We start from the raw sequence: 137264 nt of genomic DNA, 5'->3' as shown, positions 1-137264 counted from the left end.
CTGCTGCGCGACCAACCTGTGCAACGTTAATGGCTTCGCCTTGACCAGACTGAATCTCCTGCTCTTGGGCCTCCCCGCAGCCTTGCTGGCGCTGACCCTGGGTGCGGTCTGACCACTGCTGCCTGTGCATCGCCCCCACTGGCAAATAGAGCCCCGAGGAATAGATGTCTCGTCCTGTTTCAGCCCTGATTACAATTCAGTCCATGTTCACACTGATACCTGAGCACTCTTTCCCTCACTGAATTATAAAATAAAGCATTTTGTGTTCTTACGTTTTTGTTCTCAGTCATCATTAACCATGTAATTACTTTGGTTAAGTGTATTTATACAGCAGGCACAAATAATGTGTCACACAGGAAGAAATGACAGTGTTCAGGAGAAAGCTGATTGTCATTTTTCTCTGCTTTGTTTGACATGATAATTGACACTGAATAATGTGAATTCTCCTAAGCAGAACCAAGGGATCTTGCAATGTAATGCCCGTGTTCTCAGAATGTTCAAATATTCATGTGACATATGAGGGACTAATGCAAGGTCTGACTTTTTTATTTGTGAATCAACTAGTATCTTATTTGCGGTTAGTAGCATTCCAGCATGTCTAAGCGGTTTGAGCTGGTTGAATTAAAAAAAACTCCCTCCTGTTGCTAGGCAGTGTGAAACAAACAAACACAGGGAGTGTTTAAAATCATGGAGTTTCATCTCCAACATATAGTTTCACCTGTTCCAAGAAAGATATGACAGGCATGATAATAACAGGTGATGGACTGATGCTATGCCATGCCGTATGACGATACAGTCAAAAGCTGTTGGACAGCTCTGAGGAACTAACTAAAGAGCTTTTGTAACAGAAAAAGTGAGCATTTTTCTAAGTTCAACAAAAGTGTTCAAAAGTGTTCTAAGTGTTCAACAAAAACATCAGTCTGGTTTTGTGGCATAAATACTTTTCACATTATTCAAAAATGTACAGCAAATATATGCAGTTTATAACATATAGTATAGTATACATATACTATAGTTTATGGTATGGAACATATAGTTAGCCAAGTTCACAAAGTAATTTTGTTTGCAAATGTATTTGACCTTTAAACAAGTTCATCTACACTAACAAAACCACACACGTATAAACAAATAACTTTGCAAATAAATACCTATATAAAGGAATTAAATTTTGACTAGAGGCAGGGTAAAATTGCAATAATAAAATAAATTTCTGATTATTTGTCTTTAAAAAATCAAAACCGAATAAGCTCACATGCCAAGTATTGCAGCATTTTTTAAACTGCAGCGGTTTGGGCAGGTGCTATCAGAACAAAGACAAAGAATGCACCATATGGGTGTATCTTTTCAGAAGCGAGTTCTGCTCCCCAGTCTGGAACAGTCTTAGAAACACCTGTATCAAAATATGAGGACTGCAACTCTCCTGCTCCTCTGTTTCTCCATCTCCTTAGGTAAGTTCTGTTTATTTGACAAACATAGACAAATAGCACCATATTAACAGCCTATACTGAGAGCAGAGGCTCTGACTGGCAGCTTCTCCCTCATCAAATGATATACAGACAGCAACACTGTATCCGATTTATAAAGATGAGTGATGATAAAGTACTATCTGATGAAAATGCATGGATTTTGTAGCCTTGTCTCTAAAAGGAGTGCAAAACTTCTCCATTGGCCAATCATCTTGGATTTTATGTTCAATATTTATAAAAACTGAGAATCTCTGCATTTTTTGCTCATTACCAGGGTAGGTTTGACTTATTCTTTTCAAAGGTTGGACTGAATCAAAAACAAATAGGTTTCTTTTGTTTTAAATCAAAACCATGAAGTGGTAATTACAAACAGGCAAGTATAATGCTTATTTCACACTTTTCAGTATGAAGATGGTCTGCATTTCAATGTGTCAATGAATTTCCCCAATTAAAATGTGCATGAATAGAAAAAATATTGATGTAGAAAAGTAAATACCGTAAATATATCTTTTCTTCATTGGCTGTGGTCAAAATTACATGAAAGTTGATTGACTAATCAAAACATAGCACATCAGATTGTCTGTATTGCTGAAATCACTTCAGTGCTCAGTAATACAGTTAGCGACAGATTCTTCTTTGATGCCAACTTCTCAGCATTCCATTAGGCTGTTGTTACACAGTGATTCAACATACAGCTGAAACCAAAACCATTTTGCTTTTTGTGTCGTTATTATGTCATGCTGTGCACATGTGGTTATGCAAGTTAAGCTACTGACGGCATCATTCAGGTACGTGCATAGAGTAGGAAATATGTTGTGCACTGATAGCAGCTATAGCAGGTTTGATTCAGGACTCTGTTGAATGGAATATTAAAACACAAGATCTATAATGCTACAGTAGAAAACATAACACTACAAACTTACCTTTGCTTAAACATGAATTATTGTTGCTTCCAAGGATTTAAGGATCCCTGGCATTGCGTGTATTTTTAAACGGGGAGAAATGGCTATGTAGATAAAAAGGGAAAAAATGGAAAAGCCCCCAGTATAACACTATTCTTAAATAATGTCTTGCATATTTCTACTGTGTTTCTTGTTGTCTGTTTCAGTCGACAGCCTGAAATGCTATGTGTGCAGCTCCACTACAACCAATGAGAACTGTAACCAGGATACCCAGTCTTGCCAAGCTCCTCTGGACACCTGCATGACCACTGTGGACACTTTTGGTGAGGACACAGCTGAACATGTGCTATCAGATAGAGTAAACATCTGCAGACCAGTTTTACTGAGGAGTACTGATTTTCCAGTCTTAACACGAGCACACCAAATGTTCAATTTCAAAATGACCTGTTTTGTTACAATATTCCCAAATTTAACACAAAGCTCCTTGAGAGTAGGATCCATGAGGAAGTAAAATGGATGCCCTCAACCCACCAGGGTCCTAAAACCCTATCGCTGGTCTCAGAGGCATGCTCCATCATATAAGATTTTTATGATTCTCAGAATAAAACCATTGTTTGCATATCAGCGGATGATGTGATATTTGATATGGTCCCTACTATAACAGAAATGCCTATCATCATTCAACCACCTTCTCACTCCTTTCATGTTCCACACTGAACCCATTCATCTTTCCAGTGCATTCCCATGACTGGTTTTATGAGATGAGCAAGGTGCCTCATTGTTCTGGTAGTTATTTTGCACCCTGTGACTTATCAGGTGCCTGCAGGCTGCTTTGATGACATCAGTGAACCCACTCCAATAGGGACTTAGCTCACTGTAGTGCAGTGGGTCGCTCATAATGTGAAAAATAGTTGCCAGATGATTGAATTCAATACGCTCCACGCTGTAAGACACTGTACCATGTAAGAGTGTCCAAAAGGCAATTACAAAAGTAGGGTGTATAAAGAAATATAATCATAAAAACCAATGGACTGAATAGATGCTGGATAGATAATAAGTTGAGCACATGCTTCATAAAAATAAACAATGGAAAATAACACACACATACCTTCCCTTTGCACAGGCAATTTCAAGGCCATAGTGAAACAGTGTGCCAGTGCAGCCACCTGCAAGGGAGCAGCGTCTGGCGCCTCTGTCAACTCCAACGGAGACGGGAACAGGGTCACCTGCTGCAGCACCAACCTGTGTAACTTCAGTGGGGCTGCAGGTGTCCAGCTCCACAGTCTGCTGTTAGTTCTGCCCCTCTGCATCCTCTCTGTCCTAAGCATGACTGCTTAACACCGCTAATGGCCGCTGTCGGCCACACTGTCCTTAATGTTTTCTCGCTGGGTCCTGCTCAAGTCACCTAGCACTTGACTTAGTGGTAGAAAGTGTTATTTTACGACAAGACACATATGTTAAACAGTAAGATGTGCTCACGTAAACACCATGATTTGATGTTGTCCATGTCAGTCCTCTGTGTAGCGTGGTCAGAGTTGGGCAGGTCCCAGCCCCAGAGGAACAGAGTTGTTCAGATTGTGCCATGACATTTATAATTGCCAGCAACACAAATTTCAGTGATTGGCACAGACTGCCCATGACATTTGAATACAGAATGGTTGCCAGATTTAGCCATAGAAGAGCCAAGTTGCCATCACTGGTCTGACATTCATGACATTCTCTGCCTGTACTCCATTTTTAAAAGTCCTGAGACTGCCCAATGTGCCTCCTTGGATACAAGCCCATTGATGATGGAGACAGCAGCTTTCTTTTGTTAATAATATGAATTCAGTCTATAATCTACCTGGAGGATGTTGGGAAAACTAACTGTAATCAGTAATCAATCTTATCAGTAGTGAACTTCACCCAAGAGCAGCATATTGGCGCTTGACACCACTAAGTGAAGGGTACTCTTTTTGCTTTGAGCACTCTTAATTCTGTACTCTTTATTCATTTATTTTATGGGCAAAAGTAACACTTGTCTGATTTTTTTAACAGCACCTACTACTTCTGTGCATTCCAACTTGTTTTGTCAAACATTGATATGAATTTTGCTACATGTATAATTGGTCAGTTAACCTAAAAGATCACACCAGGACATAGCTAGCAAGTTTAATGCAGATTGTAACCAGTTAGCTTACAGGCAGCACTGTCAGTGTCACAGACAGTGTATTTGCTGGTGAAAAGTAAAAAACTTGTGGGATGTCAGACAACAAAAATTACAGCCATGACTATGGATATGTTAGTTGTGCTCATATACTAACAGTGTTTGCTACAGTGTGCACTGAACTTGCAAGATTTTGTAACCATATCTTGGTATTTAATATTTATGCAAGGGATAGTTAACTTAATTAAAAAATACATTTTATTGTTATTCCAAATAAATGATGTCTTAAAGAAAATTAGTTCTTTTGTTTTCTTCAAAGTAAAAAGTCACCATATAGAGTGTCAAGTCCAAGCACCCAATGTCCCTATTTGCAGACAGTAATTGCAAGGGGCTGGGCTGGACCTTATGAATGTGGGAAACCATCTTATTTCTGTATGGTTCTGTGATTTTTAAAGTTTGGTAAAACCGTAAAATGCATACCCAATTTTGATTAGCTGGTGAAGAACAAAGAAAATCCCAGCATTTTCTGTTTGTAAACATGGTAGGATGTTGTAACATATCCATATCTTATATTTGTATGCATATATAAGATGTTATTGTACAAAATGCTTTTGGATTTCTCTTTCTTAATCTTCAGATTTTGTACCAGACGACCCTAACGAAAAATCTCACAGTTCAAGTGCGACGGATGTGAAATTTAAATTTGCATTTGAAGCCCGCCCTCAAACATGACGTCAGTGTCAATATAAACGCAAATGACCCGCCTTACAACTTCCTCTTTCCGCAAAGATTAGCGCTTTTGCCTGTGTGCCTAAGGTGCTCGGTTCTTCTTTGAAGCTAAGGCCTTTTAATCCGGCGACTAGCACCGTCAAAATTAGGCATCCTTTGTCACAAATATAAAATCTAAAAAGTAAAATGGCTTCCGTCTCCGAACTCGCCTGCATTTACTCTGCTCTTATCCTCCACGACGATGAAGTCACCGTCACAGTAAGTCCCGGTCCCGTCGCTGTGAGGCTAGATCTTAGTAGCTAACAATATGGCGGACAGAGACGCTGAAATGTGGTCACCCGATAAGATGAAAGTTATGTCCCCTGTGAAGTGTATGTGCTTAATAGGTAAACAGTTTGCTTAGACATACTTGAAACTGTATATACAATATGTAACATTAAACTTGGAAGTGAATGTGTCAGTGATATCTATTCAAGTTAGCCAGGTAGCTAGCGATCTGCAAAAGGAACAGCGGTAATGTCCGTATTGGTTATCCCATATCATAATTTCAGACAGCGATCTATTTGGAAACAGTTTCCAACGAAAACCTCTGTATTAGACACTAGCACGAGTAATATAATATATAATATATAATATAATCATTGTAAAACAAATTCACGTACAGTTGAATGCATGTGTTTGTTAGCCGACTGTCTTAAGCTGTGATCCACACGTGTGACGCTAAGTGTCAGAAGTAGAAGTAGAATTTGGTCATTGCCTCATTGGTGGTAAAAGCGTCTTGACAGAATGGATCGCATAATCTCGATTTTTTTTTAATTTCGTAGGAGGACAAACTAAACGCCCTCATCAAGGCGGCTGGAGTGACTGTTGAACCTTTCTGGCCCAGTCTTTTCGCCAAGGTGAGTCTGAGAATTCATGCCTATTTCACAGAACACACGTTACGTTGCGCTACATTACTGCCATTTAGCAAACGCTCTTATCCAGAAGGACTTACACAGGTTACAGCTTGTTCGTTCATACAGCTGGAGATTTTCTGAGGTAATTGTGGGTTAAGTACATTATCCAAGGGCACAGCAGCAGCACCAGAGTGGGGGCTTGAACTTGCAACCTTTTGATTATGAGCCCAGCACCTCACCACTTTGACTCTGGAGGTTTACAGTATAGAGACTGAATGTAAAGTCATTAGTCCTCCTATGATGCTGTTACCGATGATCCAGGCCAGCATGTGATTCCTAAGTGTCTATGAGGAACACCAAGCACATTATTTTATTCACGTCATGGTACATCTCAATCAATACAGCAATAAATTAATAGTATCTTCGTATTCAATATAAGGGCAAGTGTTGTTGGCACTTGCCTGTATTGCAGGACTTGCAATCCATGTATTAGGGATGAGCATATGCAGACCTGGTTAAGACTTTGTGGCTTGTCTTTTTATAATCTGGTTTGTGTCAGTGCTGAAATGAAAGGCTGACTGGTTGACCTTTGACCCTCCCCCCATTCAGGCTCTGGCCAGCGTGGATATCGGCAGTCTGATCTGCAGTGTTGGGGCTGGTGGCGGGGCACCTGCTGCACCTGCTGCTGGTGGAGCTGCTCCTGCTGGAGCTGCCCCAGGTAATCACATCAGATTGGGCTCTGCCGCCCACTGCCCCTGGCATTTTTCATCCAGAGCAGTGTATTGTAGCTTCAAACAGCTGGATATTTACTGGGGAAATTTTGGTTAAGTACTGTGCAAAAGCTGTTCCCCATCAGGTAATTGAACCAGCAACCGTAGAGTTAAGACCAGTTCCTTACCACTGGCCCACACCATGCCAGTGCGCACATTTGAGTTGATGTTTGATGGGATGCAACTGAGCAGGCAGTATTACGAGAAGAACAGGATTGAGAGTGATCGTATTGACACATGGCTCTGCTCTAAGTGCGCTACCACTTGCAGTAAGGTCTGGTGCAGATCTTGAATGTTTTTTTTTTTCCCTCTTTCAGCTGCAGAGGAAGAGAAGAAAGAGGAGAAGAAGGAAGAGTCTGAGGAGTCTGATGATGACATGGGCTTCGGTCTCTTTGATTAAACCTGTTTTTTACCCATCAGAAAAGAAAATAAAAATGAGAAAAACATCTTGTCACTTGCCTATGTGTCATTCTGTGGACTTGGACTAGGTGTTCTTACAACTGTTTCATGGTGCTTTAGGATGTGTGATCTTGTTAGGTCCATCTTAGTATATCAGTAACTCATAAGCTATGAAGCAGGAATTCCAGGAGGTTGTTTGTTGATTGTTGGAGTTTGTACTGTGATTTTTAATCCAGCTGTCTAGATGGTTTAGGCTAATGTAAGAGTAGCTGTAGCACAGATAGTCTACAAAATGCCATTGTACTGATTTACCTTTTAAATTGACAAAACATACATAGACACTGCTAGCCAGAGAACTAGCAGTCTTCAAATTCTGATAAATTTTCATTTGCCTCTAGGAAAGACATGATGCAAGATTCATGATATGGTATATCTTATGAAGACGTGCATTGGTACTTTGCTACAGCTGGGTAGTTGGCTCAAATGAACTTTTTAGCAAAGGCACTATTTGTGCCATTTTAATTGTCATAATTGCCTTTTTGATTTTCTGTGTTTTGTGAATAGTTGGTTAGCATTATGCTGATTCTAACCATATCTCATGAAGATGGTGAAAAAGCAAAATGTAACAATGTTTTGGCCTTTAAAAGAGTGGGCCATATCACCGGTTTGGTCAGGGCGAGCATGAGGGATAAGACCCACAGGGTGTCGGTGAGTGTAGGCCAGTGTAACGTTAGATAGCATAGCTAACCACACTCCCTGTGGAGCTGTTACAATAGCCCACTAGTGCACAGTTTGATAGTGGTTTACACACGTGCCCGTTCATTCACACACATTTTTAACATAGCAGGGGTCCTATTTACACATCTAAAACATATTTACACCAGTTTTAGTACATGCGCTAAACGGCTAATCACACCGGTGTGATCGTACGCGCGAAAGGGTTAAAACGAAATTTGCCGTTCAGCACATCTGCGTTTGCCATGTAAAATAAAGAATGAGTACATTTCGAGCAGTGATTGTAGTAGATAGCCTACCGACATCATGAATGTTCAATTATGTTGCATGTCTAAAAACCATAGCCTAATGTTCCCTTACCATCTTCTTATTTGTCATTTGACTTGAAAAATAATTAAAACTGTTTTAATGCGGCAACATGTAGCCTACCTGTTCATGCTGCTTCAGACGCCATTATTGTATAGCCTACAGAATTATGTGAATTAAAATATAAAATATTAAAATGTAAAATATCCGTAAGTTTGCAATCACTTTCTGAGTTGTAATCAGCCTGCCCGAGAATTTTGCCGAAAAATAAACAAGCTAAATCGCGGTAATTTGTTGCTTTATTACCGCGGGAAGAATAAAAATCATTATCGTCACAGCCCTACTCAGGGACCTTAAAATGTTAACCAAATAGTCTGATCACGGTTTAAATGCATTTTCAAAGGTCGCCAGGTCATTTTAGACGACTGACTGAAATTAGCTCATTCATTCCAATGCATTTAAATGAAAATCGCGGTTAATAATTAAAAGGCATCAAAAGCATATTTACACTTTGAATTTCGATCCCACACTCTATAGTAACACAATCTCTAAGGCCTAAACATGTTAACCAAATAGTCTGATCACGGTTTAAATACATTTCCAGAGATCGCCAGGTCATTCATTCCAATGCGTTTAAATGCTAATGTGTTAACGCATCTAAAGCGTATTTAAATTTGGAATTTCGATGGCACATGGTAGTAATACAATCATCTCCCAGGTCCCAACATATAAACCAAATACTGTATTCATGTTTTAAACGCATTTTACTGCGGCGATCGAGCTTCTAAACTACCGATTAGCGTTAGTCACGCAAGGTCTGCTATATTAAGGCAAAAAGGGCTATATCGTATAAGGTAAAGCTATTTTTTCGCCATAGCACATACTGTTACAAATTAAAATGTTATACAGTTCAATTTACCGCTTGGTGTTCGCTGCAAAGTTCAAGTGCAGAAATAAGAGCGGACGAATTAGAGCGCGTACTTTTCGAAGAACGGGCCAATGAGACATTGCGGAGTTTTCCCCATTGGCCTGTTCTTCGAAGAGCAAAAGCCAACGAGAGCCCCTCTAGACCGGAAAGGCGGGACTTGTTCGAAGAACTTCTCTGTATCGCTCGTTTCTTTAGTATATGTGCTGCCGAAACGAGCATGAATGAGAGGAAGGGAGAACTGTTATATAGCTGCCATAGTACGGTAACTGTTTTCCGTGACGGGAGCCACAGGTATCCTCAACAGAGTCTTAATATATGTGTAGTTACTCTAAAGAGTGTTGCCCTTCAAGCCAGCACTTTCAAAGCAGTCAGGAGTTCACACAGCACGACTCTTTTAAAGTAAATCTATTGTCAGTGTTTGAGCCTTACTTTTGGAACACTTTCACCTATCAGAAGTGGAATACTCCTAAATACATAGGGGTGATTTTGGAATATACACTCGGCATCCTGGTTCAATCTCACAGGGTCCTGTGTCCAACTAGCGGGGCATACCGTGTTTTCTCCCTCTTCCTCTCATGAAGCACCCTGCTGATCCTCTCTTTAGAAATCCGATACTGCGAGACCTTTCTCTTGAGCCAGCTCTGCATGTAGCTAACTGCGAATGGCACATACGTCATGACGTCACACCCTCCCTCTCTCAGGCCACCAGCAGCAGTTACCCACAATGCACTAAGAGATACGTCGGCAAAAAAGCAAAAAAGTCATCAAAAAATTAAATAACAATCAAATTTCTATTGACAGTTTGTTTTTCTATTAAGGTACGTTAGAATCATCACCCTTTAGGGTAAATACACATATATTGAGGATACCTGGGGCAACCGTCACTGAAAACAGTTATCGTAGTATGACCTTTATATAACAATTGTCCCTTCTTTCCTTTCGTGCTCGCCTCGGCAGCACATATGATAAAATTGGAACGATACAGAGAAGATTAGCATGGCCCCTGGCGCAAGGATGACACGCAAATTCGTGAAGCGTTCCACATTTTCATTCTTTTCTCAAACAATCTGACGTAAAAAGCAAAAGAAAAAAGGCGCAACAATAAAATTAGAAATCAGCAGTGGGCTTTTACTGCCATCTTCTGGTAATGTATGTGGTAAATGTAGCTATTTCAATGCTGCAGTACCCATACACACCCACCAGGTGGAAGACTAATACCAGCATTGAAAATTTTGTTTTCAATTGATTTTGGCACATTCCTGCAAACTAAGTCCCATGTACTCAAAACAGCTAACACAGCCGTGTCAACAGAATTTCCATTTTGCAAAAGAGCCAAACTGCAAAATGATGTACTGATTACATTCCTGATACTACCTTTACAAAAAATCAAATATCCACTCAAAACAATAAAAAAGTCACCTGTGGAGGAGATAAAAAATTCACCTACATCCACACAGAAATAATAAATAAGAATGTTCAGCAATCTCTGTCACTGAATTGTGTGTGCACCTGTGTTGTTTTGTGTGTGTGATGAAATTTAAGATTAATGTGACACATAAATTGCAACTCTTTATCACAATTTTGAAAATGCTGAAACATAAACTGTATCTTTATGTGTTGCATTATAAGTGTTCTGATTTCAGGAGAGCTGTGTTGCATGTGACATTTTTATGTTTAGTCACCATACATGGATGGCGGATGGATAGATGATTATTTACACACACCAGAGTTTACTTCAAAACAGACATCCACAAAACATTGACTGGAGTCAACAATTACCTCATATGTAATGATGTGCTTATTGCTGAGTGAACATTTTAGCATTTGCCACTTTCTGAAGTCACCACATTGTGAACCCACTAAGATGATGGCTGCGATATTAGAGCATGTGATTAGGTGACATCAGGTCAAACTGAATTAAATTTTGATGTTAAACCTTATTTTGGGGGATTGGTCAAAATGCGCTTAGTTATACAATTTGTGCAAGTGCAATGAAAATCTACTATTAATTCTGCAAAAAATATTACATGCTGTATTGCAGGCTACAACTTGTACTAGATGTGGAATATTCCATATGAAACCCTTTCAGGAAGAAAGAGAGGATGGGTGCAGGGCTGGAGCTCACACCACCAGTTACACCTGTTGCTGGCCTGACTGCAGAGGCAACACCATGTGGATGGTTACGGGTGAAGCAACTAGAGAAAGATGTCACTGCGGGAGACAAGGCAATCCCTTTCCTTGCTAAGAGGCAGCTTGAGGATGGTGCTTTCAAGGACCTTTACGAGTAGTCTCCCATCTCCCATCCTGTTATAAATGCTACTGACAGTGATGCAGCTAGCAGTGTGAGAGATGCTGTAAAAACAGTAAGTCTTCATCATGCAGTAACAAGAGCAGTGAAATGAGTATTGGAGACAGTGGGCCTGAGGGAAGTGGAACAGGGAGCACACCATCAAAACTCAACTGCTATGATGGGCAGTCCACATGGGAGCCACATTGGACACAGTTTAATCAGGTAGCGTAGTGGTTAAGGAGCAAGACTCGTAACCGAAAGGTTGCCGGTTCGATCCCCGCTGGGACACTACCCTTGGGCAAGGTAAATCCTCAGTAAATATCCAGCTGTATAAATGGATAACATTGTAAAGAACTGTAACCTATGTAAGTCGCTTTGGATAAAGGCATCTGCCAAATGAATAAATGTAAATGTAAAACTAACTGCTAGTGATGTACTAGAAGGAGAAGCTCATAAAATGCTGCTGGATGTGAGAGATCTGGAGGATGTGCTACAGATTAAAAATTCCCTCACTGCAGAGTTGTCCCAAATTGTAGAGATTGGCTTCCCCCAGTTTCCACAGAGGCCTTTATTAAGGGGTTAACTTAAGGCAGGATCGATCCCCTCCATTGGCCCCCTAGGAGTCGAATGATGGTTCCGCTCAGATGTGCAGATGCTGTGGGAAGAGGGGACATGTTCATCGGTTTGTACCCAATTGGACACTGCAGATCCTTCCTCAGGTGCTGGGAAAAGGTGGAGGAGAGGGCGATGCCGCTGGCCCAGTAAATATCGTGCTCCCCAGTTCACATCCTGTTTTTAACAGCTTATACCCTATAAGCAGCAGAGACTTGCTGTGTAGATATCCAAGTTTCAGGATGTCCTGTACAGGCTCTCCTGGACACAAGATCTTCTGCCACCATAACCAACCCCTCACTCCTTCGTCCTGATGTTCAGTTGATGACGGCATTAACCTTAAATCACCACACACACACCTACATAAAAATGCATCGGGTTCCTCAAAATTCCACGGCACACTTCACTTTGCCTCACAGCACACCGGTTGAGAACCACTGTACCAGTTGATCTTGACCGCTCCAATATGGCGACCACACAGCGTAGATCTCACCCGTTACGTCCAGTTCAACTTGCAACCAAAACTTTTTGACTTGCAAGCAAAGCTTGACTTGCAACCAAAGAGGACTGATACGCAATCAAAACTTTTTGTGACGCAAAAAAAGACAAACCTGATTTTTGACTGCAGTTTGAGAAATTTGCTCTCAAAAATTTGCTCTCTTATGCTTGCGTTAAAAAGACACAAAAATAAGTGGGAATATCAAAGTAAATTTAAAGCTTGAGAGTAAATCAAGGTACATTTATATTCTATTCCAGAATATTGATGTGAATTTAACTTGTGAGGCTAAATCAGGACACATTTGTATTTTATTCCGGAATACAAATGTAAATTTAACCTGTGAGGCTAAAACAGGTACCTTTGTACGGACACCCGGAAGGGACATGGAAGAAAAAAAAAAAAAAAAGATGTACTTTTGCGAGATCGCGCAAAGATTTTCATCTAGGTCAATATACTTCCGGGTCAGTTTGGCGGCTATAGAGTACCGAGGTGGGTACGTCATCACTGGTTCCTTGCTGGTGTCGGAAGGAAATTCCCTATGGGAAATTACAATGGGCTTCGCACACGATCCATCTTTTCTCAAGTTCGGATTCATTTCAGGAGCTGGGAATTTCCTGAATTAACCTGTTCGGTGTGAGGATATATATGGACCCATCAAATGTTTCGATATTTTCCGAAAATGTTAAGATTTAAGACTTGTAGTTCGAGTTGTAGTCCATTTTTCGAACGACATACCTAATAGAGCAATGTGGGGGGAACGTCCTGACAAATCAGATACCACCATCTCATCCGGGCATTCTGGGATGTTCAGTTTAGAAAACCGTTGGCTCTGAAATCAACTAGGTTTGCTAGTGGACGACGACGACGACGCTTGGTAGTTAGCTAGCTAGCAAACAACCGTAATCGTAAAATGGTTCAGTGCTCTGTCCCGGATTGCAGTCACCGTACATATGTGAACGACTGCAAATTTTTAAGATTTTCAAAATGCCCCACGGCATAGTTTCACACTATGGAAACCCTGAAAGTTATCTCTGTAAGCATACCATCAGAGAGACGTCTATCTAATGTAGCTAATTGAATGTGCATTTTCACTCAAGTCGAGTGCCCAAATCTACACGTGTATGAAGAATTATCTTTTTGCTTAAACATCAAGGTGTTTCTGACTCTGTGTCAAAGGCTTCCGGCATTTTTCATCATTCAAAATCGTGGGCTAACAATCGGTCCACTTAACAAGCTCGATGGGTGATGATGTGGTAACCTGACTTTTCTAGCTAGCTAGCTGGTTAGCTATGCTACCTAACGTTACACTGGCCTACACTCGCCGACACCCTGTGGGTCTTATCCCTCATGCTCGCCCTGACCAAACCGGTGATATGGCCCTCAAAACAACTAAATTCCTCCACATGCCCTGATTTATAATGATTTTCGCCCCGCTGAAAACTTAGGGTCTCATGCTTGAAGAAGAGGAGAATATGGCTAAGAGACACCATTGCTGCTAACGATGAGTTTGCTGATAGCGTTGAGTGCTAAAGACGATCTTGCAAGTTAGCTGCTATAACTTATATATCAGCGATATATCATAATATAATATAATAATATATAATATAATATATCAGCGATAGCTGATAGCGATGATTAGCCACACTCTAGCCACCAAGGCCAGAGAGCGGGAATGAGAACGCTCCGTGGCTTCAGGGGACGTGTAGTTTTTAGCCCGTGGTTGTACTAGCATATAAGATAAAAAAATTAAATTACGTAAAATTTAGCTCGAAACAATTAAAATAAAAAATATATGTCGCAAGTTGCGTTCACGATATAAAACCCGGAAATCGATGGTAAGCCATAAATCACCAGAAGTACTTTACAATAGCGTTTTAAAAGGAGTCTGATAAAATGAATGGGGAATTTTACCTCCGACACCAGTGTGACGTAGTCACCTCCGTACTCTATTGTGCCAGGTTGCTCGTGCACCTCAGCTCCCTGGCAATGGTGTATGAGGTGACTAGTCAGTACCAAAGACAGCAGTTACAGCAGGTGCCCTCACAAAAACATTTGCATATGATCCTTGAAGAAAGTGCTAGAAAGTCCTTGAATATGATAAGCTGATGCCTGTATGGACTGTTGGAGAGAAGCATGAGAGAAATTAAGTGTCTAGAATTCAAGCCTTGGTTCTGCAACAATGTTTGCTATCGAATTTGAAACAGTTTTTTTTAGTGCAAAAGAATACAGCAACTCATGCTCTCTGATGAATCTAAAGTTAGAATAACTATGGATATTTAGTCATTGCACCCATTTCTAGAGGATAAGAGACAAAAGCACACCTGGACATGCAATCATTGTCAGAACAGCTACACAGACTGTTGAATAAACCGTCCTGTTACATTCCCCAGTCAGAAGCAGCTCCTTCAGTTCTGTGGTGTAATCATTTGGTTACAGAATCCATAGATACAGCTTCACAATATGTACACAATTAAGTTCTCCCAGAAACTCAACGAATGCTTATGCATAAAAATCTAGAGGCAAAAACCCAGCAAGGGAGAAAAAGCCTCTTGTGGCAACTGTTCTAAAATGCTTGAATAATGAGAAATTAAGTCAATGGCTCAAAAGAGCCAGGTTCACTCAGGTCCTCACAGACATTTACTTGGCCTTCATCTCCAAATATGTACCAAATCAAGCTCATGGTATTAGTCTTTGCAGTATACACTGAGTACACATTACTGACTCATAAACAGAAGGAACATTAATTGAATAAAAGGCATTATATGGTATAAAGGGAATGACAGACTTGGGATTATCAGAGTGCCTCTTTCATGTGACAGTTGATTAAGGAAAATTGGTTTTGATTTGAAATGGCATCTACAGGACATGACTGAAACTTGCAAAAGAGGGTTCTGGTGGCGTTTCCCTTTCGAAATGGAAAATAAGCCTGCTGGAGTCGAGCATAATGATAAAACCTTTTAATAGATTATGGAACTGTACAGGTTATTGTTCCTGAGAGTGTATACCCAAAACCAGAGGGCTTTCATCAACAGATTGTACACATGGGGAAAATCTATGTTTCTTCTAGACTTTGGGAGAGTATGAAATTTGGAAACTTAATTAAAACATGGTCTGTGTGTGTGTGTGTGTTTGTTTGGGGGGGGGGGGGGGGGGGGGGGTTGGATGATCTTAATCTGTGTAATATATGCCAAATTCACAGATCCCCAATCACAACAAATCATGTTTTGTATTTACTGGCATTTTACTTCGGGGGGGGGGGGGGGGGGGGGCGGGGGGGGGGCACATGATGTCTGTGTGAAAAAAGACAAAGAGCTCGTACTTTTCCACTCAGTTTATTCACTGTTTAAGAGGCTTCCTCCTGGCCTATGTCAGAGGAGGTGGAAAAAATGAAAAGATAAAACCTCCAAAATATATATTTATGATCCTCCATTGAATGTTGGGATAAGCATACTGACTGTGTAACAATGAAAGGCAAAAAAAGAAAGAGTTTGTGTTAAATGTGAAGAATTCTCAACCATGGTGGGGTTTCCCAGAACTCTTGGCATCACAATACTGTGGATCTCCCTTCAGGTTCCGCTTGCATTTCTCCCCAGATCTGTATATCTGAAGATCCACCTGTGTTTGTCTCTGGATACAAAAACAAGGTACAATCAGCACAAACGATAGGCGCAGCCAAATAAAATAAGCGTTTGTAACCGATTTCCGAGGGTCCTAGGACTCGAAAGCAATATGAGAAGTCTATAAAAAATTTATTGGAAGTGGAGAAAAGGGGAAGTCCAGTCTCTTCCCCGGGTTTGAAGTCCTTGTGTTTGGGGGAAACAGCCTGACGTGTGCTGGGTGCTGCCCGCTGAATACCAGCTGAGTTCGGTAGCACAGACGCCTCCCTCCCGGCTCCTTGCCGAGCCGCCTCTCTCCAGCCACCACATCCCCTGGGACTAGTGTGGCCTGGCTGGGCCAATCATTTTGAGCCGGGCCTGGTCGATGACATCTAGCAGGTTCTTAGCATCCACCGCCAGCGCGTGCGCGGCCGTCAGCATCTGCTTCTTGTACTCCTGCTGCAGGCTGGTCATGACATACTGCTGCGCCAGCTTCATCTTGTTGATGAGCTCCGCCAGGTCAGAGTTCAGCAGCTTCTGCGCCATCTCAATCTGTAGGGACAGGGGCAGGTTAGACCACAGGCAGTACTCCTGATCACCTGCAGCTAGGCTGTATACAGTATCACCTGTTTCTGAGACAGCATAATATCTATCTTACGATCCCTGACTGGCATACATAGTGATCTTTAACCACTAAACTCATTAGGTTAAACTAAATTCAGCGCAGATCACGATTTTAATGCCCTCCCAGACTTTACAGATGACTTAATTAATTAATTAATTAATTAATAAGAGTTACTGCTACTTTGGAGTGGTCTTGTGGTGTACTGGCTAAGAAATTGGACTGGTAACTCTGAGTTGCATGTTCAAATCCTTGAGTGTCGCTGTACTTTTGAGCAAGGTACTCCAGCAGTAGAAACAGATAAGTCAAACAGAAGTCAAGTAAGAGACCCTTAATAAGAGGGTGATATAATGGATGAAATAAAAAAAATGGAATTTACTGACCCTGAAATCTGACAGAAGCATGTGTGACAGATGGGACAGTGTGTGAGACATTCTTAATGTACGAGGGACAGTGTTCATGCTGGTTACCTCTCTGTGAGTGCTGGCTGGGAGTATGGGTATGGTTTCATCCACTGTGGCCAGCAGTGTCCGCAATGCCAGCCCAACCTCCTGTGAACAGCATTCATAGAGATCAGTCAGTCTGCTGATAGATCACAGTATTCACAGAGACAAGTCAGTCTACTTGTCTTTATGTCTTTACAGTCTATATGTCCACAGTATTCTTAATGAGGAGTCAGTGTGGTCTGCTGAGAGGTTTATCACAGGTTTATCACAGCGAACACTTCCAGAACAGAGCAAGTTTCCTCTCTCTCTCAAATTCAAATTCAAGATGCTTTATTGGCATGACAAGGTGAGTTTCATATTGGCAAGGCATACAGTTACAAATAAAACACACAAATGTTTAACATTTAATATATAACATATATATATATATATATATACATATATATATATATATATATATATATATATCATACGTTACATAATGTACGCTATATATTATGTGATAACATACAACATAGCATACGTTTACATTTTCAAAAACAACACACAAATACAAATTCAAAGGTGATATTAATGATCTGATCATAAACTATAGCTTGGTGCTTATAAGCTTGTTCTCTCTCGTACCTTCACCATTGGCACGTACTCCTCTGGAGGCGCAGGCTGGATTTTGCTGGACATCTCGATGACTGCCTTCACCAGCCCCGTCACGTTCTCATACACCTTGTCGTTGGAGCGGTCCAGGTTCGCGGTGGGGGGCGGGCTGATCTCCTGGGGCTGGATCTGAGGGACAGCGAGCACGGTGTGAGCAAGCCGTCACCACAGGCAAGAGCGCCGCAGACAAACAACGTCGCACCTCACTCTAAGGGCCAGTCTACACTGTGCTGCTCTAAAGGTCACACTCACCACTCACAAATTATTACCACTCTGCAGTACAGTACATACACACTAACAGTGTGGTAGACACTGGGCACCATTCTACCTCCTGTGCCAACAGGATTTCTGAAACACGGTGACCCATATATATATACATTATGCACTAGCACTCTACATTTACATTATATCTACATTACATTTACATTTAGTTGCTTAGCAGAAACTTTTATAGTGCAATTTACAGAGGTTACAATATTTACCAAGGTAATTCTTGTTTAAGTACATTGCTCAAGGGTAAAAAAGCAGTGCCCCAGCAGGGAATGGGACTAGAAACCTTTGGGTTACAAGATCATGAGATTAGCAGCAGAGGTTCCTGAGATTAAGCTTTAACATATTAATTAATTTAAAAACATATTTAAAAAAGCACACATGAACAGAAGTATGTCACAAAATTGAAATAAGTCAAATTATTAACTTGTTAGATCATTATCCATTTGCCATTGGCTTACCATCTCTCTGAAGCCCACTTACGTAGGTAAGAGATGCAAAGTTAATGTGGCAATGTGTTTACTGACTGCTCTTTAACAGTGTAAACAGGCCCTTAAACTAAAACAGATAAATCACACCAACAGACCAGCTGGCACCTGTTGCTGTAATGTGACAGTGTTTCAAAGACAGCTTTTCAAGACTCTTTAAATCTGTCAAAACCTCATAAGTGTTGACAAAATTGCTGCATGCCATCTACCATTTATGGTTTAAAAAATGCATATCACTTTCTTACCAGTAGGTGGCAGCCTTTACGTTTATAAATTTTTGGCGAGAGCAAATGATTGTGAATTTGACATGGAATCTGTCACAACAGTCAACACACTGAATGAATAGATTCCAATGGTAGCGGAAGTGACCACTTAGATGACCCTAAAGTGATGAAGCCATAGACAGGGTCTCAGCCTTCTCTCGGCCTGTCTGTCTGTCTCTGAACAGGCCGTCACAGAGCCAACAGGCAGGCACTTTTCTACTCTCCTGTTAGAAGTATCAGAAAGGGAGCAATAAGCATTGAGATTATTGTACTGTTTCACCTATAAGACCAAGGATTACAGATGGCTCTGTGAAGCTGCTCGGCACACTCTGCCACAGCCCACAGAGTAGGCGAAGCCTTGTTAGGAGGACAGCGGTGATAAGGAGAGACTCTCTCATGGCAGCTATGCTAGCTAGCGATGGAAACTACGGCTCTGCTCACAAGACACGCCCACCCAGAAGAGGTGTGGCCTGCGGGGGGGGGCAGCGTCATTTCATCTTTGGCTTGCTGAGCACCTTTATTTACACAGGGGGTCATCTGCCTCCCCTTCAAGCCCCCAACCCCTGATGGCTGGAAATTCCCCTGCGCACCCCCCCTTGCAGTGCTCCAACACCCGCAGCCGGCCCTGGCTAGACTGAAGCTCCAGGGGTTCACCACAGAGTGAATACCTGGGGCCTCAGTGTGGGACGGCTTTGCTGGGAATGACGTCGGCTACATGCCCACCCCCACCCCATCCCCGGGTGAGAATGGCAGTGAGAGGCCCCTAGATGCCCAACAGTGACTGTCACAAAAACATAGAGTTCTTACCCGCCAGGGCTAAAGTTCAACAACAGAGACACAAGAGGAGAACACAGAGAGTGCAGGGAACAGAAGAGGGAGAAACGGTCAGTAATGCAGCAAGCAAAAAAAAAAATCACACATGCATCAACTTAGAGAGCAGCTAAGCTTTCCATGCACATGCCTGGTTACTGCCTTTTGGCAAGCTCAAATGCCCTACCTGTTACATTTGAAAGCTCAAATGCAATAACTGCTGTGTTTGAAAGCTCAAACACCCTAGTTGTTGTGTTTGAGAGCTTAGTGCCCTTGCTGTGTTCAACGCTGGCTCATTGTTTCTTTTGAACAGTTGAACTTTCAAAGTTGTTTAAAGAGCTTAAAGAAGTTTAAAAGGTTTAAAGATATTTTGAGGTTTAAAAAAGTGAATGCAACTCTTCCCAAAGTCCTCTTAAATAGGGAGACAAGGTGATAGATGAGGTCCACTCTACTGGGTCACTCCTTCCGCTTCATGTGGGTACAGATGTTTTGTTTCGGAAATTCACTCTCCAGTGCGACAGCTATCCCTCCAGTTTATTTTTAGTGTCTGGAGAGAGGCCCCTGAACTCCTCAGAATCTCTCCAACCCCCCCAAACCCCCAGTTGCCTGCATTTAAGAAACCAGGGAGGCCAAAATACACTTGAGTGTTTCATTTTGGGAGCGCTCCAGACTTAGATCACAACACAATCACTGCCACAAATAAGATGGGAGAGGGTTTTATTTCCATCCTCTCTTGCTGAGTGCTGGGCAGTGAGCTCGCTCCTTTTGGCAGCTAGATCATGGTGCCCTAGGGGTCACCAGAGTGTTTACATTCACCTGACCCCTGTCCTCCTCCAGAAAAACAAAAACTTTCCCAGAGAGCAGAACAACATCTGATGGCTCTCTCTTTTTCTTCCCTTTTCCTTTCGGAAAGTAAACGCACCCCTCTCCGCCCCCCCGGCCCGTGGGACTGTAATAAAGGGGTGTAATGGAAAGAGTGTCCGGTCTCAGGGTGCTGGTGTTCATGCAGGGAGGAGGCCTGGCAGCCTGGCATAACGCAGTCCTGGGGACTCCGCCCCCTCTGCTGACTCATGGCAACTCTAGCACGGCCGCGGGTAAACCAGGGGAAATACTGACATGCAGGCTGCTGTTTCTTCCCTGTCTGCTTTTCCATCTGTCTCCTACATGCCTGTTTGTGTGTGTGTGTGTGTGTGTGTGTGTGTGTGTGTGTGTGTGTGTGTGTGTGTGTGTGTGTAAGAGCGAGAGAGAGAGAGAGAGAGAGAGAGAGAGAGAGAGAGAGAGAGAGAGAGAGAGCTGGGGCAGGCCAAGTGCAGTCTGATGGCATCTCTTCTGCTCAGACGGCCTTTATGTGAAAGTGAAAAAATAACTGAAGCTGTGCACATTAGTTACTCTTTCCATGCAGTAGTCTATCAAAATATTTGCACATGAAGGAATATGATAGGAAAAAAGGTGGTCAAAGTTATTAAGTTAGTATATACATACTTCAAACCTGACACACTCAGATAATGTTGTATAGCACCTAACTACTAAGTATCCTTGTACCTATGCCTTGAAATTGCATTAGCACATGATTTGCAAGGCCTTTCTTACACGGACACACATTTATTTAGTATATGTTCCACTCCTCTGAGACTGGCTAGACTGAGTGTGGGAGGGGCTGTTGCCCTGGTGATCGTTACCTTGACTCCTTCATTGTAGCTATCCACAGGATTCAGGCTGGCCAGGCTGCCCAGGTGACTGGGTGCTCCAGGGCGGGGGGGCTTCTTTGGGGGAGCTGCATGCTCTGTTTGGGGGAAGGGGGTGTGAGAGGGCCATTAAAGAGACAAGAGGGGAAAACAAAATATGTGAAAACTTTACATTAGATCTCTGCCTCTCCTGCAGTTTGCCTGGAACTAAGATAGTGACTATTACTATGTTCAGCTCACTGATCTACTGTAGCAAAGGGCGAGAGCAGTCACCCCACCCAGCCTCGAACCTGGGTCTATGGGGTACCAACCATGTGACTTTGACCGCGACGCCAAAGAGCCAGGCTCGTTGGTATGGCAGTCAGAGTGCATACTCAACCGTAGTGACGGCAATCCATCACATCTACTCCACTGAAAATCAAGATATTTACTGCATAAATCTGTGTGTACTTTTTCATGTCAATGTGACACCTGTGTCCTCAGATTCTATTCACACTAATGTGAGGTGGCCTCTTTGATGCACTTTATCACCATTATTATATACTTTTACACCTCTCTCAAAATCCACCCTCAGCCTTCTTTTAATGACACTTAACAGATTAAGTGTCACAACTTCTCCTTAAGTTCCACAACTTCTCCTTTCAGCTATATGGAGGGTTATGCCTTTACACCAGTGTACATATCACCAAACTCCCTGCAGTCTGTCCAATATACACCACAATGCTTGCCAGTGAGCTGGTACTAACAGAGTAGGGGAGCACACATGGAAAAGGGGCTGAAGTCTGTGATGTTCTCGCATGAGTCAGTCTGTAATCTAGTATAAAGAGAATGTAAAAGTGTTCTGTTGTTGCTGGTGCTTTGCTGTCTGTGTTCCTCCTGCAGGGTGTGAGTGCTCCATGCTGAACAATCGAGGGAGTGTGAGACTGTAATTAAGTGAGTCAGCCTGCTAGGGCTGTCTTACCTGGTTTGCCTACGGGCTGGTATATATGCTGGTTTCCCGTCTGCCAAAAAAACAAATACAAACACGCAGTTAGTAATATGCAGGTTGTTTCCTGGTCTCCAGCCGTCATTTTATGGCTTTGGGGATAAAGGAGTCCCTCGGCTGCCATGTTTTGTAGTGGTTGCTCCGGGGATAGCATGCATTTTTCTCATGCTTTGAGGATCACATTCCACTGCAACAGACCACAGCAGCCCACAGAGGAGGGTGAACAGATCTGCATGTGAAAACCACACCCCCGAACAGTGACATCGCGCTTGCACTCTGATGAGGGGCAGTCTCCCATGCATTCTGTCACAAACATGCTGCTTCATAATAGAGCTGTTTCGGCACAGTTGATGTGACCCATTCTGTACAACACAACACCACGTTCCACCAATCAAACTTCAGTTGTATAACAAAACTTCTTCTGTTTCTGGTGGAACTTGTTGGTTTTATCTCTCCCGTACCCATGCTACCATGAGTTAGTTTTGCCCAGCTTTGTCACACAATCCTTTCCAGGTTGCTGGCACTTTACAATATTCCAAAAGATTCCTGGCCAATCAGTCAGAGCGCACAGTGGATAAGTGCACGTGGCTGACCTCTGGAGTGTGCCCTGCCATGGCTCGGTTTGAGCTGGGATGAGTTAAGCCTCACAGTGGAATAATTAAAGGAAAATCAGCATTGGACGTTCTAGCAGTGAGAGATGTGGCGCACATCTCTGCCTGTGTGGAGAACACAGGCGTTTTCATTCGTCTCTGAGAAAGATCCTCTCCGAGTCAAGCTTCTTCAGGAATTCAAACACAAGCTCTAGTAAACACGCCTGTGTCCAAAACTGAATTCCAAGAGCAGGAAGCATGGCTCCCTTCCCTGGAGCCACTTCAGGAGCCATACCTATTTTTCCAGTGACACTCAGTCCAGACTAATGTTTATCAATATTAATAATTCATCTGCTTTGAAGAAATTTACCCCAAAATGGATTTTTCTCAACGTTTGAGCACTGTGGATTTCTTCTATATCAATATCCTGCATGCAATACAAAGCGATTATAGTGACTAACATGGCCTAAGAAAATAAATCTCTAAATAACTGAGCAAACTACTGAACAACTGTAACAAATGACAACATTAAACACTTAGAAAGAACAAATTTTAATCACACATTGTTACAGGAGGCTGTGACAAGATATACAGATAGATTTTGTAGCTAAAAGCTTTAAAAAAAACATCAAAAATGGCAGCCTGGGCAACAGTGAGATTATAGTGACGCATGAACAGCTGGCAAGGCTCTGAGAAACCAGGCTACATTAGAGATGTTTCCCATATTTTTGTGAGATCATAAATACTCGCAAATCTGCTCTTAAAGTTGACTTTGATCATTTCTTCCCCTGAAGCTAGGCTACTCTGTTTCTTAGCTGAATTCATTATAGGCAAGTTCTACATTTGGTTTGTGGACTACTTCATAAAGCCACCTCATCAACTGGCAGAGGCCAGTAAGGACTGGGTATGTTTTTAACTGAAGTGTGACCGAAAGCTGGGCCCTCGATTTTATTGGGAGGGGGGAAGACACATTCCCTCCCTTATGCATTTAATGGCGCCACTGCCTTGTCTTAAGATTTGTACAATAATTCACGGGAGCTAACTCATCTTCGTCCATCAGTCAGAAACCATTCACATCATTTGTATCTCTTACCAAATAGTTAACAATTCAATTAAATTGACAAATAAACACTTTTCTCAGGGCCATCATGACCATCTGTCCACCAGAGATCCCACTTTTCCTTTATGCAAACATTTTTCATACCAATATTCCTCAAATAATTACGCCTGTGGTTTTTTGAAACTTCTCTGTCAGCCTTGAACCTGACTTTCTCTAAATATCCCCCAGTTAAATAAACAGCATCCTCCTCTCACACCCCTACAGTTCAAAGGGGGAGAAAAACAGAGGGACAAAAATAACAAGCCGAAACAGAATCCATGCTCAGCGAGACTGTTCCTGGGAAGAGACACGCATGTCAACTCCAGTGAGGTGATGCTGAAATGCAGTCCAAATGGAGGTGGGTGGAGCAGAACAAAGCGGCATTCTGGGTGGAAGCTAATTAATCATCATCCTCGTTCCCAATATTAGCATCCTCATTATCATCGTTGCCACTAGCAACAGTACTAATGACGGTCTGCTGGGATCGCAAAGTTGTGTAAAGTATACTCTGACCAAATGGGTCAATGGCGATGGGGAAAACACAATTCCAACAGAGAAAGCTGTTCCAACTAGCAGCCCAAAGGTTTAAGCTTCTGCCCCAATGGTGAAGCTCTTCCCACTGTCTCCAGTGCTGAGTGAACTGGTTTTGAACTCTTGAAAAACCCCAGAGCAGGATTCAGCTTTTGGTTCCCTTCTCCCATGCAACCCCAGCGCAGGGTGCACGTGCTGGGTGCTTGTTCAAACACACGGTCCCTGGAGGGCAGGCTGAGTAATCTCAGGGGTGCGAGAGACAAGAGGCTGTTCAGTGCATCCCCGGGCACCACGAATCTGGGAGTGCTTCGACATGCCTCATTTACGCTGGCGCAGAGACGAGAGCCTGGCATTCTCAGCAGCTGCTAGCATTAGCGTTATCATTAGCGGTGCTGCTGAGGGCAAACGGAATCGCTGATCGGGGAGAATGTGCAGCCAGTGCAAAAAACAGCGGATGTGGCTTCACAACCCCCTGTGCTCAAAGAGAGAGTGGAGGCTTGCACTGTTGCGGCTTTCGGACCACAGGATGAGACCCCACTAGGGCCCACTCAGGTGTGAAACCAGATTTCCCCTGTGGGACTTTACTTTCTCACATCCTCCTTATTATCCTTTTAGTGGTTTCTCAGTGAGCAGAGATTTAAACATTTGTGTGTGTGTGTACGTGTGCCAAGTGCATATGTGTCTGGATGTGTGTGTGTGTATGGGTGAATGGGTGAGTGAGTGTGTGCACATGTGTGTATGTATATATAAAAGTGATTGAGTGTGTGTGCATGTGTGTGTGTGTGTGTGTGTGTGTGTGTGTGTGAGAGAGAGACAGAGAGAGAGAGAGAGAGAGAGAGAGAGAGGAACAGAGAAGCAGAGGCTGTGGGAATTCCCCTTAGCAGAGAGCTGTCCCGTGTGGAAAAACAAACGCAGACATGAGAAACTCACCGGCCCCTGGAGACTGCCGTCCTCCCGGTCAATGCTGCCCCTGGAGTTCCGTGATTCTGGCTTCTGACGACAAGGGAAAAGAGAGGGTGAGCAAGCAATAAGCCAAAGTACTCGTTACTGCGGCAGTGCGCTCCAATGCAGGCAGCGTCCCGTGCAAAAATACACGCGAATGAATGAGCTTCCAGCACCAGGCTTTGATGTTACGCATCACTTTGCCGTTCGTTGGAGCTGCTTTTGATCAAATCCTACCTCGTGCCCTTCAGTGAGACAGTATGCCAAGCATGCCTGCTTCTAAAAACACCATCACTGGCACCAAAATGCCAGGTGTGGCCAATTTTAGTAGGAACACACAAATATCACAAGTAGCATTTCCTTCTCACAGATGCCTCTGAGACAGCTTCGTTCTCTCGTACCTTGCCTCATTAGTGAAGCAAGGAATCTTCTGCAACCAATCAACAGCAAAGCAGGGCAAAAATGCCCGTCCTTTTATTTCTGTTAAGTTACAACAGCTTTCCCACCAGCCAAGCACTGACTGCCAAACAATTCACAAAACAGACACCCCACCACCTCCCACCCTGCCCCCCACTCCCCCCTACACCCCCCCCCCCCCTTTGCAGTACCAGTTTTCCAAAGCAGGACTTGAACACTTGCATCCTCCGAGCTCTTTGCTTGTGGGAGCTTCGCTAAGTTTAAGCATGGAGAGAGCAGCAAGAAATTCCATCAGCAGGGTAGGGAGGGCAAAAGCACAAATTCCTGTTTCCTGCTGGAGGAAGGCTTATATGTACTTGGCTGATTCATGTAAGGAGAGCACGCAGCCAGTTAACTCTGCCTGCCTGCCTCTCTCTCTTTCTCTCTCTCCGTACCTCCCTCCCTCTATCTCCCCCTCCCTCCCTCTCCCTCTGAGCATGCTCATAACACATCTGAAAAAATGGCAAATGGTTTTCCTCCTCTACAGTCCCTTTCATTCAATTCAAATATTTAATTGTTTATTCTTTTCACAGTTACATTACCACTATATTCTACTGAAACATGTCCAAATGGAACTCTGGCTTCAAATACCAGGCTGACTGTTTTTCATGAATGAAGATCTGAGCATCTAACCTCTTAAAAACTGACATTTCACACAGCAGGAAGCACTCAATCAGACATATTGGAGACAGTGGCACATTCACACAAAAACAACCTGGGCATAACCTACCCTTGAGCTACATCTGCATGTAATTACCAGCAACAAAATATTTATGATACTGAAGGATTACTGTGTATTAATAAATGTATCCAGACAGCTCACTTCCATATTAAATACAGACTGTTTCCTGTGCAATACAAAAAATGTGCTTCCAAAACTCCAGCACCATGCTGAAGCAGTCTGATAACAACAAAAGAAAATTGCATGATGCTGAGCATGGCCATGCAGCCCACTGCCTATAGTGTAGAGATACATTAACACTGTGTACAGCCTGGTCTTGAACACTATATCTTTTTCGGCTTCCACGGTAAGTCCTGAAAATCCAGTTCACACATTAATAACTCTCAGCCTATGCATTAACTCTGATTAACTTTGCTGGATTACGTACTGTGTACACAAAATTTCATCTTCTGGTAAACTGTATTGCCAACATTAACTTTTTCTAGTTGGAATGAACTCCCCATTGAGGTTAGGACAGTGGATTCACTGGCAATCTTCTGACACCTCTTCAGACCGCACCTCGGTTCCACCTCAATCCCCACCCCCTAACACCTGATACCTCTAGTATTTGATATTTGTTTTATGTGTAGTGTTGTGATGTATTTTTGATTCTGTGTTCTCGGTACTGCTGTAACGTAGTATGCTTGGCTTTTGTCAGAATGCACAAGTTAATTTGTGTTAGGGCTTGAATAGTGTTACGCTCACACTCACTGGTCTGGGAGTGTTGTTAGCCTGGTCTGACACTGTTGCTCATTTAAATTGAATGGATACACTTATGTTCTGTTGTGCTGGAAGTTGCTCTGGATAAGAACGTCTGCTAAAATGTAGCAGTGTAGCATAGTGGTTAAGGAGCAGCACTCGTAACCGAAAGGTTGCCAGTTCGATCCCCGCTGGGACACTGCTGCTGTACCCTTGGGCAAGGTACTTAACCCACAATTGCCTCAGTAAATATCCAGCTGTATAAATGGATAACGTTGTAAAGAACTGTAATCTATGTAAGTCGCTTTGGATAAAAGCGTCTGCTAAATGAATAAATGTAAATGCATGTAATGTAAATGTAATGTAGTTGCGACTTCTCTTAAATGTAAACTTATTCTGTTGCAAGAATAAATGAATGCAACCTTCCTCTGTGCCAAGCTGCCTAACACTACCACTGCTGTCTGATGCCAAACTAGATTTATAATTCTCAGAAAAGCTATAACCAATACCGCAGAGATTTCCACATTATTTGGAGACCAGATGAAACTGCCATTAATAAAAGGACTTCCTGACCCATGTATGGGTTGTAGAGAAAAGGCCAGGGATCCAAAGTTTTCCACAGATTTCACCAGTTTAACTGCCACCATTCAAATACCTGATTCATAGTAACTAATACACTGCAACTATACAGTGTTGAATGTTACACTACCTACATGACATTAGCCAGTGGCATTCCTGGCAATGATTTTTCACCCTCTACCTCATGACTTTTCTTGCATTGTTGTACTTAATCTATATGTAAAGTTGAGCTCTAAGTGCAGGCTTAGTCAAGTGGGTCTCTGAAGTTTTGGAAAGCTGCGGTCTGTTTCTGACGACTTAGCTGGAGAACCAAAATATTATTAAACCAAAATATTAGGAAACCAAAAGAGTATTACTGAGAGAGATCAGAGAGGAAATTCCGCTGAACTTCTGCTGATAAAGTCTAGAGTTTCAGACAACTGGCAGGTTCCTTCGTTTCCTTGAGGAGTCGCAAGTTTTCAGGCGCAGGTTTTCTGCACAGTGCAGAGGTGCAGTGATTTAGAGGTTTGTTTTGAAACGGTCCCCTCTCAACATCAGCAAGAAAGATCATCATTCTACCTATCACAAAAACTCCCAGTCCAGACCATGAAAACAAATGGGAGGGAAACAGAATTTCAATTGGGTGCCTTCATGCCAGAAAAAACAGTGGCCGTCTGGAAACAAGCCATTTACTGCATCAGTGAACGGCAAGTGCTCTGTTTATGAAAGGCAGTGGATCTTGCTGGTAAAATGTATGCTAGTGGAAACAGCCACAGCTGGGCTGATGGAGACACATCACCATGGCAAAAAAGGGTTGAGAATTGTCCATTATTAAGATAATGAGATGAATCAAAGGGCTGTTACAAAGACAGTGAACGTGGGTGAGACCATGGTGCACTGTCGAGTCAAAGGGGAAAGACAATGGGTTTGTTACCAAGACAATGGGAGAGGACAATGGCATGTTACCAAGACGACAAGGGAAGACAAACGGACGTTACCAAGAAGCGCTCCTCTTGCTCCAGCCAACGCTGGTCCTCCTCCATTTGCTGCTGCTGCATCATCAGACGCTCCTCCATCAGGTGGGGGGGCAGACCCTGGCCCATCCCCCGCAGGTCCAATGGACCCCCGTCCTGAGAGAGAGAGAGAGAGAGAGAGAGAGAGAGAGAGATTCTAAGTTACAACTGACTCGGTCTAAAAATCAGTGCTTTGGGGAACACTGGTCAGGCAGTGAATGCATTAGGAGAGAGAGCCTGATGAGCTTTCTATACCATAAAAAGAAAAATCTACAAAATGTCATCCTGTCCGTTGCATTATATGGGAACAAAGTATGGGGTCCACTCAGTCAGTAGCATCCTGCATGCACAACTGTGTATAAATAAACATAATATATGAAAACAAACACCTCCCAATGCATGTGGGACAGAATTAGAACAGTTTCCATTGATAACAAATATCAGACAAAGAATGCTAAGATACGGATGCATATAGGTTCCCGTAACTCATGCAATTTAAGGCAATTAAAACCAAGAGCAGAACCCAAAAAGAGCCCCTGTAGTCAGATGGCTCTGAAACTAAGTAGCCAAGAACAGACTCAGTTATTGCAATCAAGCCAAGTACAGGCTAAGTGACTGCAGTCCAACTACTGAAAAACCCAAACACAAAAAACATGGCCTCCAAAAGCAAGAAACAGACATGTGATCACTGTACGACAGGTGCGGTACAGACAGAGCTGTATTTCCTTCTATATTGTGAAAAATTATCAAAATAAGAGAACATTTCTATTTGAGAATTCGATTTCTCATGACTCACTTCTTCCTAATGACAGATGAGGAAAACTCTTAATCCTCATAAGAGGGATAAAAAGCAGCACTGGCAGCTCAGTATGTTTTGCCTCGTCACAGCCTGAGAGACACTGAGCAGCTATAAACAGGGACCAAATGCCAAATGTCTTCAGTTTGTGTTAATGTATACGTGTTGTGTTTCTGAGGGATGATTTATATATCTTACATTACATTACATTTTTTCAGCAGATGCTTTATGTTAACTTATGCAACCTGACAAGACAAGGGAAGCCAAGTGTGCTACCATGTAGAGATGAATATGAAAATTTTATATCACGATTATAGTGACCAAAATTATCACGGTTATCAGTATTATCGCGGTATTGTTAAAATGTGCTGAAAATGTTTAAGAAGTACAGGTTTTATATTGAAAACCACAAATAAAATTAGCAGCACTATGCACTTTTTGTATGTACAAACATTAAAATAATAACATAGCCAATACCTGTACCAATACCATGTAAACATATGAAAACCATATCAAATGCACATTTGAGTAATGCAATGACCCCATGCAAAATTTACATAAATACAAATGAGTGTTAAGAAGAAAGTGATAGTAATTGCACTAAGCCCAAAAATTGACATAAATACTGAGTAGTATAGTGTTTCTCCTGTTGGAACACTTTTACAACCAATTCGACAACTGTCAGATTTTAAATGAACAAAATATGTTGGTTGGGTGACTAAACTACGTAACGTGTTATCGTGTGCAATGGACGAATAGAGTCTGCAGACACACGATGCATACAGCAGCAGAACAACATGCATGGGTGTAGTGCTGTTTGAAGAAACGCCTCTAAAATGAAGTGCAGATAAGTGTTTTTAAATGCAAAAGTTAAGCTACCTGGTCCAACATTCCCATGCATGGCTCCAGTTGCTTAAATGAGCTTGTAAGGAAGACATGAATTTCCGAGTGAGGACACTAAGGATGCGTTATTCATCGCAAATCAAGTGCAAAAGGAAGAGTCGAGTCTGCTTGTGCATGTTGTTTTCTAGAAGTCTTGGTATAATATAGGCTAATTTGTAGGTCATTTCAGAATATCATGATAATGCTGAATGCGTCTGGGAGACTGTTGCTAACTTTGGATGATGGATCTCTGGTGGCAGTAATCAACCACGGTTTTAATGACAATTAAAATTTTAGATGGTAATACTAACCGTCGGGAATTTTACCGTGGTTTACCGTGAAACCCGTACCCGTTTCATCCCTACTACCATCATTCATTAGATCAGAGTCCAAAACACATTACAATACTACACATAAAATAAACAGCATAAATAAACTACTGTAGCAGGTGTTAGTGGGCACGGACTGAGGTGGAGCCAAGATGCAGTCTGAAGAGATGAGTCTTCAGTCTGCGTCAGAAGATGGCCAGTGATTCCACTGTCCTGACCCCCATGGGGAGTTCATTCCATCACTGAGCAACTGGTACAGACAGGGATCGTGTTTGGGAGGAGTGACCCTGTTGGGACGGGACAGTCAGTTGCCCCATGGTCGCAGAGTGTAGCAATCTTGTTACATGTTACAGTTATGTTCATGTTTGTGGAGGTGTTGTTGCTTTGGTAGTACTATACTGTAAATGGTCATGCCAATAAGGCAAACTGAATTTAACTGAACTGACAGCAGTAAACAGAGAGGGAGAGAGTGAGAGAGAGAGAGAGGCAGGCTTTGGTTTCAGCCCTAAGGCCCTGTCTGAGGGCGAGGGAGGGGTCTGGCACTGAGGTAGGCCTGTGTGCCAAGCAGTCACTCCTCACCTCCATGTTGGGGGACCACATGGGGACGTCCTGCTGCCGGTGGTGGTTCCATGAGTCGTGGGGGTCCAGGACAGAGGCCTGGGGTGGGTAGCCCCCGCTGGGCATGGGGGACATTCCGAGGGGGCCTGAGTATCCAGACACCTGTGAAGATGGTGACATGCGGTGACATGGCAAGAACATTCAGTCCAATGCCTACACTAAACTATATCCTTTCTATGACAAAGACTGGGGACCCTGAGGAAACTACAAACATCAACATAGCAGTTAACACAACTTGAGCTACTGGAGCCGACAGAATAACTCTATTAACTCTATTGTCACCTTCCAAAAAGCTGGTGAAAATGTTAGTCTCAAATATGTTTTATTAAATATCTCACTGAAGAACTTATTGTTTTATTAATATGATAGTGGCGGTATAAGTGTGGAATTCACACAAATTCAGTAGAAATATGATGTCTCCCTGGTGTACCAGTATCTCACATCACTCAAAGCAAAAACTATGCTGTAGTGTTATTTCACTTGTCACCTCTTCATATGCTAACACGCTTAGAATCCCTTGGGGTGGGGAGTCTATGAATCCAGGGATTGGATGAGAGGCTTAAGACATCTACCTGGTAGTGGTTGTGCTGGCCCATGTGCTGTGGGCTGGGGTAGAATCCTTCACTGGACCGGGGGCTGGGGTAGCCAGGTCTGCTGGGCTGTGCACACAAAGAAGGCAAAGGTCACAGGTCAAAGGTTAAAGATCTCTCTGGGGTGCAACAGGCTGGGTAAATGAGGTTAAGCTTTTACAGGGCCAAATCCACTGTCAAAAATGTAATTTGTGAGTGAATGAAACGGGTGTTGACAGAGATAAATAAATCACATGACTACAAAGGAAGCAGGCGGTTAGTAAAAAAAAAAAAACTGTAAAACAGGGAAATGCTGGTCTCACACATTCTGCGCTGTGTCACTGATTATTGGTTTGATGACACTTATGTGAGGATGAGGAGTGTGGTTTGGTTAAGTGATGACACGAGGAATGTGATTGGCTTATACATAGACAACACCCTCCTTCCAATCTGAGCATTGTCACTGCTTAGCCAATGTAGGGGTTCTTTTTTGCAAGTTGAACCTTTTGTTGCGCCGAGGGGGAAATCTACCTTAAGCACCCTCTCATAGAAAGCTTCTCGACACCAAACCTCCGGATGTGCAACAGAAAGACACAGTAAACAAGAGACAGGTGTAAGTGACAAACAGCACATGACGGGAGCACCGTGGAACGACACACAGAGAGCGATGGCGTGTAACACACAGAGAAGCACACTCCATAAACACTGCGAGGGCCTTGCATCTCTCTGCCATAACCCTGGATACTCAAATGCCAGATGACATGAGTGGACAACAGATTTTTAAGACTGGACAGAGTAGGTCATTTACTTTCAAAAGTAAGGAGCGCAAAATGAAAGTGAACAACAGGTACATCACAAAAGAGAGTCTACTTGCCAGACAGCACCCATAGTAAGAGAGAGACAGTGTGCAGCGTGTGAACATTTTGTTCTTCCCCTTTATGTAACCCAATTTTAGAATATTGTCAATTGTACATTTGGCTCTTGTCACAGAGAAAGAGACAACCACTGCATTCTCTCAGGAGCACTCCAATGAGACAAATGCACTTGCATGCAACCAAAAGCTATTTTTTCACATCCTCTGCTGATGTCGTCCAAGCAGCTTGCAGGCTCCTGACGAATTGCTGGGTGCCTGAGAGAAGTGAGACAAAGAAACCCTGGGTGACCTACCTCTATCTCTGGCGGAACAAATTTGTTTCGCCGCCGTGGATTCCCAGTCATTGTCAGCAAATGGTGTGGCTGGGATCGAACCCGGCCAGTAGACGTCAGCTTGCATTTAAAGTGAACGCCTTAATCACTGAGCTACACAGCAGCCCCCGTGAACGCCATCATTTGAACATAACACATGGCACTGCGTCTCAGTGTTCATGAGGACACCATAGGCCATGGGAACCATGCTCTGAAGCTCAGATGGTAATCAGGTAAAGAGGGCTGAACAGCGTAAGGAACAGGGGACACAGAGGCCAAGCATGAGCGGGATGCCTTTCTGAAAGCTGAGCGCTTACAGCATGCAAACAAACATGCAGCGGCTTGCACACCTCTGCCATACACTGCTGTGCCAACAGAGAGGAATTACTGCCAGATGTAACTCATTGAACACAATGTGCAGCCAGCCGCACCCGCGTCGTACACTGGAAACATCCTATCTGGAGCTCCCTCACTAAATTTAAAGCTTCCGTCATGCAGGCGTGCCAGCGCACAGCCCGTGGTTCCAGTGCTTCCTCTTCTCCTTTTAGCCAATGAGGAGCCCAGGATACCAGCTGTCATGCTATGGCAACAGACTACAGCGTTAGATGTAGCTGCAGCTATAACTAGGTGAAATCGGGACCAGCGAAGAACTGCTTCATACATCGATACTAATACTGAAACTATGTGCATGAACTGATCTTTGACCACTTGCAGGAAAACAGTGTTTTGGCTGTAGAGGCTGAAAAATAACCCCTAATGACATGCATTATTAATTCTCAGTCATGGATGATTTGCATCTGGAAGGGCACTGGGAATACTTGGGATGTGCTCTAAGTATCTGGCTGATGTGCCATCTGCATCTCCGGGCCCTCTGGCACTATTTAACTTTCTGGGACCCCAGGATGAGTGCTATTGGTTGGACCCTGTCCCAGCTCCTGTCATGTCTGCATTGGGAGGGTAATGGGGTTTATCTGTCCCTACAGTGGTAGATTCAGTGTGCTGAGGGAGAGCCCTAGAGCATGCTGGGGGGGGGCAGCAGAAGGGATCCCTGAGGGCTATGGGTGCAGTGTAAAGCATTGTGTCATTCCACAGGGAGAGCAGAGAGCTACTGTGGGAGGCAGAAACACACAAGCACAGTGAGCGCCAAGACACAGCGACTGAAGCACAACTGGGATCATGCACTGAAACACAGAAAGCACTAAAACACAGCCGGGACTGCATATTGAAATACAGATGAGGCTGTGAACTGAAATACAGCTGAGGCTGCGTACTGAAATACAGCTGAGGATGTGTACCGAAATACAGCAAGCACTGAACCACAGCTGAGACTGCATACTGAAAAACAGCTGGGAAAGAAGCTTCACATGAAGCAGCATTGGCTGAGGTCAGAGTAGAGAGAGCGAGAGAGAGAGCAAAGCCAGCCTGCATCAATACACACAGCAGCAGCAGCAGCAGCAGAGAGGCGAGTCTGAGCGGCAGGAGCACAGGATCCCACTCCTTCCGTTAATAGCCAAGCACAAAAAATTCAGACACTGGGAATAGAACACAGCATACTTACCATTAGCACAGAAATTCTGTTTTTAATGATCAGCACTAACACATTGCAAGCAGGAGCTGGGAGAAACAGGAGGCAGGCTCAGAGCTACAGGGCCTTTACTCTGCAGAGGAATGCCAGTAATGCATCTGGCACATGTTTCCTTTAGAGAATAGTGCAGAGTGTTTTTGGCAACTGCTGTTCTTGAGGGCCGCAGGGTCTGCCAGCTCTCCTACCTCAGCTATAAGCTGTTCAGCTGAAGCCATCACTCAGATCTCATTCAGAAAGGCAATCCGTTTACCCAGAATGCTTGGCATAAAAGCCTTTATGGCTGTAAGGGAAGTCCAGGCCTGGTAGACCTCTGAGACCCTGGCTGACAGCATATTCCTCATCTGAGCTGAGCAAAAGGCAGAGCCTTTTTGGTGGGATATTCAGAATGGACCGCATGGCCCAGAGGAAGACACCAGGATTCTGGCACAACTCATCTGCAGTCTCCCTCGACCCCAACTGGCAAAGCAGAGCAGTGATACTCCACAGAGTATGCCTCCTCCACGACTTACCAGCACGCACACCAACATTACACACAGCAGCAGTCAGCTTGGTATGATTGGGATTTCTGGACCTTACCTGTTCAGCTTTATTAAAAGAGCACAGTGCAGGCTTTACCCAGAGCACGCCAGCCTGCATGTGTGTGTATTACGAAGGGATGCTACTCTGTGTCTGAGTGTGTGTGTGTAAGGGCATAATGTCATTCCTGGTCTGTGTGTGTTACGGAGGATGTATCTGTTGTGGAATGCCACTAAAACACATGGCAGTGGGGCTTACTTTTGGGGGGGCCTCATCCGATCCTCCAGAGTCCCAGGACACGGTGACCTGCCGCCTCATCTCCATGCGCATGCGCTCCTCCTGCTGAGCTTTCTCCTCTTCCAGTATGGTGCTATGATTGGGGAAAAGACAGGGTCAGGTGGTTTATGATTAGAGGAAAGACAGGGTGCTATGTTTGGAGGAAAGACAGCATCAGGTTCTACGCAACTGGGGGAAAGACAGGGGTCAGCCTTCAAGGGTGTGTGACACCAGGGTTTATCCCAAACAATAGTCTCCCTTTCTGGCCAAAACACTACCAGCTAGCTATTTTTGAATCAAAAATATTTAGAATCAAAAAGCAAAGGTCAATAGAAGCCCTCCACCCCCAATTAGTGCCCATTAGAAACGCATGGGAATTATAAAGCTATGAAACTCATGGAGTATCTCTGGAGTGTCTCCATTTAGAGAGAGAGAGAGGGAGAGAGAGCGTTTCTCCGAATGCCTCTGAATCTCCAGCTTCTCTCTGCCCGCCCCTCTACAGGGACGTGACCAAGTGTCACGTGCTGCACAGTGAGTATGAAGTGGAAATTGATTATGCTCTGGAGGAAAAATATGAGGTCTGTTCAGACAGTAGCGTGTACCCTGTGGGCTGCACTTCAAAACAGCAAAGCTGAAACGTGGGGAGCACAATCAGAGACCATTCCTCCGCCCACATATTCTCACACACACACACACATTTGTATGTGCACTCGCAGTCACTCACTTACGCACTCACTTACACACTCACGCACGCACTCACTCACGCACGCACTCACTCACGCACGCACTCACTCACGCACGCACTCACTCACGCACGCACTCACGCACGCACTCACGCACGCACTCACGCACGCACACACTCACGCACTCACGCACGCACTCACTCACTCACGCACTCACTCACGCACTCACTCACTCACGCATGCACTCACGCACGCACTCACTCACTCACGCACGCACGCACTCACTCACACATTCAAGCACTCACTCACGCACTCACTCACGCACGCACTCACTCACGCACGCACTCACGCACGCACTCACTCACGCACGCACTCACTCACGCACGCACTCACGCACACACGCACGCACTCACGCACGCACTCACGCACGCACGCACTCACTCACGCACGCACTCACTCACGCACGCACGCACGCACTCACTCACTCACTCACTCACTCACTCACTCACTCACTCACTCACTCACTCACTCACTCACTCACTCACTCACTCACTCACGCATGCACTCACGCACGCACTCACTCACTCACTCACGCACTCACTCACGCACTCACTCACTCACGCACTCACTCACGCACTCACTCACTCACGCATGCACTCACGCACGCACTCACTCACTCACGCACGCACGCACGCACTCACGCACGCACTCACTCACGCACTCACGCACGCACTCACGCACGCACTCACGCACGCACTCACGCACGCACACACTCACGCACTCACGCACGCACTCACTCACTCACGCACGCACTCACTCACGCACGCACGCACGCACTCACTCACTCACTCACTCACTCACTCACTCACTCACTCACTCACTCACTCACTCACTCACGCATGCACTCACGCACGCACTCACTCACTCACGCACTCACTCACGCACTCACTCACTCACGCACTCACTCACGCACTCACTCACTCACGCATGCACTCACGCACGCACTCACTCACTCACGCACGCACGCACGCACTCACGCACGCACTCACTCACGCACTCACGCACGCACTCACGCACGCACTCACGCACGCACTCACGCACGCACACACTCACTCACGCACTCACGCACGCACTCACTCACTCACGCACTCACTCACGCACTCACTCACTCACGCATGCACTCACGCACGCACTCACTCACTCACGCACGCACGCACTCACTCACACATTCAAGCACTCACTCACGCACTCACTCACGCACGCACTCACTCACGCACACACTCACGCACGCACTCACTCACGCACGCACTCACTCACGCACTCACTCACGCACGCACTCACTCACGCACGCACTCACGCACACACGCACGCACTCACGCACGCACTCACGCACGCACGCACTCACTCACGCACGCACTCACTCACGCACGCACGCACGCACTCACTCACTCACTCACTCACTCACTCACTCACTCACTCACTCACTCACTCACTCACTCACTCACTCACTCACTCACTCACTCACTCACTCACTCACGCATGCACTCACGCACGCACTCACTCACTCACTCACGCACTCACTCACGCACTCACTCACTCACGCACTCACTCACGCACTCACTCACTCACGCATGCACTCACGCACGCACTCACTCACTCACGCACGCACGCACGCACTCACGCACGCACTCACTCACGCACTCACGCACGCACTCACGCACGCACTCACGCACGCACGCACTCACGCACGCACTCACGCACTCACGCACGCACTCACTCACTCACGCACGCACTCACTCACGCACGCACGCACGCACTCACTCACTCACTCACTCACTCACTCACTCACTCACTCACTCACTCACTCACTCACTCACTCACGCATGCACTCACGCACGCACTCACTCACTCACGCACTCACTCACGCACTCACTCACTCACGCACTCACTCACGCACTCACTCACTCACGCATGCACTCACGCACGCACTCACTCACTCACGCACGCACGCACGCACTCACGCACGCACTCACTCACGCACTCACGCACGCACTCACGCACGCACTCACGCACGCACGCACTCACTCACGCACACACTCACTCACGCACTCACGCACGCACTCACTCACTCACGCACTCACTCACGCACTCACTCACTCACGCATGCACTCACGCACTCACTCACTCACGCACGCACGCACGCACTCACGCACGCACTCACTCACGCACTCACGCACGCACTCACGCACGCACTCACGCACGCACGCACTCACTCACGCACACACTCACTCACGCACTCACGCACGCACTCACTCACTCACGCACTCACTCACGCACTCACTCACTCACGCATGCACTCACGCACGCACTCACTCACGCACGCACTCACGCACTCACGCACGCACTCACGCACGCACTCACGCACGCACTCACGCACGCACACACTCACTCACGCACTCACGCACGCACTCACTCACTCACGCACTCACTCACGCACTCACTCACTCACGCATGCACTCACGCACGCACTCACTCACTCACGCACGCACGCACTCACTCACACATTCAAGCACTCACTCACGCACTCACTCACGCACGCACTCACTCACGCACACACTCACGCACGCACTCACTCACGCACGCACTCACTCACGCACGCACTCACGCACACACGCACGCACTCACGCACGCACTCACGCACGCACGCACTCACTCACGCACGCACTCACTCACGCACGCACGCACTCACTCACTCACTCACTCACTCACTCACTCACTCACTCACTCACTCACTCACTCACTCACTCACTCACTCACTCACTCACTCACTCACTCACTCACTCACGCATGCACTCACGCACGCACTCACTCACTCACTCACGCACTCACTCACGCACTCACTCACTCACGCACTCACTCACGCACTCACTCACTCACGCATGCACTCACGCACGCACTCACTCACTCACGCACGCACGCACGCACTCACGCACGCACTCACTCACGCACTCACTCACGCACGCACGCACTCACTCACTCACGCACTCACGCACGCACTCACGCACGCACTCACTCACTCACGCACGCACGCACTCACTCACGCACGCACGCACGCACGCACGCACTCACTCACGCACGCACTCACTCACGCACGCACTCACTCACGCACGCACTCACTCACGCACGCACTCACTCACTCACTCACTCACTCACTCACTCACGCACTCACGCACTCACTCACGCACTCACTCACGCACTCACTCACTCACGCATGCACTCACGCACGCACTCACTCACTCACTCACGCACGGACGCACTCACTCACACACACATTCAAGCACTCACTCACGCACTCACTCACGCACGCACTCACTCACGCACGCACTCACGCACGCACTCACTCACGCACTCACGCACGCACTCACTCACGCACGCACTCACTCACGCACGCACTCACTCACGCACGCACTCACGCACGCACGCACTCACTCACTCACGCACTCACGCACGCACGCACTCACTCACTCACGCACTCACGCACTCACGCACTCACTCACTCACGCACTCACTCACGCACTCACTCACGCACTCACGCACTCACTCACGCATGCACTCACACACGCACTCACTCACTCACTCACGCACTCACGCACTCACGCACTCACTCACTCACGCACTCACTCACGCACTCACTCACGCACTCACGCACTCACTCACGCATGCACTCACACACGCACGCACTCATGCACTCACTCACAGAGTTGGAGAGGCAAGGTTATTTATGGAAACAACATGTTCCTGACGTGGCCGACACAAGGAAGCGTCTAAGCAGCCAATGAGTGGGTGGAGTGGGGGACCACTGGCCCTGCCCCCTCTCCAAGACAGACAAAGCAACTTGAACTACTCCCAGTATCAGCTATGTCTGCACCTCTGCATAAAACGTGACTCATTTCAATGACTCCTTCAGACACAACACACCACTACAATACTGATGAAAGACACCTTCAATCTGAAATGTACGCTATGTCTAGGGAAATGGTACATTTTAAATCAAGTCTCTGCGGCAACATGACTGCTCAATGAAGCAGAAACACAACAGCTTTAAAATAAAACCTAAGCTTCCAAATATGGCCAACAGCACACTGACATCTAAATTTATTCATTTCTAAAATGTGCATTTGTGTCAGAACTACTCATTAATTTTCCACACTAATGACTTAATTGATACCTTTAGTATCAATTCAAATAAAAATCAATCACTTCCAAAACACTCTGACTACCTCGAACACAGGCATACAAATGAATACAAATGTGACACTAACAATAGAAAGCTGTCTATTACCTTACAGCACGTAAAGCTCATCTCCTGTGACCAGGGCTCTCTCCATAGAGGGGTAGAGACACACACACACCAGGCCGGGTCGCTGGTGAAACCACAGAGCTCAGATGCCCAGAGCCCGCCGTGATCGCTGTAAATCAGCCGGGGACGCTGTAGAAAGAGCCCTTTATGAGGGCCAGCGGTGTGCGAGGGGGACTGGCCTGCCCTGGCTCTGCCTCTTCCCTGCCCCAGGCCGCAGACTGTTGTACTTGGCGGTGGTCCCAGGCTGGCAGTTTTAAAGGAGCCCCGGCAGTTTGGAGAGCCACCAGGTCCCGCCCTGAGGAGGCCAGTTCGGGCCACTCCTCCCCCCACCAGTTTGGCAGCATGCGAACAGTCTGGCGGTCAAGGGGGCAGAACCTCTTTAAAGATAGGCATCACTATGGAGGTGTCTAGCTGCCTGCCTTTCTCAGAAACACAACACTGATTCTCTCCCACTCAGAGGCATCTTGCATAACTTTGTAGTTTCAGATTTGAGTTGTTCTTAGTTTTACATCTCAGCTCCTTTTTCTTTCACATCAAGCGGATGTTCTATCAAATAAGTTGTAGCTTCCCTCCTAAAAAGACTCCTTTGAGAATTCCATTGAAAGACTATGAAAAACTGGGCTAAAGCTGCTAAGCAAGTCTGATAATGGAAGTAATGAGCCTGTGCCTGAGGGCCCATCTTTTGGAGTCCTACACGCATGACTGTGGAGTGGCCCTCCATGAGTGTGACACGGCCCGTGGTCAGAGTGCAGCAAGAGGACACCGCATCACGCTCCAGAAACACGTTGTGGACGTGCTGGTGACTGGCTTACAGAGTGGGAATAACGCGCTTTGCTGATGACACTGTGCGCCTGCAGTGCATTGGAGGAGCAGCAGTTTGTGTCCATCAGCGCTCTACACGTGATGCCTTGCCCATGTGACAAAATGGCAAACAGCTTCATCTCTTTCAGCAACCCGCTGAACACAGAGCAGCCAGGAACAGTTACTGTGTGACTCCTTTGTGGACAAGCCTAACCCAATGTTAAGACCCAGCATATATGCTTCCAGGCACATATGATACCAGGCACACAGTATATTATACCTGACACATGTGATTCCAGATGTATATGGTATACAGTAATGTGCACATATGGTACCAGGCACACATGGGGTACCAGGCATACACAGTACCGGGGTATATGGTTTCAGGCATATAGGGCACCAGGGATATACAATACCGATATATAAGTATACACACAAACTGTACATTGGTTTGAATGTTTTGGATTTTTCACTCATTTTGTATGACTGCTTTGAGGAAAAAAGATGTGTAAAATATATATGAATCAATGGACTACTGCTTCAACATTATGAATCACCTCAAAACGCCATGTTCACACCTTCTGAGATGACACAAATGGGTGTAGAATTGCCAATGTTGTAACTTCCATTGAATCTTGGGCTGCTGAGGGTAACAGAAACCCAAACAAAGCTAAAAAAATGTCTAAAAAAATGTCTGCCCACGGGACGAGCGGCTCCCAGCAGAGCAGGAGTATCTGCTGCCAGAGACCAGTTTCACAGGCCTTTTATAACTGCCACTGGTATTCCGCTCACATGGAGGGTGCCGTCACATGACCAGAGGAACAGACCCTCTCTAAGAACTGTGGACACACTACAGCTCCATCACTCTTTGTGGTCACTTTATCAGGTTGCATTACTGCTAATTTTATTGGAAGAAATTCTCTTGTTTATGTACAGTAATGGGGTGGGTTGGGGGACAGAAGGGTAAAGCTTTGGATCAGAATAGCAGGATACAGGCTTGGCAGCTGGATCAGGATGGTTGGACTAGAACTTCCAGCTTTAGGAGAGTAAGAGCAAAGAGGAGTTTACAAACTACCACTTTGCAATAACAGCTGGGAAACCCCCTCCCTCTAATAAGCTCAAGTTAAAAATATGCAAAAAACAGCCATGCACATATTAACAGCAGATGCAGTTTTCAATCCTTGAAAAAGTCTGTGATTTAACAAAAGCTAAAAACTGGCCCCGAAATAAATTTCCTTTCCCTAACTAATTAAGAAGGTATTCCAGCAGTTTTATTTGAGCCCTCTAAAAGAACTCAGACTTCCAGCTCTGCTCTGTTCTGGATCATCCTGTTTACTTGTCAGCCGCAGTCTTCGTCTTAATCAGAAACAGGGCACAGCAAATAACCTGTGTGTGCGTGTGTATGTGTGTGTGTGCAAACTACATAATATGACAAGCAGTTCTGGACTGCACCCTGGATAGGAAGTGCTCCCCTTTAATTATATGACCAGCAGCCCTCTTCTTCAAGGATACTGCAAATCAGCAAATCCAAAGCTATGTTATACCAGTTTTTAACATATCTGAAAGTAAAGACTAATAACCTTTTTCAAATCAGAGTAATAAATGATAATATGCCAACCTAAAATAATTGTCTGATAACTCTTACAGTTTTCAATCCTATCATTCCTAAACCAGCCCATGTGTTACATGCAAGTTCTTTTAGTTCTTATTTTAAACATTTACCATTTATCTAACGTCAGCTAGTGTTGATTAACACAAGAGGTTCTCCGGGGTGGACGGGGTTGATGCTTCTTTCAGCTGGAGCGCCATTGAGAAGTGAAATGTATTGGTGCCACTTGGTATGCACAGCAACTGACTTTGAACATGGACAATAAATAAATAAACCTGAAATACAGCATGGACTGTATTTTCGAATCTATCTTCAGAATATTGTCAGATAAAAATTGCTGACTAAGAAGCAGGAGGTACTTATACAGCAGTGAGGGGAAAGCTCAGAGTCTAAATTTTAGCCACTTTAGCCACAAACTTTTCCAATGGGTCTCATTGTCACATTGCCTAATTTGTAACACAACCAAATCAGGGGCAGTATCCTTAGCTAAAGGGATGGTCTTCTTTCACCCTCAGAAGAACAATGCCCACTAGCACTGTGACAGACTTTTTAAATTATCTTATTTCAAATGCCCTCAGAAATCCAAATATTTAGTGCCATTTTATACACTGTTCCAAGAATAATAAAATCCTCAGCATGCAATGTATTAAACAGGATACACCAACCATGCACAATTTGCAGAGCAGATCAAACGTGCTATCCTCACTGGGCAGCTGTGTGACTACCACACCCCAGGAGAGGCAGGGACTTCCCCTTGTTCACCATAACCTGCCAGGTCAGAGGTCCATACGACAGAGGTCCATTCCTTATTCAAGAACCAGTTAGTCAGTGCATTCCACAATAAAAAAGATCTCTCTGCTATTGTTGAAGCTACAAGCTTTCTAATTTGCTGGCTCGCTATGAACATTCTTTAAGGGGTGTGGTCTAAAACAGAACATCTTTGTGTTAACATGAACACTGACAGCACTGGTACCTCCTGTTACAAAGTGGAGCCTCCTTGATGGAGGACAGAAGGATCCCTGGAGCTAAGTATCTGGTCATAATAAAATGTCTGTGTCCGTACCCCATCTTCACTGGCAGAGCAGAATTTTACCCACAAGGCAATGGAGTCTGCTACTGGCCAGCAGCGCGCGCGCGCGCTCTCACACACACACACACACACACACACACACACACACACACACACACACACACACACATACACATACACATACACATACACACACACAGTCTGGCAGCTGGTCCAATTAAGTTTCTAATTGACTTTATTATGACATAAAGCCTTCATCCAAAAGCTTTGATTCCATTGCCTTTTATGGTCTTAATTTGTTATAAATAGTAATAGCAGTCTAAATATTTACATGGTTTCCAAGAACACAGCCACTGCCAGCCCAGGATGGGCCTGACGTCGCAAGAGCCTAAAATGGAGCTTTGACTCATGCAGAACAACATTGTAATAACTCTCTTTCCGCCACATAACCCCAGCCTGAGGTGAGAGATCACCACACTCGTTTTCCTTGGAACCTGCACTGTTCCAGGTACTGAATGACTGAGGAAAAGTAAGAGAGGCAATGCTGCTAACCTTATGTCATAACGAATGAGAAATGAATGAGAAATGCTGAGAGGGGGCGTGTCTTGGCCACTCAGGTGTTCTTCACCTCTTGGTAACCATGCCAATAATGAGGTAAGTCGTAGACAGGATGTGCCTCAGACTGAGGGGGGCATGAATCACCCCAGGTGAGGGGAGTTCACGCATTCAGAGAGATTGGACTGATAAAACATTTTATTCCATTTGTGAAAAACTCTTGCAAACTGGTGAAAGATGTCCTGACTGATGAGGACAGCACACACAGCTAACCTTGTGTTCTTTCTTTGGGAAAATTTTTGTAGTTATTTTTGAAAGCACACACATGATTTACCCTCTCCTTTTTGTGGCCTGCTATTCTGGATTCACAGCAATGGAAAAAATTCATTGGAAATTACTGTTAACTTTATCCTATTCAAAATGGTTGCCTGAATTTTGCATGTTTGACTGTTATTTTTAACAGGGAGAGCCATCTCTAGAGAGATGCTCTTAACTGACGCTTTCATTGTCACGTGATCTCTCCTCTACTGACTGAACTGACCGTGGAACTATAATGGAATTTTTTTAATTTTCCAAAGAGCCCCTCATTACAACTACATTTCGCTGTCATCCATGCAACACAGTGCCACCTAGTGTCAAATAGTGGTTGCTTATCTTGCCCAACCAGCACCCTATTTCTGTTCAGGCAAAAGGAGAACAGCATGGTACTCTGACCTAGATAATGCTGATGCTGTGCCATGTCAGGGTCCAAATCAGGCTGCTCTTCCCAAGTTCACAATCTGCATCCTGAACAACCTGAAGTCTTGGCAATCATTATGTTACGTTATATCACAGTTGTTTAGCAGATGCTCTTGAGTGGCTGGAGTGACTTACATAGCTTTTTAACAATTATTACATGGTATCCATTGATGCAGCTGGATATTTACTGAGGCAATTCAGCAGTGACCTACCAGGGAACTGAGCCCTGTTCCCTTCCACTACACCACAATGCTGACCCTCTGAACTCCCTGAATGAGGACTTCTCCCCATTCAATAACACTCTAAACCACTCTATCCATGTAAAGTAGCCTTAGACAATATTTCCATGGACTGGGATTCTTCACTGTAGCTCTTGGAGGAGACAGCCTGTGAGATCAATAAATAAATATGTAAATATAACTGTGGTAATCTGGTCTCAAAGACAGTGCCAGTCAAACCCTTGAGTTGAGACTGAAGGGCAGAGCTGGGAGCGGGGATGGAGGCCTACCTCAGCTGGGCCTTGAGCTCGGTGAACCGGGGCCTCTTGCTGGGGTCGTAGGCCCAGCACTTGGTCATGAGGCTGTAGAGGGTAGGGGGACAGTTGTGGGGCATGGCCAGCCGCTCGCCGTTCTCGATCCGCCCAATGACGTCGTTGTTCTTTACCCCCTGAAAGGGCTTGACCCCATACATGAGGATCTCCCACATGCACACACCTGAGACAAAGAGGGGGGGTGGGGGGGGCTCTTAGACATGCTGCACCTCCACATTCCTGCCTCCCAAGTCCCTGTCAAGCAGATCAGCAGCTGTGAGGTTGAGGCCAGATGCCCCAACTCAGTCTCATGTGTGTATGGAGCATGAGTGCCATTTGGTGAAATAACTACTGATGCTCCACTCTTCACAACTGGGCATCAATGATCAGTTTTCAGTTATCACCAATACTACAGGGATCAACTCTGTGCACTGACTTAGTACACTGGAAATCAAATTCAGTTCGTTTCTTAAGACATACAAATTTGTCTACAATTTGTCTGACAGGCTATTAAAGTTGGCAAACATGGCTGTTTGGCACTTGATTATTCTGTAGACCACCTGGTGTTTCATTCATTCTAGTGACCACAGAAAAGCCTCTTTAAAAGCTACTTTTTAATTCATTTTTTATTATTTCACTTGTCATTCACATTACTAATGTGGACTGTGTTACGGTCCCACATTAAAAAATTGAGAGAAGCAGACGCGTGGGATAAGTGTGAAATGAACAGCAGCCAAGACAGGGCTGATCCCTCCATTCTGAAAAGAGAGGGGCCGAACTCACCAAACATCCACACGTCGCTGGCTGAGGTAAAGCGTCTGAAGTTAATCGACTCTGGGGCCATCCACTTTATGGGAAGTTTCCCTTTGGAAGCTGGAGAAAGTCCACAGCAAAGTCAGACTGGCTGCTGACCTCGCATAAGCGCAAGCAATATCAACAAGCACATGACATGGCAACTGATGACAGAGCACCTTTGCTTTAAGATGTTAAGAGTGTGTGCTCTGGTAGCTCAAAAGCCTGAGGGTACAGTATGCAATAACTCAACTGCATCAAGAGATGGCGCCAAAAACTCAGGCCTTGTGTTTACGTGCACCCTGTAAGTTCTGAACACACATGAATTTAAAGATTTATATGAATATTTATAATATAAACAATATCAAAATACCATATGCAATATGTACATCTAATTAGGTACAGGACGGTGTGGACACATTTATTTAAAAAAATATGACACATTTTGACACATGCTATAAAGTATATTTCATACAGCTTTCATTTTAGTATTTGAAGAGATTAAGAGTCATTACTGTGCGTATGGGCAGATTCTCCAGATGCAAAGACTACAGTTAAAACAAGACACAGTGCACAGTACATGTGCACTACAGCTACACTGGACACACTGAAACAAAACTGTCACAGCAGGCCATCACAGATGGCCAGCTCTGCTCCTTTGCAGGTACCTTTGTAGTAGGAGCTGTCCTCCATGTATCGGGAGAGCCCAAAGTCGCCCAGTTTCACGCAGTCTGTGGAAGAGACCAGGACGTTCCTCGCCGCTATGTCCCTGTGAGGAAAAGCATGCATGTTCACAGCCTAGCCATACAAACTGCTTCCACTCCAACTCAAACGGGGTGCAGGCGCAACACTCACTCAGGGGGGCAAAAACATCCAGTTTGGGATGTTTTTGTCCCCCTGAACTACTCTCCAACTATCTCCTCTGAAAAGCCTTTAATCAAATAATGTTCTTTTGTTATGCTGAGAAAATACTTGTGCCTGTGTTTACATCATTTTTAATTTGGCAGCCTTGAGCCAAAGTCGAGGTGATGCTTCTGTCGAAAGCAGCTCTTACCTATGTACGAAGCGCTTGCTTTCCAGATACGCCAGGGCTGTGCTTAGCTGGTAGGCGAAAAGAATCAGCGAGGCCAGGTCCAGGTTATACTTTCTTACTTGTAAGAAAGACCGCAGCTGTAGGGAGGGAGGAAAATCTATGTTCATACAGTAACAGCACATCAGGTCAAGACAAACAGAGTAGAGAACATTTCCATTCAACAATGGCAAAATTTCACTGTGGTTCTCAAAAATACCACCAGGTGGTGCCTGATTACAGAGTCTGCACTTCCCTGTTAAAAAAGTAGCATGCACAGAGAACAGTGGAGAGTTCTAACTTATTTAAGGCAAATAAGCAAACTACATGACTGTGTTTCATTGCCTTATTTTACTCCCACTTTAACCTATGATATCATAAATACTCAGCTATAATCAACTTGTAATCAACCATGACTGATTTTTAAAAACAGCAGGCAGATAGTAAGCATGTGGTATTAATGAGGTAATAATTAATAAAGAGTGAGTTATTCATAGATGGTTTAAAAGTGCCACGGTGCCCACCTCTCCCAGCGTGCAGAGCTCCATGATGATCCAGACCGGGTTCTCTGTGATTACGCCAATCAGCTTGACTATGTGGGGGTGGTCGAACTGCCGCATGGTCACTGTGGACACACACACACACACCACGGCCTTGGTTACTCTAGCGGCCTCTAGGCTGCAGAGTTATGTGCACATGTTAAAAATGTGACTGTAACTGGTAGATTTGTGAAGGGAGACTTTGCTGGCAGCAGGCAGGTTTGCTGCTCCTGACTGTCTGCAGGGCTGACAGCACCACAGCAGTGCTTCTCCTGCTCTGTTCAACATCAGTGGTCTTTGATAGCGCAGCTCTCAAAGGCTTCATAGAAGTGAAAAAAGTGGGATATCTAGGACACCTGGGGAGTGCTCCTCACTCTGTTTACTCTGCGCTGAGAGTGGAGCCTCTGTGTGTATGTATATGTGTGTATGTGCATCTGTGTATGAATGTATGCAGGTGTGTGTGTGTGCATACATCTCTGTATGAGTATGTATGTGTATGCACATTGTGCATGAGCGTGTGTGTGTGTGTGTGTGTGTCTGCATGCGTGTGTGTGTGTGTGTGCACGCTCCTCCTCCTGGAATGAGCCAGCTGGCCCACCTGGCCCAGGCATTTCCTCTGCATGAAGAGGCCTTTCTGAAGGAGTGGTGGGGACCAGAGAGTTCCCCCTCTTCTCCAAACACTCAACCTTCCAAAAATGTGCAGCACTTTTTAAAGGAGGGAAAAACAGCCTCCCTCTGTGCATGGGTGAAGCCAGCGAACCCTGGCGGACCCATGTTTGCCTGGCCTCGATGCGGAGGGTTTCGGTGCTCTGAACGGCCTGCTCGCCTCTCAGCTGAGTGCCAGGAAGACAGGAGTGTTTGCACATATCATCCGCTTGTGAAGAGGACACCTCTGACGGCTTCACAGCAGCACTGATGACTGCGAAAGCACCGTAGTGATAAAAAGGCTGAATGAGCACTTACAGGCCTCCTGAAGGAACTTCTCTCGGACACTATCAGAGGTGCAGTTCTTACACGTCTTGATTGCCACGGAGAGAGAGGGGTTTTCCTGTGGACAGAAACAAATCGCTTAATAGCTGGTAAAGCTGTGCTGCTGGGAAAGGATGGCAGGATTGCACAGTGGTCAGGGGACTGGATTTGCAACCAGACTGTTGTAGGTTCAATTCCCCAGTGGGACACTAATGTTTAACCTGGCTTTGCTTCTGTCAAAAAGCCTGCTGTTCAAATGGATTACTCATGCACTAAACTAAGTCACCCTTGACACACTAACTGGCTGAACAAAGAAAACAAAAGGAAGAAAAATGACCCACAATGGGGACTTCCCTGGGTTACCACAGGACTTTTAAATGATTATAATAAAGATTATTCTGCGCTTATGCGGTTTTATATTATTGTAGTATAGTATAAAGACTGGTTCATACTCAATTCATGATACAGTTTGGCAGGAAGTCAGGTGATGTGAGCATTCATACAGTCAAAATCTGACCGTTACCTTAAAGCATAACATGGATATTATTCATGTATGTGTGTGCTACAGCCACAACAGCATACATTATACAGCTGCAAAATCCTACCATCAATATCTTGGTACATATTCTGCAGCAGACAAAACATTTGACCAGTTGGTTTGGAGTACAAAAATACTACCATAGACTATAATTCTGCAAATCCATATACTTTTTTACAAGCAGAGAACTTTTAGCACTGGACCTCTGAAGAAAGCCTGGCACCAAAAGCTCAGCACTTCACATTAAGTACAGAGAACCGCAGAATTACAATGCACCAGAGGATTCTGCACTTTGAATCTGATTTCAGATCAGCTGCATTGGGAAATGTGATATTCTGCATAAAGATACAGGGTGGGGAATGGATTGGGGGGGGGGGGGGGGCAGTGGGCTCCCATTGCCTACCGGGCTCATGTATACCCCCTGGTGGACGTCTCCGAACTGGCCCTCTCCTATGCAGCGGCCCAGCTCGATCCGATCCCTCTGGATTTCATAGTCCCTGGCTGGGGATGCACAACAGCCAATAGTGAGCTCAGGGACACACTTCTCAGAAGCACAGAGCAGGATGTGATAAAAGAGTGATACCACAGGATTGTCTTTGAAAAGAAAAAAATGAGCTGTGTGTTTTACATGTTGTTTAGTGATGAGAGCTGCCACTGCCACAGCTGCCACTGTGAGGTAAACTATATAACCCTGCTGCATGGCTATGTACACCACCTCCTTCAAACAGCCTGCCAATGAGGTGCTAACTGCAAGAGGGCCAGGCTGGCTACGAGACATAAATAGATCATTTCTCACTCTCGTAAGTGACCCTGCTCTCATTGTTCAGTGCTGACTGCATTTTCACAGGGGCAGTAAACTCGTACAGGCTTAAACAGCATGCTGTGCTAAGTACAGTCCATTTGTGCCAGGCCCTATGGCCACACAGAGCATGCACTTGAATTCTTACTTGACCATGTTGGCTGGGAAAGGATTTAAACTGTGAACATCACTGCTACTGACTATGAAGACAACAATGAAACAGTTGGGACTAGCCCACTCTGCAGCCATGTTTTCCATGCATTACACCATCAGACATGCACTGAGCATCAGGTAACATTTTTACAGTCAGTCAGGTGGGTGGGGGAATGCAAATATAAGCATAACAATCGGCCAATAAAGAAGCCTCCTCTTCACACTTCCGCTTTCAGATATATACATAGCTATTAGCTTCAAAGAGTCACTTCAAATATCTTGTTACTCTTCACAAGCCAGTTCAAAAGCATGCACTATAAATTATTCATACGTTGTGTTTCCCCTCATAAAAATACTCTGGGATTCAGTTAGCTGCATTATCCCTCTTCATGTATTTGAGGGAACATATTCAAGGTACCACTAGTAAAATCAGCATTTTAAGAACCATTCTTATCAACCAGTTGAAAATGATAACCTCTAATGAACAATCACACAAACAAAAAACAGACATGAAGCACAACAAGCCAATGTCAAAATGGGTACATAAAAACCACAAACCGTTACACAATCACACCATGACAAGCAACAAGCAAATCATAAGGATCGAAAGACAAGGAAAAAAAGAGAGTGAATTACCTTCATCTAATCCATAGCTTTCTGCAGTGCAGTTAAAGCAAAGAGAAACCAAAAGAGCTGTCTTTTAGAACACATCAGAGGTGGATACAAAGACACAGAGACTGATGGGAGGGGAGAGGGGAAGGACAAAGCAGTGAGAGAAACACACTACAGAAACACAAATCAAACTGCTCCCTTCAGAAGCAAGATGGCGAGGTCTGCTCCACTGTCACATCTATGGCTGTAGAAAGGCCCATATCTTTTGTTAATGTGAATGGAGCAGTCATGTTTAGGTGAGATCTAGTCTGGTTAAAGACCTATGGTTCTGAAAGCCCCACATCTCTGGTTAATGTGATTGTAGTAGTTCTGTTTAGGTGAAATCTATTCTGGTTAAAGATCTATAATTCTGAAAGCCCCACATCTTTAGTTAATGTGAATGTGGTAGTTATGTTTAGGTGAAATCTCCTTCAATATGAGATCTATGCTTTTAAGAGCCACTTTTACCCAGGAAAAGGTGTTTGTAGGTGAGGTTTAGTGCACTATCTATGGTTCTGAGTGGCCTACATCCTTGGTAACGGGAGTGATGATACTGGATTTCGTGATTGGTGGTTGCTGCTCTGTGACGGTGTGACACGTCACGTGAGACCATGCTTTTGTTGGGGCAGACGGTTTCAGGCCATGGTTTCTCTATTCTAAGACAAATGCTAGAGCACGCTTAACAAACCAGGGGGGTTTAAAATAATCTCATCACCCATGACCCAGCAGCTGGCTGTGGAGCTGTGGAATCACATGTTGGCAAATTAAAATCCCCCCCCCCCCATATCAAATGAGCCTGAAAGTGAGCGTGCGTGAATTGAGACACTCAAGATGGAACACAGTAAAACCATAACGCTATAAAAAGAACCAGTTCCCTCTGACAGAGGTGCCCATTCATAGTCATGCAGACATCAGCTGCTCTAATCAGGCTCTGCCATGACCTTCTCCCAGCACAGCATCACCGCAATACAGCCTTCATACAGATGTCAGATTACAGCTGGATTACAGCTGTTTGTGTGTGGACCTGCACTGCATACACTCAGCCAAATAAGGGCCTGTGCCTTGCAGCCTTTGAGAAATTAAATGCAAATGGCGATGAGGGGTCAGCATATGGCAGGGGTTATGAAGGGAATGCTGAAATCGAATGTCAGAATAATCTATAAGAATCAAGCCAGACCAGTGTGTGACTATATCTGCAATGCTACAGCAACAGCATGTAGATCTTAAGGTGTAAAAAAAGACTTCTAAGCAGTTTAGAGAGGACAGGCAGGCTTGCTGGCCTTTGAGGAGCAAACATCTCAACATCAGCAGCTACTGCAGCAACAAATAACGCAAGTTGGAGGTCATCTCCTTAAAGGAAACAAAAACAGGGAAAGTAGGCTAAGGGTCGGCACACAAGCCACGTTCAAAGGGACTTGGATGTGAGGAGAACATCTGGTCTTACAGTGAAAGTGGATCTGAAAGCTATTTCTGCCCAACGTGCCACAGCTCCTGGCGGGCAGTACTTACTGGAAGGCATGGTGTAGGTGTCCTCCTCGTCTATGATTTCCGCATAGTCGTCCGTCTCTGCGGAAAGACAACAGGTCCGGTCAGTGTCCGAGGATTCTGGCATGGGCTGCGCTTGTTCCGTCCCACACGCAACACACCCGTCAGAAAACGTACCCTTCCACACCAGAAACTAAACCCTGCTGAAATAAATGTGTCCAAGAACAGGCAGCATTCTTCAGCAAATGACTACACCAGACAGACGGACAGACGCGCATACACACAAACAAGCGCGCGCACACACACACACAAACACAGGCCTGTGGTAACCCCTCCCTGCTCCGCTCCCACTGTTATGACTGCTTGTGCAGTGCGCAGTTCTGATGGGCCAATCGGCGCACAGCAGTGTAGCTGTGGCATTTGCAGAGTGAGGGAGGGCGGGGAGGAAGGGGGAGAGGGAGGGAAGGGATGTGGAGGGGAAGGATGTAGCTTTTTTTTTCATCCCCTCCTCCTCTCTTTTGGAGAAACCTCTTCAGGAAAAACAGATTAAGTCATCAGTTGCTCAGAGTCACTCTGTCTGTGCCGGCTGCTTTTTTTTCTGGAAATAGAGTAACGGCGGCCGCAGTCAGTTCCTCTCAGAGAAAAATACTGGGGCTGCTTCAGGGACTTGCTCCAGCTGAACGGGGCAGTTTGTAACGTGCTTGGGAGGAGTGAGATAACCCAAAGAGGCAGGCACAGAGGAGAGGAGTCTCGCAGTCTCCGGGAACTCGCAGCTCCTTCACACCGTGTGAAAAAGGATGAGTTCACCCCTTGTTATTTTTCACTCACGATCGATGACTGCAGGCCTACAAGTGAAACCACTCAATGCCCTGCCTGTGTCTGCACAGACAGGAAGGTATAGCCGTGACTATGCACATGCATAATTCATTAAAAAGTCTACATGTAAAAACGCAAGACCACAGTTAGATTATCCTCTTTATGCAAATAGCAGTCCCTATTTCTATCAGGATGAGTTCTATTAGGGGAATTTTTTTAATTTGACTCCCCTTTCCTGAAAACCAGTCATCACATACTATGAGTAAGTTTCAACAGCAAGCAAACTGGATAAACAGCAGCAACACACACCTGGACATAACTGAAACACAGGGATCTAAACAAGGAGAAACAGACCAATCACAAATCTACTCTATGCTGCACAAGACAGTAAGACCAATGAAGACACCTTAGTGTTTCCAAAGTGTTAGTAGCAGGTGTTGGAAAGAGTGAAATGGATTTTAAAAGCCAAACTTTACCGTCCCCACTAATTTCCTCTGCAGGTCCATGGGCATGCATAGATGAGAGAAAGAGAGAAAACACAGAAAGAGATAGAGAGTTACTTCATCATTGATTTCATATCATTTCCTATAGCTGAAAGGTTACGATGAGCCCCAGACCTCTGGCTGAACAAGGAATTCTCTAGACATTTGAAAGAGAAACCTTTTCTTCCATTGTCTTTTCATGGGTGTAATTCATTAACCACTTTTCCCCATAATCAAGCCACACCATGGACAGAATGCTCAGAGCCTGATTGAATTTGAACATGGAGGTTGCCAGGACAGCCTGGTCAGCGCTGCTCTGAGGGGTCACCTCAGTTGAAATCCTGGGCGTGTTCAAGTTAAGAGCGAGAGAAACAGGGGAGGCAAGTGGGGCGAGACGCTCCACCAGCTGTGAGGGAGGAGTCAGAGTCACATGTCCTCACAAGGGGGTGGAGCTAAAATATGTTTGCTAGGCGACATTGTCTATTTCCTCATAAAGAGAATAAATTACACCTATCCTAAGGAGCTGTGCTTTTTTTTTACAATGTAACATACATTTTCATCTACTTTATCTACATCTAATTTGTGCCATATTCTAAAATCTTTTTATCAATCGATCAACTAATAACAAATAAAAAATTAGGATATTGATGATTCAAGTAGGACGTTTTAAAACACCACTAAACATTAATGCATACAGTTATCATAAATACAGACATTTTTAAATGTCCAGAAAACAAATCAGCCATTTTAAATTTTGTGTTAAATTTCTGGTTCTGTATGTTTCTCCAGCTTATTAAATCATCAGCATTATAATGAGCTACAGAGCTACATTCAATCTGACTTTTTATGACTACCATGTCTACAGATACACAACTGACAGTTCAACCTGTCCAGATGCATTGATCAATCAATACAATGTTGTAGTCTAACCACATATTTATGGGTCAGTATTTAAACCCTGACTGATTTTCAAAGGGTCTAAAATACCAAATGGAGCTGGATCCTTTGCAGGAGGATTACAAAGGCTAAGAGACAGAATCAGCCCTTTTAATATTAATGTCTCAAAGGAGCCTGGCTGGCAACCAGGAAATTTCTCTTTCCCAAAAGAATGTGCTTTATTGATTTCTGGCAATGGCTTAAATACAATTAACGGGCAACTTAAAGTGGCTATTCTGGGCAAAATAGGACTAATTCAATTTTTGCTATCTTGTAAAGTAGTTTTTCTGTTTCATTTACTTTGCTTGAAAAATACTGAGTGCAGATGTGATCTGGACTTTTCAGCTGCATCAGACACCCACACTGAGACTGAAGGGAGGTGTGCCTGATACACTGTCCCACATAAACCATTTCGAGGGTCCTGTATAAAGACTCAGCAATCATGGTGTCAGTGTACACTTTCAAATGCCTTTCCTGTTCTTGGAAACCCCTTCCTGGAGGCCCAAGACCCTGACATGCCCAGTTTCCTGCTGATCTTTTGACCTTTACTATGGAAAGACTGGTGTCTCGCATTTCCTGTCTTACACATCCACCCGCACCTACCTGTCACCCCCCTGAGCCATCCTATGGGCACCGAATTAGGGTATGGGACAGGTGAGAAAGTGAGGTGAGTGTCTGAAACACCATGCTCCTTTACACCATTAGCCAATCCTTTTCTAATGCAGCTTGGTGTATGCCCCGCCCCATCAAACATCACACTGTCATGCATGACTAGCAGGCAGTCTCTGCCTCTGGAGGAGTTAAGACCACGATACACAGGTACCCTCCAGATGCTGTCAGTAATATCAAATGGGTTGAGCTAGCACAGATTATAGCACTGGCAGCTTAGGTGAAAATGGATGCTTACCACGAAATGAATGTTGGTGTGATATTAACTATGTCACTTCTGTTGCTTCATGGCTCACAGAGGACTCAGGTACTGACCCAGGGAGTGGGTGGTCACAGGCACCAACTGCAGTCATTAATGGAGGTAAAAACGGAGCAAACCCTTTCTTTACAGGGAGGAAAGAACCCTCGGTGTGCACTGTTTCCACTGCAAAATGAAGGGCCACTCTATCAAAGCCAGGTTAATACTTGCTGTGAGGGCCAGTGACCACTCTATAAAAGCCAAGTTAACACGCTGTGAGGGCAGGTCATTACAAATGGACAGTTCCAAGTGGCTGCAACACTGAGACAACTCTCAATGTCTTCCTTATTGGTCAGTCGATTAGAAGTACAACAGCACTCACCAGAGCCCTTTATCAAGAGGCTTGCAAGAGGCAGAATCATGCCTGACTGGTTAATCTAATGGTTCATGGAGGTTCAAATAGTTCCTGACGATTCACAGAGGAATAATGTTCTTATGATTTTTGTATGAGACTTAGATTTAGTTTAGCCTGATTAAATTTATATTTACAATTACATTTGTGTGGCAGCTATCTGGTGTTAGCTTTGGGAAACTATCAAATGTAGTTCAAATCAAATGTAGATGCTGTCTATATAAGACTATGGCATAAAAGCTATTTTAGGTACTAGCTATTACTGAAAACTGTCTTGATCACAGATGGATCACCTACCAATAACTAAGGTAAAATCGTATCAAAATGAATGAAATAAATAATGTATAACATAACTACTCATAAATGGAAACAGAATATTACCACTAATTCAGTGAATGAACACAGCAGACACATTCATCAACTGGAGTTTTAACTGGATGTTCACCATCATAGTTAACTTTGTGTGAGTCAATACTACTTCTTTGGTGAATTAAAATATCAGGTTCACGCAGTCTGTTCCAATTGGCTAAACACAAACAAACTCACTACAATCAATAGAATCTGTGTTAATCTGACCAACAAAAAATGATTTTTTTTTTTTGAGTAGGAACTGTGGGGACCCCCTTACTCCGTTGCTCTGTCTAAATAAAGGGCTCTGGTCTCACCACAGAGTTCACACAACTTCATGCTGAACAAGCCCATATCAAAGCTGGACACCACTGAGACCAGGAGCACAGGGGGTGCAGCGAGACCCTGTCTCTAAGGGATGGGCAGGCTGGAGAAAGTTTGGGGACAGACTGGGGACAGGCTGTGTTAGTGGGGGCAGACAGCAGGCCAAATAGCAGTACCCTTGGGTGGAGACTCATGGGAACAGAAGACAAAAGGAAGGAGAAAGCGCCTGGCTTTGATGGCTTTAGGTGGAGTCTGAGTCACTGATTCTTCATGTGGAGTGAGAGAGGGAGAAAGAGAGAAACAGAGAGAGGGAGAGAGGAATACCGAGAATGTAAATCAAAGTGACAAAAAACAAATGGAGTGAGCACAAATGCATGCACTTATTTCAGAGGATACCATGAGATGGATACTCTTGCTGGCACTGCTGGGAAACTAATGACGTGGTGACAATAAGGCGTGTAGCACAATATGAAAAGAACCATGGTTGACTGCGTGTTGCAATGGCACATGAAGCAAATGTATCTAATGAGGTGTCAGCCATGCTACCCCCGTCCTGGGAGACTTCATGAAGAACTGTGAACTCGGATACCCTGGTTCCCTCACCGCAGAAACCGCAAACGACAAGGCAATTTCTTCTGAGGGCGACACCCCCAATCGCTCCCCGATGAAACCGAGGAGAGGTGCCAGCCTGAGGTGGTCAGTGTACCGGGCAGACAAATCCTCTCCTCGGGAGGAAATGGGTTTCCTCTTTGATCTACTGCGCTCCGAAAGAGACATGCGGCTTATCTGCAGGTATGAGCCAATTTTGTTGAAGCTTCTGAACTTCAGTGAATGCTTTCGGCCATGACTGGGGCATTCCACTGCAGTTATATGGAGCCTGTGACCTCTCTTAAGAGAAACAGTTTATAGATCATGTGTTGATCTTCATGTAAACATCACCCTGCTAGAAGAGTACAGCCAATAAAAATGCATGGTATCGCTCCTGTGGTGAACAAATAATGCAATTGCTCAATCACTCATTCAGAGAAAGACTGAAAGGTAAGCTATGCTTGATGCACTGGTAAACATGTTATTTAGCACTTTCTACAAGGAAAAAAAGAATATCCAGGGCTGTTTTGTTAAAATGTATCGGGAGTTTATATTACAGTTATGATTTAATGTGTATGTTTGTTCTGATAATGTATTTGTTTCATGTTTGTCAAGTATTTGAAATATTTGAAAATGAACTTTGGAGAAAGCAAGTAGTTGGAAGCAGCATGCACAAACCCAGTCAATGGCCCTCACGAGTCTGTTTTATAAATAACTGATGCCCAACTGAACACTTTCCCAGAGTTTCCATTTGCTCACAGCTCACTCTAGAGGCGTTTTAAAGCAGTACACTAAGGCAGCAGTAGTCCCTCAGAAATGCAGTAATTTTACACAAATAGAGAACACAAAGAACACCATAAAAATGACAATGAGAGCAGTGTAGCTGTAACGTAATACATAATGGCTATCAGCCATCGGGAGGATCCACCTCAGCTGCTAAAGTCTGCACAGATGATTATCAGTACCACTTAGCTCTGCAGAACAATGACAGCCCCACCAGCAGCATTGGCCTCTGCCCTGCTCTCCCACCCCCACGCTGCCTGGAGCAACCCCCTCCTCAAGAGCACCCCATCCCACTCCCCCATCCCTACTTTCCCCCCTGGCCTGGACTGTCTCCTGAACAGGCCCCACCCCACCCCAGTGACTCACTCTCCCCTTGAGACAGACCTCTGCCAGCAGAGACACGTCCACTGTCTTCCCAGCGCTCGCAAGCTGGCTATCTGGGCCCTCATCTCCGTGCACAAGGTCCCCTTTGAGAGCGCGGGCTGGCCTGCTCCCGCTCCCTCTCCGGCTCATAACCCCCCCCCCCCAGCTCTGTCTGTGGGGGTCATCAGCACACAGGCTTGTCTGTGCGCTCCCTCAATCCCCTGCTCTCAATCAGCCCTTTATCTGTCTCTCCTGCACAAGCGCAATTACCACTCAACTCTTCCATCCGCCTACAGCCCGCTCCCTGCTCCCACCAGCTGAGCTCCCTGACATTTACAGGCTCAGAGAGAGAGAGCAAGGGAAAGGGAGAGTGAGAGAAAGAGGGAGAGAGGGACAGCAGAGGAGTAAAGCAGAGAGAGAGACAGCAGGAGAGATGGGGAAGGAGAGAGGGAGAGAAGGAGGTGAGAGGGGGAGGGAGGGAGAGAGGGAGAGAGGAGGAGAGAGAGGAAGACAAGTTAGATAGAATGAGAGAGAGAGACAGAATGTGTGACAGAGTGTGTAGGAGAGAGTGGGGCGGAAAGTAAAGTGAGTGGAGAGAGAAAGATAGAAAGGGCAAAGGAGAGAGAGGGGCAGAGACATAGGTGGGGGTGACAGAGAGGAGAGGCACAAAGAGAATGAGTAAGTAAGAGAGAGAGCAAGAATATGTACAGTAAGAGAGCTGGCAGTTTAATAAGGCTGTTTGCACTTCGCTGCAGTGCTGCTGCTCTGGAGTACAGTAAGCAAATTAAAATACCAACAGCAACTGTGAAAATCCTACTCTTGGCCAGCAGCCTCTGCTGCCTGAGCACCACATCCTCCACTCGTCTACACTGCATCTGTTTAAAGATTCATTCTAAACAGGTGTTTGTATACTGCCTGTAAGATACTGCATCTATTTAGAGTTTCACTCTAAACATGTCTCTGTATACTGCCTGTAAGATGCTGTGTCTGTTTAGAGTATAATTCTAAACAAGTCAGCGTACTGCCTTTAAAATACTGGGCTTTAGTTTGATTCTAAACAAATCTCCACAGTGCCTCTGAGATGCTTAGTTTGTTAGGTTTCATTCTAAACAAGTCTCCATATACTGCCTTTAAGATGCTGTGTTTGTTAAGAGTTTCATTTGAAACATGTTTCTTTCCTCTAAGATGCTTGGCTTTGATTTTCATTCTAAACAAGTCATACTTTCAGATACTAGGCTTGTTTAGAGTCCTTCTACTCCCTCTAAGATGCTGGCTTTGTTTAGCATTTCTTTTTATATACATCTGCTTTTAAGATTAAGATGATGCTGAGTAGTGACTCGCTGGTTTTCAATTCAATCTACTCACTCAATGAATCAAGAGCCACTCCCACTGTCAGTGTCATAACCTTAAAAGTGGGAGGCAGTGTGAGTTGGAGTTGAGTCTGTATAAAGCTGCCCTATTTAGTGAGGGTCAGAGGGTGGATGGTGTCAATGTGCCATCACTTCTCATGCTGCTGTTGTTTAAACCTGTCAGTTGTAGACAGGGAGTGTTTAACTTGGCCAGCAAAGCCCTGGTTCTACTTTGTACTAATGTGCATGTGTAAATGGGTGATTCACAGCCTGACTGGCCTTGCAGTCAAAATGCAACTCACAAGCTAGAGATAAACAACTCAAACACACTAACTTACACATCATTCTACATCCTTCCAAAATAATAAACATCACTATTTCAATAGACACATCTTATCATTCCGTTTGAAGCATGGAGTCAAATGCAATAAATTCCCCATCCACAGTTCAGATAACAGATCCAGGAGGGTTCAGTCTGTGACCATAAGCGGGCTAAATAACCCACTGTCACTCACCATAAAGGGCTGAGTGGCTGCACAGTTTGTTAATGGGAGAGCCCACATAAAAGATGACTGCAATTTTACAATTAGGTTAACACCGCGCCACTCATGTGATACTGTAGCTGCACACGTAGGAAATGTTTGAGACACAGCCACTTGGGCCCAAGTGCTTTAGATATTAAAATATTGGTTATGACCAAGCTGGGAGGGTTTTTCACCAGTTTTCTGTCTCTAGGTCGACAGCTGGTCAAAGGTCTACACCACACTTAGGTCTTCAGCCCACATTAGATCTGTGTGGAAATGTGCAGACCTGCAGAGATGCACCATGGGAGTTCTGGTGCAGCTGGCTCACTTTTGCCTTGGGACACATGCTGTTTTTTTTTTTTTGGTGAATTGGGGGAGAGGGGTTGCGGGTGTAGCTGTTCCCTCTCCCTCAAGGCTGTAACTTAATTATCCACAGGCTCATTAATTCACGGCACATGTCCCGCACACTGACTTTTATAGTCAGGAGTGGAGTTAGCCAATGGCTCAGCACCCTCACCATCAGTTAGACTAAAAAATCCATATATGCCATCTCACTCTCCCTGATTCCTCTCTCAGCAAACCACCCTTCTGCTCGGGAAAGAACTGTTAAAATAATACTGTGTCCCATTTAACACTTCTCCTCAGGCCAACTGCAATAACCATCATGCAGAAGTGTGATCCCTACAACTCTTTTCATTTCCTCATTATTTCTAAATGCTCTCACGGAAACAAGTGTTGAGTTCAAGAATAGCTGTCATAAAACCATGACTGTCACATGCCAAATAGTTCATTTCCAGTGGGAATCTCCCTTGTCATGCTGAAACAGCCAACTTGAAAACACCACAATGTTCTGAACACAGAGCCTATAATCAGCCACAGTCTGCGTTTACCTGCAGGAGGATTTCAGGAGGAGGATTTAGCTACGGTCTGATTTCTTAAACTAGCAGTTCGCAAAACCAGAGAACATCCAAAGCACAGCACAAAGTTTAGAATGGAAAGATGCAGCCAGACAGTTAACTTTTTGTCAGCCCTCTTCAAATAACTAAAAATCAGTTTTTAGGAAAAATAAACAGTTAAAATACTACATGAATTGACAGGTGCAGTTGTGCTTCCAAAAGAGTGATATTTACAGCAACAGCATCTGGACACAGCTTGTTTCAGATGAGCGGTCTAGGTGAGAGTCCTAAAAAAGTACATTCCTCCTTCAACATCATGACCATTAGAATATACCAGCAGCTTTTAGCGGCATCAAAATACAAATAAACTGGTCCCTGCATCGAAAACACTCTTGTAATCTGGAGTCTACACAGCAAAGAAAGCTAGAATCTGATGCTCATACCAGAGACAGATATCGCTCGCACTCCCGTTCGGACTCCTTCCAACCTCTTCTCGTTGTTGGCAAGCCTGTAAAACAGAGGTTTGAGAAGATGAAAGGTACACATTGTCCAGTGGGAGCGAGAGCCAGGAGTTTACTCTACTAGCCCATTCCAAGGCACTCGACAGCAGCCTCTGGGCAGTACCATTCACTGCTGCCACTCGCGTGCAGAGGGGGGTCTGCCCTGGACAGGAGAAACAGGAGCTACCACCAGGAAGAGGTTTAAAGGGGGGCAGAGAGCAGCACTTTAAAGAGGATCAAATTCACATTATAGCACACAGAGAAATTCCTCACGATTCAGCCAAAAAAGCTGAGAGGAGCCTGTGTTGGTTTTTTATAAGGAACCTGAAATCTGAGCCAGAGGCGGAAAGTCTTTCCACATGTTCAAAAAAAAAAAAAAAAGGGGAAGAAAACTTTTGGCTTCAAAACATTTCTCCTTATTTGACCAAATCAGATTAGGCCACTTGCCTAGCTGAATAGGTGTAGTTGTTTAAAAGGAACAGACATGAGCCTAATTATAACACAGAATTGTGGGAATGGAAGCCATTCTAAGCATTCATGGATATAAAAAGAGTAATCTGATGAGATAATAACATAGTCTGAAAAAGCACCCACACGAAATGCACACTGTGCATATAAAATGCGATAAAGCTAGCTGCAAAACTGTGCAGATTTGTACCTTGTATCAGCCAGCAAAGGTTTGCCTATGTGATTTGCAAAAAAAAAAAAAAAAAGTCTTCCTGCGCACTCAGCCCAATTCATCCATCACTGTAAAATTAGTATGGTGAGAGGACCATATTGTGGTACTCCTTTGCATTGATTGCCTGCAATGTGATTCACGGTAAGGCTGGACGCATTCCTCTGTGAATTCTTCAGAGGCATTCCTCCACACTGTTAATGCTCCAGTGAGGGTGGAGTGAAAAGGATAGTTGAACTCATCTGTTCTGCTGCATGACTGGTGCAGCCTGATCAGGCGCGCTCTGCTCAGAGCATTGGTGGGAGCTGTGGCTATCACATCCCTTTCCTGTGTTTAAGGGACAGAGGGTCACAAACCACTGAAGCAAATGTGGAATCCATGCTTCAGCTGCACCATACTTTAAAGAGAAGAAAAAAAAGGCTTATGCTCCAGTTACACTCGCCATACTTGTAGCCCGAGAAGGTTTCTGTTTGAAAGATGTCATCTTTCACTGGGTCTTATTTGACTCAAGAATTCACTACATTTATGGTTAAGTAGTAAAGTTAAGTGTAACATTGACTCCTACAATATTAAACATAGAACTTTTGCACATGATTTTTGTAGTAATGGAAAATGAATATTGTACTGTACTTACTTTGGGATTGATGGCAATGCTCTCTCTCCCTCTGTTGGACAAAAGAGAGTAAGTCATTTTCAGCTGAGACAGGGGATGTTTGTAAACAGTCATGGCGTACAGTACAGACTAACAAGTTTTTGTGTGTGTGTGTGTGTGTGTGTGTGTGTGTGTTTGCGTACAATTTGCTCATTCACTGCAAGGAATCAGATTAGTGTCCACAAAGTTTTGACAGTTTGCAACATAAAGCTCATTACTTCTTTCACATAAGGAAAAGACATTGTCTGAGAATGCACCAGTGAACTGCACCTTTCCTGACCTGCTGAGAATGACACGTTGCAACTGCAGCATAAACAACAAAAGACACTGGCTCCAAAACTAGAGTCCACACCGAGCCCATACTTAAGAGGAGAAGATGAGTCCAGCAGGAGGCAAACACACATTTCCTTTCAATACGGCAGCTGTGTGGAGAGGAGACAAGGTACCGTACCGATTCACTGTCTTGCTGTTTGGCAGCCACAGTGTACCGGGTTTGGCAGTTGCACTTTTCGGCTGAAAAGCGAAAATCTTTGCTGTGAATCACTGCTCTGCGACTACAGTAGAGACAGTGACTCTCCTGTGAGCCACTGTGGGCTCCTCTCCCCTCCCACACACCATTACCCTGCTGAGAGAGAAAGCCACGCAGACCTCGCTCTCAAGCTTCCAGCTGCACTTCAACATCTACAATCTAAAATCAATACCTGTCCTTTCATCTTTTTGGAGACTGGAATCCAAGTAAAACAATAGTTCATTTACTTCATGTAAAACCATAGCAGTCAGTCAGTTTCAATAAATAAGGTCTAAAAATCCTTGTATCTTCTTAACTTATGAATGTGTGAATAGTTTACATTGTGTGCATTCAATACAACCTTCTTCTTCAGGACGAAAGAGATATATGTGTCTTAGCTTTAACAAAACAGACTTTCTCCACAGTGAGAGCGTTTTTAAATAGGACCTAAATAATTTTATTACTACTGGTATGACAATATTCTTAAACATAACAATGACTACTTCTTTACAAATAGCATTAGCACAAGGCTGCACATGCAGCAGAAAGATTCTGGATTCTCATTTGTGTATGAGAATACTCCCCTTTGAAGAAAGACAACCGAGTTCCCATTCAGCCTCATTTTTCTTCCAAATGGCTATGCATGCCCCGCGTTGTCTACATACGGAATGTCATCATCGGAAAGCTGCCTGAACAGTCTTGAATGACCGTTATAAAATGATTATGTGCAAGTTTTTTCCTAACCTGTGAAGAAAGGGAGGAATCAGGCTGAAAAGCGTGAGAAGCGTACCTTTCTGCGGTCTGATGATGAAGGACTGGGAGGCTCTGTTCACCAGGCGGCAGTAACCATCTATCAAGTCGGCCATGTTTTCCGCTGTGTTCAGTGACGGCGTTGTCACTGTGAGGGGCTGCAGTGCAGGGAGTCCACAAAGAGGCATTATTAGCACCACAACTGCACCCAATCACCCAGCTGCCCCCTCCCATCCGGACACGGCACGCATACAGGGACACACACACACACAAAGCGAACACACAGCACACAAGCACACACACAGCACACATGCGCACACACAGCACACACACCAGCTACCAGCTGTCTCTACCAGCTAGCTTGTACCTTGTCTGACCAACTATTGAAACTTGGTCATGCAACCTTTCTTATATTGTGACTCCTTGTATGGCTCGAAAGTCATTTTGGATAAAAGCATCTGCCAAATGCATAAATGTAAATGTAACAAACACACACACACACACACTAACACACTCACTCTCCTCTCCCTCCCACACACACACACACACACACACACACACACACACACACACAAACACACTCACTCTCCTCTCCCTCCCCCACACACACACACACACACACACACTAACACACTCACTCTCCTCTCCCTCCCACACACACACACACACACACACACAAGCAGGCATGCACAGTCACACACATGCACGTGTACACACAGCACTTGCAGAAGGACTGAAGTGCTGACTGCAGTACCGAATGAACTTTTGTCCTTTTTTCCTTTGCAAACACACAACTGTAAGTTCTGATTCAATACTTTCTGTAAGTCAGTTATGAATTCATTTACATCAGGGGCAGGTGATGAATGAGGCATTTGTAAGGAGAAGTTTTCCCAATAGGAAGTTTTCTGGTCAGCACTCACAGCAAGACAGCCACTTGAATATTTTAAGGGCCACGCTCCCGTTGAATGCTGAGAAATACGGAAAAATCAATGCTTTGCACTCCACAGCCTCTCCTGACCCTGCCAATATTGAGCGAGGGCCCCACGTCTGCATGCGTGCACAGACAAAGACACAAGGGCACAGGGGTGACCACTGGTTGCAGTAAAAATGATTTTATATCGTCCCTGATTTATGGTGTCATGAGCAGAGGGCATCCACTGCTCAGTGTATCTCAGGTTGTTCCTGACATAGAGGCCAGGGGCAATGTTAAGTAGCTTGATGGCCTCCTAATGGGCCAGTGCAGTCACGCTTGGGAGGGAGAGTGTTCGTCCTCTGTAGCTTCACTCCTTCAGCACACCCTTTAGAAGCCTTTCTATAGCAGGTATGAGGAGATCCACTCTGTTCCAATACTGCTATGTCACACCCTAATAGGGTGAGAGGGGGTGTGATCTGGGTCACACACAGAAGCCACTTTGTCACGCCCACTGCACACATTACTGGATTACTGGATGGGCAGGCTGAAAGGGGCGGAGTCCTGGCATACCTCCGCTGCTCCCGCCACGTTGAGCTGCAGCATACCCTTCCTCTCCTTGTCCTCTGCGCTCGAGTACTGGATGGTCTGCACCTGGTTGAAATTGGCCAGGTGCGTCGGCTGCAAGGAGAAAACCAATGAACTGCGTGCACGCGTCAACACCGTGACTACTGCACAACACAGCAACTCAAGAGGAGATTCTGCCCGATCACTTTGCAGTGTTCAGCTTATTCGGAGTTATACTCTGCTAGTGTGGGGGTTAGTTTTTAACTATAATACATTATACATCATATATTATATGCAATACACTTTTAAAAATGTGCTATGAATTCCACAAGTGCTGTAACACTGGTGCTTTCCAATAACGGAATTAAGTCAGAGCACTGTATTAGCATTTCAAAATGGCACAAGAGCAGCACAGAACAACATAATCATCCACACAATTCAATGTGAAGTAGATCTGCACAGGAGTACATTAAAAGCTTTGCTGTTTCAAATTCAGCCAATATCTTCCATCAAAACACAAGACACCACTGTACTGGAACAAAGTTACACTGCAGATTGCCTGGTTTGCTGTATGGAACGCCAAAGCGAGCTCAATGGATCTGGTTCTTGAGGAGATCAAATTGTTGTTAATTGAGACGTCCAATACTGCAGTAGTAATTTACAGAGCGCAAAAGCATCAGTGGACCTACATCAACTATCATTTTTCTCTTCTGGCTTAATCCCTACCAACAAAACCTGCATTTGATCCAATTGCACTCTCTGAAGGCGATGCCTGCCACAGACACTCCTTCTTCTGCATACACTGCTGAGGTGTTGTTATAAGATTTGAGGTTGTAACTGAACTGTAATCCTGGAGAGACTGAGAGTACACTTTAATATCGCCTCCACTCCTTTTAGAAGCAGTCTTCATGTTTCCACAACACAGATCTTTCATGTTTTATCACCATCGCCCTCATCATCTTCTGTTTCCTCCACAGTGTTAGCTAGTCTCTTAGCAACAGGTCTGCAGCTACACACAGTTGCTGGGGATGCTCTGATCAAGAGATGAGTTACTCCCAGTCCTTTCACCTTCTGAGCATTTGACGGAGCAACGCCAAGCAATAGAGTCAACACACCACGGAATGTTAGACATTTCATTTTTTTTAAATCTAACTGTAATAAAGTAAGCATTTTCAAAAACTGAGGTCATATTTAGCAACAAACGTGGAACCATTGTGAAATTATTGCAGTAATTACTGAGGCAGCATGTATCAAAATTGATATCAATATCAAACAGTTTATCATTGCATGACTAGACAGCAGGTCAAATCACTTTAAAACTCAGAGAGTATACCATGCCACAGAGGGGGTAAAGGGAATGTGTCTGTGCTTGTGAGCAGAATAAAGGAGCAGCAGCAGCTCAAAGGATTGATTTTGATGCTTTGTTGAATTGCTTCAACTCCAAAAGTGAAGCCTTGTAACAACGGCAGCAGACAAAATATAAAAATACACTCAAGAAGTATTATGTGTTTTTTTTTTTTAAGTGAACAGGAAGTTAACCTATTCATTGCCATATAACTACATGTTAGGATGTTAATTTACTATAAAACATAAAAACATACCATTCAAGCAATATCAATACTGCAATACTGGTGTGGTGACATAAAAGTTTACTGTGGTTGTCAAAATTCTGGTAGCAGTATGTAGTATATGTAGTACTACAACCTGGCACTGAGCATCAGTGCAGGTGATGTTTTATCAGTCGAGACAGAAAGGCACTGCTGAGAGGCTGGCATGTAGGATGGATGACTAATCTTAAGAATTAAGCAGCAGGAGAGCAAATGCAAGCAATGCTATAGTTCACCATAGCTCAGAGAACCAATGATCATTTTTTTCTGTACTTTAAGGTTGAATTTATAAATTTAATTATGTTGAAAAAAGACAGCGGTATAGGATGTCGTCTTCTCCCTCCCACACTGCCTTATAATGATGAATTTAATTTTGAATTTATCTGATTCAAACATGACATTCAATATATTTCCACATTGGTTATTGGCTTTTCCAAGTATCTAATACTGCAATAAGTATAAATATCCCTCAGTGCTTTATGTTTTCACACGTCACCATATTAACCATGGGCTTCCTGTTCCAACAAGCTCCTCCACTGTGGGGCAGACAGCCCCACACAGCAGTGAGCCTCAGCCCTGAGAGCTGGAGCTAGTGGTTTTGGCCATCCGTTCCCTTCCAAACAAAAGACCAGACTGCTCTTCCAGAAATATCCCTCATCAAGCCTCACCCGGCAGCTAAACAACATGCAGGAGATCTGATGCCTTCAATCTGTGAAGAAAACACCTCTGGGTGATCTCCCCTCCCGCGGTACGCCAAGGGCCTTGTGATGTGAATATTCACTCAGTTCCACTCTATCAATCCCTGTGGACCACATGGCATAATTATTCTGAGTGCTCTTCGACACACTGTTATGTGTGTGTGTGTGTGTGTGTGTGTGTGTGTGTAATGGGAGGGGGACTCTGATCATCTTCAAGGTGAGATGAGAAGGCTGGGACAGCCTTCATGCCAAGGTTCATGCCAATGCCAAGGCTGAATACCATCATCACCACAATGCAGCCCAAACAGTCACAGTTGCATAAAAGCACCCACACAAAGCAGCATTTTCTAAAGCATTTGTGAGCAGATTCACTCCTTCATTGAAAAAGACCTCTCAGGTCAAGAGAAACAGGCACAAACCTTTACATCATACTCGTGAATGCCGCTGTCATTATTCAACACAAGCACATGTGAAATAAAGACAGTACTTATGAACTTCCTGGTATTGCTGACTGTATGATTACATTCTATGAACAGACAGGATGGCATCTGACTCCAGGCACGACAGTACTCACAGTTGAACCCTTGTCTGTAAGGTAGCTGATCCCCTCCTCAGGCCCAATTGCAAGCTCCACTGAGATGATCCAACTCGACTGCAGGGCACAGGCAGAAAGATACAGAAAGAGAAAGATATTACTCATGCATATTTTATATATATATATATATATATATATATATATATATATATATATATATATGTGTGTGTGTGTGTGTGTGTGTGTGTGTGTGCATATATTTGAGTTGCAGAAAATAATGGAACATTAAACACACGGCAAGTCAGACATTCTGACTCAACAGAGGATACAGGTTACACACGTATGAAAGAAACTACTGGTGGCAAAACAATTACTGTTTTTCTCTTTGTGCCCTGCAGGTGTCACTGTAATGCAGTAATCCTCTGTAGACAGACCACTGACCCAACCCAACGGAGCATGCCTGGCACGTTCTAAGCACAGAGCCACTAATCTCCCCAAAACACACTTTACTGAAAGGCAGGTAACAGCTCTGTTTAGAAATACCTACCCCAAGGGCACATTTGAAACATTCCTTGTCAAATCTGTAAACCGGCGACAGGATTTCGAAGAACTTGAGGATGCTCTGCTCGTCATTCAGGTTGGCGAACTGCTTGAAGGTCTGCTGGATTAACTTCCTCAGCGTTTTTGCCTTTTCAGGAAAATGGACACATCTTGTGGTTAGAGATGTGGATACTACCATCATTGAGTTTAGTAGTAATTTAATGTAAAATGTGCCAATGCAGTTACAAGACATGCTACACAATAAGCATTACAGCATTATATTACACAACCTACATGCTATTTATTTGGTTACCAGACAAAAGCTTATTTACTCAGCATACACTTTACATATAATCCATTTCTGCTGATGGATCTTCACCTTAACAGTAGCTAAGAAGCTTGCACAAAATTAAAACATGACCACCTCAAGTGCAAAGTACAAATCTAACACTCCATCATCTGCAGCACAGTCTTAACATGTAGTTGACTGTAGCACTGAAATACTAGCGAATGTGAGTTTCAAACAGGTATATCATTGATCTCTTCCTATTGTAGCTGGTCAGTTTATGTTGACCATCACAAGCTTGGTGTATTTAGCGTAAGTATACAGACTTCTGTAGAGAAGAATCATTAATTTAGTGGTGACATAAAGGGTAAATATTCCTTCCATGAAGAGCAAGACAAATAACCTCCAGAAGACAATAAACATCTTTCCCATCATTTTTCATTGATCACTTCTTATCCTATTATAACTGTGAATTAAACATGCTTGACAGACAGAGATAGATACATAGACAGCATAGCTTGTGTTTAATCCACAATGCGATCCTAAGCAGGAAACAACATCTAATTAAATCTGTCAACTGTAATTTCTTTCACTATCTGATAAATAAAACATGCATTTTTATGAAGGGGAAACAGTTCTATTTTTACTTTTTCCTTCGCGTTTGAAATCCTCAGAGGAAAGCATAAAGCTCAGAGCGTGCGGGACGCATTCACAAAGGAACGAACATCTCTATGCCCTGTACTAAGACTGCCACCATAATCACTCATGTTATGTGTTTATACATGACACATACACGTGACCTTGAGTTAAGCTCATTAACTTGTGATGTGTGTGGGCAGCTGTCTGACTCTCGCCCGTTAGGAGCTAAACTCGTACAAGGCATTTTAGCCTGCTCTTAATGGGCCCAGGGTAAGGATGTAGAGTCAGGGGGATCAGCACACTAGGATGTAATGACTGAGGAATAATCTGGGAATCTGTTTTCGTGCCATCCACCCTTCCGCACTGTATCTCTGTCCATCTCCACAGGAAATGTGGAGCAGAGTTCAGAGGCACGGAATGCCCTCAGAGCCTAAAATGGCCTCCGAGTTCATCTTTTACGAGGGTGTGGAGGATTCGGTGGGTGTTCTCGCGATGGTCAAGAGATGGCAGCCCATTCTCCAGCACTCTGAAGGTTCCTGTCCTGCACCGCGGACACCTTGTTGACACAATCAGGTGTAAATTTCATGTGACCTTTCACAGCACTGGCTCTTTATCGGCTCTCGAGTGCTTTTAAACAGGCCCTTCCAGCGTAAATCAGGGGTTTAATTATGCTATTGCCACGTCGGTGCATCCATCCTTTCTTTACTGCGTAATTTGATTACGCTTTCGATGAGTTCTATTACAAACCGGAGCCATCTGTCATGTGGAGTCTGGGGGAAAGAACTCATGTGGATAGCTAAAATAATCACATTAACAATTTCTGCTAGTTCAAATCACCACAAAGCCTTAACACGGCTTCATTTGAAAAGACCGACACATGGGCAGCATTCTGGGGTGTAATGTGGATCACGCTCACACTGTTACACGGCTGCTGCTCTGCAATAAACACATGCTCCTTGTGTCAGAGGGGGTTACAGTGGTCACAGACAGAGCTTCGCTCAGGGGATGGGGGCAGGAACGTCACACGTGCCGAGGGTACATGGGCGAGCACCAAGCAGGTGACCTTCCTGAACAGTGATGTCTGTATGACAGAAGGAAGGGGCCCACGGGCTGCCCCCTCTCTAATCCTCCCAGCACTGGGGGTTGGGGGAGGGTGGAGCTTTATGATGACCTCCAGGGTCAAAGCCTCCCACACACACACACGCCCGCTGGCGGAGCATCTGTCCAAACCCCCCCCCATTCCCTTGCTTGGTATCCGCGCCCTGCTTTCCCTCCTGGCTCACTGTCTGTGGCTGGGTGGCATGCTCAGCCTCGTGCCCTAAATTCATCACTGCTGCTGGGGACTGCCCCTGCGGACACATCTGGCGTGGATTTTAGGCTCCTGTCGGCAGAGGCCATACAGAGTCCACATCTGGCTCCCTCGCTCCTCAGAACAGCCGTGAGAATGGCTGTGCCACTGACAGGCTTGCAGGTTTACATCCAATGGTGTGGCAGGCTTCCCTGCAGGAGTCAAGCTTCACTGAAAAACAAGGTTGTACGAGGCAGTACACCAGCTCCCCTCACAGGCGGGGGGGCGGGGGGGGGGCGGGGGTGGGCAGTGAAGAGCGTGGGGCTGACAGCAGCGGGGGTGGTTCTATCAGGCCTGCTCAGAGAACGCCCACAAGCGGGAGGCAGAACTAGGCCGCTCGCTCTCTGGGGTGTAACGCCCAGCGATACAGAGGGATTCCACAGGAAGGGAGTGGAATTGAATCCACCATGAGGAGGCTGTGGGGGCAGGGGGACATCTCTCACCTTGACGGAGTCCAGCAGACTCTTGGGGAAGAACCTTCTCAAGCCCACATCTTTCCTGTGAAAGCCAGAAAAAGCAAAGCATTAGTTTGCCTGGGATAAAAACAGCATGTATATAATACATACAGACACATAAAATGTTCCACAAGCAGAGATAACTGGCACCTGCACTGTAAGAAGAGCAATAATTTAAGCTGATAGAGCATTTTTCTGAATCATCTTTTACTTTGCTTTACGGTCATTTGTATTTATCTATGGGCTGAACTCTAAAGGAAGTCCTCCATTTGCAAAAAGATCATCAAGGATTTTAACTGATCTGAAAAAAGGCCTCTAGAAGCAGCGCATTCTACAGTATTGGACAGAAAAACAGGATGTTTGTTAATTATACACATACTCCTCTGAGACTCTGGATTGCTGCTTTTACTCAGACAGAAACGGGGTGGATCTGACAATTTAAAAGCCTATAAATCCTGCTCTCCTTTGCAATCATTTTATCATTCAGTTCAGATGAAAAGAAAGCTTGTTAAATTTGAACTCATTCCACTGGCTATTAATGTTCAGTGGCAAAAGAGATCAATGGTGTTTATTAGAGTCGTGAGAGGGTGCCGTAAAGCTGATGCTTTTGCCCCGGCGAGACATAACAGAGCAGTAAAAGAGGGAGATGGGCTAAGTGCTCAGTAGCAGACATGACACTTAGCCCTGCCAATATTACAGAGACCTGCTAAAAACAAATATCACAGAGGAAATGCAGCCCAAGTGCAAATAGCACATATTCGTGGGCAAAAGGAAAAGAAGGCAAACCCTGTCATGTGTTTTAGCAGAGCAACAAGCTGCTATATGTAGCAGAACGAAGAATGGTAACAGTGAAGGTAGCTGTCACAGGAATGATTCCTGATTTATTCCCTTAAATTACAGTGCTGCTATGGTTCTATTCTGTTAGCACTTTATTAGATTTCGATCACATCAAATTTAATGTCCTCTCTGAGGTTTTCTGCGTCAACCCTCCCAGCCGTAACAGAGCGAGCATTAACCAAGAGCGCATAATCTGGAGAACCACCAATCAACTGGGGGCTTTATCAGTGGGAAAATGCACAAGGAAAAGCTTGGATAAGCATTAGCATTTTGCCATGCGGGCATATGCCTTTCAGAGAGGCTCCAACGGCACTCGCTGAAATTAATTTTTTCGCTCGCGAGTCCCCCCCTCCCCCTGCTACAGTCCCCTGTAATCAGAGCTGCCCACTGGCGTTACCGTGCCACATCTGCCGGCTTGTTAGCCGTGGCCCAGATTGGAAATTACGTCTGATTGGAGTGCGTTTGGCAACCGCCATCCTCCCCCTCCCCAACCCCTTCTCGCGCTCTTGCCTGGTTCAGGGCCAGAGCTAGGCTGGCATGTATGCGCCCAGCGTAGTGACTGACCTGGAAATAACATTAGCATTTGCACAGCCTGCCTCCCTGTCTATTGTGCGGGTCTAGGAGAGGAGCTACGGGGCTGTGGAATGTGTGGCCTGAGAAGGGAGCTGGCAGGAAGTACGTGGTCATTAGAAGCACGCTTTGTCCTCCCAGATAAATGCCCCCCCAGAAAAAATCCCCACCCACACCACATCAGATGCACCGAGGTGAGAGGATGGTATCGGTACACATTCTTTATGTGCTAATCAGATATGCAGGTCGTCACACTGAAAATTTGCTGAAGCTATGCGAGTTCTGATTTGCTAGCTCGTTATGAGCATTCTTGAGAGGACATGGTCTAGAAGAGAACATCCATAGGAATGCATAGGAACGCATAGGACAGCAGGCAGCACCAGAATCAACCAGCACCAATCACAACCTCCTAGATGGAGGATGGAAGGAATGCAAGAGCTGAATATCTTGTCCAATTAGAACATCTGTAGTATCAGAACAAGACTGTTCTGCAGATCTCCAAACAATTCCACAGGGGATTTCCTGCTTGTGAAACGGTCGAATGGTCTTATTCCAGTATTCAGTGTGCAGATTCATGCAGGAAACTCCATGTTGGATGGTAGTTTACCAAACACTTTTAAAAGAAGGAGAAGATGGTTAGTGGAGAAGAGGGCTGTTAGGAGCATAATCATTTGTTGATAATACGAGGCACTGATCGGTCCTTGCTATGCATCTTAATCGATATGGTAACACTAATTTCAATGACAGATTTTCCCAGTATGTACAGATTTAATATAGCTCCGTATTTTTCATAAAAAGGTATCTTTTTTCATCTCACGCTGCCTCATGGCCCATATAAGGTCCCCTGATGTGCTACTACAAAGGTTCACACTGTGACTACCCACACAGGGTAGCCCACCTACAAGACATTCACCTTTAAATCTACAAAAACGATGGGCCATCAGTTTCTCTCACTTATTGAGCGAAGCAAAGCCATCCGTGTGCACTCCATCATAGGAGATATCATCATTCTGCTAGATATGACCATGGATCAATTATCCTCCTCTATAAATAGCATCGCGTTTCATCGCAGGGCTGCTGAGGCGATAACCCACATGAGTCAGGCCTGAAAAAAACAGCACCATTAAAGATTCAGCTCCCCTTCCTCACTCCTGCTGCATGCGTATTACTGATCAAACGAACAGGTGCACAGACGGACAGAGAACTTTAGTCTAAAGCTGGTCTTTAATGACATTCAGCCGCAGGGGAGAGACAGAAGGTCGCTTTAGGAAAGGACAGTCCTGAGCATATTCCTCCCCGTATCTCTCAGGTGTGCTTCCCGCTGTACACCTTAGATTTATGCCGTACGCTGCCAGATGATGCTGCCTCATTTCTCACGACAATGACCCCATTAGCCAGAGCACTACCATCGTGCGAGAATGCAAGAGCTGCAGGAGCTGTGTGCGGAAGCCAGCTCTGTACAAGTGTGGCTTCACACTAATCTGTGAGCTTCTCTTTCACTCTGGCTTTGTCAAATAATGAACCCCTAACTGTGGATTCTGAGAGCCGGGGAAATTAATTTCCCTTAAGACAAATGCTGAACTCCCTCTGGGTTCTCTGGCGGCACAGAGTGGATCACAGGAGCTCGGATAATGACCCAGGGGCCCATGGGGGTGGGGGTGGGGGTGTGGGGTTGGGGGGGGGGGGCACATGTCGATTGTGGTGGTTCACGCTTGGACTTTGAAAAACATCACGATCCAACCAGTTCGAGGTGACTGCTGATAAGGAACAGAGGAATTGGGGAACCAAGGAACAGTTTTGCTCAGAACATGCGTTCCCATAAAAATTCATGGCCTTAGACATGCCAGCTCTTTGTTTATAAGTTTCCTGCACCTTAACATTACTGAACAGCTTTCCTCATAATGTGTCCCTTAAAACCTACAGCCTTAGAAAGAACACCACCATTTGGTTTTTTGTTTTTGGAAAGGAACATCTGAAAAATACATGATAGTCTGCTGCATTCAGAACTTGAGGGATAAAAAGCAGCCTGTTGTTAGTGAGCCTCATTATAATGGAAGAGGTCCTGAAGTCTCAAAGAGCAAGATGCATTAGCACACATTAGTATTAGATTGCCTCTCAGTGCATTTTGGCTCTTTAATACCTGAAGGATATGACTGTGGATTTGAATCTCTCTCGACTATGCTTATGGAACAAACACTTCCTATCTGCTCACTCATGAAGGCTCTTTTCACTCTTTTCAGCACTGCCCATTTTCTCAATCATAGGCCTTGACCTTTGTTGACAAACCCCGCCTCCTGAAACTCAATACTCAGCCTGCCTCACTGCTGTCCTTACATTGAGACTTGGATGTCCCTCTCTATGTAACAGCTGCAGAGGAGATGTAGGTTTATTTGCCATGTCCTGTTAACCTAGTTATGTGATCGCTCTTGTGTTACATAATTTAAGACATGTTAAAGCAGCAGGATACTTACTCTAATAATTCATAGTTTGATTTCTTATCCAGAGCATTTCCCCGCATTTCCCTGAAAAACCTCCTGCAACAGAAACACATCAGTTATTAGTATGGATGTGACAAATGTATATGCAAAGACACATCACAGCAATCACAACGATTACTGGTGAAGCCATAAAATAAATATATGCTCTGTATAATAGGGTGCAGGTGCACATGTAAATGAAATATAGTAGCTGAAGAAAAAACAGTGGCTGAATGTTTCCCACATTATTCTTACATGGCTCCAAGAGAAGGTGTGGTTAGTAGTAGCAAGCATTCATTCATCACACTTGGCTGTCCCCTTGGGATGCTATTTATCTGTGCAATCAAATTCAGGTCTCACTGTTGGGTAACACTGAACCAGTACTAATCAATAATAGGCCTAACAATTCATATTACCAGTGAAATTATGTAACAATCTGGTTTCTCATTAAACCTAATACGATGTTCCAAACAGACATATTTAAAATGATTACGAATTGATCATCTTTGCAGAAGAGTCTGATGCATTCGCTGATGTCAGTGTAACTAACTCACCGAATTTCAAGGCATCCCAGCTTCAGAGCGATGTCCTGCTCCACCTGATCAGCTATTTCCAACATGTAATCACTTTTAACCTGAGAAACGAGACTACCATCAGTCCTCTGAATTAAAACAAACAGCCAATTCTCTTCCACCCTGATGAGGAAAGGCCCAACTGTGCTGTATGCTGTCACCATTCACACAAGTAACACTGTACAGAACTCAGAGTCCACAAATGTGCGTAATCTAACAGGTTACAACTTGACTTGACTAGCCGTTTCTCTCCTAGATTCTGTGGTCTAGTGACTGCAACCTACTAACTAATACCTATGACTACTCACACAACAACTCTGAGTATCTGCCTGGGCTCTGGGACATTGTGGGTTCCATCATGTCTTTGTAAATGCCGAGTTCTGTGGTGAGAGGGAGTGCCTGCTGTTTTCAAAGATGGATTATGGGTAAGCCCTGTGATGGACAGAAAGCTGGTCCATTGGGTGCACTTAAACATCAATGTTGTTCAGCAATAGTGAAATGGGGAAACACTCAGATCCTCTGAGCTACCCGGGCAAAGCAGCTTCTAGTATTGCTCTCCTCACAAGACAAAACTGCTTTTTTTCCCCCTCCTTCTTCCCACCAGCCATCTCTTCACTTCAGAGCACACCAAACGAGCCACAGGGTGCAGCAGGTTTAAAGAAAGAGGATATGAAGGTGGTGGGGGGGGTAAGGGGGCATTCTGGGCTTGGTCCAGGCCCAGGGGGTTGACCTCATGTGGTAGCCAGCCTGCGCAGTGTACATTTGAGAGCTGCCCAGAAGGGGTGGGGTGGCGTGACACCCCCCTGAGGAGGTGGGGGAGGGCTGAGGGCTGAGGGCTGCAGAGGCTCATTGAGATGCGTGGCGTGGTGGACGCGGGAGCCTGGCCGTTAAACGAGCCGGGGAACACATGGTGCGGGACGGCGCCCTTTCGGGGGACAGCACTGAAATATGGCTCTCTGGTACACAATGGCCGCTCTCTCCTTCTGCCTGCTGCCATAAATATTGATGCGGTGGGCAGCTGCAGTAAACCTCACCGCGCATAAAAAGCGATGCACCGTTGCTTTGCTGCTAGATTTGCTGGCGACAGCTTTGCGCCGCTGCTTTAATGCGTATTCGGCTTCCCCCCAGTGCGCACAGCACAAAGCTCTTTTCTTTGTGCGATGAGCCTCCCCCTTTGAAGGCGAGCAGCGGGTACGTCACTTAGATCTAATCGTCTCTGAGGCGTGCTCTTTGCCAGCATGCAGACGCGTCTCTTTTCATCATCCGGAGTCGCAGGCAGGGAGCAGGCCCTTCTCTGTCCTTCTGTCTGGCTCTGCCAGTCGGCCCTGCTTCTTAAGGTCAATTGCTTGGTGCCTCTCTGGCCTCGAGAGGCCCAGCAGAGCCCCCTCTGGAACAGGCCAGGCAGCAGACCTGCTGGGCCCTTTGATTTTGCTCCGAGACGGAAGTGGGGGCCTGAGAAGCACACTTCTGAGCCCCTCAGAGGAACGGATGGCACGGCGGAGGCTGCTGACCCATTTAGCCTGTCCGCAGACTGTCTGGGGGAGTGTGTTAGGCCTGTGACTGCGCGCTGCTCCAGAGCACATCTCCCCCCACGCACCAAACACTGGGAGGCGGCCATGTGATGGGGCCGTACTCTCCATCTGAGGGAGATGGAGTCAAAAACTGTCTCCACAGATAAGTGTCCATGACCTGTGCTGTCCTCGGCTTCATTCAGCTGAGGAGAAGCTTTCACATCTGCACAACTTGTTCCTCTTTCACAGCAGATGAACACAGGACTCATCATCATTTCAAATATTTCTCTTTTCTACACACATCATTTTTGACGTTTAGGGAAATATCTGATGCACAGCTCAGTCTACCAGTCTCACACAAGTAGGCCCAAATTCACACGGTTTTGGGATCAGGCAATTTTTTTCCCACTAAGTCTGTGCCTGCTGAAACAGCACATTCCATCTGCTGCTTTATAATGAGTAGTTTAAAGAGTAGGATTCAAGCTAAACGCATCCTCCAGTCCAGCTGATGGTTTACAGCTGTCTGAGGCCTTGGGCAGGTGCATTTGTATCTTATCAATTACCTGAGTTTCTATCTTAGAAATTGAATTTATCATTTATATCATTATACATCAATTATGCATTGACATATCAACTGCTGTGAATTCCTACCATTGAAATGAAAAAAAAAAAATGAGGGGAAGAGACAGCCTTGGGTGTGAATAGAGTTCTGCTTGTTCCCAGGTCAGTTAAACAGAAATTACAGCAGTGGTGCAGAGCAGTGAAGCCTCTGGTTCTCCAGGGGCAGGACTCCCGGGGACAGCCCTGTGGGGCTACACTAGACTCCCGGGGACAGCCCTGTGGGGCTACACTAGACTCCCGGGGACAGCCCTGGGGGGCTACACTAGACTCCCAGGGAAGCCCTGTGAGGCTACACTGGACTTCCGGGGACAGCTCTGTGAGGCTACACTGGACTCCAGGGGACAGGCCTGTGAAGCGACATTGGACTCCTGGGGACAGCCCTTTGAGGCTACACTGGACTCCCAGGGACAGGGCTGCAAAGCTAAATACTTTTCCATGTAGCCCAGGCTCACCTGCTGGTAAAAGTAGTTTAGTGTCGGCTTGTCTTCAGTGAACTGGTTCATGAATCCTTTTGGCAGGTAGCGGATCCTCAGCTCATACCTGGAAAAGAAAAAGTGAAACTGGTTACAAGGATGAGGTGGAAAGAGAGAGCATATCAAGCAATGGAATTACACTTCTGTGGCCATGTCACATTAAGGGCATTTGAGATGTAGCCAGTTTTACCTTGTACAGTCTGAAAGCTGTCAAAAACAACAAACTACATTACACGAATGTCACCCTGACCAACAGCGGTGAGGACCTAGTAGTATAGGGGGAGCACCTGTCCTACTAGGTGATGATACTTTTCCTCCCATATAGCCCCTCTGACTCAAACGTAGCCTTAAATAAGGGAGTGAATGCCCTGTGTTGCTTCCATTCCCCCATCCATAGGCATTCCTATCTGTAAAGCTGCAGTGTGACTTCACTTTGACCTGCACTGCTAATGTTTTGTTTGGATATGAGGTAGACCCCAAATTCTGTCCAAACTGGAGGGTGACGGATGGTCAAAGGCCTTTTAACAGAGTTGGAAACAAAGACTGTCAGCAGTTGATAGAGAAAAAAGCAGCTAAAAAAAAAAACATTGATTATGGTGAGAACCCATTTAAGAACCATAACAACGAGACACTATCCAGCTCAAGGCAAGGCAATCACAATCAGAAAAAGTATCTCAATGAGATGAAAAAAAAAAAAACAGACAAGCTGCTAAAGAACACAAAGAGAGGACTCTAATCAGAGATCTATCACACAGAATATGCAAACAGAAAGCAGCCACATGTGAGCCATCTGCCTTTTATTCTGTACAACACAAAGCACATGTTTCCATTTTACTGCGTGACCCTGAGGCTTCCTTTCAAGAGGAGGGGAAAGAGAACGAGACTCATCTGCAGTTTCAGGAGACCTGCACAGTAACTCTGCTGCTCCAATATGTACTGTGTCACCTACTGCTCTGAAGGGTGGGATCACCTAGAGCCTCTACCTCACTGCTGCACACAGATGGTACATTGATCCTTCCGATCAAGAACCGACTCTTTGATACAGCAAATTGCTTCATTTCCCTTGTATACCAGGTGCCACTGTAAATGAGCTAATTCTTCAGCCCGCTCTCAAGTGAATTTATGTTTCACAGCAAAGGAAAATGCAGGGTGATTCCACATTCAGATGAACTGAGTGTTGAGTCCACATTTAGCTGAACTGCGCATTCAGGTGAACGGTGAACTTGAGCGGAGCAGGTGATGCTGTCAGAGACAGCACCGGTCAAGGTGTCTGTGTCTCATTAGCGCTGACAGAACTCTCACTCTGTCCACCAATCACAGAGTGAAAAATATCCTCTCCTTTCCTCTCGTGCTGATGGGAGCAGTCACAACAGACGTTGAGCGATGAGCGGAGGAATTTCGGAACAAGAAAGATCAGCCCTGCCACCCCCTGAGAGACAATTACCCAGCATGACACGCTACCCAGTAGCAGCTGCAGCAGGGGGTGTAGGGTCAGGCTTCAGCGAGGGGTAAGCCCCCCCCATCTCTCATAACTACAAAAAAAGAAATGTCTAGAAAAAAATCTTGTTTCACACAAGGACAAAAAGCCACACAATACTCACAAAAGCAACGCATAGGGAACAGAAAATCATCATTTGAGTCTGGAGTTAGGACCCTACCCTGGGCATTACAGGTTACAGGGTGAACTTAGCCTCAGAGTGAGGAGGTGGCTGCTGGAAAAGGAATAGTCCCAGTGGTACACTTTTTTGGCTTCATTCAAGAATTAGGACATTCAAAAACAATCAAGAGGTCAGATCCCAAATCCTGAGACAAACACAAGAATGTGCCTCAGGGTGCGCAAAAACATTTTGGGAGAGCACACCATCTTGTGAGGTGAATATTGATGTCTACTTTTCAAAATGTGGGTGTACCAAGCCGAATGTGGCTTAAGATCGAGTGTGCAATGATGTGCTTGATCTGTTGTTTTAACTTTGTTTAATTTGGTCACTAGGTTGGAATGCTTTATTTTCACTGAGTGCAATTCAGCTGCACTGTGATCTGGACAGGTACTTAAAAGCAGTTCAGCCACTTGTTGGAAAATAAAAATCTTCACCACTTCATAAAACAACAGTCTGTTCTCCCAAAACACTTTCATCACATCCCAAATCACCTTCAAACTCTTAGACCTAGGTTGAGCCAGGCTACAGTCCGACCTGCAAATGAGACGTGGAACACTGGAGTCAGCACATCTGAGAAATACACTTTTACAGTCCATTTCAACTAGTTCATCCAGAATGCACTCATTCAATGCATATGCTACCAGCCCCACTGTGGAGCCCAAGCCACTGTGGAGTACCTGTAGTGGAGCTCCGGGTAGCCTCACAGAGGGAAAGAGCACAGCCTTTACCCTTTTGTTTGACTCGCAGCACCTCAGTGTCCCCAGTGTGTGCCACATCCCATCTCTGGTTTATTAGCTTTGGTTTTTATGATGAAACTGATCTGGGCCCAGTGCAGCTGCTCGGTTTGGTTTTGCAAGGACCGCTGGGACCCCCACACAGCTGTCAATCTCCATCCCAGATGGTTTGTTGGTGGCCCCCCTGTATTCATATTATCCAATCATGCTGTCAATAGCCACAAAACAAACACGCATGCCCAGAAAGCCCTGACCAGTCTCCGCCCGGCCAACCCCCACCGTGAGGGAGAAGTCCACATGTACTTGCTAAGCTGAAGCGAGATGACCATGGATGAAAGGGTTTAAGTTTGGTGCTCTCCCCGCTCCTGTAAATCTCCCTGGAAAAGCAGCATGCCGGTGCCAAACCGAACTCTGAAAGTGAGGCTCAGGGTAAATACTCGAGCTCCATGGCTCCTCTGCACTGAAGCTACGGAATGCTAACCAGCCTCCCACATCCCTGCAGCGACCTCAGCGTGGCAGCAAGAATCTGAAACGCTAACATAGCTGCCGGATTCTTCTGCGCTGTCCTCTCAGGGCTAATGGGAGAGACACTGGCCTTCTGTTTTTGTAATTCTCGTATTTCCCCTTTTACAGTAACTGAGCCCTGAATGATGAGTGATGACTGAGAAAAGGAAACAGCTCACTGTCTCTGTGCATCCTGCCTCTGTGACACGCAGAATGCGTAAGCCTGCGGATGTGATGATGTTACAGATGACTGAGTCCTCAGTGCCTTTCAAATCCCTTTTTTGGCAGACCTGCATGACATAAACTATACCATCATTCTCTATCGCATGCAGGGTACAAGAGAGACCACACCTTCGCTCCACAAACTGAGCTACTGGTACAAACATAGATGGGAAATCTGTTTAGCAGAAAATCCACCATAAGTAAGAACAGCAAATGTTTTGGGCAGCTACAAGAAAAACATCCAATGATTTTCACGTTACTTGTTTGTAGTTAATCCACCTCAAGGCGAAATCGGTGACGTGGGTTATTCGGAGCTCACCTCCTTTGATTTAGTAAACACAAGCTTACCAGTGAGAGATGGTTGTAGTCTGTTTTAGGATATACAATATTCAGGCAGGACCTGCTAAGCTGATCATATCCTTCACCCCTGAGAGGAATTTAAAGGTGCTTTTCGCATCTACCGAAAAGTCACATGACAGCCACTTGGAGCAAAAATTTCAGGAAATACAGGATACCCTGGCCATTAGTGAAGCATACACTCTGGAGAACCCCATATACAGAGATATTCACAAATACTGTACTGTGCCATTAATAAGAATTTATGTATAATGGGATTTGATCCAAATCCTAACAAAAGATAATTTCAGTAAGAAAAAGTACAATAATAAAAATGAAAAATACTGTAAGTGTAATAAACCACTGATTCAAACATGTATATACATCATAAAGCACTGAAAACTGTGTAACATGTAAAGTATGTAAAGTGATCCTATATGCTGCACTGTCATGAGAATGAAGTAGCAGTGTGACCACGCTGTGTGGAGAGAGAGAGAGAGGGCGGTTTGGCCCGGGAGCAGGGAGCCCAGCGGGCAGCAGGGAGCACTGTGTGGTGCGAGACACAAATCTGCAGAATGGTGGGGGTCTCCCGCACGCGTGCTACACCAAAGGGGGCCAGATCAGCCAGGGAGTTCTCTAATGTGGAGCGGCCCAGTGCACAGGACAGATGGAGGCAATAAACAGACCCACATAAAGAGCCCTGAGAGGACCCAATGCTCCATGCACCAGAAGCTGCTGCAGGCATGTCAGCAGGGCTTGTAAAAACATGATGACCCTGCACTGCCCTCTAGGGGCTTGGGGGACAAACGGTTCTGGTGACTGAAGAAGCACAGGCTGCAGAAACAGCATTACTGCATGTGTTCACAGTGCTGAACCATTTGCGTATCAGATGAATACGCCGATGGAAAGTTACTTGAGCGTCTAGTTTCGGAAGAAAACGAAAGTAATAAGACCTGCTAAAGAACAACACAACCCTGCTCACTATTCATGTGTGTCCCCTGGGGCCTGGTCCCACAGAGCAGGGTGGCAAGAAGGCTCTCCCAAACTGAGGGCCCTTTCTGCTTATTGAAAAGGGGGGGGGAGATTCCAGCTCGCTCATGACAAAAGCCCTGGGCTCAGGCTGGGGAAAGAGATCTGAACCCTGTCAGAGAGGGTCAGAGAGAAACACACTCACTCACACGCACACACACACACACACACACACACACACACACACACACACACACACACACACACACACACACACACACACACACACACACACACACACACACACACACACTTACAGAGATTTCTGCTGTGTTGGGGAAACAATACATGCTCACATATTATTAAGCAGACAGAACAAAGGTAAAACTGATTGGGACCTGTGTTCAATACAGGATAAGGCAAGAGCTACTTGGTGACACTTTATAGAAAAACAGTAATCACAGTTTAAGAGGCAAAACTCTCACACGCAGAGACACACACACAAACCTACAAGCACACAGCAAATACTCAAAAGGACTCACAGAGGATAAAAAAATCTGCAGACGTAACTGCTACATTTAAAATAAGAACAGCCACTGTTTAGGGTCTTTCATTTGTCTTCAGAGAAATTAGTACTGGCACAGAAAACCTTCTAAACCTGCAGATACCAGTGCACGTATTGTGAATTGTGCACTTAAGTGTGAATTATAAACAGGCAGAAAAATGGTGTGAGTGTTCCAGATGTTTCTCACAGTCCTATTCCAGGACTTCTCCACAGAAGCCAGGGAAAGTTAGTGAATAACAACATGAACGTGCATCTGCCTCTCACGGTATTTCAAAAGGGCTTGCCATACAGAAACCTGTGACAGCTGTTCCCTCCACCCACGTACCTCCATGAGCGAACGTCACAGACGGGATGGGGGACTTGAAAGCCGGTGAAAGGAGCAGGTTTTGGAAGCGGGACCTGACAGAGACACCATCCCCCGGCTCCAATAATCTATTGTTTAAAGGAGGCGGGGGGGGGGGGGGGGGGGGGGGGGGGGCACTGGAGTGCCATCTGTGCTGCGGCGGCTTGCAGACTTCTGAAGACATAAATAACGGTGGCCGTACACCCCCCCCCCCCCCCCCCCCATGCCCCCTGCTCTGCAGAGGTTGGCCGAGGCTGCGTAGTCTCGCCTGCCAGGTTTATGGAGGTCCATCCATGCCACAGTGCCACAGACTACCTCACAGATCTCCATGACAACAAGGGCGGACCATCATCACTAGTTCCTGTCTGAGAGGCGCCGAATAATTTTCTGCACCCGATGTCAGGCAAATATTCCCACTCTTGGAAGTGAGCAGATTAATGCTGGACACCTCTGAGCTTACCCAATAAAAACATGTTCTTAGGGTTGCTAAGAGGCTAACTGTCTGATGGGCCCCAGTACTCTGTGATAGGGAAACTGCAGACTGAATCCATGTGCATCTAGGCCCTTTAATGGTCACACTTGCATTGCTTCAGTCAAGATTTTGGTACAAGTACTTAAAGTAGTATCACTTTCCTTTATTTTGCACATTGTCAGGCAAATTGACCTCATTGGTTGTTATAGCTGTCAATCAAAATGGAAGAATGGGAAAACAGCTCAGGGGAGGCAGGGGACTTCCAGTCCTGCACCTGCAGCCCTAGCATCATCCTTCTGCAGTACTTTGAACACATTCAGTACAATCTGCCTCTGAAACGGGCGAGAATACAAACAGCACTGAGTTGGGTGCTCTCTTGCCTTAATCAGCAGGGTTGCCAGGTGGCATTGCCTTACCTCCATTCTTCCTGCGGATGGTTCAGCTCATACTTCTCCCTCACGTGAGACACGCCCATGTCCGGGTGGAGCCAATGGACCTCTTCCGACTTCAGGTGGCTGAGGCGCAGCCCGAAGCAGGACACACACTTAACCTTATGGATATCCACAATCTTCTGGATGATTCCCTGTCAGAGCAGAGACACAGTTAGAGTCTGGGGCATTACCACTGTGCCCTGTCCCTGCACAGAGACACAGAGCCTGGGGCATTACCATCATGTCCTCCCCCTGCACAGAGACACAGTTAGAGCCTGAGGCATTACCACTGTCCTCTCTAGCATGCTATGCTAAGAAGTGATCAAAGGTCTATCTCACAATTCTGTGCACATGTGCAAAAGCATAACCAGTCATATGGTTTATATACATACAAAACTGCCATATTTGCCATCCTAATTTATGTACTCCAGTCACACAGACAGAGATCAGGGAGTGCATACATCACGTGCAAATGTCAACAGCCCCAGATCCATCAGTTTTAAAGGCCAGTTATCGCTACCTTCCAGCTCTCATTTAACACCAACATCCCGTTTGACCTTGGAAGTCAATCCGACTCAAGCATTTTGAAATGATCCTCAGGGAAATAATGCAGCTGGGACATATCAAGCACAGACCAATTCTACAGCCTTTTACAAAGCCCTTGCGCCGTGATGTGGTACATCTAACCAAAAGCTTGCCTGGGTTTTGTCACTGTAATGCTTAAACACACGGAGCTGTGCGGAGCCGAGAGAGCAGCAGTGTGTTGAATGCACTGCCACAGCACTGGCTGCATGGGGTCCGGGTGGGGCCACGCTGCCGGAGGGTGGGGGTGGCAGCACCAGGCCTGTCCGCGGGAGCAGCGATGCTATCTGCCCGCGGACGGCCTCTGATGGGATTACAGGGACAGGATGTCAGCGCGGCTGGCAGCAGGGCACCAGGCCAGATCTGCTCCCCACTCTCTCCCTGTCTCAGGCCATTACTCACAGCTTCACACCTCTCCAGAACACCCCTCTCTGACACCATTACCCAGTCTCCCTGTCCCCATGCTCCCCACTCTTACCTCTCACCACTCTCCCTGTACGCTCACTGCTAATGTGCACAGCTTACTGCTGGAAAGCACACCTCATAACCTTCAACAAAACATCTTCTTTATCAAACCGGTCAATTTATGCTAAAACCTCCTAGCACAGACAGTTCAAACTGCAAAGTCCATGAGATATTTCTAATGTTTACTTCCATGGCATAGATGAAGGGAGGGGGAAGGAGGGAGTGGGTGTCTACCGCTGTGTGCACGCCCGGAACGATTCAATGTGACACTCCAGCCAAAACACTTAACAGCTACCGCATATTTATGGAGTCGCAGTTGTGGGAGAAGCCCTAAAGGTTGCTGAGTGTCCCAGTTTTTCCGCAACTGTGATTGCAGGGCCTTCTTTGGGTGCATGGAGTCAAACCCAATTTGATAAATGCCCTGGGGAAAGTTGGCTCAACCGGTCCAAACGGGAGCCATCACGTAGGGTGGAGCTACGGTGAAGAGCGTGCTGCCCAACAGATAGCCCTTTGTGACATCAATGACACTCGAGTGAAAGCCCACACTTAAAAACCAGATGCAGTCCAGTACCATAAATGTGTTCTGGCACTCACCGAAGACAGGTAATGTTAGCCATAAATAGGGCCGGACCCGAATATTCGACTATTCAGATATTCGTTAGGGAGGTATTCGGTTTTCAGTTTTGGGATTCGATTTTTTTTTTTTTTTTTGCTAAATGTAGGCTTTCAATAAAGGCGAACTGCAAAATACATTTTGTCAGCACATTCTTGTACTATATTTATACTTTTTAATTGCACTGTTAAAAAGTGGAAATATATACTATCTCAGCTTGGGCGCCTGATATCCCTCTCACTCACAGCAGTGAACGTCACGGTGATGGGAAGTAGCCGGCGATCGCCGAGCTCGTGCTTTGGGACTCGAACGGAGGGTCTAATTGTTTCGACCGACCCAAGCTAAGTTTGTCACCCTGGAAGGATGATAGCTGTACCGATGCCATGCTTCTCTCTGCTTCCGGAGGGACGTGAGACCATTTAAAAATTGCGGCTCCTTCAGCGGCAATGGGAAAAGAAAGTAGCCGGCGTCCGGCTAGTTCCTACTTTGGGACTCGAACAGAGGGCGTAATAGTTTCGACCCAGCCCTAGCTAAGTTTGTCACCCTGAAAGGATGTTAGCTGCATCGATGCCATGCTTGTCTCTGCTTCCAGTGGGGCGTGAGACCATTTTTAAATACCGCGGCTACGTAAGCAGTGAAGGCGATGAGTGTATAGAATGGGTTAAATGCAGAGGACAAATTTCGTTTCAATGTATGCGAGTACTGAGAAATGACAAGAAATTATAAATGATATAAATATTATAAATATAAATCTCAAATCTTAAATTTGTTGGAGCTAGTATGCTGTTTCTGCGCTTCTGTTTCACAGCGTTTTGTCAGGTGTTGTCTCTGTTTCGGAGGCTATTATGAGAATTTATGTAGGTCTATAATTCTGATAAGAAAAATTGTCACAAGCTGTTATTATGTCACAAAAAGTGAGTAGATAGGACCTCGTTCAACCAAACCCTTCGGGCTTACAAGCATGCATAAAACACACCAAAGCTTTTGGAAAATGTTTTTTTTATTATTATTAACAAATAACAATACAGCCATGCGTCCCTTAAAGTCCACAATACGTTCTGTGAAATAGGACGTTATGTGATTTGGACGTTGTGCGAACACCATAATATATACAGTATATGCCATGCAGTAGGCTATATATACCATGGTAGGCCTATACTATGTACTGTACCATATACGCCTGGCAGCGAAATCGCTTTATTTCCATGAGAGATGAGATACACGTGTTGTGTGTGGGAAGCGCTGCCTTCACTACATCCGGTACGTCCGCTACATCCCGTTCTGCGATTGGGTTTTTAAACTTCATTATAACCTTATGGGACTACGGACGTATATGCGAAGGGACGTTGTCCGAATGGACGTTAAGCGGCGCATGATCGTACAAACATCAATACTGTAGAATAACAGAATCCTTAAAAAATAATGCCTTTAATTAAACCGAAAGACACGGGTTGCAACGCTATGCCGTCCATTTCAGCCGAGAACGGAGAAATATCTGGCTGAGTCCTTCCCGAATCCTGCTCAGCACCCCCCAGGGCCGAAGCTTCGAATATTCGCTGTTGATTACTACCGAAGCTCCGGGGCCCAAAAATGGTATTCGGGACAGCACTAGCCATAACCCAATAAGTTTCTTGTAATTAAGTATGAGGTTTTGGTTGGGGAGCACCCTTTCCCTTCAGGATTCCCCATCCTAATTTTAATGCCGAATAAACACCTTCAGGCCTTGTGTAATCAGTTCTTCCCCATACTGACAGTTGAACACTGTCACAGGAGAGAGCAGCACATGTGCCCTGTTTGGATCACTTCACAAACAGGATCTCGGCTTGCTCCGCCAGCCACATCTGCCAGCTCTCCGGTCAGGCGAGGAGGGAGCTCTGTGTGTTCCAGCACCCGCTGCTGTTAGAAAGCTCCTGTCAGGAGCGAATTATAATTAGCCATTTGTCAAACTGTGAAACACGCTGAGGGTTTGCTGCCGACTGGCCTGGATGAGGGGTGCTGGGTATAGGAGTCGTCTGGCACATCACAGACATGCTCTGAAAATGCTGCCGTTCCATCTGATGAATTTACACGTCACCAAGTAAACACATCTTTACGGGCTTCCATTTGTCAAGAAGGAAGGGGCAGAAACTCGGAGAATGAATATACAATTTAAGGAAAAGCAAAACAACAGCGATAACCCCCTGGAATAAAAAACATCTCCATACCCTTGTTCTGTGCCTGTGTGGCAAGGGGTGATGAGTCACCCAGGGGGAGTGTGGCGTTAATATTATGCACTGTGTGGATTCTCCGCAGTAAGGTGGGGGTACCGTGTAGGAAACGGGGTGAGGAGCGAGGGGCTCCCCATCACAGGGGGGTGATGTTAAACTGGCAGGGGTCTGAGAGAGTGAAGGAGCCAGCAGAAACCTGCCTTTTCTCCACAGCTCCCATTTCACCCAAACCCATCTCCTCTCTGCAGAAACAAGCGTGGATTTCTAACTACTGCTACATCCACACCGAGAGCATAAACCGGCACTAACTCAGTGGACTGGAGGCCTGTCAAAAGCAAATATTTATGAAACAGCCTAGCAGACCAAAACAACACTACCTGCAGAGAAAATCAAAGCCTTGGGATGTGACAGTTAGCCATTTAGCCATCAACCCCATCCTCTGCTTAAAGCAGTGCATTGTATTACGAGCTCAAAACACCAGCCTGGAGTAAGTAATGGCTAACCGTGTGGGTAAGTGCCGCGCGCTGCCAGTGACACTGATGTGTGTAGAACACAGCAGCAGAAATGCTAGCGTAAACTGCTCCTGTGAGGGACTGAGGACTGAGGACTGAGGACTCCACTGTGCAGCCAGTCTGCTATCTGCATTTGCAAAGGGGCACATTAATTCCAGTTGGCCCGTTAAGAAGATTACAGGCTGTGAATGGCCTCAGCAGAGCCGCGCACACGCGGGACAGAGGGACCTTGTGCGTGACTGAGCCTCACAGGAGTGCTCCAGAGGTGGAGGCAAGCGCCGGGGAACAGAACATCCCAGGCCTGTTTGGACCAATCACAGAGCCTCTGCTGACTAACGGATGGGCTGCATGCGTGGTCTCTGCTCCCCTCTGACCCCCAAGCTCCCATCAAGCTAGGTCAGCATGACCAAATCCGCTCCTGCCTGTCCAGAATGGACCCTGACTCTAAACATTTTAAACACAACACAAACACAAACATGACCTCAAATGTAAGCACTCCGTAGGTACGGCATTGTACCTGAATGTAAATGAATGTAGTGTAATGTAGCCAATTTAGAGAATCACCGCTGATGGCAACCGCACAGAACAGCATGAAATTGGCAGCAGTGTGGTGTAGTGCAGCGTTTCCCAACCCTGCTCCTGAAGGCACACCGTCCTGCATATCTTCTATCTATCCCTGCTCTACCTACCTGACTGAACTCATCAGTGGCACTTTTGATTAGCTGAGCACACCTGATTTTGTCAAGCAGCAAGGATACATAGAAGATATGCAGGACAGTGTGCCTCCAGGAGCAGGGTTGGGAAACACGGGTGTAGTGTTAAGAAGGAGTGGTAAGGAGCAGGAGTCAAATCCAGCAAGGCTGCTTGTTTGATTTCCCACTGGAGCACTGCTGTGGACCTTTGGGCAACGTACTTAACCCACAGCTGCCTCTGTAAATATTTTAGCTGTATAAAATGCAATGTAAAAAGTGTAACCTATGAAAGATAAGACTGTTTGCTAAGTAATGCAATGTAATGAAAAGCTGGCTGGACTGAGCTAACGTTGCCTACTGAAGGCTGTGCGTGCTGCCCTCCTCTGTATTCTCCTCAGCCTGCCATATGAGGCCAGCAAACGTCTGCACAAATTGATGTTGGCTCTCAACAGCCGCCGCTACCAAGGTGCGCACCCGTAGGATGAGCAGAACCAAATTTGCATCTGTAATTAATTAGAAACAAAGCTATTTGCATGTAAATACTAATTGCCTTTGCTCATCAGCAAGGACTGTTAGCGATTCAAGCTCTTCTCCAAAAAACAAGATGACACATAACTACCGCACAGGAGTGCACGTTCAAGCCGTGATCGATTTGACTGTCTTTTTGGAGCTGCAGCCAGTGAATCCAGTTGAACAAATACACTCAATCACTACCAAGGTTTAGCATCGAGGAATATGACTGGAACACTAATAAAGGCCAAAAAAATAACTAGATCAAACACAAAGTACAAAGCAAAATGCATATCGTTTGAAGTTTAAGGATTCAAGGTTACACACAATTGGTTCTGTGTCCTTCAATATGGAAACGAAAGTTCAACCACTTTGACAGCACTCTCAGCTGAGGGTTTAAGCTTTTTCTAAAGAGGTCTCCACAGCTCTCTTACTAAAGCTACCAGCAGGGAGTCCTAGTCCTAAACTACATATAAATCACAACACATTCAACAATGTGAGCATCATTTGACATGATATTTTCACACATGTAATCACTCCCAAAACATAACAGTGATAAATCCTTATGAAAGCTGCAAAGGCAAAGCCATTTTAATGCTTGTTTGCAATCAATATAAACTCATTGCAGGAAGAATAAATCTTACATCAGACCCATAAAAATCTGATTTCTCACAAAGATGGCTCTCAGACACATACATCCCAAAACAAATAAAAACCTGTAAACAACGCTCAGACTTTTGACAAAGAGCGAGTGGGTCTCCATAGCGACAGTGCTAGAGGACTGAGGCCCAGGCCAAGATTACACCAACCAAGAGCCCTTGAACAAACAAACATTACAGTGTGACCATCTCTTGCATAACATGCAAGGTCAACTGTCAGGAATTTTTCAGGGCATTTTCCAAAACCTGTGTGACCCATTCTGTCCTCAAGGGAGCCCTTTAAAAACTGTGATTTAAAGACGGCAAAGTTTCTCCCCCTCCCAGGAAAAATTTCACCTCCACAGGACAGGAATACGGTACAAGGTTCACGATTACAGTGTTGTAGCGATATCTTGTTCGCACATGTGCTCAGTACATAATTTAAACCAAGACGTATAGGAGCATCCACCCCTGGGAGTCACAGTTCTGCACCGGCTGCTTAACGCTGGGCCCAAGTATGCATAGCCGTGGGATGGACGACACCGAGCCCTCTTAACCTTACACCTCTTCCCCAGTCACTGGTTGTACACCAACTTCCCCTCTGCTCAGGCAACCTTGACTCAGAGGAATAGCATGCTTTGTACAAAACTCTAAGCAGCTTCTATTGCCATGCTTTGGGAGTGCCTTTTCTGTCCCTGGGAAAGGAATTTTAGTCCAATATGGTGGAGTCTTAATGTGTACCAAGGGGACAAATACTGTAGCAAGTAGTATAGTATTATGTAATATATAGAATTATACTATTATATAGTACAATACTATTATGATATAATTATATATTTAATTATGTTATATAGTATAACATAATAATATAATTATTTTTAATTTAATTATATAAACCTTTACAAAAATACAGAAAGGAAAAAATCCTTTCACTCTGTTGAATAGTGAATTCAACACTGAATTAGGCATGACTAAAAATGAACATCATAAATAAATAATTCGTGAAAAATGAATGCATACTACTTATTAAATTACAGTAATACAATACGCACAATACCGTTGGCTTTAAGTAACTTAAGTGATACTATACACTGATGATAAGTAAGCAAAATTGCACAAACTGCACATCACATCCTGGCTAGAGTGACGCTAATTAGGAGGGGAAAGGTCACAGATCAGGTTATTGTACACAACACTCTGGGCAATATCTAAACTCTGCAGGGACCGATCAGAGGGCCTAAACACACTGTTCATCACAGGGGCTGACGTCGATTCATTGGTTATTTCAGCAAGTAACTCACTGAAGTCCCTTGATCAATAAGCATTTGTTTCAACTTGTAAGAGATGATGGCTTCTTCTCTCTCAGCCCCCCTGAAAGACGCCTTGGCCAGCAAAACGAAAGTTACGCCAGTGATAATCACGCTCCATTTGACTATGACTGCCTCTGCAGCACAGGAAATATAACTTTTCCCAAACAAAGGTTCTGTGTAGATCATTTTGTTCTCTGTATCATTGACATGGTTTACGGTTAATTTACATGAAGAGAAATGGTACTATTCCATTCCAAGACATGTGCATCAATGCATATGAAATACTGACAAACTGCACTAAGAGGCCTGTTTGGAGTCATTTACATTCTGTAAGGGAAAAACACACTCAGATGAGATCAGTTGTACTGGGCGTAGCAGCAAATTGTCTCAACACGGAAGACCAACCCCGCCAACATCCGGAGGTCATTTCCTGATCCTTCCTAATACATGGATATTGACAAAGCAAGCAGGCAACTAAATCTCCATTGTGACGAGAAGCCGTAATCAATACACTCCTTTTCCGTTTCAGGTTTGCTTCGCATCCAGACAGCCTTCCACCTACTCAATTATTCATGCTCCCCCGATATGCAGAGGGGGTTATATGTGAGCAGGACGTTAAGAGACTGGCTCCAGGTACTAACCGCTCGTAGGCACTGCGACCTCTGCGCAACCCCTGCCACTCACCCGCACGTCGGTGGCGTCTCCGTGCCGGATGTTGCTGGCCCAGGTGCTGGGCTCGCTGTTGCTTTCGAAGTAGTGGAAGACCTTGAGCACGCGGTCGAGCGCGCCTGGCGAGCGCTCCGTTCCCATGCTGAGGCGGGACTTGGCTCCGGAGCCCAGCGCGTGGTTCAGGTTGGGGTCCAGGTACGCTGCTGCCATGCCTCTACTCGGGGCTAGGTGTCTGTCATATTCTGTCGGGGGAGGGAGAGAAGGAAGAACAAGGTAAATACATCTATACATACAGTAAGATGAGCACCTATATACTGCTAAATAAAATGAGTATGTATATACTTCCAAACAAAGTAAGAACTTATATACCGCCAAAAAAGGTAAGTACCTACATACTGCCAAACAAGGTGGGTACATAGGCTACATAATTCCAAACAAGATGAGTATGTACATACTGCCTGCTCTTTAACAAGACAGGGAATTAACATTCATATTTTATCATCTGGCAGACTCTCTTATCCAGAGTGACTTCCAAAGGGAAGCAGAGGTGGAACAGCCAGGGGTGCTGGGTAAAGTACCCCAACCGGCCAGTCATCCTGCTATCCTCACTGCCATCCTTGCTACAGTGAGAACAGAGAGCTCATTTCTGTTCGAGTTGGCTGTGGCTGAAAATGACGATCACATTTTTCAAACCCACCCATGTTCTGCTCAGTGTACCGCTGGCATGGTTCATAGTAAAAAAAAGGTGCCTCAATCTTTACACCCCAGGCACAGTATTGATGACTTCCCTTCATACATATTCATTCAATGATATGCTATGCTGTAGGGACAAACATAGGAGCCATTTTGCAGCCTCTCACCATCTCACTGCTAGGTGAGAAAAACAGAGGAGGTGCCATTTACACCAGCTATAAATACCACCTTCCACAAAATATACTGGAGAACCAACTGAGGCTTATATTTCCTGCAATTAAATGCAAAGAAGTAGTTTGTGATAGACTAGAGCAATTTGCGGCTTTAATATGAATAACATATCCCTGACAGGGTCAAACAGCTTGGGATATTGGTTTGATTATAATGGGATCTGAATGCAGAGAAAGTCACCTTAATAGCCTAGCAGGATTTCTCAATTTCACTTGGTAAATGCATTACATTAACATGCAAATGTGTTACAGGGAGGGTTGTATTATCTAGCCGATACTTTCTCACAGCCTCACCAACATGGTATTTTTTCAGTGATTTTGGTGTGCAAAACTCAGTTCCTTTCAGTCTAAATTCTCTTGTTTTCACATAGTGTTTATTGGCATTAATTTGCACCAAATCTCCCCAATAACCTATTTGTTTGGTTCTTATTGCAGATGCTGGGTGCCAGTTTTCAGGCCCAAGATTGGTGGATATCCACTGCATTTTCATTTTAATATTTTAACATGTGTACCATGTTCTTGTTGTATTCAAATACACTGTTTTATGCTGCATACCCTTATAGATAGCGTATTTGCGGCAATTTGTCATATAACACTTGGATATATCTCGTGTCTGGGAAAGACTGCAAACTACATCAGTAAAAAATGCTAAAAATCCAACAGAAAAAAACAAGCACTTTGCAAAAGCCTCTTAAACAACACAAGCACACAAACACAACACTAAAACAAAGCTAAAGACCCACAGTAGTGGAAAAACCTCTAGGAAGAGCATCCGTGTTACATACTTGGCTATTAGACAATGGTTCAACAGTTGGCAAATACTCAAAAGCAGATTTACACTTACATCATCAGAGAGAAAAATACAGGGATGCCTAAAGGAATGCTTAAAAACAGGACCATCTGGGGCTCCATTTGAAAACTCTTGATCCAGGCTGAGAGACAGATTTAGGGTCAAAGTTATGCCTGCATGTGATTTCATTAATCCCTGATCTCCAACAAGCAAGGTGAAAAGCAAACAGAAGGCCATGATATTATTATAACCCTAACCCTTCATTCATTCCTTTTGTCATTTATCTGCACATTAAGGCTGCATTGATCACATGGTGAAGACTACAGCATTAATGTAATTACTGCTATTGCAAATGTCTTTGTTCTCAAATGCAACAGAACTCATTCCCTCATACTGAGTGACAGAACAGACTGTTTGTGTGTAAATGGTTCTTCACAATATGACAGGACAAATTCCCACACCCACAGCATCTGATTAGGCAGTTCTGCTGAAAATTTACAGAACTGCATCAAAGACCACAAGTCCTCCAGCTTCCTGAAGTCTTCTAAACCCCATAATCACAGATGGATGAGCTACTGGTTTTGATCTGTGTTTTCTGCTCAAGTGTGCAGCTCTATTATTATGTCATCTGCATGAATTCATGAAATCACAGTTTTATTGCATAATTCTCAATGTTTCTTTTAATCAAGCCACTCTGAAAGTGTTGATTTTATTTGTAAAATAAACCTTTTCAGGAGATCAGTTTTGTGTTCATTACAGGTGTATGTATTAAAGCTCCTGTGGAAACAGAAACAACACTTTGCATTCTGGGAGAGCATAGAAAGATTGCTGTATGCTGGGCACAGACATTTGTGAGAAGAATAAAAAAAAGAGAAAGCAAAAAAGGCAAAAATAAAATAGACTGCAATTTAGTGTGAGCCAGCACAACAGGTTTTATGTGTGTGGTAGGAAAACCTAAAAATAAATACATCGTTTAATAAATGAGAGGCAGTGTGAGTGTGAGTGCACGGATATCAAAAGACACAGAGGTTTCCTGGACTGGATCTGCACTGCATGGGTTCAACATCTGAGGTAGAGACAGAATCAGATCTCTCCGGAACATTTCAGCATCTGAGCTGGAGACTAAACCAGAGTTCTGCAGAATGTGTCAGCTTCTGGGCTGGAGACAGAATCAGAGCTCTGGATAAGTTCAGCCACAGAAGATGAGGACTGCAGTGGAGCTGTACAGAGGGTTTCTGGGGGAGAAGGAGCCTGAGCCACATGGAGAGTACAGATGGGACCCATCTCCTCTGGAAAGGCAAAGTGGCGAGCACTGGAAAGGCAGTGACGAGTGTACGTGCACAACTCTTTATCATGGCATCAGCTTGGGCCATCCGGCAGCTCCAGGGGCTCTCAGATGTTATGCCAGTGTGAAAACAACAGGCTACACCCCTCCCTCTGGGGCTCGGCCACAAACACAAGAGCAACCTCAGGAAAATCCATCCAGAGGCACTGCTCAGACCCCCCCCCCCCAAGTATCCTCCTGTTAATAAGGATCTAAAACTGTTAATAAGAAGTCCGATGTTTACCTGCATTACTGAATACTCTCCTGTGGTGAAACATGGATATATGAGTTCATACTATAATTGACCTTGACCACAGATTATGGGCAATTAACAATGTATATTGCTGACTTTTTTACACACAGAGGTTGTAACATTAGCATTTAAGAACCATTTAATGACATAATGTGAAAGTTACAAAGCATTTGTACATCTTGCATAGTATTTCTGAAACTAAATTAGCAACTGTACTGAAAAAGGCTTTCAGTGCAAGAATTTTCTTAGATCATCCAGATGTCACAATGTCAAAGAGGAATAAAACATACTTAAAGGAGGGAAGACCTTTGGCCTGAGTACAAAACAGCAGAGGCCAAGAGTTTGAAATGTTGTTCCATGTCTAATTAAAATGTAAAAATAGGTGTGACTGCAATAATGTTGGGCGGCGCTGCTATCTGACCAGAGAGAACGTTTTGTTGGCCTAAAATTGCATGTTGTCTCTCCAGATGGGTTTATATCAAAACGAGCCAGTCTCAGTGCAGCTTACATTTCACAGCTACTGACCCGTTAGCTCAGCAGACTGTGCAGCTCTCCCGAACCTCTGAGTATCTGCTGTGAGCTCAGACCACCTACCTCTAACCAGCAGCGTGACAGCACATCTGACCGCTCGACGCAGCGAGCCTCAAACACAGACCTCCCAGAGTTCTGTGCTGTACAGTACACGGTGAGCGCTATTGAAGCCTGCGGCGCTCCGAAACTTCAAAGGGAATTCTCTTATTCCCCCCTGTCATGGAAATGCCACTCAGACACGAAACATCAAAGCGGGAGTGTCTGTTAGCGCTAGCAGAACAACCCCAGACACACCCACAAAACTATCAGCCGGACAGGGAGGAGAGTTTCTGATCTGCACAACAAACAACACAAATCCTCTACATTTCAGCTCAAGCACAAATCAGAAGTAACAGGTCCTGCAATACTGATGGAGCTGTCAGGTTCAGCTTGGACAGGTTCCCAAGAACGTCATTTCCAGTGATGTCAGACATCCTCTGCACTACAAACCCAATAAGCAGTCTGCTCCTGCTGTATGTGTTACCACGCCAACACCCTTGGTCCTACCTTTGTGCAGAAAAGGCCAGCAGGTGCAGGGTGCTCTGGACTGGCGGGGTGACAGGCACCCGTAACCCTCGGAATACATGAGGCAGAGGCTGACAGCCTGGACGCGTTTCTATTCCTGCTGCTCCCTGAGGAAGCAGTGCCACTCTGAGATTTCACTTCTTAGCTTTCCCATCCACAGCGGTAAACCACAGACGCATAAACAGACACACACAGACACACAAACACACACATACATATACATACATACACATACACAGAGATACAAACACGAAGTGTACACTGACAAAAACACATCCACACGTGCGCAGACAAAGACGCACACAGGCAGATTAAAAGTGCACACACTCACAGACACACACAGACTCTGTCCTCCTTCCTCTACTCTCACATCACATTCTGGTTACCACAAAGCCCTCCAGCGCTTGGACCCCACCGTGAGTAATTTGGACTGTCTGCATTGCTGCTCTGCTGCCTCTGAGTCTGCAGGTATGTGGGAGAGGCGATGGAGACCCTCACACCAAGGCCCTGCTGAGTGCACCCTGCCAGGCCCCGCCCCCTGGCCTGCCCATTGGCTGTCCGCCGCAGTAAACAAGTGCTGCATGTTTCAGTGGGCTGGCCTCCAGCCATACCTGCTGCCCTTCTGGATGTTAACCCTTACATTGCAGCAACAAAGCAAACATTTACACAACTCCAATCAGCTCCTTCCCCCCAAACCAAGGGTAAATCTTCCCCAGCTCCCCTATCCCATGAGCCTCAGAGTGACAATTAAAGATTACTATGCCAATGAATTGCAAACCACTTGTTTCTTATGGCTATAAAACAGAGTAAAAGCCAAATTCAGTGGTCTCTAACTTGGTTTGTTTTATAAATGTATATAAATATCAGGTTTGCCATCTTCAGCTGCATGCTCAAATCTGAAATCTGGAAGAAGGAAAAGGGCAAACACATTCATCACAAGGCTGCAGATTAGTAGCCCAAATGAGTTAGGTTGAGTCATAAGATACAATGCTTGATTTGGTTATATTTTTTAAAAATATTTCATTTAACATAGTCTGTGAAATGAAAAGTTACAGGTAGTGAGGGTGATGATGAAAAGTATTAATAAACACTAGTTCCTGTAGGGTAGGCTTAATCAACAAATACTGAAATATGACCGAAATATCCACCCAAAAGATGATACTACAATACTTCATGTGCCCACCCTGTTCCTTTGCCTAGAGCACATATTAAAGCCTCTGTTAATATTAATGCTAATATTAACAGACTCATATTACAGCTACTTCTAACATATTAATGCTACTTATAAATATGATCTTTGGTTATCCTGAAATATACCCATACAGAATCCCACTGTAGTTATATTAGGAAAAACATTTGAAATGACAATTTGAAAAGGTGCAAAGTCAACAAAACAATTCCAGACTAAAACAAATGATGGCTATTTTAACACAGAGCAGCACAGTATGAGTGTTTTAAAGCAGGAAAGGGAACAATACTCACAGCCCAGATCACTGATCCAGGCGTCTAAAATAAGACTCGTGTAAGCCAAATATTAGGAAATATTAGGAAACTATGAAGGCGCGTCAACAGGGAGCAAGTGGAGAGCGGCCGGCGGCTGCAGGGAGTCCAGACTACAGCGGCTTTCATCTCTGCCACCCTCCGGATACAGCTATGTTTGATCATCAGGAAAAACAGGACATGATTAATGGCAAATGCTGTTTTTCTGCCAAACCGCCATCTTTATAACGGCGTAACCAGTTCCTGTCCGACTCCTACTGGTAAGGCAGCAGTTATTATTAGCGATAGTGTCTTTCAAGGACATCATCTGTCTAAAGGCTGTTTTTGTCCCATCACTGAACCTGTATAACTATGCTAAAGGAACTGCTTCCTGCCCCCCCAAACCCCCCCCCCCTCTTTCCAGGGTCTGCGGTGAGTCCTTCCTTTGTGGCTTTAGGACAGAATAACCCTGACACAGTGATTCACCTGGAGCCTGCTGGCTATCCCTCCTAGTGCCTTCAGACTGCCACTGACAATAATGAGTGAAACTCCAGCACTCTGTGGCCATCGCTGCACGCCCATGCACGTGCGTGTGTGTGTGTGTGTGTGTGTGTGTGTGTGTGTGTGTGTGTGTGAGCATGCGCACACTCCAGGATGCCAGTCGCGGTGCCGCAGCATGCTGGGCAAGCATGTGTCTGGGACGGCCGGAGGCTAACGACCTCAGCTGGGTGAGGGAGTGTCATGTGGGCAGGATGACCCCGCACAAGGCCATCTGATGGAGTGCAGGCAGCACAAACGACCGCACTGGCTGCCAGTCACCTGCCATGATGTCATACCCAGCAGGAGCAGGGCAAGGGGGTGAGATACGTGCTCTCTCCACCCTGAAGCAAGCACAGCATAGGCACATGGAACCCTATTCCCACATTCAAAATACATGATCCTTTGGGTCCAGACAAAGTCTAGATGCTATGACAATGAGAGATACTGAAAGTACTAGCTGCTATCACTGTTATCCATTAATTGTGTATTGGAGTTCACAGAAGGCTTGTTCTTGTGCCAGAAGAGGAACTGCAGAATTACCATGCCAAGGGGGAACTTTAGGAACTGGTCCTCTTTGGTCGCTTGCGGAAAAAGTTGCCTACGATTTGACTACTCCCTCACCCTCTGGCCAGGGAGGGAGGTATCCCTGGGAGGGCAGCTGGGTCATGGGAGACAAAGGGTTAATTGTCCAACCCTGTCCGCCCCGGGGATCAGCTGACGCTGCCGTGACAATGGAGGCGCTGATGCGTTGGGCTGCCTGGCGTTCCTGCTCCAGCTCAAAGCACGCTGACACAGGCCTCTATGGGGCAGCTCTCATTCGCTGCCCTCACTGCCACGGTAACAAAGCCGCTGGGCCTGGACCACGGACAGGAGGAGGAGGGGGGCCTTCACTCTATAGAAACCCTGCATGCTTTGCCATTGGCCTGGCCGTCTCCAGGGGCAACTAGAATAGCTCACCCTTATACAGCTGGATAAGGACTAAGGCAATTCATGAGTCTGTTCAATGCTCAAGGGTAGAGGGATCGTTTCCCCACTTGGGATTCGAACGTTACACCTTCTGGTAATGAGTCCCAACAGTTACGCCACTCCTGCTGTGTGGATGCTAAAAACTCCAGAGCAGAATGAGTTGAGCTTGAGGGGTGGGGGGGCTGGGGGGGAGTGGGACTGTTACCGTGGTAATGTGAGAGAATGGCGCAGTGTTGTACTGCAGCGTGGGGCCTGAGGCGCGGTCCCCAGCCGGAAAGAGCTGATCTCACTTTACGTGGCGTTGCCCCGATTGGCTGGCAGACGAGTCCGCAACGCTCAGAATCACGCCTCGCCTCACTGGTCCTGGGTTTATCTGCCACATGTTCACGGGATGGTGAGATTAGCGGTCCCGCAGCCACTGGACAACGTTCCCTCAGAACGTCCAGTTTCACCTGCTATAAAGCGAGACGATTCCAGGTGGCCCTTAAACACCTACCAGTGGTCCCTGTTGCGCCCGTCTCCGAATCAGAATGACGGAGGACAGCTACGCACTCGGGAGAGCTCAAATGCCAAGAACTATCTGTCTAAGCCGGTGTCAGCTCTACAACACAAAGGCACATCCTCCCTTGACAGTATATTTCAGCACTGAAAGACGCTGTCAATCAAGGCAGGCTCCGCAGGGGCAGAGCTGGGAAAACAACACAGCGCTTTGCTCTCTTCCTTTCAGAAAAGGACATCTTTGAAAATGGCTGAAATGGAAGTGAACGTGCACAGCTGACTATCCCTGTGATGAAATGCTGTTATTTTCCTTGTGCAGGTTGTGATTATGTAAACCGCGGTGACTAACACTGCTACTGCACACAGCCCTGGACTCCACACAGGGGAGAGTGAGCGCAGGGGCCTCCCACCCGGAGCTGCAGAGCAAGGCTAAAGCAGAGCTCAGCACAGCACCAAACAAACATTACTGTTGATCAGCATGCCTTCCTGCTGGACTGTGGTCAACACGCACACACACATTCATACACACACACACACATACCCTCACACAAGCACACACACGTGCACAGACACACACGCACACGCACAGAGGGAGTCGGATTCCTCCTCAGTATCTGCACAGTGGAAGCCCTTTTAAGCAGATTTATGCATTAGGCCCTGCAGTGTAGCTTAGCATTTTCAGGAAGGTCCAACTGGTGCTCTGCTAATACACAATGGCATGCGCTCTCCACAGCCTTCTGGTGACACACCCTCCACCCACTCCCCACAGCCTTCTCCAGTCTAAGAGTCCTCACTAATCCTAGAAAAAACCTGACAAGCCTCCACACTACAATACAACAGGAACATGATGTAACACATCTTTGAACAACGCACAAGCGTTTACACTGCACAAGCTATCAGAATGATAAACGCACCAAGGGGGAAGGGCAGCGTATTGCACAGTGCTTCTCCATACGTCTGCACTGAGGCAAGCGAGAATGCCCAGGTCCTAACGTGCTCACTGGGCAGTGCAGAAAATTCTGTCCTCCCCGCACTGTGTGAAAGATATTGCCTTTCCTGCTGAGGAGGAGAAGTAACCTGCCATGGGACAAAGCACACTCAGAGAGAGCTCAGACAGACACTCTTCGCCATTACAAGTAAAGTGACTTTATAAAGAGCAGTCAGAATGAGTTGATGTAAAGAGAAATGGTTAGTTAATATCCCACTGACTGCACTCTACCCTCACAAAACCTGGAAAATCCACAGAAAGCACAGCACCATGTCCATGGGCAAACAGCAACGAGATACTATCACATGCCACACACTGGTGTCCCACATGCTAGTGTGACTGAGTGCACTGCTGAACGCTTATGTGAAATGACATAACCTACAAAAGACTTTTCTGTCTAGTGTCTGAAGGTCCTTTACCACAGACCAGGCAGTCTGGAGGATCTGCTGGAGATCTTTAGGAGATGTGAAGGGAGACCCACAGGAGACCTGCAGGAGATCTACCAAAGTTATGAAGGAGCTCTGAGAGGAGAGCTGCGCAGGATCTACTGGAGATATGCCTGTATATCTGCAGTAGTGAGGGTCATGCGACTCTATGGGCAAAATGAAGGAGAGACCCTGCCCCTCTCTGCAGATCCCTCACCCCTATGCCCATGTATCCGGGAAGGGGGGGGGGGGGGCTATTAGCCGGGAAGCCGATAGCTCTTTGCAGGTAATTACTGTGAAAAGGGACAGTTTCTGCAGACTCACAGCTGTAAGTCTATAGCCCCCTGTATGAAAGGGCGGGTGTCAGCGGGAGAAATGATCTGCAGCTCCGGGCATCAATGTTCCCTCTGCAAAGACTCTCGGGAAGTGAGAAATGATGCTGCACCCTCTCGGCACCGCTCCACTCTTCCTCTTGCACCCTGTTCAATGCCCTCAAAATGCTGTGCAGTTAATGCACACATCCACCCGGAGCGTCAAAGCCAAATTTACTCCGATGTGCCAAGTCCCATGTTAAGTCTGGTTGTCAGGTATGCTGCATGTTGTATATGGAAGCAAACCAACTTACATTTGTGAAAAAACTACACAAGTACATTGAGTTCCAGACAGCACATGCAGGTGCCCTTCAGATGCCTTTGAAATCAATGCCTAACAGAAAATATTGAAGTGTCCTGTGCTGCTGTGCTGGTTTGAGACAAGAGCTTAATAACCAGGTTTCGGACTCTGTTGAGATTCATTTGGACCATTCTGTTATGTACTTAATCTAACCTACATCACAGAACAACCATCTGTATAAACAAATCATTCATTAAAACATAAGATATGTAATTCTGTTAAGCAGATGAATTATAACAATGGTGATGATAATAAAATCCAAGCAGGAGGGGAGAGTGACACTATGGATCCGAGTCGATTCAGACGCTTTGACACAAGGCAGGAACCCCCCTGCAGGGCTATTCCTAGTACAGTCCCCCCAAGTGTGAGCCGAGCATTGGGACAAGCCGTTCCCCACACCCACAGCTCGCCCAGCTCCCTGGTGCGCACGGGCGCGAGAGAGGATGTTATGAAGCAACAGAGGAATGCGTCCGTGCCAGCCAAACACATGTACAGAGATTACAGAGCCAAGCCCCAGTGGCAGCAGGGAGCACTAAGTACCAACTCCCAACATCTCCCAACGGTGTCTGCTCCTAACGGCCACAGTGTGGGGGAGGTCTTTAACCCTCACCTTATACCGTAAAACACCTCTAACCAAACAAATCCTTAATGTTGCCTTGAGTACTGAGGGAAACAGAAATGCAGAAATGTTTGGAAGATTAAAACACAGAGCCAGAGATCTTCACAGCCAAATACCACACAATTAGTCAGTCAAACAAGGTATAAAATAAGGTATGCTGCTTCATATAATTTGTGACAAATGCTTGACCTATACCACAGGGACTGTTTTTCCGAGGAATTTGCTGTAAATCAGAGAAGCTGAGCAAATTCTGGTTGCTGATAAAGGAAGGGAGATTTCATCAGCTGCTAAAGGCAGGATGGGGACGTGTCTGTGGGAGAGAGCGGATGGCTCTCTCTCGTCCCTGCCTTCCTGTTCTGTCGGGAGGGAACTCCCTCGACACGTCCCACAGGCCCCTGACCACATCCTAATACAGCCTGCTGGACGTCGGAAAGCCAAAGCTCCCCCGCCACCTGTGCACATTCCCGAGTGGGTCCTGTGAAACGCTGCTTCGGTGGTGACAACACCCCCCCCCCTTTCCTGCACCCCCCTCATGTTCTGCTGCTGCTGCAGGATATCCGCCACCAAACTAATCACTGTGCAAGCAGGCTCATCAGTCCACCGCCAATGGGAATTCAAGCCTCCTGTAGTGAAACATTATTAAGGAGAGGCCCTGCCTTCCCCTGATAGACATGGCTAAGAAGCAAGGAATAACTGTTCCGTGCTACACAGGGACTATGGAGGTTATTTGTTAGGAGCTGCTCCCGTGGAAGGTGCTTGAGTCTGTGCTGCAGTCAGGAGGGGCAGCGCACTGCTTAGCCTTTAGCACAGGTCAGGGGATAAAGATGCAATCAGTCTGAGAGCATCGCACTGACTCCATGAGATCACTCTGATCTGCAGGTGCTAATGAGCTACACTGCTACACAGCTAGCATGGTAAAGCCTACAGTGACACATACTGTCCTGCATGCGTACCTGCTGTTTGGATATACTTGGGAGGGGCTGAAGAGGACAGAGAAGCAGAGGGAGAGGAGGAGGAGGAAGAGTAAGAGGAGGAAGGCGGGAGCGCGAGTACCTCGAGCCCAGCACATGGGGAATGGGCTGCAGCCTCCTCCTTCCATGCAGACGGCACCTGTGTTTCTCTCCCGGGCCCGACGGCCGGCAGGCTCCCAGCTCCCTCACGCAAACACATAGGGGCCAGGCTCCAGCCCCCCCCCCAAAAAAACCTGCACCCCCCCGGGTTCCTCTCAGCCCGCGACCCTCTGACCCGCACCCCACGGAGGTGGCTTGGGGGCAGGGGGGAGTACAGCAGATTAGGGGGGAAGGGGGGAGGGGGAGCTGGGAGACTCCTTTAAAGCAGTGCTTGAGAGCTTCCAATCACCCAGGCTACAGAGAACTACACCAGCTGGGGGGTCAGGGCACGCTGATAAATGTCAAAAGAAGAAAGGGACGAGAGAATTGCTTTTTAAAAGTTTCTCATCTGAATCCCCCCGCTCCGATGGGTTTTTTAAGAGAGGACAGCCACGCAGCGAAGCCGCAGCTCTGAGCATTCCCTACTATGATAATCCGCCTCAGCACTCAGAAGCCAGGACCTGCAGGACGCGACGAGGAGGGGGAAAAGGAAAAATAAAAAAGTCTTCATTAATAGAATCCTCTCACGCAACAGAAGAACATTTCCTTTGGCTTTTATTTTGTATCCAGTGAGAGCAGCTGCTGAGCGCATTCCACCCGAGCAGCCTGACAGGAGAGTGTATTAGAGTTTGAGAGTGTGACTCAGAGAGAGAGTGAGAGAGAGAGAGAGAGAGCGCGACGGAGCGAGTGAGAGAGAGACCGAGAATGAGCAAGCGAGAGAGAGAGAGAGAGAGAGAGAGAGAAAAAGAGCGAGCGCCTGTGTATTCCACAGCATTCATTCAGAGGACTGGGACAGGAGAGGGCGGTTGCAGAAGCAGGGGGGTGTTATTAGAGAAGGGCCCTCATTAATATGCTAATCTCAGCCCTGCTCCAATTCAACCAGCCCACTTGTGTTTACAAAATGGACTGCACTTGTCCACAGCCAGGCAGGGCTGCAAATCATGGCTGGCCTGGGTCCTGCAGCACTGAAACACCCTCCCCCCTGCCCCCTCCACAAACCAACACTCTTTTCAGGACGTCCCCTGCCTCTGGCTCTCTGCCAGCTCCAGCTCCCCACCCCTCCTCCTGCGAAACCTCCCCCTTTTCTATCGTTTTATTAGCGCAGGCTGTCCTGGGGAGGGGTCAGGTGAGGAATGCACACAGTTTTGCACAGTGCGCCCCCACCCTGGAATCACCCCACCCCTGGAAGGAGAAACCAATTGCACGCAGAGAGAGCTGTGTCAGAGCAGCTGGTGTGGAGGGAAAACGCACCCTGTCCACGTGCGATCGAACGCTCCCATCGATGGGCTCTCGGCGGGGTCCGTGCGGGATCAATGCACCATGCTGATCGGACGCCTTCAGACATTAGTAATCCATGTCCTCTCCACTGCGGTGTGTTTCACCTTTGAAAAAAAACGATTGACTTCCTCCTGCCAGAGTACATTATGGCCATCTCCGCGCTCCCTAAAAAACTCCCGCCGGCCGCAGCTGCCAAACCACCAGATGCTACACAGCACAGAACAGCAATAACACCCACCTTAGCCTTTCACATACATGCTAGGGCTAAAATCTTTGCTAATTAAGGAGCCTTGCTATGGAAGGCTGTGGAATTTGGCAGAAAGGAGCTCTGAGAGAGTGAGTGTGTCTGTCCAGTGACAGCACTGTTGGAGGCTTCCTGCCCTTCCGATCTCTTAGCTGAACACAGTGGTCCTGGGTGTTCTGTCTCTCTCCTTCTCTCGCACTCCACATACTTCTTTTGGATTCAAACTCAATTTCAGAGGAAATATTCATATTCTTATCTGTTTTATCAGAAGTACCCTTGTAGAAGGTCACCGTTTCCAACTCTATCTCGAAGGGGGAATGCCTCTTGGTGGCACTGTGACTGTGACTACAGAGTTTCTCAGTGTATATTAAGTCCCTGTTGAGGGTTTTGGGGGTGCGGTTTGTGGGTCCTCTTGTCAGTCACATTCCCTTCAAAGGACACAACTGCTTGATGAAAGGTGTGAATGCACTCAAGACGCACTGAGATCCGATCGCTCAGACCACATTCGGAGGTGGTCTGGGCCGCATATGGCCACATTCTTTTAGCAGTGTGTACACGAATGTGTCCTGGGCCACACTGAAGGACCACCTACTCAACTGATGTCCTCTGCGTAAGTGGAAGTACGTAGTACGTCCATGATGTCTGAAAATTTCAAAAGCCCATAGAGATATATTACTAGTGCATCAAACATCTTGGGAGATTTGGTTTGCCTGGAACACGCCAAGGAATAGACCCAGCCTGTATTGTCTTGATTTCTTCTCCTTCTTTTAATTCCCGGCAGACTAGGCATGGGAGGTACATTGCTGCCTCCCACCGGTTAAAAACAACAACGTATTTGGTCTTTGCAAACGAAAATGATGTACGTGTTTATTTGCATATAGAGCAGGGAAGTGAGATCCGATCACAAGTGGTCATGCGAAATGCATGTGGAGACACATTCTAATGCCAGGTGTGAATTGATGTACTTAGAGCTTGTGATTACTCCTGTTGTGTTTCTACACATACACTTTTACACACACCCACACTCACATATACACACACTCTCCCTCTCCCTCTCTCTCTCTCTCTCACACACACACACACACACACACACACACACACACACACACACACACACACACACACACACACACACACAGAAGCTATAAGAACTGCAGATATGTATTAGTAATTCAATAGTGTAAAGATGCTTCATGCAAGGGCTCCAGCATAACTGCAGATGGTGCTTTGCCCATTCAACCAAAAACATGTCCACCTGCGAGACAAACCACAGCATAGCTGTGCTGTATAGCTCCTTTTGCTTCTTATATAGAACCAGCAGATGGCACCTGGCTTTTATAGGCAAGTTCTTGGTAAGTCAATATCAAACACTGCAGCTGAATTAAATACTTATTCCTTATGTCCTTTTGTAAAAAAAAAAAATCTCATGAACAGTGAAGAAAAAAGGCAAAATCAACCCCTAGTTAATAAAACATGGTAATAATATGATTTAATGTTATGAATAAATTGATACAGCAACCTGACATTCACATTATGTGTTACAAAAGATGATAGTGAGGGCAACCAAAAATTAGTGATACTTTCTCGTTCATTAAGAAAGTGAAAAGCTGTGTATTCCCTATTCAGTCAGGTTCATTAAAGGCTTTAAATGAATGTTTGTTCACATTATGCCTGGGTCTAATATAGTCGCATGCAAAATGAACATCACATGCACGTTTATAGGATTACTGAAGCAGTTAGCACAAACAGGAAAAATCTGGCTACTCTAATGACATTTTGCTTCACCTTTGGCTGTTAATCTTTCTTTCATCCACAGACGCAGTCACACGTTTGATGGCAGTAGTTTTGTCAGGTTTCTGTATAATAAAATGCAAAACAAAGCACACAGTATCAACAATGTGCTCTCTGCTAAAGCTAATTGAGCCCGCTAGTCAAATGTGGAAGTAACTGCCATGTGTGTGGACTGGGCTGTATTTAAACCTGAAAGGTGTCACCAAGTATACTCTACACCAGGGTTCCTCAGTGCATAAGACCAGCTCAACTTGAAAGTGTAGCCTAACATACCAGCAAATGGAACATATTATATTTATTGAAAATATAAACATTTCTATGGATGAAAAACTGCCTGCTTGAATCTTACATTAGAGCACATGAGAGAAAGGTTGCATGCGGAACTGAGGAAGCATCAAATCATGGAAACAAATTCAAACCAGCAAAGCACCACATCACTAATTATCACAGAGACACTGGAAAATAATTATCATGGGGCAAGCTATGATTTTAAGTTGAATTTGGCTAAAGACATGGACTGGGTAGCACTGCTCCTTGGACAATACCCACAATTCACACAGTGACATTCCAATAATTAACAAGAATCACATAAATTTTATTTTATTTAAAAAGTATCAAGCAACAAATACTGAACACTTAAAACACACTGTGTTTCATGTTTGCTAAGGACATTTGTCAATGAAGTGGAAATCCTTAAAATGTTTATTCTACATCTTCATTTGGAACTGTTTTTAAGAGTCTCTCACTTCTAAGAATTGAATCTCACTGGACAGATGCAGCCCTTTTAAACAGAGTATGCCATATTAGCACATTAAGAGTACATCCCTGACAAACACTGAAAGAACCATGTATGCTGACACACTGTACACATCACAACTGTACTCTGTGTGTGTGCGCACGTAAGTAACAGTTGCCTCATGGGTGACAGCCCTTTATGCAGTTACTTAATTTTCTAGAGGACAAAACTCACATTGACCCCTAAAGTCTGCACTTTAACGCAGAATTGTAGTCACTAAAGCTCTGACGCAGCACTGTCGCTGGGTAACAGCAGACAGGGCTACGTATAGCAGGCTATTTACAGCTGACTAGCGTTAGCTACAACATGGCAGCATTGCAGTGAACATTACTTGTGGCTTATGGGAATTGGGCAGCACCTCACAGTAAATGATTCAAGAGCTCATCCAGACAGGGACAGAACCCAGCATTTGGTAATGTCTGGGTAACCTGTTCAAACCGAAAAGATTACACTTTTCCGCCTCAGAGAGGATGCCAAGTTGTCCGGCGTGGGTGACTGTGTGCATGCCGCTGTTGAATATTTCAATCCAAATATAAAAAAAGATGGTGAGTGACAACAGGAGACATGGCCCCGCTCGTCAGAGAAAACACAGCTCATAGTTTCAGCCAGCTGACTCCTGGGAGCACAGAGTGTAGGAGCCTTGTCTCTTGCTCACTGAACGAGAGGGGAGTTTAAGGTAAGAGGAGCATGTAGGAACAGGGAGGCCTAGGCACCACACAGACCAAACCAGCCAGGACCACTGCCTGTCCCAACACTGTCAGAGACAAAGGCCCATCCCCTTTAATCTGGCCTGGTTCTACCAGAAAGACACATCCACTTTAACCTGGCTGGCTCTGCCAGAGACAAAGACATGTCCACTTTAATCTGGCTGTTTCTGTCAGAGGCACATCAACATTTGCGCTGCAGGCCGAGGGAGGGGAGAGACCAGGCCAAAGTGTCCCTTGACCAGTTTACCTGGACACCTCTGAAAAAGACCAGCACATGAGATACTGGCAGTTCAACATCCCTTTTAGCAATTGTAATGGCCTTGGGGGAACTGTTTTTCCTCATGTGGACCACAGGTTCTGCAAATGGAGCTGACCATATGGAGGTTTTCATACAATGTGAAAATTTGTGAATCCTCCTCTTAAAAAAACAGAAAACACTTTTTTTTGTTCCAATTTTCACATGAGGGCAGTTAAGAAGGGGCAGACTGTGGCTGTCCTGGGGAGGAATTGCAGCATGAAGTCAATGATGGATTTATTGCCATGAGGTTTCTCCAAGGCTTTTGTGTCAATGCAGTGAAATGTGGAGAGAGGCACTTAGTTTAACATGTCCAAACCCTGGGAGGCTCTAAGACGATTAAGCACATTAGCGCAGGCCTTTTTAAATGATCTGAAAGGACAACTATTCACAGAAGGGAACACTGGAACGTCCTACACTTCGCTATCTAAAATCTTGTTGTTGAATGTTAGCTTCAGCTAAATGATGGGACAACTTCATGCACAGACATGCACAGGAGCTGCAATGAGGGTCATTCTGCAGGCCAGTATTTACTGTGTGCATTGATGCAGGCCTGAATGGAGAGCTGCAAACGCCAACAAAGAGCAATGGAGACAAAAGCTATCCGAGAGGGCTGGGGAAATGAGGTGCCCTTCTCCCATAAGCCCTCCTACCCTGTCCATGATTTCGCCCTCCAATGGCTTTCAAAAAACCCTCATTTACATACCAAGGGCCTGGGCTAAGACACGTGGTGGAAATCTTCTTTCCTGCTTGGTTTCACACTTATCACAGCAACACATGAGGCATGACAGACCGGGAAGAATGGCAAGTCCACCAAGTGGTCTTATACAGTAGTTACAATAATAGCTGGATTCACACTCAAGTTCTTAAGTAAGCACTTACCGAAACATACCTGTTTTTATTTTAATGAAAAATAATTTTAATGATTTATAATGCAGATTGTGTAAGCATGGATAGACAGACAGACAGACAGACATCACTGGCTTGTCAAATCAATGTTTAACCAATTTGCAGGGAGTGGTTTTGTCCAATTAAACAAGGAATACGAGTTGAGTACCAGGGCTCAACATTAATGGTTTTCCAGTTGCCCCGGGCAACAAAATTTCATTGATCAAAAGGTTTTGGCATCCATTTCATGTGGAATCTGTATTTATATTTATATTTTTATATTTATTTTTCTATATTTATAAACCTACCATGTGCCTGGATGCCCTTGCTGTAAATATTTGTAGCTTGTTTTCTGTGAAAATTATTGTTCTTGTCTCTCAGTGTCAGTGTCTTATGTCGAACTGTTGTATTGTCACCGTGGGCCTGAGAGAAACGCAATTTCAATCCTCTGTATGTCCTGTGCATACTGGAGAATTGACAATAAAGTTGACTTTGACTTTGATGTTGTCTGGCTGCCAATCTTGGCAACCAAAAAATACGGAAAAAAAACAACTGTAAAGTTTTTTTCTGTTTTAAATGAAATTCTCTTTGCTGGCCAACCTTTACAATAACTCTATCACCTAATCCTATCCTCTTTAAAACTTGACAATCTGTATTTCAAGCTGGAAAAAAACAATGGCATTCATAAGTTCTCATGAATCTCATGTGCCAAATACTTGTTGTAACTGTTCAATCTAATGAATTTTGTAACTGACAGCGCAGCTGCCAATCAATACATGAGCACTGTGACTCGAGCAGCCAACACATCTCTGATCTGCCCACCTCTGCGCTATGTATCACTCTTGACTCAAGTACACACTTCAGTGAGCCACCGCTATACCAACCAAATTGCAGTTGTCATCAAGCAAACAATAAGTCCTTTCCAGCTACACATTTCATTTTTTTCTGTGTACGTTACCATATTGAATCTATTTCCTTAGAAGAACAACACTGTGTCAGTTGCTTTGAGGTGGTAGCTTTAAGGTTGAATTGTGACATCTTCAACTCAGCTGAGCTACTAGCAGTGAACAAATGTATGCTTTGGACAGAACACAAACCTAAACAGAGTACTGTACACCTGTATGCTGCAATATCACAGATCTCCCTGCAAATACATCACCCCCACAGGAAATGGTGTCGGGTTACAACCTTAGCCATGTCCCAACTAACATATCAGACGTGACTGAGGGCACCAGGAAAACCTGCGTCATTAAGAACCATGTTAATGTCATCCCTGTGATGACAGCATGGGCTAACCCAGGGCTGAGGATCTACAGCTGACCTTTAATTCCAGCTTGCAAATACCTGGAGCCATACTGTATTCACTGGAATATATGGGCCCCCAGCTTTTTGTCTGTGAAAGTACGCATCGGATCTGGGTGGTAGTGGAACACCTGCTCAGGCCCGACAGATGGCAGAGGGGCAGGAGAGGCCACTGGAGGCGCGAGCCGCGGTCGACTTGATCCGACCCCGCACCTGGCTCCAAATATCAACACCGTTCTCAGCCTCCCAGCACATGCCGGGTAACTGCTGCTCTGCATTTCATATTCATCTGTAAATATCATCACTTTATTATTTATATCTGCTCAAGATGACAGATACAAGACCATACTAAGGTCAGCATGAGAGACTCTGGAGAATCTACTGCCAGAGGTTCATGAATCATTTAAATAACCATGCACTACATCTTTGAAGCACTAATTAGCACTGCCCTGGTTAAGAATGCACGTGTATCTCCTGGCAAAGTGTATCAGAAAAAATTAATGTTCACAAAAATGAGGTGACCACCCTATTTAATAACAAACAGCATGACTGCCAGGGAGATGGTTACATAAATAAGTCTATTAAAAATTAAAAGAGGATATCCTTAAGAAGAGAAAACTCTATACTTTATCTGAACTATAGTCAATGTTACCAACAGTTTATCTCACTCCTCTTGTTCGTTAAAAGTACCAGGTTGCAGTGTGCTGGTACTCAGGTCAGAGGAGTGGTGTGAGAGATGGGCTAGTATTAATCTCCAGGCTGGGAATCTGGCACGGCTGTGAGCACGCGCCCCAGACAGGCTCAGCCGCACTTCTCAGGATGCATATATGTACACACGCACACACGAAAACAAATTCACATGTACACTCACACATACACATACACACAAATGCACACATGCGCACACACACCTGCACACACCCATATACACATGTGTGCATGCACATACAAATGCACATACACACGCAAATGCATGTACATGTAGACACACATAGACTCACAGATACATGTACTTATACTCACGACAAAGACACTCTCATTCACACACAATCTCTCACTCACGCAATCTCACACTCACTCACACTCACTCACACACACACGTGCTCACTCTCCAGCCCCCACACTTGCGGTACCCTGCTATACCCTACCCCACCCCCCCCAGTGTATGTTCTCATGCAGGCTGGAGCTGCTGGTGCTCCATTCTCACAGAAAGAAAGTAGGACACATCCACAAGGACAGTGCTGCCCCTCCACATGTGCTCTCCCAGCCCGGCGTGTTCTTCCGGCATCCAGCTGAGTGCTTCACTCAGGACTCCGCCCTCTCAGCGCTGCAGCCTAACCACACAGCACACATCTTCTGCCTTCACACTCACTGAGAATAACAGACCGTCTTGGGCCACAGCACCGTGTTACTTTACCCAGCCAATGAGCATTCAGCCGCATTTCGAAGCGCAGTGAACTCTGTTGGCCTAGCATGTAGGTGTGGACGGTATAAACGGTATAGAAAGCACACCGGTATGAATTTGACTATACCATGCTGACCGGTAGAGCCCTCACAGATCTAGGTGTATAATAACGTGTTATTCTCTTTCCATTACTCTTGAATTATGCTATGCATTGCGTGTGCGATCAGTTGATTATATTGTATAATGTAGACGAATAGGACGTCCTCACAAGCCAAGTGCTAGGGATGAGGGGAAGTTAGTGTGCGCATGCAGGTGAACACGGCATTCGGGCTCATCTAATTGCAAACTGTCATGATTCTTAGCTGCTGGAATAAACTTTCCTTGTGGATTATTCTCGGTCAGAAGATGTGGGTGATTGCAAAAGGATTGCTTTCTTCTCATTCGTCGGAGTGGTGAGATTGCAGGTTGCTTCTGTTTGAACCGCAGCTTCTCGCTCCTTCTTCGTCACAAACTTTGACTTTCATTGCAATCTTGATCAATTTTATTCATATTTGAACTATTTCTATTGCTTGCTGGAGATTAAGACTCTCGTAATTTGGGGGTTTTGGGGTATTTTGTCACGTTTATAAATGTATATTTTTATGTTAATCTAACGTCGGCTTGTGTGTAGACTAAAGCTGAATGTGTGTGCGTCCGCCGAGACGTGATTAATTGATTAGCCTACTTCAATACAATGTGGGGCCATATTATTTATCGTCTCCAATTGTTTCGATAGGCTATATATAACCGACATCCAAGTAGATTGTATGCCTATACAAATCAGCTACCTATCACCTGGTAGCGCGATCCCATAACACCCCACCTCCCTTCACTTTTTTTCCCCTTTGGATCTTCTCTGATCTCAAACATGGCCTCTCTGGAATCCAATTGATGGAAATCCAGCATAGCGACGGAGAACTTTAATCCCTGAGTCAGTTTTTATTTTCATTTCGTGCATCTTGATTTTTTTTTAGCCTATTCCATGAAAAAGTGTTTTTCAGAGATGGAAGTTACTTGAGAAAAGGTTTTGTATTTTTTTCTATTTATTATTGCAGTTTTGCACAATAAATGTTCTTGAAATACCTCTGTTCTATGTGAAATATGTCCTAGTAATACAGTTAAGAGTACAGTAATAGCTGCCATGCAGTTGCCATACCAGTGCTTTACCCCTTCAGAAGCATTTATATTGAAATTTTAAGAAAAACGTATATACCATGATATATACCGTTACCGTCTGTGCTTCAAATTATACCATGATATAAATTTTAGGCCATACCGCCCAGCCCTACTAGCATGATTTGTATTTAACTACAACAGGGGGACTAAAACGACAAGGATGCAGGGGCTAGACAGCTCGCTTTCCCCTTTGAGCTCTCCCTCCACTTAAAGCAGTCTCTGAAGAATATAGAAACACACATTCCGGTAACAACACAGCCACTCAAAAGCACAAGAATGCCACATTCTTCCAGGGTTCGAGTACCCAGTCTCAGGTGTACAAAGTAATCTTACATATGTCAAGTGCACTTCACTAGATGTTTTGGACATACTTCACAAAGATGATGCCTTCAAAACTCCAACCTGCAACCATCTCAATCGTCCCTGAGTCAGGAATAAAATACTGTTGAAAATGGAGCTTCTGATAGTGTCTTTGTGATTTTTGACTGTCTACCATCTAGACTGCTTCAAGGACAAAGGCCCATTCTTGGAGACGAGGACAGACAATCTTCACGACTATCAATGTTCAACAACCTCTACTGCAGCCTCTACTTATTTCAACAAAAAGACATGGCATGAAAAGCACGTCTTCACAGACGTATGGACACTTAAACATGAGTTTTAATGATGAGACTGTAAAATTTTCAGTTTCAGTTTTAGGCTTGTCACTGTGGTGACTGCACATTAAAATGGCATTTTCAATGAAAAACAGCTGAAAATGTTTGTGTGTAAGGCAGTTAGCACGACAGAGCTGGGGCTGAGTGGAGAGGTGCAGAGCCACAGAGCACTGCTCTACATTATGTATGTTTCAGCTCCTCTTCACCCTCTCTTTCACTTAAGCCAGAGCTCTGTTCAGGCACTACAAGGATTACTGAAACTAGCAGAAGCATGCTGACTATTGAACTGACTGAGACCAGCATGATGTCTGAGTCTACAAGAGACAAGCTGTCTACCAAAATGACTGAGACTAGCACAATGACTGAAAATAGCAGACATGCTGTCTATCAAACTGACTACGACCAGCAGAATAACTAAGACAAGAACAGACAAGCTGCCTATCAAAATGCCTGAGACTAGCAGAGGCAAGTGCACTATCTATCAAAATAGCCATGATTAGCATAATTACTGAGAGCAGCAGAGACAGGCAGACTATAACTATTAATCAACTGAGACTATCAGAATGAACTGAGACCAGAAGAAACAAGCACACCAAGGCTGGAATGAGTAGTCTGTGGCCTTCTCCTATTCAGTCCTAGCACAGGGTCCTATAATCACACTGGCCCATTCACGCAAGCGAAATCCCTATCAGTAGAGCATGACGGACTGTGCAATGAACATCACATGACAAGCACCCACTTCATCTTTTCAACCAGTGTTAGAGGAAAAAAAATAATTAAGCAATAACTCAGGGTTTGTATTAATTCGTCACTGTCTGCCAAGGAATATTTATGCTGCCTGCTGTGGAAAATTGAGTTTTCTCATTTTAATAATGATGAGGTACAGTGAGTTTCCATGGCAAAAACATTTTTTGAATTATGAATTATGTATTCATAATTCAAATACAAACAAAGAAAATGGAGTAAAATAAAGGGTTGTCCCATTAAAAGGACCAGGGACAGACCCATAAGCAATCTATTCTCTGCCAAAGGAAACCTTATTAACTTTTTACATTACATTTATTCATTCAGCAGGGGATCTCAGAGCCACTTACAAGAAAGAGCATTCAATAGGGTTTGGCAAGTAGCCGTATAGATGCCGAATTGTGCCTTACTTTTAATATGAGGCCAACATGGGAGTCATTGCTACAATAAGTGCTCTCATAAGCCATACAACCATATACTACTACTTCCATGCTCAGCCACCAAGCTGCCGGAAGCTTCTATCATCACCTTAACCCTTAATGTCAAATTGTCTGAAAAGCCTCAGATTGAATATGGGCCACAGCACTGCTTCCTCAGTTGGTGGGCACTTCTGTCTTGCGTGAGGCTTGTTTGAGTGTGAGATGAATATACCACTGTTCCACACTGACCTCCCTGTACTGGCAACAAGAAACAGATGCTCTTCCACACAATATGCTGTGAAACTAATCTAATATCCCTCTCTTAAAAAATGATCTTAAGAAATCTGAGCTCTTAAAACACAGTGAGAGGACACTGGGCGTGACTAATAAGAGAGCGATTGCTGTTATAACCCAGGACACGCTCCAGGCACTTTAAATTCCGCATTAGGTACCGGGGAGACTAAGTGGTGCTGGCGGAAATCAATCAAAGCTCATGGCGTTGTATCCTAATGCTTTCAAATGCAAGGGAACGATTACATTTAAAGCCCAGGTCCCAGGACCTTACCTGTGTAGTAGGAAATTCTGGAAATATCTGAAAAAGAACAGAAAGAGAGGGAGAGATCAGTGTATTGTCAGTTTGTGGGCTGCTTTGAAGCGATGGCTTTAATTGGCTGAGTGCATTCGGCCCTGTGGGTCAATCACAGTGCGGCAGAGGTGACAGAAGGCTGAAAATGGACAGGTGGAGATGGCCCCCTAGCTGTGGAGCTTTCAGCACGACCGCGAGGCCATCCCCTCTGCGATGGCGCCAGAGTCACAAGCCCCCAGAGACCGCTACCGGCTCAGCCGTGACCTGAGCAACGGCGTAACGTAACAGCACAGCCTGTGACACCAATCGCCCCTAGCATGATGGATAAAGACGGACCATGTGTGAACCACTTCCTGTCAGGAAGGAAGTGGTTCACTTCAGGTTTTGATTCACAGAAAGGAGCTGATCACTTGTTAACCGCAAGCAGCGTGGATGGGGGAGGAGTGGGTAGAGACTGGGCTGTGTGAATGCACTGCAGATGAAAAACGCTTCACTGAAATGAGCACAGGGCAGCAGAGCGTTACCTACAGTTAAAGTATTGAGCAGCTGTGATCACACAAACACACACACGTGCACATGAATGAACATATATACACAAGTATGGGAACATGTGCATGGACACACACACCCCCAACAACAAACAATATACACACATCTCCACATAACACTAACAGGAAAATATGCACACACACACACACACACACACACACAGAGTGCCCTTATGCACTTACACAAGCATACACAAAAAATATGCAGCAGTGTTTCCCACAGGTTTGAAATATACTTGTGGCGGTAGCCGGCGGAAAGGGCCAGCATTACCTGCTGGCACAAAAATGGTCTACTACATGTGACAAACAACAAATACGTGTGACCTTAACACAATATTTTGATTTATTGAATATTTCTATTCATTTAAAATGTAATTATTGTGGCTTATGCATTTATTTATCACCATTTCATGCTAAATGCTAACATTGGCTAAGTTACCTATGGTGCTGTGCGTTTCTCTTCCTCACGTGGTATTCTCTTACCAACGCAACATAGTTGCCACTTTCATTCACAGAATTTGAAGCTACTACCACAGTCAGAGAACAATTACACAATAAGGAGAAAAGGAGTTGCTTTATCTGGTCCGTGGTTGTAAAATATCCACTATGTCTGTGTCTTCTAACGTAATACCAGATAACGTCTCTCTCTCTCTCTCTCTCTCTCTCTCTGCAGAGCATGTGCGACTGTCAGTAGACCCTTCTTGCGATAGCAGAACGAACAAGTATGGGGGGGTAGAGCAATGGGAGATCATCCACTAGTTAACCGATCGCAGATGGCATCGTTTTCTCGAACGGATAAATTTTTAAAAAAAAAAAATGCTAAAACGGGTCACCAAATCTAGTTTGGTGGCCATTAATATACCTGGGCGGCCCGCCCAAGTAAAGTGTGTGGGAAACACTGTACAGTCACACAGTCATGGACATAGCTGCACATGTGTACACACAGATACACAGCCAAGCACACTCAGCCATGGATGCAACAGCTCTCACACACTGACTGACTGACTGAAAGGATGCCTACTCTTCCAACAGTGACCTCCTGCCTCAGAGAAAGGACAGGATTAGCCCAGTGATGGGCTTTAACAGCAGGGCACGAGGCTCTGGGCCGAAGCACAGGGACCGCACCTTGATAAGATCACCCCTGCATGCTGTTCACGCATTAGTATTCCGCTGTCGCCAGGGAGATAGTGAACAAATCAATTACCGGCTGGACCAGCACAGCCACACGCCCTAATCTGGAGTGTTGCAGGCGCGGCTAGGCCCCCTGCATACCCCAAACCCGAGACCTGTATGAAAAGGAATCACACAGCAGGGGAAGATACAAAGACAGTATCAGAGGGAATCACATATGGAAGCTGATAAGAGGAGCCACAGTATTCAGCCATTCACAGCGCAGATCACTGACTTCAGAGGCCATGAATAGGGGGAGGATCAGCAGGGGAGAAGGATGGCAGGGCCAGCCTGGTGCTCCAGGCCCTGCTAATGAAACACTTGGTTTGCTCTGCTCTTCGCTGCTACTGTATCTGAGGTGGGACCGTGAGCAGCAAGATTTTATTCAGACGAGGGCACATCACTCTTGCCAGATGATAGCTCCATGCAAATTTTCAATCTTGAGTCAGACACTTTCCCTTAAAAAATCAGGCAATGATAATATTTCAGCATACTGGATTCAACAGTATCACAATCACATTTCTGCTTTAACTCAAAAATCAGCAGGGAAGTAGAACCAACAAAACATGTTCCATTAAAATGGCCACAAGAATCAAGAATATGGTTGCCAAACAAGTGTAGAAATGCGATCTTGCCATATCTTGGTGTGTGACATGGGGTGACACCACAATAAGCACAATGTAGGAGAGTGGTGGGGTGTTTGTGCTTGGGCAGCACGCAAGCTAGCCAGCAGTCGGCTGCCTTTGGATTAAAGAGCCATAGCTCGTTTCCAGCTCCCAGCCTTATCTATGGCAGCAGTGGCCCTGGAACAGCTGAGCCGAGACACCTGCATTAACATCCACACCAGGGGGCTGCATCCGAGCCCTTGTGAATTATCCTGTAGCTGATCCAGCTGAGAAGCCAAGCTGTAAATACGAAACTCATGAAAACAAAGAGAATTCAATGGCAGATCCGGAGTGGAGAGTCACTTGTTGACAGTTGACTATGTTTTAGTGTTTTTTTTTTGTCTGTCTTTGTTTTGGAGTCTATTCAGAGTGATCAGGCTTCATCCAAAGCACATGTGGTCCCTTGTGAAATTACCTCACTGGCTGCTGGCTTTCAACAGGCCAAGAACTTAACGCAAAGCACAGTGTTGAGAGAACAAAAGACATCAGCGATTGTGTGGTTCGGTGCAGTCATTCACCGCGTGGCTGAAACCTTCACCGTGAACGCCACGTCGGCGAACATTCTCTGGGCCTGAGTCATTTATGGTGAAGGAAACAAACTTGCAGCACTGTGTACCTTTGTTGGGCGGGTCAATTGTTCAGAGCATAATAAAATGCAGGGGTCTGTAATAAACTTGGAATATATATCTGTGACATCAGTGGCGTGGTCAAAGGGCAATTCTGGTCCTTGTTCTGAAACCTTGACTGTGCCAATCAGGTTTCCCTGACCTTCTGACTTTGGCACTAAAACACATTCACAGTGTCTCCATCTATTCAATGCTAGACACTTCCTTTTAAAACCACACCCATAACCTTGGGTTAAAACTCCACCCATTTAGAACTTTACCAAGACAATAACATAATCAATGGCCTACATTTTGCTAGTTTATCAAATCTGCCAATAAGTGGCAGTGAAAGGTTGCTGAAATTGACCCCCATCCAGGGCTTAACGGATTAAAATGGCAAACTGGCTTTTACCCATCAGGCCTGGAGCCCCTTTAATAGACTGATCACACTACTCTACATATGTTCCCCTTTCAGAGCAGGCCTGACCGGCTGGGCCCATATGTCAGAGTGTCGGGACAGTGAAACCTCACTGTGGCCCCATGTCTCCCTCTGCAACGCCTCACAAAAGCCTCTGTCTGACAGGCTGGCCCACTCCCAAACACCTGTTCCTCAAGCTGTCCTCAGAAGGAGCTCTGTGTGTGCATGTGTGTTTATGTGTGTGTGTGCGCGCGTGCGCGTGTGTATGTGTGTGTGTATATTATGACCACCTGCCTAATATGCAGGTCCTCTGTGTGCCACCAAAACAGCACTGACCCACCGAGGCATGGACTTTACAAGACCCCTGAAGGTGTCCTTTGGTATCTGGCACCAAAACATTAGCAGTAGATCCTTCAAGTCCTGTAAGTTGCGAGCTGGAGCCGCCATGGATCAGACTTGTCGGTCCAGCACATCCCACAGATGTTCAATCGGATCGAGATCTGGAGAATTTGGAGGCCAGGGCAACACCTTGAACACTTCATCATGTTCCTCAAACCATTCCCGAACAATGTGTGCAGTGTGGCAGGGTGCATTATCCTGCTGAAAGAGGCCACTGCCATCAGGGAATACCATTGCCATGAAGGGGTGTACCTGGTCTGCAATGATGTTTAGGTAGGTGGCACGTGTCAAATTGACGTCCACATGAATGGCCAGACCCAGGGCTTACCAGCAGAACACTGCCCAGAGCATCACACTTCCTTCACAGGCTTGTCGTCTTCCCACAGTGCATCCTGGTGCCATCAGTTCCCCAGGTAAATGGCGCACACGTGCACGGCCATCCACGTGACCTAAAAGAAAACGGGACTCATCGGACCAGACGACCTTCTTCCACTGCTCCAAGGTCCAGTTCAGATGCTCGCATGCCCATTGTAGGCACTTTTGACAGTGGACAGGGGTAATCAAGGGCACTCTGACGGGTCTGCGGCTACACAGTCCCATACACAGCAGGGTGTGATGCACTGTGTGTTGTGACACATTCCTCCCGTAGCCATCATTAAAATTTTGTGACTTGTGCCACAGTAGACCTGTCGGTTCAGACCAGACGGGATAGCCTTCATTGCCCTTGCGCATCGATAAGCCTTGGGCGCCCAACACCCTGTCGCCAGTTTGTAGTTTGTCACTCCTCGGACCACTGTCAGTAGGCACTTACCACTGCTGACCAGGGGCACCCCACAAGCCTTGCCGTTTCAGAGATGCTCTGACCCAGTCGTCTGGCCATAACAATTTGGCCCTTGTCAAAGTCGCTCATGTCTTTACTCCTGCCCATTTCTCCTGCATCCAACACGTTGAATAAAAGAACTGATTGTTCTACGTCTACCCAGACCTTGATATGTGCCCTTGTTTGGAGATGATCAACGTTATTCAGTTCACCTGTGAGTGATGTGTGTGTGTGTGTGTGTGTGTGTGTGTGTGTATATATATACACACACACACACACACACACGTAATTAATTTGCGTGCATAAATGCATACATTGTACACTCATTACATTGTAGAAGAGGAGGTAAGTGGTTCTGGCTTGAAGGCTCAATCTGCAGTCCACCAGGCCCCTACTTCAGCCACATATTTCATTTTTCAGTTAGTACCAGCACTCAGAGCAGGCTATGAATATGCTGGTGACAAGCTTGTGAGCTAGCACAGGGCTCGTTACTGCAGCACCTCAGTCAGTCTGACAGCAAAGGTCAACAGTCACTCTAATGCCAACCACTTTTCAACAGCTATTATATAAATCCAGCATCAATCTAAAGGATCAATCACTTGGCAGAAAACATCATCTTTTCGATACAATTAACCTACACTCCCCGCTCACTCAAATAACTACAGAAATGAATTTCCATTATCATACTCCATGCAGGTCAATGCTTTTTTTTTTAAACAGCTGAAAAATTTGGTAACACTGTGAGCTCCATTGCTGTCAAGAAGTCTGCTTGCAGGTTTTTAAACAGCCCCGGGAATTACAGAGCAGGATAATTACAGGGGAGGAATCAGGCGTACTGCTGGCTGAGACAGAAAGTCACTGTGTAAGTGATAATACCCCACGTTTTGCAGGGCTGAAATGTGTGTGCTTTGTCATACGCCCGGCCCAGGAAGCTCTAACACGTGCGCACTGTGTGTATGTGCTGACCAACAGTGAGCAGAATACATACATCATCATCATCTCTCTTGAAAAAGGTGTCAGCGCTGCTATCAATGTGTTAATTATGTTAACCCCCTGCACAGGTAGAGGGTTCAGAGCCACGCTCTAGGTGATAAGGGGGCAGCCCTGCTCCAAGGCCTGGGTGTTAGAGGTCAGCTGTACCCCGTTTGTTTCGATGATGCTGTTTTATTAGCGTCCTTGGGAGCATCGCATTTGTGCAGCGGTGCACCGCTCACAGCTCCCAGCTGAGCCGTTCTGCTGTTTACTGTCACCAAATTACATTTAGGCACGCAAAGCCGGTGCTCTGTTTCTTTACTGAGGAATCAGAAATGCTGCAGTGCCATTCTTGCGTTTATCACAGCAGAGTGCTGGGAAAAGCATGTTTCTCTCTCTCGCTCTCTCTCTGACTTCTAGAGGGAAGGCTGGTAACCCTACCCTCTGAAGGGTTGACTTAACACTGTCAACATTACCCAAATAAAGTCATTATTATTTCAATGCTAATGACATTTAATGTTATATTACCATCACTGTAATCATCAATTAACATATGTCCCATCTGTGGCTGACATCTACTGGACAAATGCATCATAGGGGTCATAAGAGTGACAATTGCAGTACCAAACAAAATTGCTTAAATACTGATATTGGAATGGACTCAGAATTCATCAGCTCAGCTGTTAAGGGGCTCCCTTTGAGTGCAGGCTGAGCCCTACAGCTTGAGTTGGACTGCAGGCAATTCAGCAGCCAATGATAAGCTTGGGATGGGGGTGGATGTCTCAGTGGGAAATGCTCATCTCACCACTCCAAGGCACCTTGTAATTTATCAAGTGCCTGAGACACCTATTCTCCAATGAGAGCCCACTCTACTGTGGCACGCTGTGTGACTCAATGTGTGTAAAATAGCTGTTGCCTGTGTGCAACTATTTTGGAGGAGTGTACTGGTCTCAACTCAGTGCTTCTGCAGGAGTGCAGAGGTTGTCAGGGTGAGATGAATCTAATATATAACTGGCAACTGGAAAATAGGTTTGCATAGAAGGGTAAAAAAAACCAAGAGGTACATAACTCCAGAGAAAGCACACCAACTGCCTGTCCAACAAAATTCAAGAAACTGTGTGAAAGATCCTCATTATGGGGTTAAAGAGAGGCGCAATGAATTGGGCTGAAACAGTGTTTAAAGAGCACTCAAACAGACAGTGTATACTCCACACGCACAGCTGTCTCCTGAGGAGTCGCGCGGTCAGAGTGTCTCTTTACAGATCGCTCATATCCTGGCCATGCCCCCTGCCTTAGGCCACTGGCAGGCTGTCGTTATGAGACAAAGAGCCCAGGACAGCATGACACTGGAGAGAGCACACCACAGGAGAACACAGGAACCCCCCAGGGTCTGAGCACCTGCCACAGATTCACAATCACACACACAATCACACACACACAGGAAATCGCACACTATAGCACACAGTAACCCTCACACACACAAATGCGCACACAAATACAAGTGCACGTGCAGACACACACGCAAGCATATACACAAACAAGCATTCATGCACATAAACACACACATGTGCACATATTACCACACACACATCCATGAAAACACATGCATGCACACACATATACGCATACACAGAAATGCACTCATGCACACATACGCTCTTGTACAAATACACACATGCACTCACACGCACATATGCCCATACACTCATGCATGTGCCAGCACACATTACAATTAAGACTACATACTTACTGGCATACAGAATCCAGCATGCTCACTGACAGCAGTAGGTCAGGTTACCAGAGCCAGTCTAATTCTGCCATTAATCTCATCCCGGATGGAGGTCCCATTCATGAGAGAGTGAGAGGAGCAGCTCTCCAGAGCAGAGCTGACATACACCAGGGCACTTCCTGCCTCACCTCAGCAGTGATCTGCACACGTCAGGCGCTCTTAACCCGTTGGCTGGTGTGCGCTAACGCTGATGAAATTCTGATGAAATTCTTTGTACTGGTACAAAACGTTGACATCTGTGTGAAACCTTTTCTGTTTTTAATGTGGAAAATGATTAAATGATGGCCGTGTGGCTCCACTTCATCTCGCGTGTGGAGAACACCAAGCAGTCAGCAAACACTGCTTGTTCCGCAACTTCCACATCAATATTTCATGAGGGAACAATAATAAAATGTCATTAAATATTAATCAGAAATGATGATCTAACCCAGAAAAACAGTGCTCTGGATGTTTAATGGACACGCTTCGCTAAACAGTATTGATTTAATATGAATTAAGAGGAAAGTAGGAGCAACAGTCACTCATAAGGAACATGTGGGTCGCCAGCACACTGGGGTATGAAGCTGAGCTGATATAAACAAGACATGCTCAAAACCCACACAGCTCTATGTGTTAAAAAGACAGAATCCACTGTGATTTTGAATAGAGACAGTTCAGCACTTCCTCAATGAAAAAACGTGCATTATCAAACAAGAATGTGCCTTTCCTGTTTATTATGCAAAACACACAAATGCTCCACTAAATCCATTACGTTCACTTCCTGGTCCTGAAATCAGTGCAAATTAAATTTGTTGCATTTCAGACAGGATGCCGGACAGAAACAAGACGAGCAGCAGCAGCCTTCATTTTGCATTGTGCCAGTTCCAGTGTGATAAAAGTCAATATTCTAGCCACTGAAAATTGTATTTCACAAACACAGCCCGGGAACAGGGACTCCCTAAACCTGAAGATGAATTTAGCGTGGTTTAGCTGTTGGTCCTCCAAACGGCGGGAGGCTGAGTACCGTGCAGCGGCGGCAGCAGGCGCGCTTACCGTGATAGAGCCCTTCCATTGGCCGCGGTTTGAAAAGCAAACGCGTAATCCCAGCGGTCTTGTTTTCCTCAACCTCAGCGGCGTGAGGATGGTTTCATTTTCCGGCCTTTATCAGTGCAAAATGACGGAGCACGGCCGAAGCACAGCCGCCTTCCTGGGCAGTGGGATGTGTGTGTGTGTGTGTACGCGCTCGGCAAAAGGACAGGCTCCAAACAAGAGAGCGAGAGGAAATGTGAGAGGGGGGGGTCTTTGTCTCTCATTCAAAGCTGGAGCGAGGGCGGGGGGGAGAGCCAGGGGGAGGGGAGAAGGGGGATTGAAGCGCACGCGTAACAAACAAAAAGCATCCATCAATGGCTCCCCTGCCTGCCCTGCCTGCATCCAGATGGGGGGAGAAGCTGCTCCCCTGCCCTGGATCGGCAGCCCTGGATCGGGAGTCCTCGTGGTGGTGCCTCCGGCCCCCGGGCCCCCAAAATCTCCCCTCTCAGCCTCTCCCCTCACCCCGCGCTCTGGGAACGGGACTCAGACCAGATTACCGCGGCAAACGCAACAGGGTATCGCTGCAATTTGCAGAATTTTTCCGCGCAAATCTAATTTCCCAGTTTGCTGCTGGCGGCGAATCAATCAGGCCTTGTTTGCTTGACTCGCAGGCCAGACGGGCCTGGCTGAGAGAGGGGAAGCCAGCTCAGCCCTCTGCTCCCAAGGAGAGAGAGGTTCACCCCTCATGTCCTCGGGATGGCCTCACGGCCATTTAGTGTATCACAAGCGCTTAAGAGCTGGCATTCTTTACATCTTTCTCTTAATACGCATCAGGGTAGAGAGTATGGCTTCTATTCAATATGATCACATTGTGCTTTGTCTGCAACCTTGTATCTGAGCAAGTAGGACTTGTTTTTGGGTCTAAACACATCTTTTGCCATTTGTAGTGACTGCTGAACACATATAGTCACATTCTCATCAACATGCACAAAAATGGCTTTCAGTGCACAAAACCACAAAGTTACTCAAATAGACTTAACCTATATAAGTCATTGTAAACACTTGCGAAAATACATCTACGCTTAAAACTAGGCAAGTTGACACGTGAAGTGCATTATGGCTAGACTGCACAGAGCCTGGAGCAAGTAGCGCAGTACCTCCCCCTCTTGCATGTGGTCCAGACCTTTGATAACCAGATGACAATAGGCCCTGTGCACTGCAATAAATCATTGGACAATGCACAGCACAGAAGTGGCATGCAGAATTGATGTATAAGAGTCAGGGGATGCGTTATGACACCAATAATCTAACGTCGTGCCCCGGAGGACCTCCTAGAGGTAATAACTGGCAGCTGTGTCTGAAAGAGGCTGCATGGCGTGTGACGTGAGAGGGTCTTAGGGGGCCCCGGGAGCGGGCTTAACCCCGCGCGGAGGCTCGCAGCATGCTTGTGCTAAGTGGCAGGTGTGATGGCCCACTGTGGTCTGCCATCTGAAATCCGTGGGAGACTGCGTGCTCTCCCTTTTGCCCCTGCCTCTGCCCAAGGAGATGCTCTGCACTGGACAAGGAGTGACACGTGTCTAGTGTGATTCACTGTGGTTTTTGAATAAGGAGTCCTGACCAGGTGTGAGTGGTCTGTGGTACAGTCCAGGTATACTGGTGGACAGCTACCCTCAGAAGGTTACGTATTCCCAAATGCTCTGACAGAAACAGAACCAAGCTTGCCAATCAGATTGCAAGGAGAAAGCTGCAGGATGACAGCAGAGGGTGGAAAACAAAAAACACTGAATACAGTGGAGGGAAACTTTTATTTGTCTATTTCTGAAAACCAGTGACCCAGGTGTGGAAGCCTTACAAGGCAGCGAAAAGAGAAAAGGAAAACCTGAATCTCCACAGACAATAAAAAACAGGCAATAAACTTCACTGCCACAAAGCCTGTTTGTGGCTGACCGACTGACAGACCCTGTACAGCAGGCCATCTTTGTGTTTGGTGGTGAGAATGATGAAAAGGGTAAATGTACAGGCTAATGCACATAAAGAACAGCCGGCTGGCTGGTCCATGGATACTGGGACACAGAGGATCTACGGGTATCAAACTACAGCATACCTTACTGTGATGCATCTGATGCACAGAAAAGCAGTGACCATTTAAATAGTGCATTAGTTTCATTCAACACTTAGGCCTAAGGGTGTCTGGTATCATTAAAAATGGTTAGCTTCTGAGCCTTACAGGAAACTCTACACTTTATTGTATGCACATCAAAGCTTTGTGCTGGAGAAATGACCCACCCCAGGAAAAGACCTGAGGCCTTCCCACACGTCTCTGGTAACCAAAATATTCCCAAATTAAATCATATCCTATATCTCATAGTCAGCCTGGGTCTAAATTGTATTGTGTTCCATCTCCCCAGCCTCAATTTTACTGCCAGGACGTAACTCAATTTATACAATTTAACCTGTTTCATTATCTGTCCTGATTGTTCCATTTGATAGTGCCGCTGAGCGCCACATCAGAATAATATTGACTCAACAGAATTCAGTCATTTAAAGACAATGAAGAAGGAACAGATGCTAAGCAGAGGCACCAGGCAGCATCTCTGACTCAATATACGTAATCTCACAGACACAGCACACTTCTGTCAGATAATAACTAAAGGGCACAGGACACTTATTCAATTTCAACAGGAGCCTTGGGCCTGGGACATCTGTCTTTCTGTAACATGACAGAACAAAGACAGATACACATCTGCACCTACATCCCATCAACACCTTTCTTTGTTCTGTTGATATAAATTATGTATTCTGCACATAATCATTTTCTAGCCTTTACTACAGCCTAAAGGAGCTTCAGTGCTGTTTTAAGCCGAGTATGTGATGTGTTTGCCCACCTCCTCCAGTTTAAAACTGCTACCAACATATATGGATTTAATTACTTCATTTAAAATGGTTTTATAGGAAGAGGGGCAAGAAACATTGAAATCTGGCATTGGGACATGCGCCAGCTATAATCGGCAGCTACAGGAACCAGACGCTGGCAGGCAGAGGGGGGCGGAAGGAAGCATTTTGCCGGAGCGCGCATCCTGCTGCCAGTGGCCATCGTACAGTGGGAGGCAGTCCACAAAGGTGCCTGCTGAGCTCCAGGCCACGTTTCATTTGGCTCTGTGTGCTGCTCTTCACTGAAAGAGATTTACACGCATGGGCCACCTTTTCCTGTACGGTCAAACAGGGAACCTTTTCACCCTTTGGACCTGGAGGTCCCCCTCTTCAGCCTACGTGATATTGCTTCCAGCCAATGCAGAGCCATGGAGGAGCCAACTGGGACAGGGTAACATCCACAGCTCAGACTGACAGGCTACACCTGGACCCCAGCAGCCAAACGCTTGCATCACAAAATGAAATTGCATTAAGACTTGTCACCCAGAGAAGACCCTTTCAATCAACTCTCCAGGGGAACTCTGTTTTCATATCCCCATAGTGCTCTCCACTAGATGTGCTGCCTGTCATCGTTTCAGGAAATCCTCTCTAGCCAAGGCAAAATTCATTTTTTATTTAAAGGATCATTATAAAGAGTTGAATATAAGTTACACCAGTGTGATTTTTTTTTCCTTGTGTCTGCTGCTGAAGGAACTGAGACCTCAAAGCAAGGGCTATGACAGTATGATGTTAAGGGCGTTTCAGAGGAGCCCCTGCACCTAGCATTTGTTTGCAAGGAACACAGCGAAGGGAAGGTCTGACTGAAGAATGCAGTCCCCCAGTTAGCCCAGCCTGGGCCTGTGGTGCTGGGATTTGTTCCTTTTGTAAGTACAGTCATTAGACAGTCATTAAGCAGATATATTGGCTGTCTTGTTGAGTGGAGTGGCCAAGGAGCTGAGCCAGCGCGCTGGATGAAACACAGTGTTCATAAACATGCTGTAATCGCACCTGATGAAACCCATGATTCAAAGGACCAGCCACCATTTCCTTAAAGGGAAAAAGCCTCAGTCACTTGTCAGTTCTCTACGCTGTCACCCCATGACAGGGGTCTCGTTTCTCAATGCTGCAATGGGCCTTCTCTGTGTCTGTGAATTACTTTCCCAACACTCCATTGTTACATCTGTAGCCACATTAGCAAAGCTCACATGAAAGTGGTCGCATGACAGAAAAAAATAAAAACATAGTGTCTTTCTGGAATCAAACACAACCCTGTCAGCTACAGCAAGCAGCCACCAGTGTGGAAATAAACACCACAGCAAAGATCTGTAACCTTTCAAAATACTGCCACACTCCACTGCCAAACTGGGCATGCAAGAGTGGTAAATACAGTCCTGCAAGCCATGTCTCTGATGGCATCCAGTGAGGCTGGATTTGAATACATACACATTTTATCTGGATATCTACAAACAGTGGCTCTGCACCAAATTCTGAGGAGGGTAAAAAATCAATGAAAGGCCAAATTAAAAGCTTAACCTGACAAGCGCCCTTTTGGGTTAGATAATCCCTGTCTACCTAGTGGACCTCTGCTGATGTCATAGTGCTCCCTTGGCAACAGTGCTGACTGACATGTCAGATCTGATTAGGAGGAAAAGGGACTGGAGCGAAGTGAAAAAGAGCTTCCTCACTGGGTGGTAAAGCAGCCAGAAAATAGTTGGATTGTTGTGTAGTTCCTTTGACTGGAGCAAATATCTTAGCCAATATGTTGGCCTGAATCGGTGAATGCATACTGAATAGCTGCAAGACCTTCTGAAATACCAGCTTCTATCATAGATGAACCAAAACCCTTATAGTATGGCCACTCAGTTTTTGCAAACAATGGAATGTTCCTTTAAATGAGAGGATAAATTCTAGTATTTCTATTTCTATGGAAACTAAATGTCCTGAATGTGAACAGAAAGTGGCACACTACCACAGCTTTAAGTCAGACAAGGGCCCAAACAGACTGGAGCAATACCAACATAGCACACCAATATAAGCCGTTTTCACATATGAACTTCGGACAATGTCCGGAGAATCAGGTCCGCACGTTGTCCGGAGTTGCCCTTTCACACATGCAGCACACAACAGGAGCTTGTCCGTGTCAAGACGCGTTCTCACCTACTGGAAATACTCCGTTTGGTGTAGGCGAGGGGTGGCGCCCACTGCAGAAATCGCAATGGCTGTATTCGAAACGGCCTACTGCATACTGTGTACTGCGTACTACACACGTATATACTGTATACTGCATGCTATTTTTCAGTGTAGTACCCAGTATGTGACCATTAATGATTACATCTGTAGTATGTTACATTGTTGTGTGAAATCATTACGAGTTTAGAAACGTCCAGATTTTCCAGTTAGACGCCACTTGCATTCTCACAAGTGAAAAGTATTGACGAATTCACTAAAAGTATTCGCAAGTTGAAGTATTTTCAGGTTTTTTCTTTTCAATGTTTTACCTTTCGGTGGTGCGGGCACATAATGTGGCACGGAGGAGGAGAAGGCGAACATAGCGATTGTACTTTTGGGTAGTCTATAAAAAAATATCACACATAGCCATCCAAATGGTGCTACTGGTACACATACTTTATTATTAATTATACATTTATTATAACAGGGAGGTAAGTTTTTGTTGTTCGCTATGTAATGTTAGGTCACCAGTTCACCTATCTCACTACACCTATCACTATTACTTAGCTACAGCTTAGCTAGCTACTAATCGGATAATAAACTACTAACCAACGTTGTTAATCATCGTCAGAGACAAGTTTTGGCAGTATAGCTATAGTTAACTATCTCTTTAACGATCATTGGACTCAAAATAGCATGTATTTGGACCTATCTGCAATGTCAACCAAAGAGTGGAAAGCAATATTAGGGGTGGACAAATCTGAACTTTTTTCCAAAATCTCTTATAAGTGGATTCCATGGCCATTTTAGCTGCTGAACATGAATCCACCAAGTTCTTGAACCTAAAATATATTCTTGAACTGGTTCAGTGAACTTTTTCAAAATGGTGGCAAAACGTTGACTTTTTTCAGGATATTTCTTTACAAATTTACCACTGTTCCTTGTAATACATCTTTTTATAGGTTTTTCATGTTGTTGACTTCAAAAATAAAGGAATTAGAACAATCCAAGCATGTCTATTGCCTGAAATGTGTAAAAAGTGGGTAATTTCACCACCGTGAACATGCTACAGAGAAGCAGGATTTGAAACAAAGTTATCATATTGTCAGTGCATTTATCAATAGACTGTCAATATCACTTGCGATATTGTCCTCTGGCTTCAAAGCATTTCTTATGGAAGTTTGAAGTTCCTCGATACTGAATGTCTCCATCTTGAACTTTCCCTCTGCTGTTTTGACACGTCTCATCTGCCGAATGTCTGGGGCAATCATTAGTCTTAGATAGGAAATTTCAGCTAAAAGCTGCTTCTCACTCAGTTTAGACAAATCATCCAAATTGTTTGGTGTCATAGGCCCACCATGGCTTTTACAACTCTCCAGAACAGTCAATGTTTTGTTAGCTTTCATCTTCTTCTTCTTGTGTAGTGCCAATTTCTTTGCAGAATGTACTGTGGCAAGAAAGTCCGCCTCTAGCTTCTTTACTTGCTTGACCTCATCCGAACACCTTTCCCATTTCCATTATTACATTACATTACATTATTGGCATTTAGCAGATGCTCTTATCGAGTGACTTACACAGGTTGCAGGTATTTACAATGTTATCCATTTATACAGCTAGATATTTACTGAGACAACTGTGGGTTAAGTACCTTGCCCAAGGGTACAGCAGCAGTGTCCCAGCGGGGATCGAACCAGCAATCTTTCAGTTACGAGTCCTGCTCCTTAACCACTATGCTACACTGCTGCCCATTTCCATCTGGCTTGTCTATCCTCTGGAAATTTTGATTCAAAATCAGAATCTACCAGTAGAGCATTGCTTACAACAACATTCTTTCTAGAATGTGTTTGCACGGACGTACTACCACCACTGGCTTTGATCCGATGGTCGAACTTAGAAAATTCTGACTCACAACCCAAATTTAATTTCATTGTTTTCATCTTGAAGGCAATATGAATGCTCCAGTTGCTTTGATTCCTTCATTTTTGCATTCAGCAACCTTGAAAACCTAAAAAAAGATATATCTATAAAAACCTATAAAAAGCTATAAAAAGATTGCAAGCCATGTTGGTAAATTTCTAAGGAAATTACCAAAAAAACCATGTATTTTGGCTACCATTTTGAAAAAGTCCACTGAACCAGTTCAAAAAATTATTTTAGGGCAAAAATCTTGATGGATTAGTGTTCAGCAGCCAAAACCGCCATAAAATAGCCACTTAAAGTTCAGATTTGCCCACCCCTAGCAATATACAAGTAAGCAGAAAAGAGTATGAAGCAGATGTTTGTATTCTTCCAGCTTCGCGCCAGTCGCATGATAGAAAGATATAAACGTCTTCAACACGCCTACTTGTTTGCCATGGATTCTCCGGAACATGACCTGCTCTATTCACACACGGACTCAATTCGACATTAGCCGGACTTTGAACTAGGGAGCTGGCAGAGTGAAGTCTGTCTCATGTCCAGTCCAACTGATTCGGACATTTGCGTTCTCACATACAGCTCCTCCGGGTAATGGCTAGATAAGTTCTGGCTATCAGTGCATGTCGGAAAGGGGCTATAGAAACAAATGCTAACCACTAGAAAACAGAATATGCCATTAGGCTAAAGGTGTAATTCACAAGATGTTAGACCACATACAGACACAGACAGCCACTAACAAACAGCATCTCCTACACCAGACATGCCTTGCTATCAGATGAGGTCTGGAGGCCATGAAAGATGTCCCTCGCACTCGTCCTTATCTCAGAGCACCGCTGAAACATCTTTGTCTCTGCGCCTGCCCCCCTTCAGCAGAAACTGAGACTGAAAAGATTTCTCACACTGACAGCTTAATCTTGTTTTGGTGCCTGTGAGTGCTGTGCTTCAGTACTTCAGAGAATGCCATTGCTACGCTGCTGTTGTCAATGGTGTTCATTTTGCATGTGCCAACTTTGCGAAGTCATAGGAGAACTGTGAGGATTCCCGGAGCTAAACGCTCAAGCGTGGTTCATTAATAAAAACCTAGGAATGTCCCAGTGGCCGGGGGGGGGGCTCGGCTCATCTGATTCAAATTTCAGCGCTGGGAGAGCTCTGCACTCAGGCTTGATGCTACTTCACTGTAGCTACTGCCAGAGAATTACAAAAACTCATTATGCGCATTCTGATCGCAAACGGGATGTTATAGCGTGAGAAGGCTCTGCTGCTGAATGCCCCATGAACACGTCAGTGTCAGATGTATTGCATGCATGTGGGCCCACTGCTGCATGCTGGGGCTTTCCTGCTTCCACCATTTCCATATATGCCGCCCTCACCGACACCGGCCAGCAAAGGCAACTGTGCTCTAAATGACGCTCTTCATGTAATTGGACCTCCCCCCAGCAAAGTGTGTTCTTCATCTCTCTCACAACATGTTCACAGATTGGGCTTTGATGATGAGTCACTGCACACATTAGTTTGGTTGAGGCACACGCTGCAAGCACCTAAGGTCGTTTACACATTTTTCTTACTCAATTACTCATTCATAAATAATTTTTGAATTTACATACATTAAATTAAGTATTTACTTTTTCAAAATGTGTAAACATACTTTTTAAAATTATTCTGTAAGAGAGCAATTACTGGTGCTAAAAGGGATCAGCCCAGGAAACAGTACCGTGGTTTCCCTCTAACTGTAATAGCCCGAGCACCAACTGTACTAACAACTTTTAACCAGTAGAGGCACTGGAGGGAGTGAAGGCCAGCAAAGGAGTTACAACAAATATGAGCGCTTCCTATTCAGTTTGTGCTCAGAGCTTGGATGGCCTTCACTGGCAGGGACAGAGTGCTTCCCCTCATCCTGAAAGCAGTGACTGATTGAAACCTGGACATAAGAAATGCTTATCTACGCAGCCCCCTCTGCCCACAGCAGGTGCGGCTGGTTATCTGCCGCCTCTGACTGATTCATGAGCCTTTCTCAAACTCAGCCCTCATCCGACCTCAGATGGAAATGGGATGTGACCTACCATCAGGACAAAGAGTTTTCTGCTCTTAAATAAATCCCTGGCTCAGACAAACAAACTCAAACACATTCAGAGAAAGGAATTTGCGTAGACACCTGCCTTCACAAGTCAGACACTAATCAAACTTTGATTTCTGATAGCGAGAAGCCCGCAAAGGTCCAGGTCTTCAAAGCAGCATTAGGGACTCATCTGAGTCAAAGTGTGTGATTTAACATTTTCACTAATCTCCCTGTGACTAAGCCGCAATTTGCCTGCTGTCCTGTTACCCGGAAGACTGGATCCCCTGTTGACTTTCTCCGGATTAAGTCCCTTTAATTTAACTTGCTGCTTTCATTTTCCGTGGGTTTTAAGATTCTCCGTTAATGGGGGAGGGGGGGGGGGTCCACGGGCACGCTAGAATGAACACATCAAGGTCTTTTATTTGCTGCTCAGTCTAAACACTCCCAGGAATAAACACTCTCATATTCACAAGGTTACAATAACTGCACTGAACGAATCAGTTCCACTTTATATAATGCAAAACAGTTTAGCATTCCATTCAGAAGAAATTCAGCAAGCCTGACAAGCAGCCACATTCAGCGCAAAAGCTACTTAATAAAAACACGCTCTCTGGAGATTATGAACACACAAGCCAACAGTGCAGGCCTTCCACTGTTCATGAGGCATGCTTGACATAAAGAGCTTTCATGCCTGCGTTCCTGTCAAACGCCTTGCCTGTCAAAAGTATGGGAATGATTCTTGTGTTGTGTGTTCCTGTTTGTGTGCCTGTGTGTGTGTATATGCTTCATGCAGGCTCAGTCTAAGCAGGCCTGTTTTGTGTCCTTTATGGCTGAGAAACACAATTCTAACACAAGTGATCCCCCTAGTGGTTAAGGTATTATGCAATTAATCGGTTTGGCAGCTTGCACACACTGCGTGACACATGACAGAGAGACAGAGCCAAAGCCCCTGAGAGAGCTGCCACAGAATGCCATGCAGCCAGTCGGAGCCCTTCCGAACCTGGGAGGATCCCCCTGCCACACGGGACTACTCATAGATCTGTCACAGATATTCTGCATACTAACCAGATATTCAACTCAGTGCTGCTCACAGAGAGCTCTGTCTCTTCCAAGTCTTAAGTGTAACAAATTTTCTGGCTTGTTTAAAATATTCTGAAAGGGGTGTGGTCAGAAAGAGAATACCCATCCGCTTAGCATTACAACACAGACATCAATGAAACCTCCTGTTATCGACTGAAGCCTCTGAGACGAGAAAGCAAAGGGACTGAATAAGGTCAGGAGCGGAACATCCAGTCATTTGATAGAGTATCTGTGGTTCGGTTCTCTTCCAAATGTGTGCTTACAGTTTACTCGAGTAATAGGCCACGCATCTGCGTTTCACTGGCCCAGTGTTGCTCTGCGAGTGTATTCGGTTGTCGCTATGTATCATTACTGCCACCCCTACTGCGCTGCATTCCACTTTGACCTCATCTGATGAAAACAGATTCTCCCCGAAGAGCTGCTTTTGAATCACTGCTATTAAGTCATGTTAATGGCCTCTTTCCATGAAATCTCGCTTACCCTCCTCTACCCCTGGCCCCCGTCCTCTTTTCCAAGAAATGCTAGCTGATATCCAGCTCTTTGTGTAAAATTTACATCATTTGATTAGTCTAGCAGATGCCAATATCCCAATTGCTTCAACATTTGTCTTTGTTTCTCCCTTTCTCAGATGCCTTCATTTCTTGACCAAAAAGAACTCCAAAACACATTAGAAAACA

The 137264-nt window shown here is 45.3% G+C and overlaps 2 protein-coding genes and 1 non-coding gene across 9 annotated transcripts; 2 read left to right on the top strand and 1 right to left on the bottom strand.

Annotated features, from left to right (window-relative positions):
- The first annotated feature begins 5295 nt into the window (after window positions 1–5295).
- rplp1 (ribosomal protein, large, P1) lies at window positions 5296–7355 on the top strand. Its single transcript, XM_036515929.1, has 4 exons — window positions 5296–5501; window positions 6068–6142; window positions 6749–6857; window positions 7227–7355. Exons 1-4 carry the CDS (start codon window positions 5430–5432, stop codon window positions 7307–7309), a joined length of 339 nt encoding a protein of 112 aa, XP_036371822.1. The 5' UTR covers window positions 5296–5429; the 3' UTR covers window positions 7310–7355.
- Window positions 7356–10218: 2863 nt separating this feature from the next.
- Window positions 10219–10326, top strand: LOC118769312. The gene has a single exon (XR_005004482.1). It is a non-coding gene; the product is annotated as a U6 spliceosomal RNA (small nuclear RNA).
- A 5668-nt stretch (window positions 10327–15994) lies between these two features.
- Window positions 15995–105750, bottom strand: ptk2aa (protein tyrosine kinase 2aa). 7 transcript variants are annotated; one of them, XM_036515638.1, is made up of 35 exons: window positions 105680–105750; window positions 94070–94296; window positions 85842–86008; window positions 79602–79689; window positions 77000–77079; window positions 76440–76502; window positions 72550–72604; window positions 69841–69981; window positions 69333–69410; window positions 66460–66567; window positions 65017–65134; window positions 63701–63731; window positions 62334–62398; window positions 57564–57653; window positions 54455–54472; window positions 53187–53243; window positions 51663–51683; window positions 50478–50575; window positions 49531–49615; window positions 48553–48653; window positions 48014–48129; window positions 47628–47728; window positions 46951–47040; window positions 46147–46351; window positions 35845–35956; window positions 32304–32390; window positions 31693–31833; window positions 29092–29223; window positions 25648–25710; window positions 22474–22513; window positions 21507–21610; window positions 19825–19833; window positions 17970–18125; window positions 17367–17447; window positions 15995–16826 (listed from the first exon to the last, which is right to left on the bottom strand). In XM_036515638.1, exons 1-35 carry the CDS (start codon window positions 105723–105725, stop codon window positions 16614–16616), a joined length of 3387 nt encoding a protein of 1128 aa, XP_036371531.1. In that variant the 5' UTR covers window positions 105726–105750; the 3' UTR covers window positions 15995–16613. The 7 variants fall into 7 exon arrangements, with proteins under 7 accessions (XP_036371531.1, XP_036371532.1, XP_036371534.1 ...); XM_036515639.1 differs by lacking the exons at window positions 57564–57653; window positions 105680–105750 and adding exons at window positions 98422–98546; window positions 98771–98819; XM_036515641.1 differs by lacking the exons at window positions 51663–51683; window positions 57564–57653; window positions 105680–105750 and adding exons at window positions 98422–98546; window positions 98771–98818.
- Between the last annotated feature and the right edge of the window lie 31514 nt (window positions 105751–137264).

Source organism: Megalops cyprinoides, chromosome 21 (assembly GCF_013368585.1).
Source record: "Megalops cyprinoides isolate fMegCyp1 chromosome 21, fMegCyp1.pri, whole genome shotgun sequence".
NCBI lineage: Eukaryota > Metazoa > Chordata > Actinopteri > Elopiformes > Megalopidae > Megalops > Megalops cyprinoides.
This window is presented reverse-complemented; position numbering and strand designations above follow the sequence as displayed.

Coding starts and splice junctions, on each gene's coding strand:
- rplp1 (XM_036515929.1), top strand. CDS start 5,430: ATGGCTTCCGTCTCCGAACTCGCCTGCATTTACTCTGCTCTTATCCTC. Junction 6,143..6,748: donor GGCCCAGTCTTTTCGCCAAG/GTGAGTCTGAGA, acceptor CCCCCCATTCAG/GCTCTGGCCAGCGTGGATAT. Junction 6,858..7,226: donor TCCTGCTGGAGCTGCCCCAG/GTAATCACATCA, acceptor TCCCTCTTTCAG/CTGCAGAGGAAGAGAAGAAA.
- ptk2aa (XM_036515638.1), bottom strand. CDS start 105,725: ATGGAAGGAGGAGGCTGCAGCCCATTCCCCATGTGCTGGGCTCGAG. Junction 47,041..47,627: donor GGACAGCTCCTACTACAAAG/GTACCTGCAAAG, acceptor GACTTTCTCCAG/CTTCCAAAGGGAAACTTCCC. Junction 22,514..25,647: donor ACGGCAGTCTCCAGGGGCCG/GTGAGTTTCTCA, acceptor TTTTTTTGGCAG/ACGGGAAACCAGCATATATA.